This window comes from Mixophyes fleayi, chromosome 4 (genome assembly GCF_038048845.1).
Source record: "Mixophyes fleayi isolate aMixFle1 chromosome 4, aMixFle1.hap1, whole genome shotgun sequence".
Taxonomy (NCBI): domain Eukaryota; kingdom Metazoa; phylum Chordata; class Amphibia; order Anura; family Limnodynastidae; genus Mixophyes; species Mixophyes fleayi.
The window spans coordinates 25279686-25421904 of NC_134405.1; the positions used below are offsets into that span (position 1 = coordinate 25279686).

A 142219-nucleotide genomic window follows, 5' to 3' on the forward strand; every position below is an offset into this window, starting at 1 on the left:
GGCTCGAGGAAGTCACAGCAAAGATGAGATGAGACTGAAGTGCACGGAGGCAGCGGATAGTAATCAGCTGGCAGTCACGATGATGAACACAGGCGAGCTGCAAGCAGGAGACTGTAGTGCACGGAGGCAGCGGATAGTAATCAGCTGGCAGTCACGATGTTGAACACAAGCGAGTTGATAGCAGGAGACTGTAGTGCACGGAGGCAGCGGATAGTATTCAGCTGGCAGTCACGATGATGAACACAGGCGAGCTGCAAGCAGGAGACTGTAGTGCACGGAGGCAGCGGATAGTAATCAGCTGGCAGTCACGATGTTGAACACAGGCGAGTTGATAGCAGGAGACTGTAGTGCACGGGCAGCGGATAGGAATCAGCAAACAAACTTGATGAGAAGCAGGTGAGTGAAGTAAAAACTGGAGTGCACGGAGGCAGCGGATAGCAATGAGCAAACAGTCACATAGATGTAAAATAACGTAGAAGTGGTTTAGAAGACTGTAGTGCACGGAGGCAGCGGATAGGAATCAGCAAACAGTCATGATGATACAGTTGATGGTAGAAGTGGTATGGAACCACAGTAGTAGAAGTGGTTTGGAAACCACAGGAATCAGCAGCGCTGAATACACGAGTAATACAGGAACACCTTCAGAGACTCATGAGGAATGAGACTCCAAGATCAGGCAACGTGGTGTTGACCACAGGTGCTTAATATAGGGAGGTTGCCTGATCTGCCAATTGAGTTAAAGGGGTATACACTGAAGTATAGAAAAGGGCTGCGCATGCGCAGACCCTCAGGATGGTGGACGACCACGGTTCCTAAATGTCCGGGAAGAGGCACTCACGGTCCGGTGAGTGACACAGCCGCATCACATGACAGGCGATGAGGCCGCGTCATCAATGACGCGGCCGCTTCCTGTGTCATGTGATGCGGCCGTCTGTGTGCCCCCCGGGCTTCCCTCCCCCAGCCCGCGCCTGTAAAGCATAGCATTTGATCATGTTAGGACTGACCAGAATGGGAAGACTTTGGCGTGAGTTGGTCAGCTTAACATATATTGCAATATGTGGAACTGACATTCCCTGTTTTTAATATAGAAAAGTAATTAGTACATCATTAATTGTGTGTTTGGAAAGTGCAGAGTATCCCTGTTTTATTTATATTTATATTTATATATATATATAATCCTGCTGGATAGTGGTATCCCTTAAACTGTGACCTTTATGGTGTGGGAGACACGTCATCATCATCATAAACAACTTTTATTTATATAGCATCAGCATATTCTGCAGTGCTAAACAATTGGGATCAATCACAGTAATGAAACAATACTAGCTATTACAGACGGACAGCGAGGTAAGAGGACGCTACTTGCATGCTTACAATTTATAGGACAATAGAAGTTTGATATATGAGGTTAAGTGCTACATATTGCATATTAGTCCAGCCAAGTTGCAAAGGTAGAAAGTGCTTAATGGGTTATATGATCCTGTCCCACAATAATGTTGGTCAGGGGCTCAGAGGGTTGTTGTTTTGGGTGAATTGTGTAAAGGATGGTAAAACGGTACCCAAGGGAGGTTAAGACAGTGGTTGAGGAATATTATAAGCTTGCCCGAGAGGTGGGATTTCAGAGAACGCTTAAAAGTTTGAAGACTAGAGGAAAGTCTTATTGTGCGAGGGATGGAATTCCACAAAGTGGGTGCAGGCTGAAAAAAGTCCTGTTACCAGGAATGGAAGCAGGTAATGAGTGTGGATGAGGGACATATAACTTATGCAGAACGGAGGTATCGAGTTGGGAGATATTTTGAGACAAGTAAAGATATGTATGTTTGTGCAGTTTTATTGATAGCCTTGTATGTTAGAAGAAGTATTATATATTGGATTTGGTAAAAATCAGACAAACAATGTAGAGACTGACAGAGAGGATCAGTTGTTGAACAAGGAATATCAATTTAGTTGCTGCGTGCAAAATAGATTGTAGGAGTGAGAGTCTGATTCTGGGAAGACCAGTAAGGAGGGAATTGCAATAGTCAATGCGGGAGATGATGAGTGCATGAATGAAAGTTTTTGCAGTGTCTTGTACGAGATATGTGCATATTCTGGAAATGTTTTTTAGATGTATGCAACAGGATTTCGATATAGTTTGGATGTGGGGAACAAAGGATAGTTCTGAGTCAACATCACAAATGATGGCAGCGAGCTTGTGCGGTAAGACTTGTTGTCATGTTGGCAATAGAAATGTCAAGTAGGTAACATATGTTGGCTGGTGGGAATGTGATTAGCTCTGTTTTTGAAAGACTGAGTTTGAGTTGGTGAGAGGACATGCTCTATCCATTATAGCATTCTCAACAGTCAGGGAGAGAGTACAGCAGAGCTAATAGGACAATTTGGAAAACCAATTCATCAAAGAGAGACTCGAGATTCTGAAAATGATACTAACAGACAAACACAGATTTTCTCCTAATATTCTCCACAAAACAGAAATCCAAGCTGACCAGTCATCAGCCCGTTTTTTGGGTGGCCCCCAAAAGGGACCAAATATCTTGAATGCCACTGACAATATGAATTATTCTGTTCTATGATGCAAAAAACACTTCATGTCTGCAGACCCTATGGGGCCATAATGTATCTGTGAAAGCCATAGCCCTCTGCATTTGTCTTAACACCGCTCTAATCACATACAACCTTTCTATACTAACCAAACTAGTCACTCTAAGAACCTCACCTTTCACCAGTTAATATGGGCCTGAAAAACAGAATTGACAAGACAGTCTCTCCCATCTGTTTCTGCAAGCAATGTACCACATTCTCATATGATACACAATCCTCCCTCAGGACAAAGCCACAATGCGTCCTCTCACTCAGGACTACAAGTGGCCAATATTCCTCCTCATTTCCCAGTAGACGAAGATGGCTCGTTAACATAACACAGATCTAGCTACGGCGTTGCGATCATTCCTACGAGAGCTAACGGTGGAGTTCTCTGAATTAGGGGACCAAACTGATCATGCCAAGGACAAAATGAAGGAGATGTTAGCCACTCATTAGGACCTAATCACTGCCCATTATGTTCTAAAGGGCATTGTCTCAGTCCTCATAGATTAGGTTGCAGACCTTGAAGACAGATTATGTTACAATAATATAAGTTTCATGGCTTCCCAGAAAAAGTAAGCAACTTAGAACTCAACATGTATACCATTCACTCATTAGGAAATTAAATGCTCATTTAGATTCTAATAGAAAGAAAGAAATGATTATGATGAAGAGGTAGAGAATAAAATGGCAGATACTTGATAGTCGTAGGCAAGCTGAACAATCAGTTAGTTACAATTGTCTCTCTATGTACTCCTAACTCCAGGCACATCTTTTATCAGAAAGCTATTCACAGAGCTACAGGAGGTCAGATCAAAGTCCAACTCACCTTTAGCTAAACATGTAATTAAAGATTTAGGGCCTTCCGTGGCATTCTAGTGCTCACTGAGTTTTAGCTATATGACACGTGGGGGGCCAACAACCCCAAAAAAAGAACTACCCCCCAGTACACAATAACAAACGGATTCTCCAACAGACTGTGGAGATTTGCTTCATCCCTATCACATAGTCAGACCATGCTCCTCTCCCTTGGAATTGGGACATTAGCGTCTTTATTCTCAATGTAGCAGCCCTTCACTATCTGCCGCCCGCTGACATGGAGCAACTGACAGCTTATTAACAGTGAAGCTGCCGTCTGCTGGACCTCCATGTTGGTAATGGGCTGGGGAGTGGGCACCGGGCTATGATATCACAGCCCAACTCCCAAGAGGGGAAGATGTCACGTAGTCCCTGCTCCACACAAGGTGAGATGAGGACCAGCGGGACAGACATATATGGGGGCAGACACCCAATGTGTTGGCTTTGGGTTTGGGTTCTGAGTCCTACCTCCTCAGCACAAGGCCTTGGGTGGACAGTCTTCTGAGATAATTCAGACTAATTGCTAAAAGTGCTACATGTTGACAGTATGGGTTGAAATGGTTTCATGTATGAATAAGTTGATACTTTCTACAATGCAGCTTTAATTTCTAGGCCTGAACAAATTAATACCGCAATTTAATCTAATGACGTGAAATACAAAAGGAAACATAACCTCCCACCCTCCCTCTACAATTTAGTGACACAGTAATGCAGTATTGTGGATTGTGTTTGTTCCCATCCTTAGGGGTATATTTACTAAACTGTGAGTTTGAAAAAGTGGAGATGTTGCCTATAGCAACCAATCAGATTCTAGTTGTCATTTGCATTTTCTAGACTTACACAAGAGCACAAAAAGTATTCATTGTTTTTTCATATACATCAAATATTGCCAGTTTGAAGATATATATGAACAGAAATTGATAGCAAAAAACTGGTTCATATTATCTACTCGCTTTGGTGATTTTAGCTAAGAAAGTTTTCCAAAACTTGATCCTCAGCTGTAAGGATAAAATTACACAGCTTGAGGAATGGATGATGTGGCAACATTCCATAGCCCATTGATGTGCACTGTGCACCTAACTACTCTACTATAAATTGTAATGCAAAATGTAAGTAAAATATATACATTATCAGTTGGCTTCTTTGCAAATATTAATATAAATAAAGACGAAAGAAAAGAACATTTGCTGCATTGGCCGGGAATCGAACCCGGGCCTCCCGCGTGGCAGGCGAGAATTCTACCACTGAACCACCAATGCTTGCATGTATTTTTCTTTTTAGTTAAAGGAGATGAATATCAGATATTTCTACCATAGTATTTAGAAAAAGAAACTGATCTATAAATGATACTATTCATATAATTTTCTGTCTAGTCTTAAAACATGAGCATTGAAAAATAGCTTATTTCCGCACATTTACAGAGTTGAACAGATCTTAAAATGTGTCCGCCTCCGCTGATTTACAACAAGCCAGTTGAGTGGCTCCAGCGACACTTCATACTACACGTCGACTTCGATGTCAACCGTGGCACACCAAAGCAACACGAAATCTTCAAAAACTGTCCCGTAAAGCAGAACGTCACTGGCGTAAATCTCGAAGCTCTAATGACTTCTTCACATATACTTCTGTCTACCACTCCTATCGAAATGCTCTGGACACTGCAAAACAAACATACTTTCAATCTCTTATCTATGCTCAGGCTTCTAACCCCAAACGCCTTTTCAATACATTTAATCATCTTCTCAATCCTCCCACCCCGAACCCTCCATCTACTATCAGTGCTCAGGATCTTGCTTCCTACTTCAAGGACAAGATTGACAAGATCAGACTAGAAATGGTATCCTCTTCCTCAACAAGCCATCAGCTCATTTCCTTCCCACTACCCTCTGACACCCTTTCTTCATTTGACCCCACAAATGAAGAGGAAATTTCTACGCTCTTCTTATCTTCCTACTCTACCTCCTGTCCTCTTGATCCTATTCCCTCGCAAATTGGTAGATCCCTGTCTTCTGTGCTCATTTCACCTCTAACTCAAATCTGTAATCTCTCACTCTCTACTGGCATCTTTCCATCACTATACAAGCATGCAGTGATTACTCCTATTCTAAAAAAACAAAACTCCGACCCAAACTCTCTCTCAAATTACCGTCCCATCTCTCAGCTCCCTTGCCCCTCCAAGCTTCTAGAGAGACTTGCCTACACTCGCCTCACACGCTTTCTTTCCGCAAACAACCTGTTGGATCCTCTTCAGTCTGGCTTTCGTTCTCAACACTCCACAGAGACTGCGCTGACCAAGGTTGTTAATGATCTGATCACTGCTAAGACTGAACGCCATTACTCTCTCCTAATTCTCCTTGATCTCTCGGCTGCATTTGACACCGTTGACCACTCTCTTCTCATACAAACACTGCAATCCCTAGGTCTTCAAGACACAGTTCTATCCTGGTTCTCATCTTACCTCTCTAATCGCTCTTTCACTGTTAATTTCTCTGGAGCCACCTCTGCTCCGCTTCCCCTATCAGTTGGAGTACCACAAGGCTCGGTGCTAGGTCCTCTGCTGTTCTCTATCTATACCGCTTCTCTTGGAAATCTAATAAGTTCCTTTGGCTTTCAGTATCATCTCTATGCGGATGATACCCAAATCTATCTATCCTCTCCTGATATCTCGACATCTGTGTTGTCCCGTGTAACTGACTGTCTTTCTGCCATTTCATCTTGGATGGCCTCTCGTCAACTCAAACTTAATCTTTCTAAAACAGAGTTAATAATATTCCCACCCGCCAACAAGAGCATACCTGACATTTCTATCTCTGTTGATAACATGACCATAAATCCCACCCCACAAGCTCGCTGCCTAGGTGTAATCCTTGATTCACGCCTATCCTTTGTTCCCCACATTGACTCTATATCTAAATCATGTTACATACATCTAAAGAACATTTCCAGAATCCGCACATATCTCACACAAGACACTGCTAAAACCTTAATTCATGCACTAATCATCTCCCGCATTGACTATTGCAATTCCCTCCTTACTGGTCTTCCCAAAAACAGACTCAAACCCCTAAAATCTATTTTACATGCTTCGGCAAGACTGATTTTCCTTGCAAATAGCTATTCCTCTGTTGAATCACTCTGTATGTCTCTACACTGGCTGCCTGTCTTCTACCGAATCCAATATAAAATACTTTTACTAACCTACAAGGCCATCAACAAAGCTGCACCAACATACATCTCCTCTCTTGTCTCAAAATATCTCCCAACTCGGCAACTCCGTTCTGCAAAAGATCTGCGTCTCTCATCCACCCTCATTACATCCTCCCATTCCCGGTTACAGGACTTTTTTCGGGCTGCACCCACTCTATGGAACTCTCTCCCTCGCACAATAAGACTCTCCTCTGTTCTACAAACTTTCAAGCGTTCTCTGAAAACCTACCTATTCAGACAAGCTTATAATATTCCTCAACCACCATCTTAACCTCACTACCTTTAGCCTGTTACACAATTTCACACAAGACAACTACCCCCGGAATAACATTGTTGTGTGACAGGATCATTTAGCTTATGAGTAACCCTACCTTTGCAGTCTGGCTGGGCCAAGATGCAAAATGTATACTTAACCTCATGTGTCAATCTCCCATTGTCCCATAGATTGTAAGCTTGCGAGCAGGGCCTTCTCACCTCTTTGTCTGTTTTACCCAGTTTGTTTATTAGTTTATTACGTTTGTCCCCAATTGTAAAGCGCTACGGAATATGTTGGCGCTATATAAATAAATGATGATGATGATGATGATGATGATGAGTGAAGTTGTTAAATACAGCAGTTAAGTGCCACAATCTTTTAAAGCATGGAGTACTACAAGTGACCTCGTGGCGCAACGGTAGCGCGTCTGACTCCAGATCAGAAGGTTGCGTGTTCAAATCACGTCGGGGTCAATTTCTATTTTGATGATAAAACAGTCAATTGTGCCTAGTAAAACCCCACACACTCCGATAAATTCCATGAAATTCTATAAAATAAAATCTTATGACTAGTGTGGAGTGTGGCCAATTGTTAACTGTTGCTCTCGTCTCTCCACACTTCAGTAACGTGTGACCTGAACACAAGGAGCTGACAGAACCATGTGAACATCAAGTGAGTGTAAAACTGCAAAGTGACGTAGACACATGTTCAGAAGTTCTAACCAATATATTAAGAAGTTTCCTAGACCAAAACTTTCAGGGTCCCTTAGAACCATTGCTGGAAACAGAACATTTCTCTGTATTTTTAAAGCTGGCCACACACTTTGATATATCTCCTCCAATACAGGATAACTTGTTTGGTATCGCAGAGTATATTTACCCAAGATGACCACAATGGCCAACAATGATCCATTTAAAATGAATTAGATCATGATCAGGAATATTGGTGAATGATAAGAACATGAATGCACAGATTGTCTAATATAAAAGATCTACTAACAGCCTTCACAAATATCATATGCGCAAAGATTATCACAATTCAGCAGAACTTGAGGCTTCCACCAAGACTCAATACTTGGGACAGTCATGGTGTTGTTATTATTAGCTTTAATTTATATGTGGCCACAAGGTGTTCACAGCGCTGCACAGATTACAAAATCCATCCCCACAACATGCCGGAGCTGCTTTTTAGGCCATACACCCTAGGGAAAATAATTATTATTATTATTATTCATTTTTATTTATAGGGCGCCAGAAGGTGTCCGTAGCGCCGTACAGGGACAAACGAATTACAATACAAGGTGAGACAGCACAGTACAGTAAACACTAAGCACAGTAACTCAGTGAGTTCAATGCACAGCTAGAGAGGGCGGGGGGAGGGGGAGGGAGGATCCGCAAACGACGGGGCAAAAGAAGGAGAGCGCGGAAGACAGGGAGACATCCAGAGGGAGGAGGAGGGAGCGAGAGGGGACGGGGGGGGGGTGGAGGGTCCTCGAGGAGGAGGGCTAAGTAGCTGGAGAGCAGAGTTAGAAGTGGTGGAAACAGGAGGAGAGATGGCCCTGCTCAGAGGAGCGTACAATCTAAGGGGAGAAGTGGACAGACAGAGAAACGCAGGGGAGAGAGGGAGAGTAAGGGGACAGAGGCAGGGGAGGGGAAAGAAGGGGGAGAGGCAGAAGATAAGGTAGGAAGTTAAGTGGGAGACTGGAAGGCTTTAAGAAAAAGGTGGGTTTTTAAAGCCTGTTTGAAACTGGACAGATTAGGGGAAGTTTTGATGGAGGGAGGGAGCTTGTTCCAGTGGAGGGGGGCAGAGCGGGCAAAGTCTTGGATACACGCGTGGGAGGAGGTGATCAGGGGGGAAGAGAGGCGACGGTCATTGGCAGATCGGAGAGGGCGGGACGGAGCATGAATAGATACGAGTGTGGAGATGTAGGGTGCAGTGGCGTTGACGAGGGCCTTGTATGTAAGAGTCAGTATCTCAAAAAACTATGAGACTTCTGGAATTACTTGGGTACATTTCTCAATAAACAGCAGATTTCTTGACTCACAGCCTCTTCTTTTTGTCTGTTGTATAGAGCTCTTTGCGATGTGCATCAGGCAGAATCCAGAGATAAGAGGCATCACCGCACCGGGTCCAGACCGTCTACGGGCCAAGTGTTCGCTCTACATGGACGACGTCACTGTCTTTTGTGCTGATCAGCCTTCGTTGGCAGCACTCGTCCAGACCTGCGAGAACTTCGGCCAAGCTTCAGGGGCAAAGGTCAACTGCGGGAAGTCAGAGGCGATGCTGTTTGGTCAGTGGCACCTGTCATCCCCCGCTGCATTATCCTTCACTATCAAGCCAGACTTCATCAAAATCCTTGGAGTTTGGTTTGGTGGAGAGAAGGCGGCCCTGAAGTGTTGGGAAGAGAGAAAATTGGACTGTGGAGCCTCAGAGACCTTACCATCAAAGGGAAAGCACTGTTGCAGAGCAACGAGATCATACCGGTTCTGCAGTACACAGCCCAAGCTTGGCCACCTCTTGCTGCCGTCTGTAAGATCATCACGAGGACAGTCTTTCACTTCATCTGGGGCTCCAAAATGGACAGAGTGAAGCGGTCAGTTATGTACAAGGAGCCCCTCAAAGGTGGGAAAGGGATCCCCAATATCCCCACCATGCTGTGGGCCTTCTTTGTTTGTAACTGCATCCGCAGGACACTTCTTGAAAAGAACTTTTGCTCTGCTGGGAAATCCCTTGGTTGGGACAAGTGGGACAGCTCCTTCCCTTACAACTGGACTACACCTTGGTTCTACCTGGATGTTGGACAATTTGTGAGGGAGCACCATCAGGAGGGACTTAAGCCAGACTTGTGGAAGCCTAAATCTATCCACAAGATCATCAGAGTGAAGGACGTTATGGAGTCTGTTCCAGGACTCCCTGTTGCAATGGCCAAACACGTCTGGGAGATTGGTGGCCTCTAAGAGGCTGACTAATAGACATAAGGACATTGCATGGATTGCTATCCAGGTGGGTCTGCCTCTCAGGACATTCATGCACTCCTGGAACGTGTGCAGATATGTTCACTGCCCCTTTTGCACCACCAGAAGGGAAACAGCTCAGCATATTTTTTGGAACTGCCCCACTGCACAGGCACTGTTGGATGCCCTGGAACATGAACTTAAGGACAGTGTGCCCAGGACTTGCCTTTCATACCATTCAGTATTTTATGGATTATTTCCTGGGACTCACACCGTTGGGGCAATCCAGGAGACCTGGCGCCTTATGAACTGTTTTAAGGACGCTATGTGGCTTGCCAGGAATCGCCTCATCTTGAAGCGGGAGAAGATGACCATCCAGGACTGTCGCAGGCTGATCCACAGCCTGCTAAGAGACTATAACACCCTTGACAGTCCTGAGGAAGAAGAAGACGACGATTGATTGTTGTCTCCCTCTTCTCCTTCTCCCCACTGTGTGTTTTTTTCACTAAAATCTATGGGTTGTGCTTCCCCTCCCTTACCCCCTCCAACCCATTCCCCCATCACAGTTTAAAGTATTATTGAATGTCATGTCTATTTATGAACCCTTCCCTTTGGGTCCGTCCTCAATAAAACTTTTTGCTCATGACTCCCCCACCCTACCCCTCTCACCTACCTCCCCCTCACATCCACTGTTGTTTTATTGTAATGTGATATTGTTTAAAGTTTGAATGGTTAGTGCAGTACTTGATGTATAGTGTAGGATGTTATATCTTGTACTTTATACCTTGTATTGTGCTAAAATGTATGCATGATTATGTTTTACGGTGTACTGTGTACACTTGAATGTAATGTATCGCCTGTGTTTTTTGTACTTTATACAAATAAAGCTACTTTTTCAATCAAAAAAGTGGTTGGTCTATCATATTTAAGGCTTTCTATCACATGGACAGTTGAGTCCTTCCTTGGTATGTTTTCCGCTCGTTAATAATTCCTAATACAAGAACAGTGATTTTTGTAGTGCTAACTGTATATGTGTCACGGGCACTAGGAGTCTTTACCCAGGATATCACCAGATGATGGACTTACCAGAGTAGTATAGTTGGTAATATGGTACTCTGGTAGCAGGGTGACAACGGAACAGGAGAAACAGCAGATGGTGAGAGAATGCTCGAGGAAAGTCTATGACTAGCAGCACTGGTAATGAGTAGATGACTGTACACGAGGAACTAGCTGGACAAGGAAACGTGAGGAAAGTCAGTGGTCTGCGTATAGCAAGTTGTACCACTGCTATAGTGAGGAGGAATGTCCAGGAGTAGCGAGGAGGTAGTGAGAGTCAGAGGTCTGCGTATAGCAAGTTGTACCGCTGTCTGGGTGAAGGAATGGATGCCAGGTGAAGGTAGGTAACAGGGAAGTCAGTGGGCTGCGTATAGCAAGTTGTACCACTGCTTATGTGAGAGGATACTAGGAACTGGTGTCACAGGGAACAGGAGTCAGTGGTCTGCATCAGCAAGTTGTACCACTGCAATATATATGTGAGGAGGGGCACGAGGAGATGAATGTAATGCAGAGTATACACGGGGCACACAGAACTTGATCCCACGATGATATCCACAATACAATGATAACTGAACAGCACTGCTAAGTATACAAAGTCACAATAACTATCCAGGCAATAGGAAACAAAGTCAATGGTAGCAATAGCCTCAGTGGATAGGAGACTCCGGAGGAGAACACAACTCAGTCCAGATGGATATGCAATACACAAGCAAAGTCAATGAGAAGTATGCATACCGCGGTTCAGGAGAGCAGGCTGTCAGAGAGACGTGCAGAGATACCTGAACGGCTGAAGGCCGGCAGGAGGAGAGACCACTGGAAGGTGGAAGCGGTAATCAGGTTGGTGCAGCGCACGGCAGGTAAACCAGCATGAACAAGGCAATACTCTGGAAGCAGTAGTAAGTGGAACTGGAACATGAAGAACACGGGAGAGTTGAGGCGGTCTGATATCCAGTAGTAGAGATGGAAGCAGCGGAGCGCTGACCCGATGAACACAGGAGAGTTGAAGTGAGCAGGAACTCTGTAGAGGCAACGGAGGCAGCGGATAGGAATCAGCTGGCTGCAGACACAATGAACACGGGAGAGTTGAAGTGAGCAGGAACTCTGTAGAAGCAACGGAGGCAGTGGATAGGAATCAGCTGGCTGCAGACACGATGAACACGGGAGAGTTGAAGTGAGCAGGAACTCTGTAGAAGCAACGGAGGCAGCGGATAGGAATCAGCTGGTTGCAGACACGATGAACACGGGAGAGTTGAAGTGAGCAGGAACTCTGTAGAAGCAACGGAGGCAGCGGATAGGAATCAGCTGGTTGCAGACACGATGAACACAGGAGAGTTGAAGTGGTCTGGAAACCACAAATGAATTAACAGGAATCAGCAGGAGCTGAATACACGAGGAAACACAGGAACACCTTCAGAGGCTCATGGGGAATGAGACTCCAAGATCAGGCAACCAGGTAATGATCACAGGTGGTTTAAATAGGGAGGAGTGCCTGATCATCCAATCAATAAAAAGCAACAGGTACTGAAGGCTTGAAAGGGCTGCACATGCGCAGACCCTCAGGATGGCGGACGGCCACGGTTCCTGAATACACGGGAAGTAGCACTCACAGTCCGGTGAGTGACAATATGTATGTGTGTGTAAACTCGCTGGACAGTGATATCCCTTAAACTGTGACCTTTATGGCGGAGGAGACACAACATCATCATCATCATCAACAACATTTATTTATATAGCTCCAGGTAAGCCATTAGACTAGATAAAAAAAAGCATTTCATCATGTTAGGACTGACCAGAATGGGAAAACTTTTCCTTGAGTTGGTCAGCTTAACATATATTGCAATATGTGTAACTGACATTCCCTCTTTTTAATATACAACAGTAGTTCATACAGCATTATTTATGTGTTTGGAGAGTGCAGAGTATCCCTGTTTTTTGTCTATCATATGTGTGCAACCCCTCTTGCACCCCAGTCTGTACATGGAGAGTGCAGAAGATCTATGTCTGTTTTTGTTTATACAATGTAAGTCCCATGACTCTTGCACCCCATTCTTTACATTAATTAATTCCAACTTGTGTCATGTGACTGCTAGTGCTTGGGAAGGACTTGCCTTTAAAACCTGTGTGCAGGTAAGCCTTAAGCCTAGATATAAAGCATCAGCTGCGGGCTGGCCCGGGGGGCAAGGGTGGTTCAGACTGCTATTAGGGCCGGGGGGTAGGCCGGCCAGCCGCCCCCCGGATGCAACATACCACATTTTTACCCCCGCCCGCATCTGATGACACGTCAGCGCACAGGCAGCCGCATCACATGACAGGCAATGCGGCCGCGTCATCAATGACGCGGCCGCTTCCCGTGTCTTGTGATGTGTCCGTCTGTGTGCCCCCCGGGCTTCCCTCTCCCAGCCCGCGCCTGTAAAGCATAGAATTTGATCATGTTAGGACTGACCAGAATGGGAAGACTTTGGCGTGAGTTGGTCAGCTTAACATAAATTGCAATATGTGGAACTGACATTCCCTGTTTTTAATATAGAAAAGTAATTAGTACATCATTAATTGTGTGTTTGGAAAGTGCAGAGTATCCCTGTTTTATTTATATTTATATTTATATTTATATATAATCCTGCTGGATAGTGGTATCCCTTAAACTGTGACCTTTATGGTGTGGGAGACACGTCGTCATCATCATCAACAACTTTTATTTATATAGCATCAGCATATTCTGCAGTGCTAAACAACTGGGATCAATCACAGTAATGAAACAATACTAGCTATTACAGACAGACAGCGAGGTAAGAGGGCACTACTTGCATGCTTACAATTTATAGGACAATAGAAGTTTGATATATGAGGTTAAGTGCTACATATTGCATATTAGTCCAGCCAAGTTGCAAAGGTAGAAAGTCCTTAATGGGTTATATGATCCTGTCCCACAATAATGTTGGTCAGGGGCTCAGAGGGTTGTTGTTTTGGGTGAATTGTGTAAAGGATGGTAAAACGGTACCCTAGGGAGGTCAAGACAGTGGTTGAGGAATATTATAAGCTTGCCTGAGAGGTGGGATTTCAGAGAACGCTTAAAAGTTTGAAGACTAGAGGAGAGTCTTATTGTGCGAGGGATGGAATTCCACAAAGTGGGTGCAGGCTGAAAAAAGTCCTGTTACCAGGAATGGGAGCAGGTAATGAGTGTGGATGAGGGACATATAACTTGTGCAGAATGGAGGTATCGAGTTGGGAGATATTTTGAGACAAGTAAGGATATGTAGGTGCAGTTTTATTGATAGCCTTGTATGTTAGAAGAAGTATTATATATTGGATTCGGTAAAAATCAGACAACCAATTTAGAGACTGACAGAGAAGATCAGTTGTTAAACAAGGAATATCAATTTAGTTGCTGCGTGCAAAATAGATTGTAGGAGTGAGAGTCTGATTCTGGGAAGACCAGTAAGGAGGGAATTGCAATAGTCAATGCGGGAGATGATGAGTGCATGAATGAAAGTTTTTGCAGTGTCTTGTACGAGATATGTGCATATTCTGGAAATGTTTTTTAGATGTATGCAACAGGATTTCGATATAGTTTGGATGTGGGGAACAAAGGATAGTTCTGAGTCAACATCACAAATGATGGCAGCGAGCTTGTGCGGTAAGACTTGTTGTCATGTTGGCAATAGAAATGTCAAGTAGGTAACATATGTTGGCTGGTGGGAATGTGATTAGCTCTGTTTTTGAAAGACTGAGTTTGAGTTGGTGAGAGGACATGCTCTATCCATTTTAGCATTCTCAAAAGTCAGGGAGTGAGTACAGCAGGGCTAATAGGACAATTTGGAAAACCAATTCATCAAAGAAAGACTCGAGATTCTGAAAATGATACTAACAGACAAACACAGATTTTCTCCTAATATTCTCCACAAAACAGAAATCCAAGCTGACTAGTCATCAGCCCGTTTTTTGGGTGGCCCCCAAAAGGGACCAAATATCTTGAATGCCACTGACAATATGAATTATTCTGTTCTATGATGCAAAAAACACTTCATGTCTGCAGACCCTATGAGGCCATAATGTATCTGTGAAAGCCATAGCCCTCTGCATTTGTCTTAACACCGCTCTAATCACATACAACCTTTCTATACTAACCAAACTAGTCACTGGAAGAACCTCACCTTTCACCAGTCAATATGGGCCTGAAAAACAGAATTGACAAGACAGTCTCTCCCATCTGTTTCTGCAAGCAATGTACCACATTCTCATATGATACACAATCCTCCCTCAGGACAAAGCCACAATGCGTCCTCTCACTCAGGACTACAAGTGGCCAATATTCCTCCTCATTTCCCAGTAGACGAAGATGGCTCGTTAACATAACACAGATCTAGCTACGGCGTTGCGATCATTCCTACGAGAGCTAACGGTGGAGTTCTCTGAATTAGGGGACCAAACTGATCATGCCAAGGACAAAATGAAGGAGATGTTAGCCACTCATTAGGACCTAATCACAGCCCATTATGTTCTAAAGGGCATTGTCTCAGTCCTCATAGATTAGGTTGCAGACCTTGAAGACAGATTATGTTACAATAATATAAGTTTCATGGCTTCCCAGAAAAAGTAAGCAACTCAGAACTCAACATGTATACCATTCACTCATTAGGAAATTAAATGCTCATTTAGATTCTTAGATTCTAATAGAAAGAAAGAAATGATTATGATGAAGAGGTAGAGAATAAAATGGCAGATACTTGATAGTCGTAGGCAAGCTGAACAATCAGTTAGTTACAATTGTCTCTCTATGTACTCCTAACACCAGGCACATCTTTTATCAGAAAGCTATTCACAGAGCTACAGGAGGTCAGATCAAAGTCCAACTCACCTTTAGCTAAACATGTAATTAAAGATTTAGGGCCTTCCGTGGCATTCTAGTGCTCACTGAGTTTTAGCTATATGACACGTGGTGGGCCAAAAACCCCAAAAAAAGAACTACCCCCCAGTACACAATAACAAACGGATTCTCCAACAGACTGTGGAGATTTGCTTCATCCCTATCACATAGTCAGACCATGCTCCTCTCCCTTGGAATTGGGACATAATGTCACTCATTTAGCGTCTTTATTCTCAATGTAGCAGCCCTTCACTATCTGCCGCCCGCTGACATGGAGCAACTGACAGCTTCTTAACAGTGAAGCTGCCGTCTGCTGGACCTCTATGTTGGTAATGGGCTGGGGAGTGGGCACCGGGCTATGATATCACAGCCCAACTCCCAAAAGGGGAAGATGGCACGTAGTCCCTGCTCCACACAAGGTGAGATGAGGACATATATGGGGGCAGACAGCCAATGTGTTGGCTTTGGGTTTGGGTTCTGAGTCCTACCTCCTCAGCACAAGGCCTTGGGTGGACCCAGAGAAAGCATTTAATCTGAGTCTTCCTTTAATTAGTCTTCTGAGAGAATTCAGACCAATTGCTAAAAGTGCTACATGTTGAGAGTATGGGTTGAAATGGTTTCATGTATGAAGAAGTTGACACTTTCTACAATGCAGCTTTAATTTCTAGGCCTGGACAAATTAATACCGCAATTTAATCTAATGACGTGAAATACAAAAGGAAACATAACCTCCCACCCGCCCTATCAAATTTAGTGACACAGTAATGCAGTATTGTGGATTGTGTTTGTTCCCATCCTTCTTTGTTTTCTCTACCCCAAAAATCTTTAGAACACTCATTAAAAACTAACGGTTTGAAAAAAAATATGTTATCATCGCCGTCATGCTATTTTTGATTAAAAACTATTGAAAGTTCAATTGTATAGGGAGAAAACTGATCACACTTGGTGGTATATTTACTAAACTGCAGGTTTGAAAAAGTGGAGATGTTGCCTATAGCAACCAATCAGATTCTAGTTGTCATTTGCATTTTCTAGACTTACACAAGAGCACAAAAAGTATTCATTGTTTTTTCATATACATCAAATATTGCCAGTTTGAAGATATATGTGAACAGAAATTGATAGCAAAAAACTGGTTCATATTATCTACTCGCTTTGGTGATTTTAGCTAAGAAAGTTTTCCAAAACCTAATGCTCAGCTGTAAGGATAAAATTACACAGCTTGAGGAATGGATGATGTGGCAACATTCCATAGCCCATTGATGTGCACTGTGCACTTAACTACTCTACTATAAATTGTATTGCAAATTGTAAAAAAGTAAATGTAAGTAAAATATATACACATGAATTATTATCAGCAGGCTTATTTGCAAATATTAATATAAATAAAGACGTAAGAAAAGAACATTTGCTGCATTGGCCGGGAATCGAACCCGGGCCTCCCGCGTGGCAGGCGAGAATTCTACCACTGAACCACCAATGCTTGCATGTCCTCAGTGGAAAGAAATGAGTATCAGATATTTCTACCATAGTATTTAGAAAAAGAAATTGATTTATAAAATAATACTATTCATATAATTTTCTGTCTAGGCACTGCAAAGATACAAAGCAACTTGATTCCCCAGCGCAAACACATATTGTAAATTGGTTGTTTGTTCATCGATGAACCTGTTGTTGCGATCAAGACTTATGGGATTATGATCGGGCATGATGAGCCAACACAACACAACACAACGCATGGCACAATAGTCATCAAGTCAATAGAATTGACGCACCAAAATCCCGCCGTGGGGGGACAATTCAAACAAAATTGCAAGAGTCATTTTATAAGCAATAAACATCTATCTTGGGTCAAAAGCAGTTGTGGCTAAGTTTCAATATAAATATTTACTTCTGGCATTGGACCAAAGAGAGTAGAAATTCTGAAATGATCAATAAAAAAAACCTCTACTCTGGTGCTCAATTCATTAACCTAATTGGCTTATTCCTACCTTTTTATCATCTACAATTGATGACACAGATCTAAACAATATGTGCTAAGCTAGTCAGCTTCTGTTGCCGAATTAGTTTTGGGCCTGCACGCTTCTTTGCTTGCTAATTCCTCCCTCTTAGTGCTTTGTAATGAAATGTTATGACTTTGATTAGTGTGGTGAGGAGTGTGGCTGGTTATATGTGAATAGTGTTTCTCTTGCCTCTCCTCTCTTTCCACTCCTCCCCACACTTTCAGACCGTAGGATGTGAACCACAAATGAGTTTAAAACGTCAAAGAAACGGCAAAGGGCAGAGTCGTTCACACGTGCTCAGAAGTCACAACCAATAGGCCGTGAACTGTTTGTAGCCCCAAAATGAACACAATGCTCAATAATGACCCTACTGAAATAATTTGGATCATTATAGTATTTGGTAAGAAGATGATGAATGAATGTTAAAGCACTACGGTATCTTCTGGCGCTATATAAATAAATGTTGATGAAGGTTAATCAACAGACTGTATGTCTGGGAAAATAGGTCACAAATTGAATATAAATTAGTCTTAAAAATGTAGCATTTTTGCCCTCGTTATAGAGCCTCTTGCTGCCTCTATCTGAGCCTGTCCGTATATACAGGGTGTGCAAATGGGGGATCTGGAGAGTAAGCTCTCTCTCTTTGAGGATGATGTCCTTTTGACCCTCCAGCAGCCAGGGAAGTCGCTTTCCAGACTCTTCAACATTTTACACCAATATGGGCGCCTTTTTGGTTATAAGATTAATATTGCAAAATCGGAAGCCCTCCTCCTTAATATTTCCTCCCTGGAGGGACTGGCACTCACCTCCCGTTTTAACTTTCGGTGGCAAAAAAAGAAAATTAAATACTTAGGTATTTTTGTTACCGACTCCTATGATTCCTTGTACTGGGAGAACTACCCAGGCCTTCTTGCTAAAATCAAGTCAGAACTTTTCTCCTGGCGCTCATTGGTCATCTCGTGGCTGGGCAGGATAATTTCTGTCAAGATGAACCTCCTTCCTAAGTTTCTTTATTACTTTCAGACCCTTCCTGTTACAGTCCCCCTTTCGGATCTCTCATCTATCCAAAAATGTCTCTCTAGATTTGTCTGGAATGGCGGGTCTCCCAGGATTAATCTGGCTCTCTTAAAGAGACCCACCAGATGTGGTGGTAGGGGTTTCCCAGATTTGAACATTTACTATTGGGCGGCCCATTTGAGCCAGATTGTAGCCTCCTTTGCCCCCACCCCCCACGGCACTGTCGTGGGTTGACATCGAATCCGCCTATCTTAGATTTCCAATATATATTTGGTTTATTGGCCAGATGGAACAGATTACATACCACCTACACAATAAGGATGATAGATTCAACCAGATTTGGGCTCCTTGGCTTTACTTATAACCCCTTAGCTTCTGCACCAACTCCTTCCTGTTAAGTGAACTCCCTATGTTCATAGGTGGTCTGACCCTTGAGACTGTTCCCCTTTCCCGAGTGTCTGGGTAGTATTGTCTTCTGCACTTTTTTTTAAAAAAAAAAAAAAAAAAAGAGGAAAAAAGGAAGAACAATTTCTCTTTTTTCGGTGACGACCAGTGCCCCTCCCCTCCCGCCCCACACTATACTATTATAAAATGTTGTAGAATCCTGAGTAATCTGGGCAACAATTGTTTACTTACTTGTTTGTTCAATGGCAATCTGTTGTTGTCTTTGATATTTGCGATTCAAATATTTTCTGTTACATTGTGATTTACCCATGTTGTTTTTTTTTTATTTTTTTTATACTCCTGCAATTTACTAACTGCTGATTCTTATCTGTATATCATTGCTATTTTTCAAAATAAATCGTTTTAAAAAAAAAGTTAAAAAAAATCAGCATTGAAAAATATCTTATTTCCGCACATTTACAGAGTTGAAGAGATCTTGAAATGCGTCCGCCTCCGCTGATTTACAACAAGCCAGTTGAGTTGTGAAATACAGCAGTAAAGTGTCACAAGCTTTTAAAGCATGCAGTACTACAAGTGACCTCGTGGCGCAACGGTAGCGCGTCTGACTCCAGATCAGAAGGTTGCGTGTTCAAATCACGTCGGGGTCAATTTCCATTTTGATGATAAAACAGTCAATTGTGCCTAGTAAAACACCACAGACTCCGATAAATTCCATGAAATTCTATAAAATAAAATCTTATGACTAGTGTGGAGTGTGGCCAATTACATGTTAACTGTGTTCCTCTCGCCTCTCCACACTTGACACACTTCTCCATGGTTGAGTAATGTGTGACCTGAACACAAGGAGTTGACAGAATAATATAAACATCAAGTGACATAGACACATGTTCAGAAGTTCTAACCAATATATTGAGGAGATTCCTAGACCAAAACTTTCAGGTCCCCTTAGAACCATTTTTGTAAACAGAACATTTGCCTGTCTTTTAAAGCTGGCCACAAACACTGGTATATCTCCTCCAATATTGGATAATTTGTCTGGTATCGCAGAGTATGTTTCCCCCAGATGACCACAATGCCCAATAACGATCCATTTAAAATTAATTGGATCACAATCTCGATTATTGGTGAATGGTGAGAACATGAATGCAAAGACAGGTGGACAGTAGTCAGAAACCGACTGCAGGTTCTCGTCCAAATTCGCCACCAATGTGTGGTCAAAAAGGACTGTGATTCTGTCTCTCAGGCAGAATAACGTGAGCACTAACTGCATTTATACCACAACTCCAACTAACTTGCATTTTCCTATGCCTTAAAAGATCATAAAATATATTACACAAATTGTCTAATATAAAAGATCAACTTACAAAAAATATATGCGCAAAACTTATCATAATTGGACAGCTTCCACCATGACTCCATGCTTGGACAGCAACAGTGAGTACAACGCATTAAAGAGACTGTAAAGCGGGCAGTGACACATGGGGGCACATTTATCATTCATCGGCAGAAATGAGAAATAGTTATCAATCCTTATCGCATGGATAAGGATTGATCTATTTCTCAAATTTATTAAAAATGGAACACAGAAACAGCAGTTCCGAAAACTGCTGTTTCTGTGATAAAAAAAAATCATACTTACCCCACTCTTCGGGTCTCTAGGATCTTCTTCACGTCATCTTCGTTCCTCTTCTTCTTTCCATTGCGCATGTGCAGTTCCACAAAGATCCCGGTCTGTCTGCAATTCTGCGAGCGGTGAGTGACAGGGAGGGATCATGTGATCCCTCCACACATGCACTGTCCAGCTCTGCTCTTCGGAGCAGAGCTGACAGCATTGGGTTTTTTCATTTCTGATAATGTACGCCAGCTTTTTTCGGAACTTGTTAGATTGCAGCTGGGAGCAGTCACCATACTGTTGAATAGTGACTGCTCCCAAAAACGAAGAGGAATGCAAAGCAGCAGAAATCCATGATATCTGCTGCGATGCACCCTTAATAAATTTGCGGAGGACACGGAGGCACCTTAATTACTCGGTAAAAGCACTATCGTGCTTTCTTAAATATGCCCCATGCTCTGAATTTATAACGTACAGGTTGAGATGTTTCCTACAGCCAAACTTTTCTGGTCCCTTAGAAACCATTGTGTAAACAGAACATTCCTCCGTCTCTGACAGCTAGCCTTACAAGCTGATATATCTTCAACAATATTCGATAATGTGTCTGGTACTGCAAAGTGTGTGACCCCAAGATGACCCCAACGCCAAATAATGATCCATTTGAAATTATTTTGGATCATTATCAGGAATATTGGTAGAATGTATGAACATGTACATAGACAATGCCCATCACCTGACTGCTGGATCTCGTACAGTTTCGCCACAAACGTAAAAATAACTTTACAAATAAGAAAATTATTGGCCAATCATTTTTTTTAAAACTCGTAGGCTATTTAGTAAAACTGGGACGTATTAGGACCTTGGTTAATTCTCAGAGTATGTGAAAGTTATGGAAGACTATTTCCCAGGACACAGGGTGATAGTAACATGGACTTGTTAATTAGCTACCAACAGCTCATTGTCTACCCATTTAGGCCAACTTGTGTCTGGAAGTGTGTCTAAGAATTACTATTGTCACCAGCTTGACTCAGAATGCTTTGATCTCTTACAAATGTCCTCAAGTGGTGGTTTCATACAGTTTCCCATCCATTCCCAGAGTGATTTCCTACCTCTGTAATTAGCAGTAAAGATCAGCAAGATGTAAAGCCCACTGACATCCGATCGATAGAAGGTGATGAGTAATCTTTAGGGGATCCTACATGCTGTGATATTGCATCAAAGTAGGTCTAAAACTGCCTAGTTTTCCATCAAAATTGCATCTTATGGGGTGCACCTTAATGTAGAGATCATATTTTGAAGCTGCAAGTGGGTTTTATATTAACTAGAACACACTTCTCACTTCATGTCTATGAATAACAACCAGACAGACACATTTGTAAATATGATAATGAAGCATCCCCCCCCCAAAAAAAAAAATGCTAATTCAAATGAACCCCAAAAAGTTATGACTACAGAGGGAGTGATGGAGGGTTCTGCAGTATCACAGTTCATGTCAGCAGGGCCTGATTAAAGGTTCCAGCCGCCCTAGGCTAATACACCGGTTGCCGCCTGCCCCCCCCCCCCACCCCCCTGCCACCCACCACCAATTTATAAACAGTGGTCAAAGTTTTACAATGAAGACGGTAGAAGTGGCGGTATGGCATATAACAGTCTATACCAGCCCACTTCCACCACTGTGCATATGTGTGTGTATATATATGTATATACACACTCACGCACAATTGTACAATATTAATACATAATACACAATTAATTCTGCAAACATATTAAAATGTCATTACAGCAAGATTCTGCAGTGAAAGTTAGACAAATTGCATCGTTCTCTTACCTGATCTTGCAGCGTAGACTAAATGATACTCTTGCTTGTACTTGGAGCGTTGTTGCTAGCTGGCTGGATTCTGGAAACTTGGAGTCCTGCATTGAAAATATGCAAAAATTTTATTATAGTGCAAAATGTTAACAAATCCTGAATGATACAAACACAACACTTCATTATGACCAAATAAAACAACCCCCTAGTACAGGCACATATAGACAATAAAATATTTAAAAATTATTTATAATCATACACTAACATCTACCAGCCCCATCTGTCTAGTATTTAACATTCTAATGAGTGATCGCTGAGACTACAGAGAGCATCCACGTCTAAGCCACACAATACAGAGATCATGTCCCCCACAAGCTATTTCATCACCTACCTCAGTCATTTTTGTAAACCCTCACCAGAAAGTTTGACACCCCATTCATATCATCACCCACCCAACCACTTATTTGCTCACCCATCCCCCAGCCAATTAATCACCTCACTTTAACAAATCCATTAACCCTCCATAGCCAATCCATTAACGCCCCCCCCCCCCCCCCCCACTAGCTAGTTCATCAACAGTTGCAGGTAATTCAGTAACCCCCCCAGGTAAATTCATCAACCTGTTGCAGCCAATACATTGCCCCCCCCCCCATAATTCTTCAACCCACTGCAGGCAATTCATTAACCCCCTCCCCAGTCAAATTGATCACCCCATTGCAGGCAGTGCATTACACCCCCCCACCTCAATAATCAACCTACTGCAGGTAGTTAATTAACTTCCCCCCACACACAAAATCATCAATCCATTGCAGGCAACTCATTCCCCCCCCCCCCCCAGGCAGTTCTTCAAACCCATTGCTGCCGAGTCATTAATCCCCTCCCCACACCAGTAATCTCCCCCCTCCCCCAACACAGTTGCCACCTGTATCACATCCTCTTCCTTTATATTCTGGACAGAACTTACCTGGCTGTCTTCTGCTCCTCCTCTCTTCAGACGCTGGAACTTCTGTCTTCTGACAGACAGCTAACAGTAATCCGAGGATGTTAGTTGTCCTGTCAGTGCGGGCGCGCTGTCACTGCTTAATGTGGTCATGTGAGATGTGATAATCTCACGTGACCACACTAAGCAGTGACAGCGCGCCCGCTCTGGCAGGACAGCTAACATCCTCGGATTACTGTTAGCTGCCTGCCTGCTTCCTAATTGGATCCGCTGACAGTCGGGACCGCCCCCTAGAGACTAAGGGGCGGCCTCGAGATTGAAAGAAGAAGGCGCCGATCACGGGTAATTAAAAAGTTTTTAAAATATAATAACAAATGTTACTGTGCCCGGCACTGCGCCCCCCAGACCCAGCTCCCCAGGCTGCAGCCTGGTCAGCCCCCATCCAACCCCGGGCGGGTCATATTGTGGGCTACTTTGGGCTGAGTCACTGGGCCACCTGCGTTTTTTCTTATTTCAAATGTTCCTAATAGGCTGCTAAATTGAGTCTTGCCCCCAGGCTAAAATTTACCAGCCAACCCCTGCATGTCAGACAATTAACCACAATGTCAGATCAATATCTATACGGATAAGATTGATAGGGGAAATAGAACATAGTACAAAAAACATAGCAAAGCAAAATACAGGACATTCAAGAAGCATAAATCCAAGAATAGCGAGATTAAGATTAAGCCTAATACCGTATAAGACATATTAGGTAACAAATATAACAAACCTTCTCATTTATGTAGAGAGCATGCAAGAGGCCTGATACATGAATGAATAAACTTGGAGCAGATATGAAGACAGGAAGAGAGAAATTATAATTTAATTTGATTGATCTTTCAGATCAAATATAAGCAGTTCTATAATATAAAGAGACAATGTATTTGATGGCAAAAAGAATCTGATTGGTTCATTTCGTCTGCTCATTTCAAGGCTTAGATTATTTTATTCATTATGTGTGTGGTTTTGTTTTGTGTTTGTTTTTTAATACTTTTTATTTGTTTTATGTGGTGGGGAGGGGGGGGATTTTGATTTTGCCTATCAATAGTATTAAGTTCTTCCCAGGCAGTTTTAAATTGTTTAACTGTACTAGTCCCGCCACCTCTGCTCAGGGCCGGATTAACCCTAGGGCTAACTGGGCTACAGCCCAGGGGCCTGGGGCATCCAGGGGGCCCTTGAAAGTGCTCAGCAGCATTATTGATTGGTAGCGGGCGGGGGCGCCCCCGGCGCGATCAATTCTGCTGAGCACTTTCACTACGGTCCTTCCCGGACGCGCTGTATTCTCCTTATTGAGGAGATCCCATGAGTCTCACTCTCACGAGATCTCCTCAGTAAAGAGCATACAGCGCGCCGGGGAAGGAGGTAAGTCGCTTGGGGTCGGCTCGGATCCCCAGGAGAGCGGCTCGGATCACGGGGGGGGAGGGGGGGGCGGCTCGGATCACGGGGGGGGGGGGGCTCATGGGGGAATGGAGGCCCCCTTAGCCCAGGAACCTTCATCCCCTTAATCCGGCCCTGCCTCTGCTAAGAGACTGCTCCATGAATCTATCACCTATTCTGGAAAAGAAGTGCTTCCTTATTTTACTTTTCTAGCCTTTAAATTTTTTGGGGGAAAGAACATAATTATTATCAGTAGGCATATTTACAAATATGAATGTAAACAAAGACATCGGAAACAACAAAAAAACCAAAAAAACCTTGATGCATTGGCCGGGAATCGAACCCGGGCCTCCCGCGTGGCAGGCGAGAATTCTACCACTGAACCACCAATGCTTACAATTTTCCTAAAATTCAAAAATGATGAAGGGATGAGTCTCATATTTTTAACCCATTGTTTCGAAAAGTTGGTTGATCTATTCACAAAATGTTCTTACCAGAAACTCAAAGACACTGCAAAGATTCAGAGACATATGATCACAATAGTCGGTCAGGTTGACTGAACTGACCAACTGAAATCGCACCGTGGTTTGTTCAAATTCAGACTTGTACACTGGAGAGTAACATGTAGTGCGAGAAAGCTACCAAAACACATTTTGTTAGAGCCACTGTGCAAGAGTAGAAATTGTGAAATGAGCAAAAACGAAAAAAAAAAACCTCTACTATTGGCCTCAATTTATTAACCTTAAATTGTTGTTTTTTTTCTACCTCTTTACCATATGTGCATCTACAATTGTACAAATGATGAAACAGGTCTAAACAATATGTGCCAATCTAGTCAGCTCCTGTTACTGAAGTAGCTTTGGACCTGCACACTCCTTTACTTGCTAATTCCACCCTCTAAGTGCTGTAATCAAATTTTATGACTATGACTAAAGAGGTGAGGAGTGTGGCCGATTGTATGTGAATTGTGTTCCTCTCGCCTCTCCACTCTTCTCACACCTCTCCATACTGCTGTAAAGTGCGGAAGTGATTCCTTCCCACCCGCTCACACCTTGAGACCTGAACAGAAGGAGAAGACTGGATCATGTGAACTACAAATGAGTTTAAAACACCAAAGATACTGCAAAGGGCGGACCCCGTAGACACGTGCTCAGCTGTAGACTGTCAGCTCTCAGGAGCAGATAGTGGTCATCAAACGACCCCAATACCAGGCCAGTTGTCTCAAAATTCCTTGTAAATAATTTTTCAAAAGTGAATACCCGCGAAAAGGAATTAGAGAAATAAGAACAATAGGTGATCCAATGGTGTTATGTGAGAATATTGTATCAATGGTGTAAGAATGAAGATAAGAAAACAGAAGCATCAACCACACTTATACTACACCTACTAAGCGACATGGACCGGTATTTTCCCACTGCCTTAAAGGACCGATACATCTAAAATATCAATAGTCTAAAATAATAACCTACTAATAGCATTCACAAAAATCTAATGTAAAAGTTCTCACACTTTGACAGAACTTGAGATGTTTCACATTCTGTTTAAATGTACTAACCAGCTAAGCATAAACAATGGTTCACCAATATTGTCCTTTTTCTTGACAAGAGGTCTACTGTGCTAAGGGAACAAGTATTCCTCCATGATCACAACTTCATCTACACTATGGCTGTGTGTGTTATCTCCTTCATATCAATCATGTTTTTATTTGTAAGATCTCTTTGGAAAAGGAGCAGCCCATGACTTTACACTTTATTGTCTCAAAGCTGGATAGCGACTCGTGGAAAACTGTTAGATCCAGAACTGACCATGGTCTATTTGACTCTTCACAATCAGGTTTCCACCTATAACGATACAGAGAACATCTCTTCAGTTGTATCCCCTCGCACAGGATTGGCCTACAACTTACTAGTGTAACTTGACTTTTCTTTGCACAGTTTGACCCCAAACGATGCACTAACTGCACTTACATGGAGATTACTGACCATCTATGAGCATATAGAGTGTAACATAGTGACTTGTCTATCATATTCAAGGGTTTCTATACATGGACAGTTGAGTCCTTGTTATTTATAATTCCCCTCCTAAGTGGGGAGGATAGCACTATAACTGTATTAGGGACTAATACATGAACAATTATATAGAATTAGAAACGCAGTTGTGAGTTGGCCAAATCTGCTTGTAGTCTTATGATACATAATCTGGCCCATGTCCAATGACTTTGGGATTTTGATTTCCCTGTGTCTGAGAGCTTTGGAGTGGCTTAATATGTGAAATTAGTATGTAATTGCCAATTACTGAGTTTGCTTGAGTTTGCCAATGGCTTCCTAACAGGAATAAAAATGTGGTTCTTCAGGTCTGCACGAAGCTTCTACTGTACTCAGCACACATTTAATCGCCTCTTCCCTCCCCGGTCCTGCTTATCCAAGCGCAGGTGGGTGTAAGTGTCAGATACTTGCTGCTCTGCATAGACGCACTTGCGTTCACCTGTTAAGCATGTTCAGAGCAGTTTCACACAAGATAGACTACCCAAAGGTGTATGTCACTCACCGGACTGTGAGTGCTTTTTCCCGTGTGTTTAGGAACCGTGGCCGTCCACCATCCTGAGGGTCTGCGCATGTGCAGCCCTTTCAAACCTTCAGTACATGTTCCTTTTAGTTAATTGGCTGATCAGGCAACACTCCCTATTTAAAGCACCTGCTGTCTATACCTCGTGGCCTGATCTTGGAGTCTCATTCCCCATGAGCCTCTGAAGGTGTTCCTGTGTTTCCTCGTGTATTCAGCCCAGCTGATTCCTGTGGTTTCCAGACCACTTCAACTCTCCTGTGGTTTCCAGACCACTTCAACTCTCCTGTGGTTTCCAGACCACTTCAACTCTCCTGTGGTTTCCAGACCACTTCAACTCTCCTGTGGTTTCCAGACCACTTCAACTCTCCTGTGTCTCATCGTGACTGCACCAGCTGATTCCTATCCGCTGCCTCCGTGCACTACAGTTACCAGCTCACTTCAACTCTCTCGTGTTTCATCGTGACTGCACTAGCTGATTAATATCCGCTGCCTCCGTGCACTACAGTTACCAGCTCACTTCAACTCTCCCGTGTTTCATTGTGACTGCACCAGCTGATTCCTATCCGCTGCCTCCGTGCTCAACAGTTCCAGCTCACCTCAACTCTCCCGTGTTTCATCGTGACTGCACCTGCTGATTCCTATCCGCTACCTCCGTGTATCTGCAGTGTCCTGCTTATCGCTACCCTCCAGTACTCCTTGTGTCTGCAGCCAGCTGATCCGCTCTCCGTGCTTCTACAGTGTTCCTGCCTGTGTCAACTCGCCTGTCTGTATTGGATCTACGCTCCGCTGCTGTCTTCTCTGCCATACCACTTCTACTCTCCAGTGATCTCCAGGTGTCCAGTTCTATATACTACTGCTTCCTGAGTATTGTTTGCATCGTTGCTGGTCTACCTACCTGTGCGCTGCACCTACTTGGTTACCGCTTCCATTTTCCTGGGACTTCGTATCCTGCCGCTCAGGTATCCCTGCACTCCTTTCTGACAGCCTGCTCTTCTGAACCATGGTATGCATACTTATCATTGACTGTGCTCGTGTATTGCATACCTTGCTGGACTGAGTTGTTCTTCTCTGGAGTTGCCTATCCTCTGAGACTATTGCCATCATTTGACTGTGTTACCTTGTAGTCTGGATAGTTCCTGTGACTTTGTATATTTGTGCAGTGCTGCTCAGTTATTACTACTTTGTGCATATCATCGTGGGATCAAGTTCAGTGGGCCCGTGTATACTCTGCATTACATTTATCTCCCCGTGCTCCTCCTCACATATATATTTCAGTGGTACAACTTGCTAGAGGCAGACCACTGATTCCTGTTTCCTGTGTCACCTGTTTCCAGTATCCTTCCATATAGCAGTGGTACAACTTGCTAACGCAGACCACTGACCTCCCGGATACCTCCACCTGGATTCCGTTCCCTCACCTAGACAGCGGTACAACTTGCTAAACGCAGACCGCTGACTCTCATCACCTCCTCGTTACTTCTGGACATTCCTCCTCACTATAGCAGTGGTACAACTTGCTATCCGCAGACCACTGACTACCCTCACGTTTCCTTTGTCCATTCAGTTCCTCGTGTACTATTACCTGTATATTACCAGTGCTGCTAGTCATAGACTTTCCACGAGCATTCTCTACCATCTGCTGTCTCCTGTTCCGTGATCACCCCGCTACCAGAGTACCATATTACCACCTATACTGCTCTGGTAAGTCCATCACCTGGTGATCCCTGGGTAAAGACTCCTAGTGCCCGTGACAGTGTATGTCCCTCTCGGCATAAGGCCAATGTTCTCTCATTTTGGTGTTCTGAGTGAATGCTAAATAACTTTAATACAATGCATGCATGACTCCAGCTGAAATGAAAATGGCAATTATGACAACTTTATTGAACCTGTTTTTTTATCAGGCCTAAGTGGATTTTCATCATGTATGAGGAGCCAACACAATGCACAATGGTCGATCAGGTCTATTTATTTGACCAACCAAAATCACACTGTGAGCCTTCACACTTCTTTGCTGGCTAACACAATCCCCAATGTGCTATGTAATACAATCTTATGACTATAAACTAGTGTGGAGTGTGGCTGATTACATGTGAATTGTGTTCCTCTCGCATCTCCACACTTCACACACTTCTCCATTGATCAGTAAAGTGACCTGAACACAAGGAGTTGACAGAACCATGTGAACATCAAGAGACTGTAAAACATCAAAGAGACTGCAAAGTGACCTAGACTCAGAAGTACTGACCTAAATATTGAGAAGTTTCCTAGACCAAAACTTTCAGGACCTCTTAGAACCAATGTTGGAAACAGAACATTTCTCTGTCTTTTTAAAGTTGGCCACACACTCTGATATATCTCCTCCAATACTGGATAACTTGTCTTGTATCGCAGAGTATATTTCCACAAGATGACCACAATGCCCAATAATGATCCATTTAAAATGAATTAGATCATGATCGGGAATATTGGTGAATGGTATGAACATGAATGTTGTTACTATTAGCTTTTATATATATGGCACCACAAGGTGTTCACAGCGCTGCACAGATTACAAAACAATGAGACCAGACAAGGTTAAACAGCACAGGACAATAAATGAGTAGCACTATAACTTCTGAAGCTCCAATGATGGCTGACAGTGTCCAGTTACAGGAAGGCTGGAGGAGGAGAGGGGAGCAGGGTATACTCGGCACAGGCTGAAAACCTGTGACCAAGAGTGTGGAAGCAGCTAACAGGTTAGGAGCTACTGAAAGAGGAGCAGAAATATTCAGGAATGGGGACAAGGGAAGAAAGCCCAAGGAGGAGATGGACAGAGTATTTGGAGCAGAAGTAATAGTAGTGAGACAGGAGGAAGGAGGGCCCTGCTTGTGAAGGTTTACAACCTAAAGGGAGGGTAAACAGACAGCAGACACTAGGGGGGAGTCAGTGAGAGGGAGTAGGGCAGGGAAAAGGGATCAGTATAGAGGAGCAAGTAGGAGTTACGGTGGTAGAGAGAGGGTGAGGCAACCAAGAAGAGGGATATTGTTAAACAGATGGCTGGTAGGCGTTTAAGAATAGGTGTGTTTTCAATGGCCATTTAAAATTGCTCAGGCTAGGGGAGAGTCTGATAGAATGAGGGAGATTGTTACAGTGGAGTGGAGCGGTACAGGAAAAATCTTGGATTTGGGAGTGGGATGTGGTCATCAGATGGGAGGAGAGGCGACAGTCAGTGACTGATCGCAAGGGAAGGAGTAAATGTATATGGAGAGAAGGTTGGAGATGTAAGGAGCAGTGGAGTACATGAGGACCTTGTAGGTGAGGATGAGGACTTTGAAAAGGATTCTGTAGGGGAAAGATGAGCCAGAGTTAGGCAAGGCAGAGCGGGGAGGCAGATGAGGAGCGTCGTGAGAGGAAGTTAAGCCGTATTAACAACAGAACGGAGGTGAGCGAGATGGGAGCGGGGGAGGCCAGTGAGGAGAAGTTTACAGTAGTCAAGGCGGGAGATGATCAGTGAGTGAATAATTATTTTGGTGGCAACTTGGGAGAGACTGGGCTGGATGCAAGCAGTGGTGGATCCGGGGGGGGGGGGGGGGGGCGATAGGGGCATTCGCCCCCCCTAGCAGGAGAAAGCCTACCTTTAAAATAGGTCCCAGCCGCTGATCAAAACGGGAGGGAGCGGGGCCAATCGCACGCGGAAGGCGGGGCTAAACGAGAGCCAGCCAATCAGTGGTCCCAGCCGCTGATCAAAACGGGAGGGGACAGGGCCAATCGCGAGCGGAAGGCGGGGCTAAACGCAGGCCAGACAATCAGAGTAAAGGAGGGGCGTGATTATGCAAATACGCCCCCCCTAAAGATAAAGTCTAGGTCCGCCCCTGGATGCGAGCAATAACTGGAAGTGATAGGATTGGGCAAAAGATTGAATGTGGGGGGCAAAGGAGAGAAAGGAGTCGAGGGTGACACCCAGGCAGCGGAGCTGAGGAACAGATGTGATAGTGGTGTTGTTAACAATGATAGAGAGGACAGGAAGGGGGTAAGAATCTAGAAGGAGGAAAGAGACTGAGTTCGGATATAGCTATATAAATTTTGAGGAATCGTGAGGACATCCAGGAGGAAATGTAGGAGAGGCAACGGAATACCCGAGAGACGAGGGAAGGGGAAGATCAGTGCAAGAGATATAGAGTTGCAGGGGCGCACGGAGTATTGTCGGGGGGGGGGTTTCTCCCCGCCGACCCAAAAAACCCCCCCAAAAAAAAAACAGAAAGAGAGCTGCTGCACATGCGCAGCAGCTCCGTTTCGCCAGCGCTGTCCTAAACAGCAGCCACGGCGCTGTCTAAGAAGCATCTGCGGCGGTACAATACAGCACCGCCGCGGACGCTTCTTTGACAGCGCCGCGGCTGCTGTATAGGACAGTGGCAACTTAGTTAGCGCAGGGGGGGTTTCTAGAGACTCAGAAACCCCCCCTGTGTGCGCCACTGAGTTGCGTATCATCAGCGTATAGGTGGTACTGCAGGCGGAAGGAAGTAATGAGGTCTCTTAGATAAGCTCCTTATATATCACAGAATATATGCTGACACTATATAAATAAATGTTGATGATGATGATGTCATTATTCTATATCACAATGTTGCATATTGTTCTTATTGGTCATATCACATTGTTAATTATATTTCATTCTGTGCTGTACAAATAAAAAAAGATAAAAAACAAACAAACAAAAACACAACTCCTGAGCATTCTAGGAATAAAGAAGACGACTGCACTCTAAGTCTTAGATGCAAATAACATATTGTGCTTGCATCCAAGACTTAGATTACAGGCATCTAAAACCTCACAATGTGCAGGAGCTGCTTTTTAGGCCATGTGCTCTGAGGAAAATAATCAAATAAGTCTCTCAAAACACTATGAGACTTCTGGAATTACCTGGGTACGTCTCTCAATAAACAGCAGATTGCTTGACTCACAGCCTAACCAGTCCTGTATGATAATTACCCACAATTCTCCTACAGACTCTTCTAGCTTTTTGATCATTATCAGCTTTTACAGTTCAATGTGAAAGCTTCATATTCTTTTTTTATTGTTGATCACATGATAACAGTCATACAATTGTAAAGCGCTACGGAATTTGCTGGCGCTATATAAATAAATGTTGATGATGATACAGTGTTTTTATTAGGTGTCAGAATGACAATGAAAGTCTAAATAGTTTTACTATGCAAGTTTCAATTCTCCCATAATAAGTATGGCGACCCCTGCAGACTTACGCTCACCCCCACCAGGCCAATGAGACCACTGCCTGCCTAGATGTCTATAGAACTGCGAGAAAGGCAGATAACATTCCTGCAGCATATAAACATCAAATTGCTGCTGTTGAAGTTTCTGCTCCCTCTGGGCTGGCTTGGGCCGCAGAGTAGGAGCCAGTCTACCTTTTGGCAGTCCACTTGTTATTGCTGTAGCCTAGGTTCTTGCCCACTGGAGCCAATCCTGTAGATCTGGTCGGTCAGACCACAGAGGTCGCACGTCATCTTGTGGGGGCAGTCCCTGGTCTCGTGACCTGACACTCAGCAATTTCGGAAGGCTGAAACCTTGCGATTCTTTAACATATGATCAGTCCTGTCGTGGTTTCTGCATTTGTATTTTAAAGACAGCAGCAGAATCTGGCCGGTTAGCTCAGTTGGTTAGAGCGTGGTGCTAATAACGCCAAGGTCGCGGGTTCGATCCCCGTACGGGCCAGCTTAGTTTTTGAACCAAACTTGTTGGCTTTGCACTTTCTCTACTTTTCAATATGTTGTCTTCATGGCTAATGATTTTCTTGAAACCTCAAAAAAAATGCTTCCATAATTTTGAAGCAAAAAAAAATTACAACATTTGTTGAATTTATAAAGTCCATCCAAGTCTTAGCTTTGTTTATAAAATTTAAATTGTTGTAAGGTACATATTTTTTTGAAAGCCTTAAAGCGTGCTTTCTTCCCGAGTGCGCGAAAAAATAAGTGAGAAAAAACCCAAATAAAAAACGTGCACTGGGTTGCAGTTTCAGACCCTCCTCAAAAGAGCAAGGGTCCCTTGATCCCTGACCCCAGGATCCATAAGAGCCCTTAAGGAGCAAGGGTCTTCAGACCCCCTTCACCGCAAGGCTAGGGGGGTCCCTTTTGCCAACGGTTCTGCCTGAGCTTCCTCCTTGGCACCAAATCTTCTGCCTCCCCCAAAAGGGGAGACCTCAGAGGAGGTCAGGGAAGTGGATGCTGCTGGGACCACACCACCTCCCCTAGATCTTCTGCACAAAGCTGCACATCCACCCAATCCAAGTGAAAAAAAACCCATAAAAATAAGTCAAAGTGATAAAATAGTGATGAAAATAAATAGTGCCATGCAAAACAGCTCCAGCCTTTTGGCTGAGATGTTAAAAATTATTCCTGCCTAGCCAAAAGGCTGGTGCAAGGAAATGTGGTAGCTGAAAGTGAGATTCATGCTCAGTGCCATCGTGTCAAGTGAGGGTGACCAGTCCCCAAGTGAATTCCAGCACCCCTGGGTCACCATTCTAGGGGCACTGTCCCAAGGCTTTCAAGCTACCGACCTTCTGGCCAGACCAAGCTTTCCCATGGCCCTGTAAGGTGCAGGAATTCCTTACTCAGACAGGTACTCACTTGATCTTAGCCAAAAGTCCGAGAAGCAGGACAGGAGGGGGGTGAGGATCTAGAAGGAGGAAAGAGAATGAGTTTGGGATTGGCTATATAAATTTTGAGGAATCGTGAGGACATCCAGGAGGAAATGAAGGAGAGGCAACTGCATACCCTAGAGAGGAGGGAAGGGGAAGATCAGGAGAAAAGATGTAGAGTTGAGAATCATCAGCGTATAGGTCAGTGTTGGCTAACCTGTGACACTCCAGGTGTTGTTAAACTACAAGTCCCAGCATAGACTTCCAGCAATAAGCTGCTATATATTGGCAAAGCATGCTGGGACTTGTAGTTTCACAACACCTGGAGTGCCACAGGTTAGCCAACACTGGTATAGGTGGTACTGCAGGCGGAAGGAAGTAATGAGTTCTCTTAGATAAGGTCCTTGTTATTCCCTCTCCCTTATTTCCTGCACTGGAAATATGCCTGTAAACATAAAATGGAAAAAATACATATATATATCCCAGAATGTATGTTATGATGTCATTATTCTATATCACAATGTTGCATATTGTTCTTATTGATCATATCACATTGTTAATTATATTTCATTCTGTGATGTACAAATAAAAAAAGATAAGAAACAAACAAACAAAAAAAAACAACTCCTAGGAATGGAGAAGACAACTACACCCTCAGTCTTAGATGCACATAACGTATTGTGTTTGCATCCAAGACTTAGATTGCAGGCATCCCCATCCCCACAATGTGCCGGAGCTGTTCTTTTAGGCCATACACCCTGAGGAAAATAATCCAATAAGTCTCTCAACTAACTATGAGACTTCTGAAATTACCTGAGTACTTCTCTCAATAAACAGTAGATTGCTTGAATCACAGCCTAACCAGTCATGTATATTAATTACCCAAAACTCTCCTATAGACTTTTGTAGTTATTACCAGCTTTTACAGTTCAATGTGAAAACTACATATTCTTTTTGATTGTTTATCACATGATATCAATCATACAGTGTATTGTCAGGTATCAGAATAACACACACCCAGAGTTGTCGGTCAGAGCAGTGCGGGAGTATTGCGTAATCACACATCAGCCTCCTCCATTCATCATGTCTGTTTCTCCATAAGGAGGAACAGATAAGGATTAACTTTACTGATAATACCAAGCTAGTACATCACGCTGGGGTCACACATTTGGAAATGTTTATTCACATTAAGGAGACCTTTAAGCAGCTGTTACAAAATTGAATTTTACAGACAAGCTATTTTTTTCCATTGTACACAGTTTAAAACTGCTTTGCACGTTGTCTAGTTTTTAATATGTCCTCTCCTTCATAGATAAGAATTTTCCATGAAACCTCAAAAAAGTTATTTCCATAATTTTGGAATAAAAAACCAGGACAACCCATGTGATGTAACATTTGTTGAATCTGTAAAGTCCAACCAATTCTTCGTTTTGTGTATAACAGTAAAATTGTTGTAAGGTACCTATCTCCACTTAGCCTGATCATTTGGGTGATACATGGGCATTTGGCCCAGACTGTGTTTTCAGTTCCACTGTGATAATTATTCTACTTTGTAAGAATTATCACAGTGATACTGAAAGTCTAAATGGGACTCCACAGTGAATGTGTCTTCCCTTGTGCATCCTCAGAGGAGCAGAACAGGGGCTCACAATGCTGACAGATACAGATCTCAAGGCTCCTCTCACTGCCGGGCCTGATAGAAGTCACATGGGCTATTATGGCGGTAGTTACGCTAAAGAAGGATATGACTTTACTCCCGAGGCTTGGATGCAAATAAAATTACTTTATACCACAACAGATCCAGCATAGTTACAGTATCAAGGCATGCCAGCATACACCCAATATTTTATTTGCATGCAATAATGGTGCAGCCATTTCCATTCCTAAAATGTGTAGGAGATGTTTCTTGTGAGCAGTGCACCCTGGTGGTAGCTAATAGTTTTTGAATATTATCATTTACATTTGTGTTTTAAAGACAGTGGCAGAATCTGGCCGGTTAGCTCAGTTGGTTAGAGCGTGGTGCTAATAACGCCAAGGTCGCGGGTTCGATCCCGGTACGGGCCAGCTTAGTTTTTGAACAAAACTAGTTGGCTTTGCACTTTGTCTACTTTTAAATATGTCGTCGTCTTCATAGCTAATGATTTTCTTGAAACCTCAAAAAAAATGCTTCCATAATTTTGAAGCAAAAAAAAAATTACAACATTTGTTGAATTTATAAAGTCCATCCAAGTCTTAGCTTTGTGTATAAAATTAAAATTGTTGCAAGATACATATTTTTTTTTTTAAAGCCTTAAAGCGTGCTTTCTTCCCGAGTGCGCGAAAAAATAAGTGAGAAAAACCCAAATAAAAAACGTGCACAGGGTTGCGGTTTCAGACCCTCCTCAAAAGAGGAAGGGTCCCTTGATCCCCGAATCCATAAGGACCCTTAAGGAGCAAGGGTCTTCAGACCCCCTTTGCCACAGGGCTAAGGGGGTCCCTTTTGCCAAGGGTTCTGCCAGAGCTTTCTCCTTGGCACCAAATCTTCTGGGTCCTCCCAAAAGGGGAGACCTCAGAGGGGTTTAGGGAAGCGGGAGCCGCTGGGACCACAGCACCTCCCCTAGATCTTCAGGGGATCGGACCCATAAGGGAAGCCACACACCCATCCAATTCAAGTGAAAAAAAACAGAAAAATAAGTCAAAGTGACAAAACAGCAAATAAAATAAATAGTGTCATGTAAAACAGCAACAGCCTTTCAGCCGAGATGTTAAAAATTATTCCTGCCTAACCAAAAGGCCGGAGCAAGAAAACATGGCAGCTGAAAGCGAGATTCATGCTCAGTGCCATCGTGTCAAGTGAAGGTGACCAGTCAAGTGAATTCCAGCACCCCTGTGTCACCACTCCAGGGGCACTGTCCCAAGGCTTTCAAGCTACCGGCCTTCAGGCCAGACCAAGTTTAAAGCAGCTGTTACACAATGTCATTTTCTTATTACATAATGAGAACATGTCCCTTATCTACAGTGTAATTCCTCTTCCACTCCCACTCATTTTGAAATTGGGTAACAAATCCCATTTTACTATGCAAGTTTCAATTCTCCCATAATAAGTATGGCGACCCCTGCAGACTTATGCTCACCCCCACCAGACCAATAGGAGGGCCCATGAGACCACTGCCTGCCTAGATGTCTATAGAACTGCGAAAAAGGCAGATAACATTCCTGCAGCATTTAAACATCAAATTGCTGCTGTTGAAGTTTCTGTTCCCTCTGGGCTGGCTTGGGCCGCAGAGTAGGAGCCAGTCTACCTTTTGGCAGTCCACTTGTTATTGCTGTAGCCTAGGTTCTTGCCCACTGGAGCCAATCCTGTAGATCTGGTCGGTCAGACCACAGAGGTCGCACGTCATCTTGTGGGGGCAGTCCCTGGTCTCGTGACCTGACACTCAGCAATTTCAGAAGGCTGAAACCTTGCGATTCTTTAACATATGATCAGTCCTGTCGTGGTTTCTGCATTTGTATTTTAAAGACAGCAGCAGAATCTGGCCGGTTAGCTCAGTTGGTTAGAGCGTGGTGCTAATAACGCCAAGGTCGCGGGTTCGATCCCCGTACGGGCCAGCTTAGTTTTTGAACCAAACTGGTTGGCTTTGCACTTTCTCTACTTTTCAATATGTTGTCTTCATGGCTAATGATTTTCTTGAAACCTCAAAAAAAATGCTTACATAATTTTGAAGCAAAAAAAAATTACAACATTTGTTGAATTTATAATGTCCATCCAAGTCTTAGCTTTGTTTATAAAATTTAAATTGTTGTAAGGTACATATTTTTTTGAAAGCCTTAAAGCGTGCTTTCTTCCCGAGTGCGCGAAAAAATAAGTGAGAAAAACCCCAAATAAAAAACGTGCACTGGGTTGCAGTTTCAGACCCTCCTCAAAAGAGCAAGGGTCCCTTGATCCCTGACCCCAGGATCCATAAGAGCCCTTAAGGGGCAAGGGTCTTCAGACCCCCTTCACCGCAAGGCTAGGGGGGTCCCTTTTGCCAACGGTTCTGCCTGAGCTTCCTCCTTGGCACCAAATCTTTTGCCTCCCCCAAAAGGGGAGACCTCAGAGGAGGTCAGGGAAGTGGATGCTGCTGGGACCACACCACCTCCCCTAGATCTTCTGCACAAAGCTGCACATCCACCCAATCCAAGTGAAAAAAAACCATAAAAATAAGTCAAAGTGATAAAACAGTGATGAAAATAAATAGTGCCATGCAAAACAGCTCCAGCCTTTTGGCTGAGGTGTTAAAAATTATTCCTGCCTAGCCAAAAGGCTGGTGCAAGGAAATGTGGTAGCTGAAAGTGAGATTCATGCTCAGTGCCATCGTGTCAAGTGAGGGTGACCAGTCCCCAAGTGAATTCCAGCACCCCTAGGTCACCATTCTAGGGGCACTGTCCCAAGGCTTTCAAGCTACCGACCTTCTGGCCAGACCAAGCTTTCCCATGGCCCTGTAAGGTGCAGGAATTCCTTACTCAGACAGGTACTCACTTGATCTTAGCCAAAAGTCCGAGAAGCAGGACAGGAGGGGGGTGAGAATCTAGAAGGAGGAAAGAGAATGAGTTTGGGATTGGCTATATAAATTTTGAGGAATCGTGAGGACATCCAGGAGGAAATGAAGGAGAGGCAACTGCATACCCTAGAGAGGAGGGAAGGGGAAGATCAGGAGAAAAGATGTAGAGTTGAGAATCATCAGCGTATAGGTGGTACTGCAGGCGGAAGGAAGTAATGAGTTCTCTTAGATAAGGTAATTGTTATTCCCTCTCCCTTATTTCCTGCACTGGAAATATGCCTGTAAACATAAAATGGAAAAAAATATATATATATATCCCAGAATGTATGTTATGATGTCATTATTCTATATCACAATGTTGCATATTGTTCTTATTGATCATATCACATTGTTAATTATATTTCATTCTGTGATGTACAAATAAAAAAAGATAAGAAACAAACAAACAAAAAAAACCAACTCCTAGGAATGGAGAAGACAACTACACCCTCAGTCTTAGATGCACATAACGTATTGTGTTTGCATCCAAGACTTAGATTGCAGGCATCCCCATCCACACAATGTGCCGGAGCTGTTTTTTTAGGCCATACACCCTGAGGAAAATAATCCAATAAGTCTCTCAAATAACTATGAGACTTCTGGAATTACCTGGGTACTTCTCTCAATAAACAGCAGATTGCTTGAATCACAGCCTAACCAGTCCTGTATATTAATTACCCAAAACTCTCCTATAGACTTTTGTAGTTATTACCAGCTTTTACAGTTCAATGTGAAAACTACATATTCTTTTTGATTGTTTATCACATGATAACAATCATACAGTGTATTGTCAGGTATCAGAATAACACACACCCCGAGTTGTCAGTCAGGGTGGTGCAGGAGTATTGCGTAATCACACATCAGCCTCCTCCATTCATCATGTCTGTTTCTCCATAAGGAGGAACAGGTAAGGATTAACTTCACTGATAATACCAAGCTAGTACATCACGCTGGGGTCACACATTTGGAAATGTTTATTCACATTAAGGAGACCTTTAAGCAGCTGTTACAAAATTGAATTTTGTTACTACATAATAAGAAAATGTCCCTTATCTATAGTGTCATTCATCATCCACTCTCACTCATGTTGAAATTGGGTAACAAATCCAGTTTTACTATGTAAGTTTCAATTCTTCCACAATAAGTATGGCAACCCCTGCAAAATGACACTCAACCCCACCAGACCAATAAGAGGGCCAGTGAGACCACTGTCTGCCTAGATGTCTGTAGAACCGCGAGAAAGGCAGATAACATTCCTGCAGTGTATAAACATCAAATTGCTGCTGTTGCTTCTGCTTCCTCTGGGCTGGCTTGGGCCGCAGAGTAGGATCCAGTCCACAATTTGGCAGTCCACTTTTTGCTGCTGTAGCCTAGGTTCTTGCCCACTGGAGCCAGTCCTGTAGGTCTGGTCCGTCAGACCACAGAGGTTGCACGTTATCTTGTGGGGGCAGTCCCTGGTCTCGTGACCTGACACTCAGCAATTTCTGCAGGCTGGAACCTTGCAATTCTTTAAGATATGGTCAGCACTGTCGTGATGTTTGCAGGTCCGTGGCTGCTCTGGATAATGTAGAATTTAAAAAACTTAGGGGCAGCATGGCACAGTGGGGCTAAAAAACAGGGTGCAGCATGGCACAAAATGGGGGTGAGCAGCATAGTATAATGTGATGAAGGGGAGCCAGGTGAAGGGGGCAAAAGCAGCATGGAGGGCGCGGTGTGATCATAAGGCATAGCGATGATGAAGGGGCATATTATTGTAAGATTGGAGCTGGAGGAAGGCCTAATTATTAATTGTGGGTGGTATTGATTTAATGCCAGGGTTGTATGGAATTATCTAAATGTAGCCATTTTTTTCCAAATAGGGCCCCCAGCATTCCAGGATCCAGATAAGCCATAGGCAAACCGTGGAGGGGTTTCCTAGTGCCTGGAAACTCCCCTTCAAGTCTGGGGCGCTGTATAATTGAGGTGGCTGGTCGCTGCCCCCGCTTCACACGGCTCTGCTTGAAAAAGGAGAGCTGCGTGCACCTAACAGTAGTGCACGCAGCAATGCCCATGTATATTATGGGGATAAGAAGAGTTGGAGAGCAGCCAAGCACTGTCTAAAATTATAGCCACGCCCCCAAGCATGCTGGCCACGCCCACTGGCGGCATGGTGTGGAAACCCACTTCTACAAATCCTGCGTTTGCCCCTGCAAGCCGCAACTAAAGAAACATGCAGCCACAGGTGGTGAAAGTGAGAAGAACAGGTAGGAGAGAGCAGGACAGTATGTGAAATGTTGTGATTCTAGTAGGGACAATGCCAATTTTTGGTGAATGTTGTGCCCAATGTAAGGTGCACGCCAAGACTGAACTCTTTGTGTACACACTGCGTTCTTTCTATACTACGCTGTGGTGCTAGATGTCCTGAAAGTCAGGAGTGCTTGGACATATGTGACGCTCCTGCGAATTCAGAACCTAGTGATTTTGATGTGTCAGCCACGCCCCCAAATGCATGACCACACCTCCGATTTTTTTTTTAGCATACTCGAATATAAGGGGGGCCCCTATGAATTTGTTGTACCGGGGCCCTGAATTCCTCTTGGCAGCCCTGCTAATAACAGGTTGCAGGTGTGACCCACATACAGACAAGCTATTTTTTTCCATTGTACACAGTTTAAAACTGCTTTGCACATTGTCTAGTTTTCAATATGTCCTCTCCTTCATAGATAAGAATTTTCCATGAAACCTCAAAAAAGTTATTTCCATAATTTTGGAATAAAAAACCAGGACAACCCATGTGATGTAACATTTGTTGAATCTGTAAAGTCCAACCAATTCTTTGTTTTGTGTATAACAGTAAAATGGTTGTAAGGTACCTATCTTCACTTAGCCTGATCATTTGGGTGATACATGGGCATTTGGCCCAGACTAGGTTTTCAGTTCCACTGTGATAATTATTCTACTTTGCAAGAATTATCACAGTGATACTGAAAGTCTAAATGGGACTCCACAGTGAATGTGTCTTCCCTTGTGCATCCTCAGAGGAGCAGAACGGGGGCTCACAATGCTGACAGATACAGATCTCAAGGCTCCTCTCACTGCCGGGCCTGATAGAGGTCACATGGGTTGTTATGGCGGTAGTTACGCTAAAGAAGGATATGACTTTACTCCCGAGGCTTGGATGCAAATAAAATTACTTTATACCACAACAGATCCAGCATAGTTACAGGATCAAGGCATGCCGGCATACACCCAATATTTTATTTGCATGCAATAATGGTGCAGCCATTTCCATTCCTAAAATGTGTAGGAGATGTTTCTTGTGTTCAGTGCACCCTGGGGAAAATAATCAAATAATCCTCTCAAAGACTTCTGGAATAACCTGTGTAGTTCTATAAATAATTAGTAGGTTGATTGACTCACAGACCAGTCGATCATACGTAGATGATAAGAATTCATAATTTTCCACTGGAGACTGTCTTACCATTATTAACCAATATACTTCAATTCATAATATAAATAAGCTTTTCTGTTTATCACATGATAACAATCGTGCAGTGTTGTTGGCAGGTATCAGAATGACAATCACCCCGAGTTGCTAGACAGGGCGGTGCAGGGATGTTGCATAATCACACATCAGCCCACTACTACTTCTAATACAATAATCAGACCCACGTCCAATTATTTGGGAAGCTGAAAACCACTACTTACTCTCTCTGGGGCTATTCTCTGTCGGCTCCAAGGGCTCTTGGGCCCTGAGCACTGATTGCAATGGAGTTCCAACCCGCTTCTACTACCAGGGTGAAATCACATTGGTTCCACTCTCTGGGACGTTCCCAATATTCTGTACTGCTGGCAGAGTCAGTGCACCCTCACCCAGTCAGTATTAGGTGGGTCTTACCTCACACCTGCTATGGGGGTCCCTTCACTGGGATTGTTCCTCTTGAGCCACAGACCAATCCTTCACTTATGGGGTATACGAACTCTCGCTAGGCTGGCACCTTAGATGGACAGGATCCTAGTTTAGTGTTGGGTCACCCCTAGAAAAATTCCCATCCTGGGACACCACCTTACAGGGCGTAGAAAGATTACTAAACATGCACTTAGGTGGAGCGTAGCCCTAGCCCAATGCAAAGGTCATCCCTTCTGATCCTTGTTATGGGAAGACAGTTCCTCTAGAGCCAGGGGAGAGTCCTTGGCTTCTCTACCTGCAGGATCAGTAGTGTTAGTGATACCTAACAGGAATTTATTGGTTGTCTTAGAGGAGTAGAGGTTGTCGTAGTCATCTCTCATGAATCCCATGACGGCCTCTTCCTGAGAATACCGGTCTCATCTCACAGTTCAGTCAGGGGCGTCTGGCTGGAGTGGAGTATCCTGAAAAAGAAAGAGTAACATTTCTCACCCTTCCCCAGGTTCTCCACCTTGGAATGGAAGATGATGCATCTGGATTCATCCTTGAAGTGCCCTTTCATACCATCTCTCACATCCCAGCTGCAAAGTTAGGAATAGAGGATTATTGAATATTTTTTTAAGATTGAATTTTAAAAAGCAAATGTTGCACATTCTAGGAATGAAAAGGCGACTGCACTTACAATCTTAGATGCAAATAACATATTGTGTAGTAGTGTAGCCATCTCCTTCATTTCTATATTAGAAGTGTCAGAGGAGGCGTCAGGTTTCACACTGTCTCATAGCACAGACCTCTCTAATGGGATCGGATTACCACCTTGAACAACTGTAAATATACATATAAACCAACACATTGCATATCATTTACATTTCTATCTTACAGTCACAAGCAGAATCTGGCCGGTTAGCTCAGTTGGTTAGAGCGTGGTGCTAATAACGCCAAGGTCGCGGGTTCGATCCCCGTACGGGCCAGCTTTGTTTTTGAAGAAAACTGGTTGGATTTGCACTTCGGCTACTTTTCAATATGTCCTTGTCTCCATGGTTAATAATTTTCTTGACACCTCATAAAAATGGTTCCATAATTTTGACGTAAAATAAATGACAACATTTGTTGAATTTATAAAGTCCAACCAAGTCTTAGCTTTGTGTACAAAAATAAAATTGTTGTAAAATATCTCTCTCCACTTAGCCTGATCATTTGGGTGATACATGGACATTTGGCCCTGTCTGGCTTTCAGTTCCACTGTGATAATTATTCTACTTTGTGAGAATTATCACAGTGAAAGTCTTAATAGGACTCCACAGTGAGTGTGTCTCCCCTGTGCATCCTCAGAAGAGCAGAATGTGGACTCCCAATGCTGACAGACACAGATCACCAGGCTCCTCTCACTGTCAGGCCTGATAGAGGTCACATGGGCTGATATGGTGGTAATTATGCTAATGAAACAGATGACTTCACTCCCCTGTCTTGGATGCAAATAAAATCACTTTATTCCAAAACAGATTCAGCATAGATACAGGAACAATGTTAGGCATGCAGTTATACAGCCAATATTGTGTTTGCATCCAAGACTGAGATTGCAGGTATCTCCATTTCTACAATGTGCAGGGGCTGCTTTTTTCAGTTGGTACACCCTGAAAAAAACAAAAAAAAAACAATCAAATAAGTCTCTCTAAACAGTATGAGACTTCTGGAAATACCTAGGTACTTCTCTGAATAAACAGCATATTGCTTGACTTAAAGCTTAACCAATCATACATTAAAATTGCCCACAAGTCTTTACAATATACTCCTTTCAATATATGCACAGCTTTTTATTCTTTGCCCTGGCCTTATGGCTGGGCAATAAGGCTGGGGCTGTAACCAATCAGCAGTTTTTTATTTTTCTATTAATTACACTCATTGTTTGTCACTTTCCATTTTGTGTTCATTGCTTCATGGATTTTTAGGGGTGCGGGTAGGCTGTTTAGGGCTCTGTGTCCCCTACAATCTAGGGGGGGCTGTGTCGCCTTTTTCTGGCCCCCCCTGAACCCCATTGTTTGCTCATCCTTCTGGTGGTGAGCCAGTTGTCGGCCCCTGGGTGAAGCCTCGGTGGATCCCAGGGCTAAAGGAACACCCCTAGCCTTGCTCCCTAAAGGGTCCTTTTGGATCAGGGGGACGGGGGGGGACGGGGGACTAGGGCCTATCCTTTCTTGAGAAGGGCCAAGAACCACAACCTTGCGTACATTTTTTAAGACTTGCAATTATTTTTTCATTCACTAGGGCACAAAAACACTGTTCCCAGGCTTTCAAGAGAAAAAAAAAAATTACCCACAATACTTTTATAGACTCTTTTAGCTCTTTGGCCATCAGCAGTTTTTATAGTTCAATACAAAATCTGAATACCTTTTTCTACCATTTATAACATTATAATGATTGTAAAGTGCATAGTCAGGTATCAGAATAACACACACCCCGAGTTGTCAGTCAGGGCAGTGCAGGAGTGTTGTGTAACCACACATCAGCCTCCTCCATTCATCATGTCTGTTTCTCCATAAGGAGAAACAGGTAAGGATTAACCTCACTGATAATACCAAAATACCACATCACACTGAGGTCACATATTTGGAAATATTTATTCACATTAAGGAGACTATACTGTGGCTGTTACAAAATCTCATTTTGTTACTACATAATGAGAACATGTCCCTTATCTATAGTATCATTCCTCATCCACTCTCACTCATTTTGAAATTGTGTAACATATCCCATTTTACTATGTAAGTTTCAATTCTCCCATAATAAGCATGGCGTCTCCTGCAGACTTACGCTCACCCCCACCAGACCAATAGGAGAGCCCATGAGACCACTGCCTGCCTAGATGTCTATAGAACCACGAGTAAGGCAGATAACATTCCTGCAGCATATAAACATCAAATTGCTGCTGTTGACATTTCTGTTTTCTCTGGGCTGGCTTGGGAGGCAGAGTAGGAGCCAGTCCACCTCTTGGCAGTCCACTTGTTGCTGCTGTAGCATAGGCTCTTGCCCACTGGAGCCAGTCCTGTAGATCTATTTGGTCAGACCACAGAGGTTGCATGTCATCTTGTGGGGGCAGTCCCTGGTCTCGTGATCTGACACTCTGCAATTTCTTGCAATTCTTTAACATATGGTTAGCCCTGTCGTGGTTTCTGGAGGTCCGTGGCTGGTCGGCATAATGTAAAAGTCCTGCAGACCCACCAAAGGAGAAGCTCTGTGGCAGGTGCTGGAGGCTGTCTGTGGTCTTCTCATCCTGATAATGAGGGACCACTTACCAGTCCAGAATCATAGTGAGATGCTAATAACAGGAGGTTGCAGGTTTGGCCCACATACAGGTCAGCTTTTTTTTCATTGCACACAGTATAAAACTGCTTTGCTTTGCACATTGTCTAGTTTTCAATATGTCCCATCCTTCATGGGTAAGAATTTTCCATGAAACCTCAAAAAAATTACTCCCATAATTTTGAAATAAAAAACCAGGACAACCCATGTGATGTAACATTTGTTCAATCTGTAAAGTCCAACCAATTCTTAGTTTTGTGTATAACAGTAAAATGTTTGTAAGGTACCTATCTTCACTTAGCCTGATCATTTGGGTGATACATGGGCATTTGGCCCAGACTGGGTTTTCACTTCCACTGTGATAATTATTCTACTTTGTAAGAATTATCACAGTGATACTGAAAGTCTAAAAGGGACTCCACAGTGAGTGTGTCTCCCCTGTGCATCCTCAGAAGAGCAGAACGCGGACGCACAATGCTGACAGACACAGATCACCAGGCTCCTCTCACTACCAAGCCTGATAGAGGTCACATAGGTTGTTATGGCGGTAGTTACGCTAATGAAGGATATGACTTCACTCCCGAGGCTTGGATGCAAATAAAATCACTTTATTCCACAACAGATCCAGGCAGCACAGATACAGGAGCAAGGCATGCCGGCATACACCAAATATTTTATTTGCATGGAATAATGGTGCAGCAATTTCCATTCCTAAAATGTGCAGGAGGTGCTTCTTTTAGGCAGTGCACCCTGGGGAAAATAATAAAATAATCCTCTTAAAGACTTCTGGAATAACCTGTGTAGTTCTGTAAATAATCAGTAGGTTGATTGACTCACAGACCAGTCAATCATACATAGATGATAACAACTCAGAATTTTCCACTGGAGACTGTCTTACCATTATTAACTAATATGCTTCAATTCATAATATAAATAATATTTTCTGTTTATCACATGATAACAATCGTGCAGTGTTGTTGGCAGGTATCAGAATGACACTCACCCCAAGTTGCTGGACAGGGCGGTGCAGGGATGTTGCGTAATCACACATCAGCCCACTGCTACTTCTAGTACAATAATTGGACCCACTTCCAATTATTGTGGAGCTGAAACCCACTACTTACTCTCCCTGGGGCTACTCTCTGTCGGCTCCAAGGGCTCTCGGGCCCTGAGCACTGTTTGCAATGGGATTCCAACCCGCTTCTACTACCAGGGTGAAATCACATTGGTTCCACTCTCTGGGACATTCCTAATATTCCGTACTGCTGGTAGAGTCAGTGCACCCTCACCAAGTCAGTATTAGGTGGGTCTTACCTTACACCTGCTATGGGGACCCCTTCACTGGGATTGTTCCTCTTGAGCCACAGACCAATTCTTCACTTATGGGGTACACGGACTCTCGCCAGGCTGGCACCTTAGATGGACATTATCCTAGCTTAGTGTTGGGTCACCCCTAGAAAAACTCCCATCCTGGGACACCACCTCACAGGGTGTAGAGACCTTACTAAACATGCACTTAGGTGGAGCGTAGCCCTAGCCCAATGCAAAGGTCATCCCTTCTGATCCTTGTTATGGGAAGACAGTTCCTCTAGAGCCAGGGGAGAGTCCTTGGCTTCTTTATCTGCAGGATCAGTAGTGTTAGTGATACCTAACAGGAATTTATCGGATGTCCTAGAGGAGTAGAGGTTGTTGTAGTCACCTCTCATTAATACCATGTCGGCCTCTTCCTGGAAAGGTCTCATCTCACAGTTCAGTCAGGGGTGTGTGGCTGGAGTGGAGTTTCCTGGAAAAAAAAAGAGTAACATTTCTCACCCTTCTCAAGGTTCTCCTCCTTGGAATGGGAGATGATGCATCTGGATTCATCCTGGAAATGTCCTTTAATATCATCTCTCACATCCCAGCTGCAAAGTTAGGAATAGAGGATTATTGAATATTTTTTTCAGACTGAATTTTAAAAAGCAAATGTTGCACATTCTAGGAGCGAAAAGGCGACTGCACTTCCAGTCTTAGATGCAAATGACATATTGTGTAGTAGTGTAGCCATCTCCTTCATTTCTATATTAGAAGTGTCAGAGGAGGCGTCAGGCTTCACACTGTCTCATAGCACAGATCTCTCTAATGGGATCGGTTTACCACCTTGAACAACTGTAATTGTACATATAAATCAACACATTACAGCTAATATTAAAATTTACATTTGTGTCTTACAAGTCCAGGCAGAATCTGGCCGGTTAGCTCAGTTGGTTAGAGCGTGGTGCTAATAACGCCAAGGTCGCGGGTTCGATCCCCGTACGGGCCAGCTTAGTTTTTGAACAAAACTGGTTGGCTTTGCACTTTGTCTACTTTTCAAAATGTCCTCGTCATCATGGCTAATGATTTTCTTGACACCTCCAAAAAATGCTTACATAATTTTGAAGTAAAAAAAAAATGACATTTGTTGAATTTATAAAGTCCAACCAAGTCTTAGCGTTGTGTATAAAAGTAAAATTGTTGTAAAGCACTTATCTCCACTTAGCCTGATCATTTGGCCCCGTCTGGCTTTCGGTTCCACTGTGATAATTAGTCTACTTTGTAAGAATTATCACAGTGGTACTGAACGTCTAAATGGGACTTCACAGTGAGTGTGTCTCCCCCTGTACATTCTCAGTAGAGCAGAGCGCAGACTCACAATGCTGACAGACACAATCACCAGGCTCCTCTCACTGCCAGGCCTGATAGAGGTCACATGGGCTGTTATGGTGGTAATTATGCTAATGAAGCAAATGACTTCACTCCCCTGTCTTGGATGCAAATAAAATCACTTTATTCCAAAACAGATTCAGCATAGATACAGGAACAATGTTAGGCATGTAGGTATGCAGCCAATATTGTGTTTGTATCCAAGACTGAGATTACAGGTATCTCTCTGTTTCTACAATATGCAGGAGCTGCTTTTTTAGTCCTTACACCCTGATAAAATAATCACATAAGGCTCTGTAAACAGTATGAGACTTCTGGAAATATTGAAGCACTTCTCTAAATAAACAGTAGATTGCTTGACTCACAGCCTAACCAATCATGTATGATAATTACTTCTATATACTCTTTTAGCTCTTTGACCGTTATCAGCTTTTTCTACTATTTATAACATTACAATGATTGTACAATGTATTGTCAGGTATCAGAATGACACACACCCCAAGTTGTCATTCAGGGCAGTGCAGGAGTGTTGCGTAATCACACATCAGACTCCTCCATTCATCATGTCTGTTTCTCCACAAGCAGGAACAGGTAAGGATTGACCTCACTGACAATAACAAATTTGTGCATCACGCTGGGGTCACACATTTGGAAATATTTATTCACATTAAGGAGATTGTACAGCGGCTCTTACAAAATCTCTTTTTGTTACTACATAATGAGAACAAGTCCCTATAGTATCATTCTTCTTTCACTCCCACACATTTGGAAATAGAATTAGATAACAGATCCCGTTTTACTATGCAAGTTTCAATTCTCCCATAATAAGTATGGCGACTCCTGCAGACTTACACTCACCCCCACCAGACCAATAAGAGGGCCCGTGAGACCACTGCCTGCCTAGAAGTCTATAGAACCGCGAGAAAGGGAGATATAAACATCACATTTCTGACTGTTAAGAAATGTTTCTTACCCTCCTGTTGCTGCTGTTGAGGTTTCTGAAACTCTTTCAAATGAGAGTTTCTCTCAAATGGGTTCTGTTTCACCTTATGTCTTACATTTACAGTAACAAATCTTTATTCTAATATTCTTCCAAAGAAGGCTCTCTGTTCAGACAAAGAGTAATCACATTTACCTGGGTGCACGTCACTTTGCAGTTCCTGCAGGCTGAAACTTTGCAGCTTCTCGCCATGTGGTCAGCTTCCCCGCACCTCCTGCAGTTCCTCGGCTGATCGGCATAGTGGAGAAGGCCGGCAGAGCCACCCAAGGCAAAGCACGATGGCAGGTGTTGGAGACCGTCAATTACAGAATTGTCTTTCCTCAGCCTGTTAATGATGGACCACTTGCCTGTCCAGAAACCGTTGGCATCCAGGATCTTGGAGGGGTCCTTGACCACGGAGCAGAAGCGGCTCAGGAAGGTAGCGATGTCTTTACCAAGGGTGTGAGGGTTTCTCATGGAGACCGTGACTCTTCTCTCCTCTCTCTGGATGGGGCAGTTCCCCACGAAGCGGGAGAAGGGAGACTCCGGTCTCGCTGTCTTCACTGCCTCCCAATACCTCTTACAGATGGCAATGGAGGTGAAGGTGATGTACCAGATCCCCTTCAGGTAGTTCTGCATGCTGAGGGTTTCAGCCTTGGAGAAGCCCTGATCGAGGAGCATCTTCTTCCCGAATGTCTCAGCCGTCATGTCTGGGACTCTTACGTCCACCTCCTTCAACTTCAGGGCGACGGTCTGCCTCATCCAGGGTTCCAGAGTGGGTGTCTTCTGGGGGGTATCCTGGCTGGGCTTCCTTTGTCCAGCAGCAGCAGGGGCAGAAGTTCCAGCAACGGGGAGAGGCTTCGGAGCGGTGTCTTTTCTCACTTCTTCCCAGGGCCAGGAGCAGGGGTGGAGGCAGAAGCTACAGCAGCTGAAGCCATCTTCCTGGCTCTTCTTCCTGGGGCAGAGAGGCTGGTCTGGAGGGCGATCTTCTTCAGGGAGGGCAGGTGCAGTGCAGGTATCCTCCCGCTGGGCAGAGAGGAGCAGAGGCTTGCACTGAAGGGGAGGTGCTTCTTCCGCTGGAGCAGGTCCGGAGGAGAGCAAGGCTTCTTTAGCTGGAGTTGCTCCCGGCGTCTTCTTCCCAGCAGGCAGGAACCAGCAGCGCTTCTTCCCCGGAGTCGATCTTCCTCGCCGTCATCTTCTTGCTCCCGGCCGGCTTCGAACGGGTAACACAAGTCCTAAACAGTTCCTCACCAGTGGTAGATTGTGGTATCGATGAGCCCCAATCAGGTTCTGTCCACTGGGTATTGGGCAGGAGAAGGACAGGTGCACCATGCAGCAGAGCCTACATCAGCCCCTCACCAGTGTTAGATTGCGCTATGGATGAGCCACAATCAGCATTACGACCACCGGGTGTTGTAGACTGATAAGAACAGATACTACACTTGATCTTAGCCAAAAGGCCAAGAAGCGAAAGAGAGTGATCACTCCACACTTTCGCTCTTAAGTCGTACATTTGATTTCTCGCACACATAGAAAAAATTATAATACAGACAATGCTTTGACTCAGGTTTGGGGCCCTTGGCTCTTCCTCCACGGTCCCTCAGTCCCCCCCGAAACCTAGATATGTACACAGGCCCTTGTCCTCTCTCCCTTAACCTTCTCCAAATTACCCCTCCTCCTTCTACGTTTTAACTGCAGATTACTCCTCTTCATACCCTTCACTTTTGCGTTTCTGTATTTACCTGGGCCTTACGGCAACCTCCTACTTATTTACCCCTCTCCCCCCCTCACCTACTTTTTCCACTAAGTTAGCTTGTGCATCTGCTACTTGATTTCATTGTTATACTGTGAAAATTGTGGACTTCTTATCTCTGTATTGCTTTTCTACTGTGGTTCCACTATGTTCTTTCTTTTTTGGAGTCCGACTAAATAAACAAATTATAAATTAGGGAAAGAAAACATAAACCGAAAATAAATCTCACGTATAAGGAATCTGATTTAAGCTAAAAAAACGTTTCCAATACATGATGCTCCGCTGTAAGGATGAGGCACAGCTTGAGGAAATGATGATGTGGCAACATTCCATGTTCCATTGTGCTGTGAATATACTGTACACTGTGCACTTGCTGACTCTACTAGAAACTGGAATGCAAAATGTAAGTAAAATATATATACATGAGATATTATCAGTAGGTTTATTTGCAAATATTAATATAAATAAAGGCATAGGAAAAAAACATTTGCTGCATTGGCCAGGCCTCCCGTGTGGAAGGAGAGAATTTTACCACTGAACCACCAATGCTCACATTTTTACCCAAATCTTTAAAACATTAAAGAGATGAGAGTCAGATATTTACCTTCGTTTTGAAAATTTGGGATATCTATTCACAAAATTTTCTCAACACAAAATGAAAGACACTGCAAAGATACAGAAACATATGATTCCCAGCACAAATACATGTTGCAATTTGGTTGTTTGGTGATTCGTGGACCTGATTTTCCCATCAATTGCACCGGGATTATGATCGCACATGATCTGCGTCTCTCATCCACACTCATTACATTCTCCCATTCTCGGTTACAGGACTTTTTTCGGGCTGCACCCTCTCTATGGAATTCTCTCCCTCGCACAACAAGACTCTCCTCTGGTCTACAAACTTTCAAGCGTTCTCTGAAAACCTATCTCTTCAGACAAGCTTATAATATTCCTCAACCACCCTCTTAACCTCACTACATTACCCTATTACCACCCGTTACACAATTTCACACAAGACAACTACCCCCTGACCATCATTCTTGTGTGACAGGATCATTTAGCCTATGAGTCACTTTTACCTTTGCAATCTGGCTGGGCTGAAATGCAAAATGTAGACTTAACCTCATGTATCAAACTCCCATTGTCCCATTGATTGTAAGCTTGCGAGCAGGGCCTTCTCACCTCTTTGTCTGCATTACCCAGTTTGTTTATTAGTTCACTATGTTTGTCCCCAATTGTAAAGCGCTACGGAATATGTTGGTGCTATATAAATAAAGGATGATGAGCCATTTCATGGCACAATAGTCGGTCAGGTTGACTGAACTGAACAACCAAAATCACACTGTGGTTGGGTAAATTCAGACATACTCACTGGAGAATAACATATAGTGCTAGAAAGCTACCAAGAGAAATTTTATTAGAGCCACTTTGTAAGAGTAGAAATTGTGAAAAAAGCAAAAAAATACTCTACTATTGGCCTCAATTAATTAACCTAATTGTTGTTTTTTTCTACCTCTTTGCCATCTGTGCATCTACAATTGTACAATTGATGAAACAGGTCTAAACAATATGTCCCAATCTAGTCAGCTCCTGTTACTGAAGTAGCTTTGGACCTGCACACTCCTTTACTTGCTTATTCCACCCTCTAAGTGCTGCAATGAAATTTTATGACTATGACTAAAGAGGTGAGGAATGTGGCCGATTGTATGTGAATTGTGTTCCTCTCGCCTCTCCACTCTTCTCACACCTCTCCATACTGCTGTAAAGTGCGGAAGTGATTCCTTCCCACCCTCCCACACGGTGAGACCTGAACAGAAGGAGAAGACTGGACCATGTGAACTACAAATGAGTTTAGAACACCAAAGAAACTACAAAGGGCGGAACCGTAGACACGTGCTCAGCTGTAGACTGTCAGCTCTCATGAGCATAGTGGTCATCAAACGACCCCAATAACCGGCCAGTTGTCTCAAAATTCATTGTAAATAATTTAGGCCATCGGTTTCTGAAAAGTGAATACCAGCAAAAGAGAATGGCTGAAACCAAAAATGTAGGCGATCCAAGGAAGTTATGTGAGATTATTGTATCAGTGGTGTAGAAATGAAGATATGAGAACAGAAGCTTCAACTCAACCATACTACATCAACTAAAAGACATCCACTGGTATTTCCCCACTGCTTTAAAACACCTACTAATAGCATTCACAAAAATATATGAAAAAGTTCTCACACTATGGCAGAACTTGAAATGTTTCACATTCTATTTAAATGTACTAACCAGCTAAGCGTAAACTATGGTTCCCCATTATTGTCCCTTTCCTTGTCAAGAGGTCTACTGTACAAAGGGAACAATTCTTCCTCCATGATCATAACTTCCTCTACAGTATTGTTGCGTTTGCTTTAGAGATGAGCGGGCTCGGATATCTGAAATCTGAGCCCACCCGAACGTTGCCGATCCGAGCTGGATACGAGACAGATCCGGGTATTCCTGCCAATTGCAAAACTGAAACCGAGGCTCTGAGTCATAATCCCGCTGTCGGATCTCGCGATACTCGTATTCTATAAATTCCCCGCTAGCCGCCGCCATCTTCACTCGGGCATTGATCAGGGTAGAGGGAGGTTGTGTTAGGTGGTCCTCTGTCCTGCTATATCTCGTGCTGTGCTGTGCTGTGTTTTATTTTTCAAAATAAATCCAAAACCTTAAATCCGAACCAAAACCTTTCGTCAGGTGTTTTGCGAAACAAACCCGAACCCAAAACCTCAAACTAATCCGAATCCAAAACACGAGACACCAAAAGTGGCCGGTGCACATCCCTAGTTTGCTTCCACATATCAATCATGTTTTTATTTGTAAGATCTCTTTGAAAAAGGAGCAGCCCTTGATTTTGCCCTTTATTGTCTCAAAGCCTGATAGCGACTTGTGTAAAACTGTTATATCCAGAACTGACCATGGTCTATTTGACTCTTTACAATCAGGTTTCCACCTACATCGATCCAACGAACACATCTCCAGCTGTATCCACTAGTAAAGAATTGGCCTACAACTTTCTAGTGTAGAAATATGGTATAGAAAGGGGAGCGAGAGAGATCATGAAAAGAGAGTTAAGGTGCCCAGAATCAAGTCTATCTATAATCATATCTCTGTCGGATTTTGCCATGCATGGCTGTGTCAAAATCTGAATATCCAATTAGGTCTAAGACGGCAAAATTGCAACTTGTATGGGAACCTTTAAGCAGAGATCATTTTTTGAAGTTGCAAAGTGGGTTTCATATTAATTAAAAGACACTTCTCACTTGAAGTCTAAGGGGGGGGGGGGGGAATTCAATTAGCTGCGATGTTCCGCCGAAATGATGCAACGCTTTCTGCACTTGTGTGAATTACTGACCACCCATGACCGTATAGAGTGTAACATACTGATTTGTCTATCATATGTAAAGGTTTCTACTCATGGATAGTTGAGCCCTTGCCTGATGCGATTTCCGCTAATACTTGAGCAATTAGCACCGGAAACGTGTTTGTGAGCTGGCCAAATCTGCTAGTAGCCTTATGACATATAATATTTCAGCTGAGGTAACATACAGTATGCACTGTTTGTTGAACTTTCTTACTTTGGATGGAGAAGCCCGTACCTGATGTCTCTTTGACTTCCCTGCATCCGAGAACTTTGGAGTTGAACATTTCTCAGAGCAGAGTGTGAAATTACATGGAGATGCCAATTACTGACCTTCTGTCACTTTTCTTTTGGGATGGGATAACTAGGGAGAAGTGTGTTCAGGGAAGAGACAATAAAATCATTGTGCCACAATTACCCTGTTGCCTTTTACTATCTCTGACACTTCCAAAAAGACTTTAGAATACCATAAACAGATCCATGGTAATTCCCATAGTCTGCAGAAAGCAACTAAACAAGTGGTGAAGTGTCAGTATGAGCCTTTATTTTGTAATAGTTAAATATATGCAGTTGTTATACTTTCCATAGTCAACATCTGAATACTCACATTTAAACAGGGATGTGCCCTCTACCTAGTGTTTATGTACCCGAACACCAATAATTTGATTAAGTAATGCTAACATCATGCATTCATACACTTACCTGGAGATCTCGTCATCTTCCACCCAACATATAAAGTGCATAATGATCAGTTAGCATCGCCAAATACTTTTTGATATAAAAAGCTGTTTGTAAGGAAAGCAAAAGGGAAAAAAAATATTCTATTGGCTGGGAATTGAATCAAATCCTACTCGCTCTTATGTACACACTTCACCTACATTTTTTAAGTACCGGAGTGTAGAACTCTATACATGTGCGTTCTATTATTTAGAAGGAATAAATGCTCATCATCATCATCAACATTTATTTATATAGTACCAGCAAATTCCGTAGCGCTTTACAATTTTGAACAAACATTAGTAAGACAATACTGGGTAATACAGACAAACAGAGAGGTAAGAGAACCCTGCTCGCAAGCTTACAATCTATAGGACAATGGGAGTTAGAAACACAAGGGCATGTGCTACATCATATTGCACAATGGACCAGCTAGAATGCAAAGGTAAAAGTACTGAGTGGGCTGTGTGTGTGGCAATGTTGGTCAGAGGGTTGATGTCTTGCGTTAGCTGTGTAGAGGGTGGTAATAGGGTAATCTAGGGAAATTAAGATGGTGGTTGAGGAATATCATAAGCTTGTCTGAAGAGGTGGGTTTTCAGTGAACACTTGAAGGTTTGAAGACTAGAGGAAAGTCTTACTGTGTGAGGGAAGGAATTCCACAAAGTGGGTGCAGCCCAAAAAAAAGACCTGTAACCGAGAATGGGAGGACGTGATGAGAGTGGAAGAGAGACGCAGATCTCGTGCAGAACGGAGGTGTCGAGTTGGGAGATATTTTGAGACAAATAAGGAGATGTATGTTGGTGCAATTTTGTTGACAGCCTTGTATGTTAGTAGACGAACTTTATATTGGATTTGTTGAAATACAGGCAACCAATGTAGAGACTGACAGAGTGGCTCTGCAGAGCAAGGAAAATCAATCTAGCCGCTGCGTGCAAAATATCTGATGGAAGACAGTGACGGTCACGTCATTTTGTGATGACAAAATGAAAGCAACTGCAAAGAGCCAGAGATTTATGATTCCTTGTGGCCCACACATAAACATATTCTTTGATTTGGCTGTTGCGGGTGACTGCTAACTAACGTAATCATGATGCATGCAAGACTTTCTGTACCTCCAGATATGATAACCCTCATTGAACTTGTTTTCCTACCGGCCCTATTTGGATTTTGATAATGGAGGGTGAGCCAACGCAAGGCACAACGGTGGGTCAGGTCAATTAAATTGTCCAACAAAATCACACAGTGTGTGGGCTAATCAGAGCCGGATTTAGACCTCATGGGGCCCTAGGCAAGATACTGGTTTGGGGCCCCCTTCCTGAAAAAATCCATAGCACTATAGTTTTTAGCATAACATGTACCCCTATTAAGGGGCTGGTTGGCAGACTTTAGCCCAGGGAGGCAAGCACATATCACTGGCCCATAAGTAGCGGCCCATTTTTAAAGGTTGGTCTCACTCGCCGGCCCTGCGAGGGCCCTCTGGGGACCGCTGGGCCCTAGGCAATTGCCTAGGTGGCCTAGTGGTAAATCCGGCCCTGGGGCTAATCAAACATAAGCACTAAAGTTTAACGTTTCCAGTGAGAAGGTTCCTGGGGCAAAACTGGCCACTTTATAAGCAGAAAATGTTCACTCTAAGATATAATAAAGTATTTGTGGCTGTGTTTCAATATGGAGATGTACTTCTGGCCTTGGACCAAATGCTGCCCAACTCCCGAAAAGTATATAGCAATAAAACGCACCTATAGTTGACGAAATGGGTGTAAACAATATGTGCCAAGTTAGGCTGGGTACACACTACAAGGTTATCAGTCAATTATCGGGCCAATCACCTGATAAACGACTGTTCAGCATCATCGCATTAGTGTGTACGATGAGCGATTGTCATTCCAAAGCTCATCATATCGTTTCATTTGATTTTTAAACTGAACTAAAAATCTTGTTCCGAAACGGAACGATGTCGTTCCAATTCTGCAGTGTGTATGCACTCACGATCAGGATGTCCATAGAGTTTACAGTGTCATGATCTTTTCAGCCCATGGTTATGACAGATGAAGAGCACAGATTTGAAGGTAAATCTTATTTTTTTTTGAGTCATAGTTAAAATCGTTACTGATAACACATTGAGAGAACATTTCTGTAGTGTGTACCCAGCCGTAGCCTGTTGTTGAAGTAGCTTTGGATCTGCACACGTCTTTGCTTGTCAACGCCATCCTCAAAATGCTATGTAATAAGATCTTATGGTTATGACTAATGTGGAGTGTGGGTGACAACATGTGAATTGTGATCCTCTCACCTCTCCACACTTGACACACTTCTACATTGTTCGGTAAAAGTGTGACCTGAACACAAGGGTTGGAGAGGACAATGTGAGCTACAAGTGAGAGTAAAACATCAAAGAGACGATGAAGAGCCAGAGATGTAGACACAAGCTCAGACGTTCTAGCCTTTATGTTAAGACGTTTCCTATATCAAAACTTTCATAGCACAAGAGAAAGCATTCTTGGAAACAGAACAATCCTCTGTGTTCTGGCCACACACGCTGATATATCTCCTCCAATTGGATAATCTATCTGGTATCACAGAGGTTATCATAATTCAATAGAACTTGAGGCTTCCACCATGTCTCAATGCTCGGACAGCGACTTATGTAAAACTGTTCCATCTAGAATTGTACACAGTCTATTTGACTCTCCACAATCTGTGTCCACCAACATCAATCCAACAAATAGTTCTCCATTGTTATCGCCCTCGTACTGAATAAACATATGATGTACTACTGTTCCAGAAAAGCATTCTGAACCTGATTTGTAAGGTGCCACAGTACTCCGCAGTGTCGCACAGTAGGGAAAATAGTACATACATAAAACAGCGACATATAAGGCAGACAAAATAAATACAGACATGAAAACAAAGGGTATGAAGGACCCTGCTCATTAGAGCGCTTACATTCTAAGTGGAAGAGGGCACAGCTGAAACAAGAGGAACAAATGAGGTTCAGAGTGGAGATTGGGATAGTTGTGAGGGTGCATTAGTGTGAATAGTGTTATCGGGGATAAGGTCACCTCTAAATAAGAGATGGGTTTTCAAAGAGCGACTAAAGGTTTGAAGGCTGTGGGAAACTCTGACTGAGCGTGGTAGGGAATTCCATAAGTAGGGAGCAGCACGGGAGAAGTCTTGTAGACGGGAGTGAGAGATGGTTACCAGAGACGAGACAAGGCGAAGGTCAGAGGTAGATCTAAGAGGGCGAGAGTATTTTGATAACAGATTTGAGATGTATGCAGGACTTTGTACATAAGGGTGAGTAACATGAATTCAATTTTGAAGGACACAAGGAACCAGTGTAGGGATTTGCAAAGTGGTGCAGAAGATTTGGAGCAGTGAGAGAGGAAGATCAGTCTTGCAGCAGCATTTAGGATGGATTGAAGTGTTGATATATCGGTCTCAGGAATGCCAGATAGCAGTAAGTTATATTATTCGATGTTATATTACTATAAAGGAATTCAACATATTTGCTGAAAACAACTAAAACACAAGAGTCCCTTTCCCTAGAAGAATCCACCAACTGAGTATTAAAATAAGAATAAAGCTTAATGTCCTGCTGCCATAACCGTATCTGCAAGAGTGACTATCAAATATTGTACTTCCACTTACAGACAGATTACTGACCATCTATAGTATATTTCCTTATTTTACAAATAGCAACTTAGCGTAAAAATATTGGCCAATAATTTCTTCACACTCAAAAGCTACTTGGTGGATTCCTAGTCTCTGTGAATGATAGGAAATACTATTTCCCAGGACACAGGGTGATAATAACATGGACTTGTTAATGAACTACCAACAGCTCATTGTCTACCCATTTAGGACAACCTGTGTCTGGAAGTGTGTCTAAGAATTACTGTTGTCACCAGCATGTCTGAGAAAGCTTTGATCTCTTACAAAGGTCCTCAAGAGATGATTCTATCTAGTTTCCCGTCCATCCCAAGAGTCCTTTGCTAGGCCCTACTTCAGGAGGAGATAAGGCCTAGCAACTTAAGAAATACGGTATAAAAAGGGAAGCAAGGAATATCATGAAAAAGAGAGTTAACGTGCCCATAATCCACTCTATCTATAATCAGGGCCGGTGCTAGGGACCACGGCGCCCTAGGCATTTTTAAAAAAGCGCCCCCCCCCCCCCCCCGCAAAAATCGCCGCCCTCCTCCCTCCTCCCTCCTCTCCTTACCTTGTCTCACCACCGCCGCCTCTCTGCTCCGTCTCCTCCCCTCCACTCACTGACACTAGTAAGTGGAGGGGAGGAGATGGAGCAGAGAGGCGGCGGTGGTGACAAAATAGCCTCTTCCCCCTCTCCCCGTCCATCTGAATGCTGTGCGGCGGCCGTGACAGGTATGGTCAGCGGTCGCCGCACAGTTTTAAAGTATTTTAGGATTCTGTGGCGCCCTCCAGAGCCTGGCGCCCTAGGCAAGTGCCTAACCTTGCCTAATGGGAGCGCCGGGCCTGTCTATAATCATATCTTTGTCAGCTTTTGCCATGCATGGCTGTGGCAAAATCTATAATATCCGGCTGTTTAGAGCTTGTGACAAATGGCCTGATGCAGTAAGACCCCACCACTATCTGGTAGATAGAAGGAATTAATTCACCTGCGCCTTTATTAAATAAAACATGGCTGATTATGAGGTGAGAACCAAAAAATATCAGCAATGTTTTATTACCCTAATATCCTGTGGAGCGTCATCACTCGAGGCTGCGAAGGGACTTCTCATGCAATTGAATCCCCTCCGTTTGGGTGATCAGTGGTCGTATTTTGGACCATTTACACTGTGATATTAAATGCAATGAGATCTAAGACGGCTAAATTGCAACTTGTATAGGAACCTTAAATCAGAGATCATTTTTTGAAGTTGCAAATGGGTTTTTTAAACACAATTATCACTTGAAGTCTAAGGGGGGAATTCATTTAAAAGTGATGTTTCGCCAAACATGGCGGCTGTGCAATGTTATATCGCCGCGGAATGCCCCTGTGACCGTTCTGGGGCCACTCCATGGACAATTGAATCCCCCCATATATAAAGTTATATATTAAGTGATGAAGCATATAAGGTGTTGTGTATATAGTTATATATGAGAAGTTTGTATGTTCTCCCCGTTTTTGCGTGGGTTTCCTCCAGGTGCTCCGGTTCCTTCCCACACTCCAAAAACATAGTAAGTTAATTGGCTGCTATCAAAATTGTCCCTAGTCTCTGTCTGTCTGTCTGTGTGTGTGTCTATGTGAGTATGTTAGAGAATTTAGACTGTAAGCTCCAATGGGGTAGGGACTGATGTGAGTGAGTTCTCTGTACAGCGCTGCGGAATCAGTGACGCTATATAAATAAATGGTGATGATGATGATATTCGGTGTAGTGTATATAGTTATATATGAGGTAATGAAGCATACACAACACAGTTATAAATATATTAAGTAGTAAAACATATACAGTGTGGTGTATGTGTAGCTATAAATATATTAAGTAGTGAAGCATATACAGTGTGCAGTTATATAAGCATACACAAATACACGGATTTATGATAAGAACTCCTATATACACTGACTACACAACGTGTGACCATGACAGGGGGATACATGATGTATGTGAGATAATTAGTGCTGGAGGTGTGAATGGAGGATCTTGCTGGTTTCCCCCCATACAGGATGTCTGATGATTTGTAAGTGAAAGGACAGGCGCCAGATTCACACTCTTGTCACCTGGACACACTTCCCGGGCACACGTCCGTCCCTTTGTAGTAATCCCACCACGTCTGTCCCTTTCACATGTAATCTCTTTGTGCAGACTGACCATGTAGGACCTGACTAGTATTGAGTACAGCAGTGGTGGAATTTCCCCTTACCCCGTTTATCCTTCAATATGCTGAGCAGTCTGCACGCCATGATGCATGTATATATAATATAATATAATATAATATAATATAATATAATATAATATCACATTATACAGTATTAGTGCATGACTGTGCTACAGACAGTGTAGCACTCACCTCTAGAGACAGGCTGCACCTATAGATCAACACGTGGCTCTGTGGCGCAATGGATAGCGCATTGGACTTCTAGCTGGTTGTAGTCATTCAAAGGTTGTGGGTTCGAGTCCCACCAGAGTCGTTTTTTTTTACATTATTTTGTTATTATTTATATTGTTTTTTTATTACCGATGTAAACACATATATTTATACGTATTAGTATTTAGCATTCTTTACCTGTAAACACGATACAAATAATAGTGCATCCTACTGATATTCTGAAACACACAGCTACTAATGACATCTAGGAAGTCAGGAAGAGAGGGATTGTGTTGTCACACTCGCTGGCTCACGTTACACCATCTGCCAGTGTATTCGTTCAAACATCAATACGTTGCTCATCCATAAAACACAAACAATGAGGGAAGGGTGGAATGGGAATGCATCCAGAAATGGATTAGGGAAAAAAAAGGAGATGAGGTATGATGATAGAAATGTTGATTAAATATCAATTTAAGTGAGAGAGTGATATAAAATAAGCAGCTGCATTGGCCGGGAATCGAACCCGGGCCTCCCGCGTGGCAGGCGAGAATTCTACCACTGAACCACCAATGCTTGGCTGATAGACCTGTGAGAGAACTCTGATAGAACGTTGTGTAACAAGTGAGACTATAGGAACTGCTTGTGGAACAGAAAAGTTCGATTGTATCGGAAATGTGGTTCTATTTATTGTTACTTAATGAAAGATCGTAACGCATGACTGTGTCACTCTGTGTTCACCCTGTCTATCTGCTGCTACCCCAGCCTAATTCCCCAATCATATGTGGCTATATATATATATATATATATATATATATATATATATATATTTATATATATATTATATACATAGATAAAATTCCCCACATCACATGGCCGCATATCTCCATACTATTCCCCATCATATAGCTATATATCCCCATAACATGGCTATATATCCCCTTACCATTCCACTATAATTATGTTATATATCTAGATAACATCACCCAATAATATGGATATATATCCCCATACCATTCCCCAATCATATGGTTACATATCTCCATATAGTTCCCTCATATAGCTATATATCCCCATAATATGGCAATATATACCCATACCCTTTCCCCATCACATATCTATGCATCCCTATACCACATCATATAGCTATTTATCCCCATAACATGTCTATGTATCCCCATACCACATCATATAGCTATATATCCCCATAACATGTCTATGTATCCCCATACCACATCATATAGCTATATATCCCCATAACATGTCTATGTATCCCTATACCACATCATATATCTATATATCCCCATAACATGTCTATGTATCCCCATACCACATCATATATCTATATATCCCCATAACATGTCTATGTATCCCCATACCACATCATTTAGCTATATATCCCCATAACATGTCTATGTATCCCCATACCACATCATATAGCTATATATCCCCATAACATGTCTATGTATCCCCATACCACATCATATAGCTATATATCCCCATAACATGTCTATGTATCCCCATACCACATCATATAGCTATATATCCCCATAACATGTCTATGTATCCCCATACCACATCATTTAGCTATATATCCCCATAACATGTCTATGTATCCCCATACCACGTCATATAGCTATATATCCCCACGTCTATGTATAACCATGCCATCCCCCCATCATGTAGCTATATATTCCCATAACATGCATGTGCTGCCTCTCCCAGTAATCCTCAGAAACATACGTCCCAGTGTTACTGGCCACCAAATGGCAGCCTGGTGTCACTAGATCCAGTGGGGGACACTGGGGAGGGGACGTGTGCCTGTGGCTTTGAAGTGCTCAGTGGGCGGGGACGTGGGCGGGGCCAGGGAGAGGGGATTTAAACCTCGTTCGGGCGGCCAGGCCGGCTAGTTGTAGCTGCAGACATGCTGGACATGGACTGTGCGGAGACTTTCCCATCCCGGAAGGTAAGATATGCACTATGCACTATGCACTATGCACTATGCACTATGCACTATGCACACATGTTCTGCTCCCGATCTTTCCTCTTCAGTCACTGCTGGAGTCCTTGTACCGGGGTTGGATTCATTCTTTTATTCATTCACTGATTTTGAATTGTTTGATTTTGCAAACTAAAAACCTAATTTGTCCCAGGTAACTGCCATAGTAACTGTTTTGCACAGCTCGGGAGCGGGGCACTTTGTACTGGGAGGGAGAGGTCATTTGGGCTTTATTTGGAATTGGCTGAGTATCCAAGTAGTGCAAATTTTCCCCATGTTGTAACCCTAAACACTGGGTGAGTCTTCATTATATTTCAGTGTTCTTCCCTGCAATATTCCCTGTTTCAGAGCCAACTCCTCTTGTATAAGTACAGACTTCCTGACCTCCAATTCTTTCCCTTCATATCTGCTCCGTTCCTCTTTTATTCATCTCTCCAGGTCTTTCCTGCTAAAGTTTTTGGTGATGCAGCATCTGATGAGTTTCTATAACCCTTTGTTCCCCTTACCTTTATGTCTGCATGGATTACCTGGTATTGTTTTATTACAGTGTTTGTTCCCAATTATAAAGCACTATGGAATTTGCTGGTGCTATATAAATAAATGTGGGTGATTAATGTATTTGGAGATAGGGGGTCTGATTCATTAAGAGAAATAAAACAAAAAAGAAGTAACTTTTCACCTGGCCAAAACCATGTTGCATTGGAGGGGAAGGTCATTTAAAAATGTAGGAACAGATTTCTAGCTGGGCTTGGGCTTGTCATAGATCAATCATTTCACTGAAAAATAAATAAATAAAAAATTAAAGCTGTTAAGTATTTGTACGCTACATGAAAACACTGGGCCTGTTTCATTAAGGAAAGTTAAGTAAAAAAAAAAATTGAGTAAGTATTCTCCTGGACAAAACCATTTTGCAAACCAAGAGGTGCAAATTAGTTTTCTATTTTGCACATAAGTTAAATACTGTCTGTTTTTCATGTAGCACACAAATATCAACTTTACATTTCAGTGTACAAATAAGCTATCACGTATTTGTGTGTTACATGAAAACACAGGCAGTATTTAACTGATGTGCAAAATAATAAACAAACTTGCACCCCTTGCATTGTAACATGGTTTGATCAGGAAAAAAAACTCCTTTTTTTGCATTCCTTTTCTTATTGACTCAGACACAGGGCCTCTAGTACTCTGCATATGGTGTTTGGGATGCAGCAATATAAAGTGATAACATAATCCCCCTCTTTCTGTCACTCTCCCCACAACCATGTCTCCTGGTGTTTCCTATTAGATCTCCGAGGATTCTTTCCTTACACCATTCATTCAGTGTTCTGCTCTCAGATTTTTGCACCCCACATACACTATTTTACAATTTCTTGTAGTATTTAAGATACCACACGTCATCCCTCTGCCGTCTGTATATCCTTAATATGTTTTGCTCCTTCTGGGGTATCGACTCTGCAAAATCTCTGCAGAAAGACACATTAACTTGCTGACCACAAGCAATATCACTAATGTGATGTATTGGAAGTCGGCCACGGATTATTATATAGTGATTCATTCTAAAGACACCCTAAAGTTTTCGTGTAGGAAATTTCTCATGTTTTTTCACCATTGTGCTGGGCATATCACTGATGAAAACGTCCCCCCGTGAGCTTGCCATAACATAACGAGTCTGTACTAAAGAGCTTACAATCCACACATGCTTAAAATTTAGTTGATAAAATCAATTGATCTTGGAATATTCGATAAGGGGACACTACCAGTGGACATCATCTGGGATGTTTGAAGTTTAGAGGCCTATTTATGAAATATAACGGTTATTGTTTTGCGATTTAACATTATGTTATCACTGTGGCTGATGGTTCTTGGGCAACTTGTGGCTTTTGGCCATCACTTATGTAGAGGATAATTGTGACCTTAACCTGGGGGTTTAAACTCACCAAAAACTGAATTAGGTGCTACTTTGTCATGGTGTCCTGTGTTATCCCTCACACCTCCTTGATCTCTAATTGTGCCATTTGTGTACTACACAAGGGTCCGGGGCCGTCCTGGGAACAAGAAGGCATGTCACTGACCTGTATTATCTCCTGTCTTTAGATCTTAAAGCCGGTGGTGGAAAAACAGAGAAGAGACCGAATTAACCGCAGCCTGGATGAAATGAGGGTTCTGCTGCTGAAACTGACGGGGAATCAGGTTAGTATTGGGTGTCTGTGTAGCAGTAGCTCTGCCCAATATAGGGGACTGTTTATCAAACAGAACAGCCCTGAGCAGGAGTTTTCGGCCAAATTCAGGGTTCCTCCTTTTTTAATGCCCCTGGGCTGTTATCTCCTGGCATGGCGAAGCCTGTTTACCAAGGACAGCTGTGGTACATGTGCCAGCTCTATTCTCCTATCACTTCTCAATCTCGATGGCTATAGCCGCCGGGCAGTATTTCTTAATTAAATTATATATTTTTTTTCCTTGCTAATGGAACTGTAAGACTAACTCCAGGCTTCCAGTGGCTCTTTAGCTACCGTGGACCTACAAGTCCCAGCAGGTGCGCGCTGAGACTTGTAGTTCCACAGCAGTCGGAGAGCCACAGGCTGCCTACATCTGTTTTAAAGAATACATTATATTTTCATACATTAATCTAAATGCCAGAAGACTTGTATTTTTTTGTTTTGTTTTTTTGAGCTTTTTTTTTTTCCTTAGGGAATTCTTGATTGCTCAATGCATGTTGCCATATTTCTCACTGTCGCATGTCCCAAATCAATGGCTTGTATTGAGTAAATCTACCAGTTTTCCAGAATTGTTTTTTTCTTTGTATATATGGCACAGTCCCACCCACTGTCATGGCAAAATCCAGTCAAGCAGACTTATAACAGATACATAAAGTATATATTAACCATATATCACTTTCAGTTTTATATAAACACGCTTTCATTTGTCATTTAGTACTGTGTACATGGCTGGTCCTATGTTCTCCGATCAAACAAAATGGCTGCTGCATGTAACAAATAATACTTAATAATATATAATAATTTTTTTTGAAGTGATCTAAATAACTGACATTGACTGTGACATATCATCAACCTTTATTTATATAGTGCCAGCAAATACCATAGCGCTGTACAATTGGGAACAAACACACTAATAAAACAATACTGGGTAATATAGACAGAGGTAAGAAGGCCTTGCTCACAAGCTTACAATCTGTGGGATATATGTGTTCTTTTTTTAATTTTACTTTATTAAGCATAGTTGGAGAACCTATGTCCACAAATTGCACAGTATAGTATATATATATTCCTCATATAATTGTAATATAGTTGGTACTTGGAGAACAACAAATAAGAATATAAATTATATATAATGTACCATACGGCCCTGTGTATGGAACTCCAGCCTTAATGTGCTCCTGTTGTCTGAGCACGGTGGTGGCAGCCATTTTGTTTAGTCACTGAGCTGCATTTTTAGGGAGTTGCTAAGCTGGTTGTGCTTGGCTGCAAAATGGCTGCCTCCCATTTAAATGTGGTGAAGCTGAGATATAGGGATGGCATTTTAAATAAAATAAGAGGTACCAGCAACGTTCACCGTTGTATATGCAAAATGTTTCAGGAATTTTTCAGACCTGGGGGTAAATATATCAAGCTGCGGATTTGAAAAAGTGGAGATGTTGCCTATAACAACCAACCAGATTCTAGTTATAATTTATTTAGTACATTCTACAAAAATGATAGCTAGAATCTGATTGGTTGCTATAGGCAACATCTCCACTTTTTTTAAACCCGCAGTTTAGTAAATATACCCCCGCTGGACATGGTTAATAGAGGGAAAGTGTTTGTCTCAGTAAGACTATTGAAATACACTGAGGTAAATTTATCAAGCCTAAAATGAAAAGTGGAGATGTTGCTCATAGCAACCAAATTCTAGCTATCATTTATCTAGTACATTCTAGAACATTGTATAGCAAATCTGGTTGCTATGGGCAACACCTCTAACGTTCCATTTTTGAAGGTTTGAAAAATCTACCTGTAAAGGTGCATTTGATGCTATAGGTGCTGGAATTGTTCAAATTGGTTAGAAATTCTATGGAGTGAAGGTAGTTCGGCCGCCTCAAACTTATGGACAGTACAATCTTGATTTTCAGGCTGGTTTGATTTCGTCTGCTACCCTTCCCTCGGACAGCGAGCATAGTGGTTTGCGTTTGAGTTGAATTCACAGCAGTTAAAATAAAAAAATAAATAAAATGAACTCTAAAATGCTGCCTGTTGAGTGTAGATAGTTATTTATAGGGGCCTATTCAATTCGGCCACATTAGTGTAGGAATAATGCAGTGCTAATTGTATTACCAGTAATACGGTAATTTTAACCCGGATTATTCCTCATGGGCCTAAAATTACCGTATTAAGGGTAATAATGCGCACTATTACTGTATTAACTGTAATAGTGTGCAGGCCGCGTTACTGTCAAAGGTTGAATTTCCCCCATAGTATCTTTAACTTTTTTTTTTCAGTCAGTTATCTACAGTTTTTCACATTTTAAAGCCAGTTCAAGAGCCACATTAAAACATATTGCTTGCATTGTAGTGGTAAAGTGAAATATCATTAAAGAGCATTAGAACAGAGAAAGGCATACTGGAACTTGTAGTACTACCACAACTGAAGAGTCAGTTAGGCTCGTTGTAAGAAAAATGTGGGGTTACTTACAAAGTGAAAAAATGGAATGTGCTGTAATCCACAGCAGCGAATCTGATAGTAGCTTTGATCAATCTAGTGCAAACATATTGTCTGCTTTACACTTTTACCTTTTTGTACTTTGTCAGTGAGCGTCTCGGAATAACCATTGATGGCGTATTTCTTAGAACTTCAAACACCTTTATTCTTGAAATGTGCTTCTTTTTCTCATGTAGAAGCTTCGAAATCCTAAAATGGAGAAAGCAGAGATTTTGGAGCTTGCTGTGGTCTACGTCTGGAACGTGACGCGTATGAAAACGCACGGTATAATTCCCCCCCAATAATGTGACTTAAACGTAACTGCTATGTATATTTATTTTTAAAGGTATTTGTATAATAACACACAGCCTCTGAATCATGTTTATAATATACTTCCTGAGGGTATATTTACCATGTACATGTAGCAACGCTGATAGAGGCTAGTGGATAAATTCAGAGACATCCAAAAGCGATTTTTTTTATTTATTTTTTAAATATATTTTAATGTGGAAGTTATATGAAATAAAATACCAAATGTTGCTGACTTGTGTTCTATTGCCATATGCTTTTAACTGGCTCAAGCAGGAATCCTCTCTCCTGCTCAGGTGGGCCTAATCACACTAACACTGAGTTGTCAAGGCCCCTCCCTCATGAAGTTTGCATTTATGCGAATGAGAAACTTTGACAACCCTGGGCATGGGACTGTCTGAGCAGGATAAAGGGTCTCCCACTTGCAGTTTAGGTGTATTAATGCACCCTTTGAGCACAGGCAGGTATTGTCTAGTGTTTTTAGTTTGTGTATAATAAAATTGGGTGGAATTGGTCTGTGACTCATAATTAATAAGATGAAATGTAAGACTTATTAATTTTTTTTTACCTCTTATAGCTGCACAATAGTTTTGATGCCTAGAAGTGGTTTTTATTATTTTTTTTAATTTTTTTTTAGCACTAACAATTTATTTTCCACATTTTTCCACAAAGTTTTACAATAGAAGGACTGATCTACAGGTAGTGGAGCAGACCTATGCTGTTGTCTGAATGCATGAGAATAATTTATCTGCAGTTATGCTTCACCGTTTCTCTTGTACCTCTTCCCTGTACACTAAGGGAAGGCCTCTTATGTCATAAGAGGTAGGTTATAGCAGCCTAGAACAGAAAGCTGTGTGAGAGCGCCCTCTAGAGCTGGCCCTAAAAACTACAATCTGGTCAACCTGATCACTCTTTTATCAAATTCTGAAGTGTTTATTGGGTTAAGTTCAGGCCCAATATGATCAAATTCAGATGGAAAACTTGATCAATAATCCCGTCGTCTTTGGGGAAAATATTCATCCACGCGTGATCAGATTGATTGTATAAATACAACACAAACTTTAAAGTCTGACTGTCCCAGAAATAGTAGTGAAAATGTCTGTTCTTCATTACAAAAATGTAATGTGTGCCAGTGTCTAAGTTGTGTATAGTCTGTCTGCCCCTCCTTTGTATGTTAGTGCGATTGTCCTGCGTGAGTGAAAAAATAAGGCCACATAAACAGTGGCAGAGCATGTCTGCTGTCTATAAGTAGAGCTCAATGTCTTCTATGAGTGTTTTACTTCCTCCACCGCCACAATCCAGAACAATGTCATATCTCAACACCACTTTATAACTCCGACTCTACCTCTCTCTCCCAGATCCACACAGATGGGTGTCGCCCGCGGAAAAGTGTTACCTCTCTGGTTTTAGAGACTGTCTAGACCGCACCGAGGATTTCATTCAAGACATGGGTCCAGGGGCCAAGGCCCGCTTCCTCAATGACCTGCAGACCCACCTTCAACACAGGTTGAGTTTCCCAAAGCAGCTCAACCTCTGTGGTCAAGCCGGCAGACGAGACGAAGACTTGTCTTCCGATGGGAACGTCTCCCCTAACTCCAGTGTTGACGTAAGCCCCTGCTCGCCTTCCGGTAGCGGTCCGCCCAGCTGGCTGTCTTCTAGCCTCCCAAATACCGAAGCTCATCAGATGGAGCATAACCCTGCTCCTACGTTTGTGTGGAGACCATGGCCGTAGGTTTGGCAAAGAGCATTCCACTCCAACAGCTGGTGCGGAATCTTTTTGCGAAATGCGTTGGTTATGGACATTTTAAGTGCATTATATGCCAGGGCTGCCAAACCTCAGGGCCAGACTTTTTGGATATCCCTAATTGAAGACTGGTGTCATAATTGTGACAGGTGGTTTGGTATTTTTGAGATATCCCAAAAAGATCTGGCCCATTACCTTGCGACTAGGAGTTGTGCCGTACACTATGAAGGGTAGGCAAGTTTGCTTTATTGAATATACACCAATACATAATACAAAGTTGCCTACTCTCCCAGGATGTGCAAGAGGCTCATGACTAGGGGTGAGACCCCCACCCCTTGCTTTCCTGGTAGAGTAACTGCAATTCACCAAATTTTGTTTTTATTCTTTACATGTTTTAAAGTATAGCTGTGACTTAATGAAAAGGGAGGCAGACACTCGTTGGATTGTCCCATTATTTAGCAGAATGCTACCTATTAATTTAAAAGGAACTAGTGACCTTATTGAGGCAGGAGGCACCGTTTGATAGATGCCTCAGTGATGTTCCTAGTGCCTTGATAAGCTGAGTAATGGATCAATCCCCAGTATTGCTGCTTCCACCGTGTAGTTGACAGGGACATTTTAAATGGCTGTCCTGACAATCGTAGGATATCAGTCTGTTCAATCTGACGTCTATACACACAAAGCTATATATGAAAAGATACAAACGTGCGTTTGTATAGTGGCTTATTATACAGCATCTGTATAAGTTCCTTCTGTATGTTGTGCATATATTTATATAATCTCTTTTAAGGGCTTGTTCACGCCTATCTGCGTGTTAATGTGGCTCTTCAGCTGCTAATTAGTGTCAGAACACTGCATGAAAATTGGATTTATTATGGGCTCGGACACCGTTGCATTCTAAATTAACGCTGTATTTAAACTTTTAGAATGTGGCTTGCCCAAATTCTCATGTGTTAATGCGCCAAACCAGTACAATAGATTGTATTGTTAAAAACTCAACACATTTCATAGCGCAGATACGAGTGAACAGGTCCTAAAAAATTTTTTCCCCCCCTCCATGTACAAACTATTTTGCTGTTATACAGCATTTGTGTGTGTTATGTTGAATAAATATTTTAAAATATTTCAAGAGTCTTGATTATCATCGTTTACGTCATATTATGTATGTTCATTTTGATGATGGGTTTGTTAGTTCATTGTAATTTGGGTTTGGGCAGTTTAAACCAGTTTATGAAGCGTATTTCAACATTCAGAAGCCATCAGGTTATTGACGTTTATACGGCATCCTCCTCCCTGGGTTTCTTCCATGCATTCGGCCATATCTCAGGCAGAGCGGTTTACAGTCATTGTCCTTGGATATTACACATCTCTGCTCTACCTGCTATATCCAGAGAGCAGCTTAGTGTCTTATTCCAGGGCAGAAAAAGAAACCATGTGGCATAAATACATGACTTTAACAAGCCATGAAAAACTGTGTTGTAAAGGTGTCAGTAAATTGGCCAATCTCTCAGGGAGAGTGGGTGCAATCACAAATAGTACTTTATATTATGTTTATATTATAGGGAAGAGATCCATGATCCAGAATGCATTTGATCACTGACAGGTATCAATGTACAAGTGTTAAACAAAAGTAATTGCAAGGAATTTATGAAATGTAAGAACAACCCCAATTAGATTCTCGTCATCTTTCCGGTTCAGTTTAGAAAATTAGAGCAAACAGCAACTTTTTCCTATACAACAATTTTTTTTTTTTTCTACAGGAGCAAATGCAGGATTTTGGAGGGGGGGGGGGGGGGGGGGGGGGGGGAGGGGGTGAGAAATGGAAAAGGTGCAGTAGAATAGAAACTATCGAGGTACAAACACAGGATTTATAGGGGGTACCGGTGTTGGGTCATTATCCATGTAAACGTATCATGTAACATAGGTGCACCACCGGTGGGTTTGGTCTTACTAATTGGGACCCATGATCTGTTTTTTGGGGTCTCCAATTGTCAAATATGCTATTCTGTTCTAACACTGTGTATAACAGTGTTGGCTAACCTGTGACACTCCACTTGTTGCGAAACTACAAGTCCCAGCAACCCTTCCAGCAATAAGCAGCTATATATTGGCAAAGCATGCTGGAACTTGTAGTTTCACAAACACCTGGAGTGTCAGATTAGCCAACACTGTGTAGAACAGCAGCACTATGTGTATTTGAGGTGGGTGTAGCCCATCACAGGATATTTTTCTTTCTATTCTATTGGGAACTGCCTTTTTAGGAGCCCCACGTACCACAAAGTAGAGCACCACTGGCCTTTAGCGTACACGTCAGATGTACAAGATTGGTATAATATAGATATCACAAGTAGAATATATATTTTTTTTTTTACCCTAGAGTTTCATGTTTGTTTGTTTTTTTTTTGTTTGTTTTTTTGAGGGGTAGGGTTTCAGGCACCTGTAATTACCGAACCCCCAATATAAGCACGCCTTGATATATGTTGCAAGTGTCTGTGTTAATTTTAAAAAAAATAAAAAAATTTAAATGCTTTTTGAAATCTTCATCTCTTCAGTTGCTCTGTAACTTTCTTATTTGGCCACTAGGGTTCACTGTTCAGTCGGATTCTATAGGAGATATATCATTTTACCTCCAGCCAAGAAAACTGCTCCGACTTGTCAAATTCTATAGACAGGAAGGCCTGGGGAAAAACAGGGAGGTTGTGGAATTAGGATAGGGTTGATAAAAGCAGCTGCAGGTTTCTGTAATGTATTTACAAGAATATGCTCTTAAACACAGGAATACTAACAGGAATCCTCAGTCTCTGACTTCTGTACCACATCCCAGAGTGCCAAACCACCAGTTAAAGGGCTGAAAACCCCATTTAACAAACCACCACTTTACAGATTGCAATCCAGATTTTTAACATGATCAAAATACAAACAGCCAAATATACTAAGCTGCTGTTTAACAAACCAGCAGAAAGAGATGGTTGACAGGTGACATTGCTAAAACTGCATGTGGTTTCATCTTGCCATTCAGAACATCAGAGGAGCCACCATTGACATACGGGTTCATTCATTATTAAGGGGCAAAATGAATTCATAATTAACTTATGTGGCAAATTTAATTTTTTATTAAGGATGAAATATTTCCCCATAATATATCAACAGGCGATACTGTTTGATTGCTAATGGGGCATAATTATTTGTAATGTACCCTATAATGAAAAATAAAATTTGCATTACAAATTCTCTTTGATCCCTAATCAAAGAATGATTGACCCCTAATATGTCAATGATGCCACTTATGTTTTGAATGGCAGGGTAGCTCAAACAGCGTGTTTGAGCTACATAGCCAATCAGAAGCTGATAACAAACCTGTCTGGTTTTTTTTGGGGGTTTTTTTCTTCCCTGGCCGTTTTGACTAAAACGGCGGTTTAGCGGTTTCAGTCCTCCACACATCACCAGGCGTTTAACATCACAGCCTCAAATAGCCTTAAAGTAAATGCGGCTGTTTGGAGCACTAAATCGTTTTGTGGCTGTTTAAAACCGACACCTAACACGATTTTTAGTAAATCTAACCCCTTGTCTTGAAAAAAAATCCTCGAGGTGGTCTGCACAGGATGGTTAGAAGTAAAGCCAAACCACCAGGTGTATGAATTTCAGTAAATATTAGCGAGTTGTTTACAAAAATAATACACATAAATCCAAGGGAAAAGAATATTTTTATATATTTTTTTTTCAATTATATTTCTGTCAAAGAATAATTTACAGCTAATAAGAGGAATAAGATCAAACAAAATAAAACGTGTACAAAAATAATCACACTGTGCCCATTCACAATTACTCTGCCCCCTTCATCCTCACTACCCCCTCCATTCTTTTGCCCCTCCATTACTGTTTCCTATCGCCATTTCCCCTCCGTTTTTTACTTATTTGGTCTTCTTTCTTTTCCTTCTGTCTTCTTACCAATCTGGTGGCGCCTGGGATCCAGAATCCTCCTCTCTCCTCGCTTCTCGCTGAATGTCTTGTGTGACATCATCACGCCCGACGTAGTCAGTGAGAAGGGAGGAGGGTGCTGGGTTCCAGGTGCTGCCGGATTGGTAAGTCATTTTTTTTTTTGTCATGGCACCCCTGTGACAGCACTGTGGCACCCACTTTGAGAACCACTGGCCTATATGTAGGTATGTGGGTGTTAAGAGTGCTGTATACATCTTGGATAAAAATATTTACTATCTAGGTCACACTAAAAAAAAATTACTGATAAATGGTTGTGTAGGGTATAGAAAAAACTAATTTAAATAAAGAAAATAGATATGTGCATACACTGAAGCTGCTGTACAGCTGGAGAAAAAATATTTTTACGGATGAATGATTTTATTAATCTGTTGTGTATTCATGGTTACCACCACACAAGACATTAATAGTATTGTAGGCGAGTACACAAACCTGTAGGAGATAAGAGAGAAAAAGAAAAAGCGACTCTGGTGGGACTCGAACCCACAACCTTTGAATGACTACAACCAACTAGAAGTCCAATGCGCTATCCATTGCGCCACAGAGCCCTTGTATGTTCAATGACACACGTGTCCTACAAGACGAGTTCACATCCTGTCTGCTGCCTATTTCACATTTTTGATGTTTATTTCCTCTTATCCCAACCCCCATCTGAAATCAGACTACCCTCCTCCCAGAGCTCAGTATACACTCTAATAAGTCTATAGATTGTGTTCCTAAAGATCTAGAAATATAATGAAAGAAGCAGGGATAAGAGGGAGGGTAGAGGGATGATTATAAGTGGGGAATGCTCTTATACCGTATTGAGGTGTATAAGAATAGAGTGGGGTGATAGAATGGAAAGTATGGAGGTATCTAAAGTATAAAGGTATATAGGGGAATAAGGAGGTATGGATATTTCGAAAGTGATTATGGAATGGGATAGAGTTGTAAGTGTAAGTGTTTTCTCTACTCCTGTCTTCACCACTGTTAACTCTGCTCTCCAGCTACTTAGCCCTCCTCCTTGAGGACCCTGTTTCCCGCGTCCCCTCTCGCTCCCTCCTCTCCCCTCTAGGGGTCTCCCTGTCATCCGTGCCTTCCCTCTTGGACTCCGTCGTTGGCGGACCTTCCCCTCTCCCCCCCTCCGCCCCTCTAGTGGTGCTTTGAGCTCACTGAGTTACTGTGATTATCGTTTACTGTACTGTGCTGTCTCACCTCGTATTGTAATCTCGTTTGTCCCTGTACGGCGCTACGGACACCTAGTGGCGCCCTATAAATAAAAATTAATAATAATAATAATAAGTGATTGCATGGTGAGACCTATAGAACAGTAGTAGCAGTCTAACAGTCTATTGGGAGGGGCTGGGTTCACGGGTATATAATGATGGGTAAAAACGCATCTTGTCTGTAAGAACTAAGCAGGTTTTAAAAATGTATTGTCAAGGCTTCTGTTTTATCTGTCTTGTGATCTATGTTCCATTGCTCAACACCTGTATAACTCTTAAAAAACATTAGAGTGCACTGTAAAAAAAAAATCTGCGCCGAAAAGTAAGCTGTGACTTAAGTTCTATTTGCAACCCCTAAAATGCCTCCAGCTTAAATGGTTAGATAATCAGATAGACACTTATTAATGACCGCCCCTTTCACCAATTTCAAACCATCATGCACATGCCCCAATAAATTGTGAGAATTATTACTGTTTATTTATAAGGGGCCACAAAGGTCTGCAATGGAATACAATGGGGAGTAGAACAAAACAACTAACACAGAACGGGGAAAAGGGACACACTGTAAGCAGACCAACCTGCGACAAGCCTGTGCGCAGGAGTATAAGCACAATGTAGAGTGTTAGACGCAGTAGGTGGAGCTATAGAGACTGGGCAGAAGGTGACAGCAGGAAAACAAGAGGATAGAGGGCTCTGTCCCTTGGAGTTTACAATCTAAAAGAAAAAAAACAAATGCATAAGAAGCTGCATAGCTTAAATAAGCTATTCTTCAGGTGGGAGATGCCTCCTAACATTATATGTCATAGTATAAAAGTGATTATCAAATAAGCATCTAGATTTGCTATAGAGTGCGTCTAATATTCTCCTCCCATGGTAAGAAAGTCCGGTAATTACCAAATAAGAAACTAGATTTGCTAATAGGTTCACTATTTATATATAGAACAAAAGTTCACACTGAGCGCACAAACGTATTGAAAAGCGGTTTAGAAAAAAGACATATATTTTAAAAAATAAATACATTTTGTTGCATCTGTGAACTTGGTCAGTGGACTAAATCCTGGGCACTTTTAGTGATATGTCAGATGGACTATGACATGACTTTACAGGTTAACCAATGTCTTGTTCCACCACCATCCCCCCATAGTATATTACTTATCAAAATGATAAATGACCACAAAACACACCAGTCCATACTATTAGGCAGCAAGTATCAGAAGTAAAATTAAATATAAAAGTATGTTGTAAACACAGCAGTATTGATTTTTTTTAGGACTCTAACTTAGACTTTGTTACCAACCTACAATTCATTTGTGAATCTTAAGTAAAGGGACATATTTTAACAGTGAATGAACTGCTTATATCTTATTAATCGGTTGTGTATTATTAGGCAGTCAGTACACGGCAGGAATTAGTAGTATTGTAGTGAGAATACAGAAACCTGTAGAGAAGGGTGGAAAAAAAAACGACTCTGGTGGGACTCGAACCCACAACCTTTGAATGACTACAGCCAGCTAGAAGTCCAATGCGCTATCCATTGCGCCACAGAGCCTCAGATGAGTGATTGAAGCTAACGTGCCCTACAAGACGAGTTCACATCCTGTCTGCAACTAGTTTCAAGTTTGACTAGTTTGCTTCCTCTTACCTCCCCCCTCCATCTGAGATCACACTGCCCTCCTCCCAGGACTCATTGTACACCCTGCCCCTCCTAATGTGTATCCAGAGCATGTTCCTGGGGATCTAGAAATAAAATGAAAGAGGGGGGAAGAAGAGAGGAAGGGGCTACATACATGATAGGCTCTTATGCTATATGGTTGGGGAGGGGGGAATTAGAGTAGGGGTACTTTGGGGGGACCAGAGGGTTGAGTATAGGATGATAGACATTTATAAAGGTATGGAGTGAGATAAATAGGATTTGGTACTTCCAAAGTGGTTATAGAGTGAGATTGTGTTCTATGGAGGAGTATAAGTGATTTGCAGTACATGAGGTGTATATAAATATATAGGGGTTTATATGCATGCAAATATATGGAGAGAAGTGTTTTATAGCAAGTGAAATAGAGGAAGTATTGTGAGATCTATGTCAACAGCATGGGCTGTTCTGTGTAAAAGTTCAATGTTATATCATTATAGTCAATAGAGTAGACAATCCTTTTACCAGACTGGAGCTGTCATTCCTTCTAGTACCTCCCTTGTATGGACAGATCTATAGGGGTATTGAGTAATATAGAGGAAGATATAGAGAGTTCTGTAAAAGTATACAGTGATGCAGAGGAGATGGTGTTATGGACATTACTATAGGTGTGGGGAGAAAATTAAGTATATGATGATATATATAGGTGTATGGCATTATGTCAATGAAAGCCTGGTGAGATCTATAGGTGCTTTGTGTAACAAATGATTGTATGGTGAGATTTATAGGTGTATGGAGTTATATATGAGTGGAGAGATGTAGAAGTGTATTCAGTAACATAAATGAGTGTATGGAGATATCTATAGGTGATTGGCATTATATGATTGTACAGAGAGATCTATAGGTATATGGAGATATATATAAGTGTGCTGAGTAACAAATGAATGTATGGAGAGATCTATAAGTGAATGGAATATAATTGTACAAAGAGATCTATATGTATATGGAGTGATCTATTGTGGTGTCATATGTTATATATCCAACTTGTTTTTGTTACGTTATATGGGAACAGTTCAGTCCTTATAGAGATTGGCCACTGTTAGACAAACCTCCTTTCATTCCCTGTTACTCTCACATAATAAATGTTCCCAAACAAACTATAATCTGTGCATTTAATAGATGGCATCCCTAATATATGTCCTTGTACAGCTGCATAGTACCACTTCTTGTCTTACAAATGCCGAATACAAATATACTCTTATTCTGTATTCCTGGCAACTGCACAGTCCCAGTTCTTTTGCTCTGTATGCTTAATGTAATCTGTATCTGTAGTTATCGAGCATGTATGGACATATACACAGTACCACTTCTTCTGTTCTGGGTGCAATTCTCTGTGTCCATTACCCCTTCTCTTGTGTAAACTGAATGGAATTCTCAGTATTTGTACGTTAGCAACTGCTGATACTGGGGATTCCATACAAGTATCTGTACAATTCTCAATATATGTTCTTATTTTGTATGAATGAACAATTGCTCAGTACCACTTCTCTTGCTCTGTATGCAATTCTCTATATCTATTATTAATCTGTAGGTATAACAATTGCTCAGTACCACTTCTCTTGCTCTGTATGCTGGATGCAATTGTCTATGTTTATTATTAATCTATAGGTATAACAGTTGCTCAGTACCACTTCTCTTGCTTTGTATGCTGGGTGCAATTCTCTATTTCTGTTATTAACCTGTATGTATGGCAATTGCTCAGTAACACATCTCTAGTTATGTATGCTGGATGCAATTCTTGATATCTATTATTAACATGTATGTATGGCAATTGCTCAGTGCCACTTCTCTTGCTCTGTATGCTGGATGCAATTCTCTATATCTATTATTAATTTGTATGTATAACAATTGCTCAGTACTTCTCTTGCTTTGTATGCTGGGTGCAATTCTCTATATCTATTAATTTGTATGTATAACAATTGCTCAGTGCCACTTCTCTTGTTTTGTATACTGGGTGCAATTCTCTATATCTATTATTAACCGGTATGTTTGGCAATTGCTCAGTACCACTTCTCTAGTTATGTATGCTGGATGCAATTCTCAATATCTATTATTAACATATATGTATGGCAATTGCTCAGTACCACTTCTCTTGCTCTGTATGCTGGATGCAATTCACTATATCTATTATTAATTTGTATGTATAACAATTGCTCAGTACCACTTCTCTTGCTGTGTATGCTGGATGCAATTCTCTATATCTATTAATTTGTATGTATAACAATTGCTCAGTACCACTTCTCTTGTTTTGTATGCTGGGTGCAATTCTCTATATTTATTATTTACCTGCATGTATGGCAATTACTCAGTATCACTTCTCTAGTTCTGTATGCTGGATGCAATTCTCTATGTTTATTATTAATCTGTATGTATGACAATTGCTCAGTACTACTTCTCTTGCTCTGTATGATGGCTGAAATGCTGACAGTTTGTATTGTGTATGTATGGACAATTGCAGAGTACTACATCTCTTGTTTTGTGTGCTGGACACAATTCTCAGTATCTGTTCTAGTCTGTAATAATGCATGCACAGTGCCACTCCTAATGTTCTGTATGCTGTTCTCGGTATCTATTAGTTATATGTATGTACAGCTGCACACAGGGGACTGTCCTGTCAGTTGGCACGTTTATCCTGACTTGGGAAGTTGTGAGGTACAACCCATTTTTGTATGCCTCATTTTACCCCAATTTACCTTAGAACAAGTATTTGGGAGGTACGAGTCGCTGACTCTCCAGGAACGCCCAAAGGGCTACCACATTAGGGGGACATCTCTCGGACTCCTGGAAGAGCAGGCAATTCTCTTGCAAGGCGGTGGGGAAGTGCTGAGATGGCGTAAACGGCGTCATCATGACACCCCGTCTCGGTGAACGCAGAGTGGCCGGGGGATGTTTACATGATTAGCGCCATAACGCACATTACCAATCCCACTTGACGATGGTTTGAGCAAGTTGCTCCCATATGTTTGAGGTATAATATGTAGGTGAATATGTTAACAGCGGGGACGAGGTACAAGGTTGTGTCTTTGCTTGTGACACCCCCAATTCCTTGAGTTTACCTGCATGGACTCTGTTAGACTACATACCCCCCCAAACTCTCCCTAAGCAGAGTGACGTCATGGGGAGTCGATAATGATCCCAAAGAGTCACAGTACACAGCCAGCGAGGTAGCGTGGCCGAGCGGTCTAAGGCGCTGGATTTAGGCTCCAGTCTCTCTGGAGGCGTGGGTTCGAATCCCACCGCTGCCAAGTTATTTTTTTTTAATTTATTTTTTATTATTTCCCCCCTCTCCCTTCTAATTTTTTTTTAATTTTGATACATAGCTGCACAATAATATTTAGTTACAGGCTGCGATGTCTGATGTCATGTTACTGGTTACATCTGCTTACTAGACTGCTGGATGCCACCTGCCTGTGAAAAGCCGTAAGCCCGTCCTTAGGCAGCAGCATGTGGGTGGCTCAGCAGCAGCAGTAGTAGTTGCAGCCGCAGTGGAACTACAAGTCCCAGCAGCAGGTTTGTGGTAACAGATAAAACACCTCACAGTTTGTCCTGTACTCTGCACACCGTGGGACAATGATAATGGAGTCAGTCACAGCCAACAAGGCTGTATATTCACTTCTTCCCCTCCCCCCCATCTCTAGGCCAGCTCCCTCTTTCATTCTCAGACAGACATTTTATTGAAGCGCCATTTTAATGCTGTTGGAGCCAACAAAATGGCTCCTATAGCTGGGACAGATCGTTACCGCAATGTGTAACTCTAGCGGCCAGATCACATCCCACGTGACTCCTGCGGCGGCGGCGGCGGTGGTTGCTAGGCAACGCAGAAGGAACAGGCCGCAGAGCAGGTAACAATGGAGCCTTAGAACCTCCAGCGGGTGTAATAAGACTTATTATAGGGGTAACGTGCAGGGTGAGGCCGGGACAGCTGCAGTAATACAGTGTACAGAGGGGGACAGACACTGTGCCAGGGATAAAGTACCCTACATGTGTGTGTGTATATATATATATATATATGTGATATAATGCTGCTGGCATGTGCTGTCTGGGGGTCTAATATTATATAATATACTATTAAAACACTTAGGAAAGTCTTTGAGTTCAGGAAAAGTTTTTTTCCAACATTAGCCAGAAGAAGATCTTCTGGCTAATGTTGCCATAGCTGTTCTGTAGACAGTTATTGGTCTCCTATTTATTATTTTATAGAACCTCATGTATTAATAGACTCCCCCCCCCCCTCCCCACCATACTTGCCACACTCTCCCGGAATGTCCGGGAGACTCCCGCATTTCGGGTGAGTCTCACAGACTCCCGGGAGAGTGTGTGGAAATCTCCCGGGTCTGCCCACTTCACTTGTGGGCAGAATTAGGTCCAAAGCTGTGCGATTCACCGGGAATCCGTAAAATGGCGCTGTCTGCATCATTACGTCACAGGGGCGGGGCCGAAATGACGCAATTTTTTTGGAGCCCCGCCGCCTGCACGCCCACCTTGCCCGGCAGGCTCCCGGATCATACTTGCCATAAGTTGGCAAGTGTGCTCCCCACCCGTCCAAAATTTGGAAGTGAAAGGGACACGGCGGGAGGTTTGGGATGAAGACAATATTTTATATTATGTTCGAGGTATTTGACAGCTGAGCCGGTACATCAACACATATCATCATCATCATCTATTTATTTATATAGCACCACTAATTCTGCAGCGCTGTACAGAGAACTGGCTCACATCAGTCCCTGCCCCATTTGGGCTTACAGTCTAAATTCCCTAACACACACACACACGTGGGAAGAATTGCATCTGACGTGCTGAAAAATAGGAATTTTATTGCAGTACGGTTGGCCGATGCAGAAAAATAGGGACAAATCTAGAAAAACACTGTATTGTCCCTGGAGTTTATGGACACTTGACTTCTATCCTCCATGTGAAACACAATCTTAATGTTACACCATTAGATGCAGGCTCGGTGGCTCTTGGAGTACTACAGTCCTCATCATATCATGTTGTTTAAACGTGACAATAGTGTAGTTTATTTCAATTTGTATAATGCTTTTCAAGAAATGTTAATTACAAGGAACAAATCTTTAAAACCTGATACCACGTAAATTAGGGACAGTTTGCAGCTATGCTACTTGCAAGGAATCCTTATAGTCCATCAGCATTTATATGTATGACTTTATTATATACATATATATATATATATATATATATATATATATACATATATATATATATATATATATATATGTGTGTGTGTATAAAAAAACAAAAAGACATTGAAAATTAGTGGATTGTAGATGTTTGGGGTTAAGATTGAATTTGTTATAAATAGATATGATTCCAAAGTCAAAAATAGGATACTGAGAATATTTAAATCAATCACATCCTGTCACTCATTTTTTTCTCTCTTAAAATTTCTCCACTTATCAGATAATTGTAAAGCAGAAGTATGAGAGTTATGCAGCATTAAGTGCCCACCCTGATAGTAGGTACATTGTGTAATGTGTGGTTAGTGGCGTTCTATGTGCAGTATTAGATTGATATATATATATTGTAGAATACACACTCAGAAATGATCAACTGTTTCTCTTAAGATTAAAAAAGTGTAATGTTAAGTTAAACTGAACCATTTACCATAAAATGTCATTTTATATTATATGTTCTTGCTTATCACAGATATCCCAATGGCCGCTATCAGCAGTCTGGTCCCCTCTCGATTCCTGACGTTGACGTCTCACCTTGTCATTGTCATCACAATATTTTGGTCAAGGGTAACAGTCTTTTCCTCTCTGTTTCTCCCCTTCCCTTCCTGCTCTCACCCTCCGATCATTTTGCCCCTTCCCTTTCCCAGTCCAACTACTTCTTTATCCCTCTCGTTTTATGTCTCAGCGTCACGCTCCCCATCTTTGCGCTTCTATTTTTTTGATCTGTTAAATTCTCCCCCTCGCCTGTTGCCTCTTCATCCCCTTCTCTATCCACGTCCCTAACGCTATGTGTCAGTCTGTGTAACCTGTACATGTTATCTGTCCTAGGAGAACAATGTCCTCGCCTGTCTGCCTGTTGGTTACACACAAGACCAATACAACGCTGCTGATACTGAGTAAGAGCTCACAAGGGCTGTAATTGTTTATCCCTCCCCCTGCAGGGTGACACAGTGACACAGACAGAAGGGAGCTAAGAGTCTGTCCCTCCCCCTACAGGGTGACACAGTGACATAGACAGAAGGGAGCTAAGAGTGTCCCTCCCCCTACAGGGTGACACAGTGACACAGACAAAAGGGAGCTATGAGTCTGTCCCTCCCCCTGCAGGGTGACACAGACAGGAGGGAGCTATGAGTCTGTCCCCCTGTAGGGTGACATAGACAGAAAGGAGCTAAGAGTCTGTCCCTCCCCCTACAGGGTGACACAGTGACACAGACAGAAGGGAGCTATGAGTCTGTCCCTCCCCCTACAGGGTGACACAGACAGAAGGGAGCTTTGAGTCTGTCCCTCCCCCTACAGGGTGACACAGACAGAAGGGAGCTATGAGTCTGTCCCTCCCCCTACAGGGTGACACAGACAGAAGGGAGCTTTGAGTCTGTCCCTCCCCCTACAGGGTGACACAGTGACACAGACAGAAGGGAGCTATGAGTCTGCCCCTCCCCCTGCAGGGTGACACAGACAGAAGGGAGCTTTGAGTCTGTCCCTCCCCCTACAGGGTGACACAGTGACACAGACAGAAGGGAGCTTTGAGTCTGTCCCTCCCCCTACAGGGTGACACAGACAGAAGGGAGCTATGAGTCTGTCCCTCCCCCTGCAGGGTGACACCATGACACAGACAGAAGGGAACTATGAGTCTGTGTCTTCCCCTACAGGGTGACACAGACAGAAGGGAGCTTTGAGTCTGTCCCTCCCCCTACAGGGTGACACAATGACACAGACAGAAGGGAGCTATGAGTCTGTCCCTCCCCCTACAGGGTAACACAGACAGAAGGGAGCTTTGAGTCTGTCCCTCCCCCTGCAGGGTGACACCGTGACACAGACAGAAGGGAGCTATGAGTCTGTCCCTCCCCCTACAGGGTGACACAGTGACAGACAGAAGGAAGCTAAGAGTCTGTCCCTCCCCCTACAGGGTGACACAGACAGAAGGGAGCTAAGAGTCTGTCCCTCCCCCTGCAGGGTGACACAGTGACACAGACAGAAGGGAGCTATGAGTCTGCCCCCCCCTTTAGGGTGTTACTTACATCTCTCCTCCCCCCTGCAGGTTGATCGTTGCGCTCTCGGTTACCCTGGGGATGTTTGTGATAGAGCTGGCTGGTTTCCTCTCCGGAGTGTCAATGTTCAACAACACACAGAGCGTGCTGTGTATCCTTTCAGTAAGACTGTGTCAGTGTACAGTACAGCCAGTGTGTGGGGCTGTGTGCTCTGCACTGTACACTGTCCATACCTGACACACTGGTTGGTATTCTACAGAACTGTAGTATAATATTCTGTAATAATACGGTGAGCAATCAGTAAGGTCTCTTGTTGATGATTCCTCTAGATGCTGTTCTCTTATTCCCTATCTAAGTCTAGTGGTAATACATTCTTCATACAATGGTTGGTAAACAGTTATGTAACCTCATCGACATTTATTCCACCCAAAAATAAAGATTACCTTTAGTCTGGGATATCATAGGTGAAACCCGGTGTCTATATTTTGCTTATTTATTGGGGGAAATAAATGACATTCTGCAGCCGGATGAACAGCCCACGCCAGGGCAATATATAAGGGAGAGGAATGTACACATTATTGTCTTAGTAAATGATATTGTAATCTCTAAAACTGGTTTGACTGTCAACAGCACAGGTATTTAAAATAACCTCGTAGGATATGTAAATGTACAAGTATAGTTTATCTATGGAGAGATTTAAATGACCAGTTTCATATTTAATCTGAAATTCATCTTAATGGCACAATTTATTACTTTTTTGGGGAAATTATACAATATTTATATAGAGAGAGAAAGGGAGAGAAAAAAAATTACTGCAGAATTTGGTGGTGCTATATTAATAGATGTTGGTATATAGGTATATATATCTATACCCTTATTTCAGTATAATCAGTTCAGTCTGTAGGTGGCGCTGTAGGCTACTGTCGCTTGCAATCCAGTTTACAGGTTAGCCCAGTGGATCCCAAGCTTTCTTAGTCCGAAGCACCCTTAGGGTCTCCATAATTTTTTCAAGGCAGCCCTAAGCCAAAATAAATACCAAGCAGTCCCCGCCTTGCTTACCACCGGTCATGGCCGCGGCACCCCAGGAAGCCACGACACCCAGTTTGGGAACCACTGGGTGCCGTTTGCAAATTGGTGGGCTGTTAGGATTGGGCGGAGTTGGATGATTTTCAAGTTGAAAATGTTGTGAGATATGCAGCATCAATACACTCGGACATCATTGCAGTACTTTGTTCCGCCATATTGCGTAGAATCGCCTCAGGCGATGACGGTGATTCCTAGCTGCAATTGTTTTTGTATAGGCAACAGGTTTACTTTAAATCACATAGCGCCACCTACTGTTTGTTATAAAGTATTGCAGCATCATGACATTACAAAGTATTTCTCGTGTTAGAATAACTTTTCATTGACGGACATTCTAGCAACAGTGGGACCCCTTCTTTTAAGGGTGAGAGAGAGGTAGAAGCACTAGAAACAGTTTTTCCATTGTTTGTCCCTAACCCCATCTTGTCTGACCAGCCATTGGTGCCCATGCTAGTGCCAGCGTGGCCCTTCTTTTCTACCTCTTTGAGGGCTGGCAGTGCCCTGTATACTGGTGGATATTTGCGCTGTGCAGGTAAGCAGTGGTAAGACCTCCCCCGCTCCGTGTCCTCTGTGTACGGTTATTACACCCCCATTGTGGCGGCCCCTTTCCTTAACCGCCTTGTCCCAGCGCTGGCCGCTCACTGCTCCGCCTCGGTCAGCCTCTCCCTGTTTGTAACACAGGCCTGGGAGTGCACGGCCTACTGGTATATCTTTGGTTTCTGCAGGTACTGCAGGGGAGAGCGAGGGGTGGGGAGGTGGGGAGACAAGATGGCTGCCGGGTGCATGGTACGACAGGGCGTTGGACATTGTGAATGAGATATGAATGTATGAGGATGAGGTGCAGGAAATCATCTGGATAATAACTATATCGTATATATAGTTTCTCTCTGAATAACCAGAGTTTCGTTCTTTGTCCCCTCTTACCCTGACATGTTCTCTTTCCCCAGCGCACTCCCGGCCCTCACAGAAATAATCACAATTATCTTTGGTCTGAAGCGGAAACCGCTCTGATTTCACCTGCGCGCCCGCATACAAGTAAAACTGAGACACTGTCCGCATAACGTACAACTTCTAAACAGATGGGTCGCCCGACTTCCTTCCTCATCCAACATTCAGCAACTCCGGAGGCCGAGCAGCTTAAGCCTTCCAAATAGATCCCGTGAGAAGAGACGCCTTGTGATGATAAACAGTGACACCTAGTGGAATATGATGGAATTGTACTGTATGTGTTGTATCCTGCACCATGACATCTCTCAGTTCTTTAGTGGTCCTATTGCTTACACACAGAGGAGACAGTGATTTTTGTTGGTGGAGCCAATAATCAGCCTATGAAATTACTAGGAGCTTATGACATCACTAAGGCATGCCTCGGTGATGTCATTAGGTTTTAGTGAAGATTAGTTCATCTCACAATATGACTGCCTCCATTGTGTATAGCTCACAAGCCCATTTTTGACAGCATGAGTAAAGCCTGGTCCTAAAAGTTTTCGTATTAATACCAGTGTTCATGCCATAAGAACTTACATCATTTTAAGCATACATCATTTTTCGTAGCTATCTTCCTTCAAATCATTATTTCCTTTTCAAAAGCTCTCTGGCAAATAAAAATGGCTGCCAGACACAGTCAGTCTGCTACACACACAGGCTCTCAGGAGGTCATGTGATGGCAGAGAGGGGGCGGGGGGGAAGATGTCACTGCAGACAGAGCTCAGAGAGGAGTTCCAAAGCCTCTCTGCTCACTACATCATGAGCCATGTGACTGTGGTTGCCATGGTAATCCAGCATCGTGAATCGTCAATATGACAGGACAGAACTCTGCAGCGGTGTTGTATCCCAGAAATAACGAAGCAAAGAGGATGTCAAGAGAGATAATGAGGTGTATGCAATAAAAGTTGTAGGAAGACGCATACAAGCCAATAAATTAGAATTATCTGAAGGCAGTAAAACTAATTTATCACCTGACACCTTTAGTAGAAATGTGTTTTGTTTTTTTTAAATCATTGACACTTTTACTTCAAGGACATTCCCTGCTGATATGAGGTCATCCAGAGTAATGAAAGTAGCGGAGGATTAGGACCCTGGAATATTTACTACGTGGAAATATTCTTTGTGATATCGTTTTTTGTTTCTTTTTTAAAAAAAAGTATTTTTGCTACCAATGACTCTACTTTATTGATTGACTTTTGTATGACTTTTTATATGATAAGGCGTTCACTATAAATATATTTATTTCAAGTTGGGATGTTTTGTGTGCTCTGTATATGTTACGGCAATGTGATGTTCGTTCTAATGCAGGCGCGTTGTGCATTGCACCCCCTAGTGTTGATGATAGAGATAGGAGAAGTAAGACCGTGATAGGGTGCTAGGGCATGCTGGAACTTGTAGTCCGACAACTACGGGAGCAAGCCACATGTGGATCTTATAGAATGATCTTATAAATACACCATCGCTATGATGTATTTATAAGCTGATTATATAAGATACACATGTTTACTTATTTTATTGTAAAATCCCAGGCGGTACTGACTGGCAGCGGCAAGAGGGCTCTTACCTCTCGCCAGGCCCGCGGAGGGTGCGTCAAAGCATAAGTAGGATGACTTGCAAAGTGCCGTGTCACTAGAAGCCCGGAAAAAAGAAAAGAAACATTTTGTTTTTACAATTTTTAACTGATGTATCAAAGGGAGATTGCACAGGATTTGGGGCTTCTCCCTATTTACCAAAGCCCCCAGCCAGTGAAGACTATGTCCGTCTATTGCCTGCGATGCTTCCCCAGGCCTATTACCAAGTAATCCACTGTCCTCAGTGCCCCAATGCCATCTCAGGAAGGCATTAGCCGCTGGTGCTCACAAGAAAAAATTCTTCGTTAGTAAAAGAAACCATTTTTTCCCAGTTGTTATTTTTTTTATTCTATTTTTTAATGTGTTTTTTTCGTCCCCAAAGTGGATCTCAATTCTGCATGATGTGTGGCGGAGGGCGGGGGCGATGCAACGACACAGACTTTAGCTCCTCCACATTGTCTAATCATTTTAAAATTGGGAAACAAGTCCAGTACTATCTATACTACATACAGAATTTGTGAAGTCAAGAAGCTCCAGATGACGGGCTCTATTTTCAGATGGGAGCTTTACTTATGACATCTTTATCAATCACCGCTTGATGGATGTTTTGTGATTATTTAAGTATATAAACACAAGAAAAAATCTAAAATCCCCCCTCTATTTCAAAAGTGATATTCTTTATATTAAAATAGTTTTTTTAAAAGCTGACAGCACGGCGCCACCTAGTGGAAGCATTGTGGCTATTACAGCGCCGTCCCTGGGCGGTGTTCCCTGAGCTTGTATTAGTTACACCGACAGTAACGTTAATAAATTAGAAAGTCATTTTATTTAGGATATGTAACAACAGTACAAAGCCAACAGACCAATAATTGATAGGGATTATTAGAAACAAAAAATATTTTAAACTATACATTTCATTTACCACTTCCCGTTACAAAAATGTCAATTTAAGAACCGACAGGGAAGAATCCTGCGCCCATTCTAAAGATGGCCGAAGTTCTAGTCATGTGATATGAAAACGGAAGCCAAAGCGATTAGAATATGCAAAATTTAAATAGTGCATTATGGGAGACTTACATCTTGTTCTGAAAAACGGGATATATTTCACAATATCAAAATTAATGAGAGTAGAACAGCAATGATACTATAGGTAGAGGACGTTGTATTATTATGTTATAAAAAAAAGGTTTTGTAAAAAGCCTTTGCAAGGTCTCCATAACTTGAATAAATTATGCCAACTGTGTGACCCCTGCGTGACGCAGTGTATTGGTATTGTCAGTGAGGTCAATCCTTACCTGTTCCTCCTTATGGAGAAACAGACATGATGAATGGAGGAGGCTGATGTGTGATTACGCAACACTCCCGCACCGCCCTGACCGACAACTCGGGGTGTGTGTTATTCTGATATCTGACAATCATTATAATGTTGAAAATGATAGAAAACAGCGTTCGTGATTTAATCTTTAGTGTAATATTGTAAGAGCTTCAAAATACATTGTCTAGAGGAGAATAGTTTGCAATTATAATATATGATTAGTTGCTCTGTGGGTCAATCTACTGATTATTTATAGAACTACACAGGTTATTTCAGAAGTTTTTAAGAGGCCTATTTGATTATTTTCCCCAGGGTGCACTGTCTAAAAGAAGCACCTCCTGCACATTATATGAATGGGAATGGCTGCATCATCATTACATGCAAATAAAATATTGGGTGTATGCCGGCATGCCTTGCTCTTGTAACTATGCTGGATCTGTTGTGGAATAAAGTGATTTTATTTGCATCCAAGCCTCGGGAGTAAAGTCATATCCTTCATTCAGGGGTGCATGGAGGATTGTCGGGGGGGGTTCCCCCCCAACCCCCCAAAAAAAACAACCCGAGAGAGAGCTGCTGCGCATGCGCGCAGCTCCGTTTCGTCAGCTCTGTCCTATACAGCAGCTGTATACACTACAGCACCGCCGCGGACGCTTCTTTGACAGCGCCGCGGCTGCTGTATAGGACAGTGGCCACTTAGTTAGCGCAGGGGGGGGGGGGCGCCACTGTCATTAGCGTAACTACCACCATCACAGCCCATGTGACTTCTATCAGGCTCGGCAGTGAGAGGAGCCTGGTGATCTGTGTCTGTCAGCATTGTGAGCCCCCGTTCTGCTCTTCTGAGGATGCACAAGGGGAGACACATTCACTGTGGAGTCCCATTTAGACGGTCAGTATCACTGCGATAATTCTTACAAAGTAGACTAATTATCACAGTGGAACTGAAAACCCAGTCTGGGCCAAATGCCCATGTATCACCCAAATGATCAGGCTAAGTGGAGATAGGTACCTTACAACCATTTTGTTGTTATACACAAAACTAAGAATTAATTGGGCTTTATAGATTGAACAAATGTTACATCACATGGGTTGTCCTGGTTTTTAATTTGAAAATTATGGGAGCATTTTTTTTTTGGCAGTTTCAAGTTAAATCATTAGCCTGGAAGAAGAGGACATATTGAAAACTAGACAAAGTGCAAAGCAGTTTTATACTGTCTAATAGGAAAAGTAAGACGCCCATATGGGGATCTAACCTACGACCTTGGCGTTATTAGCGCCACACTCTAACCAACTGAGCTAACCGTCCATTTTGTGCTTTTCCTCTTTAAGATGCAACTTTAAATAATAATGTTTAAAGTTATCCATAATGTGTTGGATTAAATGTAAAAGATAATTTTGTAAACAGACCCCATAAAAGAGATCTGTGCTATGAGACAGATGCCTGACAGCGCCAATGCCACTTCTAATATAGAAATGAAGGAGATGGCTACTCTACTACACAATATGTTATTTGCATCTAAGACTGAGAGTGCAGTCGCCTTCTTCATTCCTAGAATATTCAGGATTTGTTTTTTAAAATTCAATCTAAAAGAATATTCTTATAAGCCACTGTGGATACGGCCGAATGTGCCTGAGCTGAGCTTCCAAAAATTCTGGGTTGATTAATCTCCTTTCCCGGAGCACCTGCCGGTCGGATCTCCCGATGACGAGGGGCCGTAGCACACTCTGCACCACTTGATCAGTCTGCTGGACCCCTGCGTGGCTCCTTGGAGCAGTATGGATTTCGGGCCTATCCAGCACAGTGCGCCTCTGGACCAGGTGGCCTATACCTACCTGCTCTAGCACTGGCGGTCCTGACTTTGCCTACAGCAGCATTGAGCCTCCCCATCTACCATTCCCTGTTCCTATTGGTGTGCAGCTGATACTGTCCATAGTCACTCTCTCAACCTCTGTTTGTCTCTGGACATTTTGATTCTGGGCACTAAGTACTGTGCTTTCTTTGGATATATTGTCCTATAATGAGTAATTGACGCATCATTGCCACTCACTGCGTATTGCCTCAAACTGCATCTCGGCCACTTGAAATTGCCCTAGTTGCTTTTCTTACTTACCATGATGTTCTGTGGGGGCTTCTCAGCCACATACAGACTTTCCTATGTGTTGACGGCCTGAACATGTATGTTTAAATGCGGCTTTGGCCCTTCCTCTGACAACCTTACGATCTCGTGGTCTGATTTATGTGTATAAGCACCTGGGATCACTTATCTACTTCAATATTCATTGGACTTGGGCCCCACCGAGGCCTCTTTTCACTGGGCAGTATGAGCCCAAAATGGGTCAAGCCAACGTCCAGTTCGGCTCCACTGGTTTAGATCACTGGCCTTGTAGCTGCCCAATCCACATTTGTGTCTACACGGCCTCATCAGGTCTCCAAATCACCGTGCTCAGTGGACGAATACCACTAAGCTATTCCAAGAACAGACCAGCCTTCTCCCTCGGAGACCATCCCTTCTCAGGCACTGGTTGCACCTGTTATGTTACATTCTAACCAACTTCTTTTGTCTTCCTTAAAAGTGTGAAGGGAGGACTTACGATGGGTTTCAGGGGGGCCGGAGCCTCAGGGCCACACAGCCCCCCCTAGATATTCCAGGAACAGGGCTCAACAACTAGTTCACCCCCTAAGGGGAGGACCTTCGATGGGTTTCAGGGGGACCGGAGCCTCAGGGCCGCACAGCCCCCCCCTAGATCTTCCAGGGACAGGGCTCGACAACTAGTCCACCCCCTGAAGGAATGACCTACGATGGGTTTCAGGGGGGACGGAGCCTTTGAGCCGCACAGTCCCCCCTAGATCTTCTGGGGACAAGAGCCCAAAAGGGCCTACCCGCACCCCAAAAAAATCCAGAAACGGGAAAACATAAAAGTGAAAGTGACAAACGTGGAGAAAAAATAAATAGTGCCAAGTGGATACGGCCCCAGCCTAATGGCTGAGCTGGTTGTAAAAATTTTTTCTCTCCCAACCATAAGGCCGGGGCAAAGAATGTAGCGAGTGCTTAAAAGAAAGTGGTCAAAAGTGCGTGGGTGCCAACAAAATCATGTGATATCGCTTTTAAGGTCTCCAGACCCGTGATTTATGGTACCCCCGGGGTCGCCACTCCCGGAGACACATTTGTCCCAGGCTTTCAAAGCGGCCTACCCGGCCCCTAGCCAGAGGACCAAGTGCAGCTCTGCCATAACTGCACTTGATCTTCGCCAAAAGGCACAATAAAATGTGGTTTTAACGAGGGATGTCATTTAATTACATTTTACACTGGTGTGCTACAGGACACAGTGGGGCCTGGGTGTTAGGGTGTGCTGGAACTTGTGGTTCCCCAAATGCCAGAATGCCCTGGCAGATATGGATATGCTGATGCTTGTAGTACTACAAGCACCACCCTGCCCAGAATGTTCATGGCAGCACAGGGTTGATGTGACCTGTAGTTCACCAATGTAAATAGTGTTTTATTTATTTCTTTTTAACACATTTATTACCCCACACCCACCATCCAGGGGTGTGGGAAGAGCCCTAGTGCTGTCAGGGACCCAACATTTTTATGGCAGACCCTTTGGTGTTGTCTAAGGCTGGGTGCACACTACAGAAAATTTCTCCCGAAGCGAGACCTTTAATGATTTTATCAATGACAGGAAAAAAAAGTCCTGATCCAGCCGATTACTGTGTACACACTAAACACATTTTACAAGATTTACCGTCAGGTCTGTGATCTTCATCTGTCATAACCATCGGCTGAAAAGATCGTGACTCTGCACACTTCATAGAGATCTATGGACATTGTTGTCGTGAGAGCATACACACTGCAGAATCAGTACAACATTGTTCTATCATTGAATGGGATTTTAGTTCAGTTTAAATCTCAAATGGAACGATACGAAGTGCATTAGAATGATAATCGTTCATCTTTGGACCGTACACACTTATGTGATATCGGACCGAACAGTCGTTTATTGTGTAATTGGCACGACAATCGGCTGAACACCCTATAGTGTGTACCCACCCTAAGCCAGGGGTACTCAATGAGGCACTGGTGAAGTGGATACCATTTTCACTTTGTAAAGTACACTAAAAAAAAACACTTTTTTGTTCCTTGCCTTATAGTCTGACAGGTTAATTTTTATACATCTGGCCATGCGGTTGGGCCCTTATGGAACCTATTTATTTCAGTATTTAAAAGATAGAACTTACACTGTCATGTTTTGTCATACTCCTTTTATTGTGTGTTGGTTTTCACCTTTGGTGGGAGGTGGTTAGGACCTTTATAGGCCACCATACTCACCATGTCAGTTGGTGGCACTCTCGTTAGGGAGGGGTGAAGGCTTTAGTCGAAAAGGAAAGCATTGGCTTAGCTTGGAGAAAAGATTTTCACCTTGGCCTTGCGTTTATTGTGGGCCTGAAGACTCTTTCACCTTAAAGGGGCTTTTCGGCTTATGGAGTGGGGGCTTTATAGCCCACCCCTAGGTTTGGCAACCACGAACATGAAGATCCATGGCACCATAAGCGGCCTAATGGCTGCAAATGACCGGAAAAATGGGGCCCTTTTTCTTTTCGTCGGGGGCCCAAATATCCATCCAATGTTCTGTGTAAATACACACGCAATGGGAGATTGGAGTCTCTTGCGTTAGGCTTCAATAAAATAACTAAGATGAATGGAGGATGCTGACTGCGTGTGAAACATCACATGGGGCTCCACTGCGCTTACTTTACCCAAATGATCAAGCTAATTGACGATAATTACCTTCAACCATTTTACTTTTATAAACAGCGCTGATAATGGGCTAGACATTACAGCTCCAACAAATGTTACATCACATTTGTGGTCCCGGTTTTTCATTTCAAAATACTGGGAGGCTATTTTGGAGGTATACAAGGAAAATATTTAGCCATGAATAGGGTACATACTCAAAACTACATAACGTGCCAAGCAAAACAAGATAGTTTCATTTACTTTGCTGGGCAAAGGAAAAAGCAAGTTGGCCCGTACGGGGATCGAACCCACGACCTTGGCGTTATTAGCACCACGCTCTAACCAACTGAGCTAACCGGCCATTTTTCTTACATTCTGTTGGATGTTTTAGCCAACCCGACACGGGGTAGCATGAAGAAGCCACACCAAATGAGATGTCTCAGCGGTAGGTGAAGACGTGCTTGCAGTTTCCTAACCTGTTCCACCTATTGTGTTCCCATATCCACGGGAGTGGTTCTTATCCATCTGGGAGGAGATCATAGAAAAGAAGGAAGACAACAAAGGAAGAAAATGAGCAAACTTCTTGATAAGCTCCGTCAATGCTATGGTGACACTTTGTCCCAGAACCTTCTGGAGGAGCCTGAGTGAAAGGAGGTTGTTGAGCAAATTACCTGGAAATTGCTTTGCTTATCCCAGGAAACCAGACTAGATACCATGTTCCTGATGTCCTGAGCCAGCAGGAATCCTCTTCACGGGAGAGGCCGGCAGAAGAAGTGTTTATTCCCGACACTCTTCCACAGCAATATGGTAAGACAAATGAAAGCCTCACTGCCGTAAAAGAGGTGAAATCAATAAAAGGGGAATGGCCAAGGTTCCCTGAGGATCTACTCTTAAGGATGCACATGGAGAAACTGGTAGCTGAATGCCAGCTACTGAGCGTGCCCTGCCTCGAATTGACTTGTAAGGAGAATTTACAGCACATCGCCTGTGTCCAGGAAGACCTGATCAACTACTACAATGATTATCGGATGTGGATCCTTCAACCGGGGCCCAAGGTAAGTTTTCTGGAGCAGCTGGAGTGCCGGGAGGGGTAATTCCAACTGCCTCTGGAAAGAATAGCAAGACTGCTCTGCCAGACATTTCTGTCCTGATGAACAAGTGCTCCATTGTGTCCACACTCCTTGTTGTCCAGCGAACCCTGCACAGGGAGGCTGACGGTGATATAGGTCTCAGGAAGGAGCTGACTCTATAGATTTTTATAGGTGACACCAGCAGGAAATTGGAGAAGACTCTGCTGAATGGTGAGCTAGTGCTGAATGAGAGTTGTTTATTGTGTAATTGGCACGACAATCGGCTGAACATCCTATAGTGTGTACCCACCCTAAGCCAGGGGTACTCAATGAGGCACTTGTGAATTGGATACCATTTTCACTTTGTAAAGTACACTGAAAAACACCTTTTTTGTTCCTTGCCCTGGCTATATAGTCAGACAGTTTAATTTTTGTACATCTGGCCATACGGTTGGGCCTGTATGGCCCTATTTATTTCCTTATTTAACACATAAAACTTACACTGTCATGTTTTGTCATATTTCTTTTATTGTGTGTTGGTTTTTACCTTTGGTGGGAGGTGGTTAGGACCTTTATAGGCCACCATACTCACCATGTCAGTTGGTGGCACTCTCGTTAGGGAGAGGTGAAGGCTTTAGTCGAAAAGGAAAGCATTGGCTTAACTTGGAGAAAAGATTTTCACCTTGGCCTTGCGTTTATTGTGGGCCTGAAGACTCTTTCACCTTAAAGGGGCTTTTCGGCTTATGGAGTGGGGGCTTTATAGCCCACCCCTAGGTTTGGCAACCACGAACATGAAGATCCATGGCACCATAAGCGGCCTAATGGCTGCAAATGACCGGAAAAATGGGGCCCTTTTTCTTTTTGTCGGGGGCCCAAATATCCATCCAATGTTCTGTGTGAATACACACGCAATGGGAGATTGGAGTCTCTTGCGTTAGGCTTCAATAAAATAACTAAGATGAATGGAGGATGCCGACTGCGTGTGAAACATCACATGGGGCTCCACTGCGCTTACTTTACCCAAATGATCAAGCTAATTGACGATAATTACCTTCAACCATTTTACTGTTATAAACAACGTTGAAAATGGGCAAGACATTACAGCTCCAACAAATGTTACATCACATTTGTGGTCCCGGTTTTTCATTTCAAAATACTGGGAGGCTATTTTGGAGGTATACAAGGAAAATATTTAGCCATGAATAGGGTACATACTCAAAACTACATAACGTGCCAAGCAAAACAAGATAGTTTCATTTACTTTGCTGGGCAAAGGAAAAAGCAAGTTGGCCCGTACGGGGATCGAACCCGCGACCTTGGCGTTATTAGCACCACGCTCTAACCAACTGAGCTAACCGGCCATTTTTCTTTCATTCTGTTGGAAGTTCTAGCCAACCCGACACGGGGTAGCATGAAGAAGCCACACCAAATGAGATTTCTCAGCGGTAGGTGAAGACGTGCTTGCAGTTTCCTAACCTGTTCCACCTATTGTGTTCCCATATCCACGGGAGTGGTTCTTATCCATCTGGGAGGAGATCATAGAAAAGAAGGGAGACAACAAAGGAAGAAAATGAGCAAACTTCTTGATAAGCTCCGTCAATGCTATGGTGACACTTTGTCCCAGAACCTTCTGGAGGAGCCTGAGTGAAAGCAGGTCGTTGAGCAATTTAATTGGAAATTGCTTTGCTTATCCCAGGAAACCAGACTAGATACCATGTTCCTGACGTCCTGAGCCAGCAGGAATCCTCTTCACGGGAGAGGCCGGCAGAAGAAGTGTTTATTCCCGACACTCTTGCACAGCAATATGGTAAGACAAATGAAAGCCTCACTGCCGTAAAAGAGGTGAAATCAATAAAAGGGTTATGGCCAAGGTTCCCTGAGGAACTACTCTTAAGGATGCACATGGAGAAACTGGTAGCTGAACGCCAGCTACTGAGCGTGCCCTGCCTCGAATTGACTTGTAAGGAGAATTTACAGCACATCGCCTGTGTCCAGGAAGACCTGATCAACTACTACAATGATTATCGGATGTGGATCCTTCAACCGGGGCCCAAGGAAAGTTTTCTGGAGCAGCTGGAGTGCCGGGAGGGGTATTTCCAACTGCCTCTGGAAAAAATAGCAAGACTGCTCTGTCAGACATTTCTGTCCTGATGAACAAGTGCTCCATTGTGTCCACACTCCTAGTTGTCCAGCAGACCCTGCACAGGGAGGCTGACGGTGATATAGGTCTCAGGAAGGAGCTGACTCTATAGATTTCTATAGGTGACACCAGCGGAAATTGGAGAAGACTCTGCTGAATGGTGATCTAGTGTTGAATGAGAGTTGTTTATTGTGTAATTGGCACGAAAATCGGCTGAACAACCTATAGTGTGTACCCACCCTAAGCCAGGGGTACTCAATGAGGCACTTGTGAACTGGATACCATTTTCACTTTGTAAAGTACACTGAAAAACACCTTTTTTGTACCTTGCCCTGGCTTTATAGTCAGACACGTTAATTTTTATACATCTGGCCATACGATTGGGCCTGTATGGCCCTATTTATTTCCTTATTTAACACATAGAACTTACACTGTCATGTTTTGTCATACTCCTTTTATTGTGTGTTGGTTTTTACCTTTGGTTGGAGGTGGTTAGGACCTTTATAGGCCACCATACTCCCTATGTCAGTTGGTGGCACTCTCGTTAGGGAGGGGTGAAGGATTTAGTCAAAAAGGAAAGCATTGGCTTAACTTGAAGAAAAGATTTTCACCTTGGCCTTGCGTTTATTGTGGGCCTAAAGTCTCTTTCACCTTAAAGGGGCTTTTCGCCTTATGGAGTGGGGTCTTTATAGCCCACCCCTAGGTTTGGCAACCACGAACATGAAGATCCATGGCACCATAAGCGGCCTAATGGCTGCAAATGACCGGAAAAATGGGGCCCTTTTTCTTTTCGTCGGGGGCCCAAATATCCATCCAATGTTCTGTGTAAATACACACGCAATGGGAGATTGGAGTCTCTTGCGTTAGGCTTCAATAAAATAACTAAGATGAATGGAGGATGCTGAATGCGTGTAAAACATCACATGGGGCTCCACTGTGCTTACTTTACCCAAATGATCAAGCTAATTGAGGATAATTACCTTCAACCATTTTACTTTTATAAACAGCGCTGAAAATGGGCTAGACATTATAGCTCCAACAAATGTTACATCACATGTGTGGTCCCGGTTTTTCATTTCAAAATGCTGGGAGGCTATTTTGGAGGTATACAAGGAAAATATTCAGCCATGAATGTGGTACATACTCAAAACTACATAACGTGCCAAGCAAATCAAGATAGTTTCATTTACTTTGTTGAGCAAAGGAAAAAGCAAGTTGGCCCATACGGGGATCGAACCCGCGACCTTGGCGTTATTAGCACCACGCTCTAACCAACTGAGCTAACCGGCCATTTTTCCTACATTCTGTTGGAAGTTGTTACCAACCCGACACAGGGTAGCATGAAGAAGCCACACCAAATGAGATGTCTCAGCGGTAGGTGAAGAAGTGCCTGCAGTTTCCTAACCTGTTGCACCTATTGTGTTCCCATATCCATGGGAGTGGTTCTTATCCATCTGGGAGGAGATCATAGAAAAGAAGGGAGACAACAAAGGAAGAAAATGAGCAAACTTCTTGATAAGCTCCGTCAATGCTATGGTGACACTTTGTCCCAGAACCTTCTGGAGGAGCCTGAGTGAAGGGAGGTCGTTGAGCAAATTGCCTGGAAATTGCTTTGCTTATCCCAGGAAACCAGACCAGATACCATGCTCCTGACGTCCTGAGCCAGCAGGAATCCTCTTCAAGGGAGAGGCCGGCAGAAGAAGTGTTTATTCCGGACACTCTTCCACAGCAATATGGTAAGACAAATGAAAGCCTCACTGCCAAAAAAGAGGTGAAATCAATAAAAGGGGAATGGCCAAGGTTCCCTGAGGAACTACTCTTAAGGATACACATGGAGAAACTGGTAGCTGAACGCCAGCTACTTAGCATGCCCTGCCTCGAATTGACTTGTAAGGAGAATTTTCAGCACATCGCCTGTGTCCAGGAAGACCTGATCAACTACTACAATGATTATCGGATGTGGATCCTTCAACCGGGGCCCAAGGTAAGTTTTCTGGAGCAGATGGAGTGCCGGGAGGGGTATTTCCATCTGCCTCTGGAAAAAATAGCAAGACTGCTCTGCCAGACATTTCTGTCCTGATGAACAAGTGCTCCATTGTATCCACACTCCTAGTTGTCCAGCGAACCCTGCACAGGGAGGCTGACGGTGATATAGGTCTCAGGAAGGAGCTGACTCTATAGATTTCTATAGGTGACACCAGCGGAAATTGGAGAAGTCTCTGCTGAATGGGGATCTAGTTTTGAATGAAAGTTGTTTATTGTGTAATTGGCACGACAATCGACTGAACATCCTATAGTGTGTACCCACCCTAAGCCAGGGGTACTTAATGAGGCACTTGTGAAGTGGATACCATTTTCACTTTGTAAAGTACACTGAAAAAACCTTTTTTGTTCCTTGCCCTGGCTCTATAGTCAGACAGGTTAATTTTTAAACATCTAGCCATACGGTTGGGCCCTTATGACACCTATTTATTTCTGTATTTAACACATAGAACTTCAAACTGTCATGTTTTGTCATACTCCTTTGATTGTGTGTTGGTTTTCACCTTTTGTGGGAGGTGGTTAGGACCTTTATAGGCCACCATACTCACCATGTCAGTTGTTGGCACTCTCGTTAGGGAGGGGTGAAGGCTTAAGTCGAAAAGGAAAGCATCGGCTTAACTTGGAGAAAAGATTTTCACCTTGGCCTTGCGTTTATTGTGGACCTGAAGACTCTTTCACCTTAAAGGGGCTTTTCGGCTTATGGAGTGGGGTCTTTATAGCCCACCCCTAGGTTTGGCAACCACGAACATGAAGATCCATGGCACCATAAGCGACCTAATGGCTGCAAATGACCGGAAAAATAGAGCCCTTTTTCTTTTCGTCGGGGGCCCAAATATCCATCCAATGTTCTGTGTAAATACACACGCAATGGGAGATTGGAGTCTCTTGCGTTAGGCTTTAATAAAATAACTAAGATGAATGGAGGATGCCGACTGCGTGTGAAACATCACATGGGGCTCCACTGCGCTTACTTTACCCAAATGATCAAGCTAATTGACGATAATTACCTTCAACCATTTTACTTTTATAAACAGCGTTGAAAATGGGCAAGACATTACAGCTCCAAGAAATGTTACATCACATGTGTGGTCCCGGTTTTTCATTTCAAAATACTGGGAGGCTATTTTGGAGGTATACAAGGAAAATATTTAGCCATGAATAGGGTACATACTCAAAACTACATAACGTGCCAAGCAAAACAAGATAGTTTCATTTACTTTGCTGGGCAAAGGAAAAAGCAAGATGGCCCGTACGGGGATCGAACCCGCGACCTTGGCGTTATTAGCACCACGCTCTAACCAACTGAGCTAACCGGCCATTTTTCTTACATTCTGTTGGAAGTTTTAGCCAACCCGACACGGGGTAGCATGAAGAAGCCACACTAAATGAGATGTCTCAGCGGTAGGTGAAGACGTGCTTGCAGTTTCCTAACCTGTTCCACCTATTGTGTTCCCATATCCACGGGACTGGTTCTTATCCATCTGGGAGGAGATCATAGAAAAGAAGGGAGACAACAAAGGAAGAAAATGAGCAAACTTCTTGATAAGCTCCGTCAATGCTATGGTGACACTTTGTCTCAGAACCTTCTGGAGGAGCCTGAGTGAAAGGAGGTCGTTGAGCAATTTACCTGGAAATTGCTTTGCTTATCCCAGGAAACCAGACTAGATACCATGTTCCTGACGTCCTGAGCCAGCAGGAATCCTCTTCACGGGAGAGGCCGGCAGAAGAAGTGTTTATTCCCGACACTCTTCCACAGCAATATGGTAAGACAAATGAAAGCCTCACTGCCGTAAAAGAGGTGAAATCAATAAAAGGGTTATGGCCAAGGTTCCCTGAGGAACTACTCTTAAGGATGCACATGGAGAAACTGGTAGCTGAATGCCAGCTACTGAGCGTGCCCTGCCTCGAATTGACTTGTAAGGAGAATTTACAGCACATCGCCTGTGTCCAGGAAGACCTGATCAACTACTACAATGATTATCGGATGTGGATCCTTCAACCGGGGCCCAAGGTAAGTTTTCTGGAGTAGCTGGAGTGCCGGGAGGGGTATTTCCAACTGCCTCTGGAAAAAATAGCAAGACTGCTCTGCCAAACATTTCTGTCCTGATGAACAAGTGCTCCATTGTGTCCACACTCCTAGTTGTCCAGCAGACCCTGCACAGGGAGGCTGACGGTGATATAGGTCTCAGGAAGGAGCTGACTCTATAGATTTCTATAGGTGACACCAGCGGAAATTGGAGAAGACTCTGCTGAATGGTGATCTAGTTTTGAATGAGAGATGTTTATTGTGTAATTGGCACGACAATCGGCTGAACAACCTATAGTGTGTACCCACCCTAAGCCAGGTGTACTCAATGAGGCACTTGTGAACTGGATACCATTTTCACTTTGTAAAGTACACTGAAAAACACCTTTTTTGTACCTTGCCCTGGCTTTATAGTCAGACACGTTAATTTTTATACATCTGGCCATACGGTTGGGCCCGTATGGCCCTATTTATTTCCTTATTTAACACATAGAACTTACACTGTCATGTTTTGTCATACTCCTTTTATTGTGTGTTGGTTTTTACCTTTGGTTGGAGGTGGTTAGGACCTTTATAGGCCACCATACTCACTATGTCAGTTGGTGGCACTCTCGTTAGGGAGGGGTGAAGGATTTAGTCAAAAAGAAAAGCATTGGCTTAACTTGAAGAAAAGATTTTCACCTTGGCTTTGCGTTTATTGTGGGCCTAAAGTCTCTTTCACCTTAAAGGGGCTTTTCGCCTTATGGAGTGGGGTCTTTATAGCCCACCCCTAGGTTTGGCAACCACGAACATGAAGATCCATGGCACCATAAGCGGCCTAATGGCTGCAAATGACCGGAAAAATGGGGCCCTTTTTCTTTTCGTCGGGGGCCCAAATATCCATCCAATGTTCTGTGTGAATACACACGCAATGGGAGATTGGAGTCTCTTGCGTTAGGCTTCAATAAAATAACTAAGATGAATGGAGGATGCCGACTGCGTGTGAAACATCACATGGGGCTCCACTGCGCTTACTTTACCCAAATGATCAAGCTAATTGACGATAATTACCTTCAACCATTTTACTTTTATAAACAGCGTTGAAAATGGGCAAGACATTACAGCTCCAAGAAATGTTACATCACATGTGTGGTCCCGGTTTTTCATTTCAAAATACTGGGAGGCTATTTTGGAGGTATACAAGGAAAATATTTAGCCACGAATAGGGTACATACTCAAAACTACATAACGTGCCAAGAAAGACAAGATAGTTTCATGTACTTTGCTGGGCAAAGAATAAAGCAAGTTGGCCCGTATGGGGATCGAACCCGCGACCTTGGCGTTATTAGCACCACGCTCTAACCAACTGAGCTAACCGGCCATTTTTCTTACAATCTATTGGAAGTTTTAGCCAACCCGACACGGGGTAGCATGAAGAAGCCACACCAAATGAGATGTCTCAGCGGTAGGTGAAGAAGTGATTGCAGTTTCCTAACCTGTTGCACCTATTGTGTTCCCATATCCACGGGACTGGTTCTTATCCATCTGGTAGGAGATCATAGAAAAGATGGAAGACAACAAAGGAAGAAAATGAGCAAACTTCTTGATAAGCTCCGTCAATGCTATGGTGACACTTTGTCCCAGAACCTTCTGGAGGAGCCTGAGTGAAAGGAGGTCGTTGAGCATTTTACCTGGAAATTGCTTTGCTTATCCCAGGAAACCAGACTAGATACCATGTTCCTGACGTCCTGAGCCAGCAGGAATCCTCTTCACGGGAGAGGCCGGCAGAAGAAGTGTTTATTCCCGACACTCTTCCACAGCAATATGGTAAGACAAATGAAAGCCTCACTGCCGTAAAAGAGGTGAAATCAATAAAAGGGTTATGGCCAAGGTTCCCTGAGGAACTACTCTTAAGGATGCACATGGAGAAACTGGTAGCTGAATGCCAGCTACTGAGCATGCCCTGCCTCGAATTGACTTGTAAGGAGAATTTACAGCACATCGCCTGTGTCCAGGAAGACCTGATCAACTACTACAATGATTATCGGATGTGGATCCTTCAACCGAGGCCCAAGGTAAGTTTTCTGGAGTAGCTGGAGTGCCGGGAGGGGTATTTCCAACTGCCTCTGGAAAAAATAGCAAGACTGCTCTGCCAAACATTTCTGTCCTGATGAACAAGTGCTCCATTGTGTCCACACTCCTAGTTGTCCAGCAGACCCTGCACAGGGAGGCTGACGGTGATATAGGTCTCAGGAAGGAGCTGACTCTATAGATTTCTATAGGTGACACCAGCGGAAATTGGAGAAGACTCTACTGAATGGTGATCTAGTGTTGAATGAGAGTTGTTTATTGTGTAATTGGCACGACAATCGGCTGAACAACCTATAGTGTGTACCCACCCTAAGCCAGGGGTACTCAATGAGGCACTTGTGAACTGGATACCATTTTCACTTTGTAAAGTACACTGAAAAACACCTTTTTTGTACCTTGCCCTGGCTTTATAGTCAGACACGTTAATTTTTATACATCTGGCCATACGGTTGGGCCCGTATGGCCCTATTTATTTCCTTATTTAACACATAGAACTTACACTGTCATGTTTTGTCATACTCCTTTTATTGTGTGTTGGTTTTTACCTTTGGTGGGAGGTGGTTAGGACCTTTATAGGCCACCATACTCACTATGTCAGTTGGTGGCACTCTCGTTAGGGAGGGGTGAAGGCTTTAGTCAAAAAGGAAAGCATTGGCTTAACGTGAAGAAAAGATTTTCACCTTGGCCTTGCGTTTATTGTGGGCCTGAAGTCTCTTTCACCTTAAAGGGGCATTTCGCCTTATGGAGTGGGGTCTTTATAGCCCACCCCTAGGTTTGGCAACCACGAACATGAAGATCTATGGCACCATAAGCGGCCTAATGGCTGCAAATGACCGGAAAAATAGGGCCCTTTTTCTTTTCGTCGGGGGCCCAAATATCCATCCAATGTTCTGTGTGAATACACACGCAATGGGAGATTGGAGTCTCTTGCGTTAGGCTTCAATAAAATAACTAAGATGAATGGAGGATGCCGAATGCGTGTGAAACATCACATGGGGCTCCACTGCGCTTACTTTACCCAAATGATCAAGCTAATTGAGGATAATTACCTTCAACCATTTTACTTTTATAAACAGCGTTGAAAATGGGCAAGACATTACAGCGCCAACAAATGTTACATCACATGTGTGGTCCCGGTTTTTCATTTCTAAATACTGGGAGGCTATTTTGGAGGTATACAAGGAAAATATTTAGCCACGAATAGGGTACATACTCAAAACTACTTAACAAGCCAAGAAAAACAAGATAGTTTCATGTACTTTGCTGGGCAAAGGAAAAAGCAAGATGGCCCGTACGGGGATCGAACCCGCGACCTTGGCGTTATTAGCACCACGCTCTAACCAACTGAGCTAACCAGCCATTTTTCTTACAATCTATTGGAAGTTTTAGCCAACCCGACACGGGGTAGCATGAAGAAGCCACACCAAATGAGATGTCTCAGCGGTAGGTGAAGAAGTGATTGCAGTTTCCTAACCTGTTGCACCTATTGTGTTCCCATATCCACGGGAGTGGTTCTTATCCATCTGGGAGGAGATCATAGAAAAGAAGGGAGACAACGAAGGAAGAAAATGAGCAAACTTCTTGATAAGCTCCGTCAATGCTATTGTGACACTTTATCCCAGAACCTTCTGGAGGAGCCTGAGTGAAAGGAGGTCGTTGAGCAAATTACCTGGAAATTGCTTTGCTTATCCCAGGAAACCAGACTAGATACCATGTTCCTGACGTCCTGAGCCAGCAGGAATCCTCTTCACGGGAGAGGCCGGCAGAAGAAGTGTTTATTCCCGACACTCTTCCACAGCAATATGGTAAGACAAATGAAAGCCTCACTGCCGTAAAAGAGGTGAAATCAATAAAAGGCTTATGGCCAAGGTTCCCTGAGGAACTACTCTTAAGGATGCACATGGAGAAACTGGTAGCTGAATGCCAGCTACTGAGCGTGCCCTGCCTCGAATTGACTTGTAAGGAGAATTTACAGCACATCGCCTGTGTCCAGGAAGACCTGATCAACTAGTACAATGATTATCGGATGTGGATCCTTCAACCGGGGCCCAAGGTAAGTTTTCTGGAGCAGCTGGAGTGCCGGGAGGGGTAATTCCAACTGCCTCTGGAAAAAATAGCAAGACTGCTCTTCCAGACATTTCTGTCCTGATGAACAAGTGCTCCATTGTGTCCACACTCCTAGTTGTCCAGCAGACCCTGCACAGGGAGGCTGACGGTGATATAGGTCTCAGGAAGGAGCTGACTCTATAGATTTCTATAGGTGACACCAGCGGAAATTGGAGAAGACTCTGCTGAATGGTGAGCTAGTGCTGAATGAGAGTTGTTTATTGTGTAATTGGCACGACAATCGGCTGAACAACCTATAGTGTGTACCCACCCTAAGCCAGGGGTACTCAATGAGGCACTTGTGAACTGGATACCATTTTCACTTTGTAAAGTACACTGAAAAACACCTTTTTTGTACCTTGCCCTGGCTTTATAGTCAGACACGTTAATTTTTATACATCTGGCCATACGGTTGGGCCTATATGGCCCTATTTATTTCCTTTTTTAACACATAGAACTTACACTGTCATGTTTTGTCATATTTCTTTTATTGTGTGTTGGTTTTTACCTTTGGTGGGAGGTGGTTAGGACCTTTATAGGCCACCATACTCACCATGTCAGTTGGTGGCACTCTCGTTAGGGAGGGGTGAAGGCTTTAGTCGAAAAGGAAAGCATTGGCTTAACTTGGAGAAAAGATTTTCACCTTGGCCTTGCGTTTATTGTGGGCCTGAAGACTCTTTCACCTTAAAGGGGCTTTTCGGCTTATGGAGTGGGGGCTTTATAGCCCACCCCTAGGTTTGGCAACCACGAACATGAAGATCCATGGCACCATAAGCGGCCTAATGGCTGCAAATGACCGGAAAAATGGGGCCCTTTTTCTTTTCGTCGGGTGCCCAAATATCCATCCAATGTTCTGTGTGAATACACACGCAATGGGAGATTGGAGTCTCTTGCGTTAGGCTTCAATAAAATAACTAAGATGAATGGAGGATGCCGACTGCGTGTGAAACATCACATGGGGCTCCACTGCGCTTACTTTACCCAAATGATCAAGCTAATTGACGATAATTACCTTCAACCATTTTACTTTTATAAACAGCGTTGAAAATGGGCAAGACATTACAGCTCCAACAAATGTTACATCACATTTGTGGTCCCGGTTTTTCATTTCAAAATACTGGGAGGCTATTTTGGAGGTATACAAGGAAAATATTTAGCCATGAATAGGGTACATACTCAAAACTACATAACGTGCCAAGCAAAACAAGATAGTTTCATTTACTTTGCTGGGCAAAGGAAAAAGCAAGTTGGCCCGTACGAGGATCGAACCCGCGACCTTGGCGTTATTAGCACCACGCTCTAACCAACTGAGCTAACCGGCCATTTTTCTTACATTCTGTTGGATGTTTTAGCCAACCCGACACGGGGTAGCATGAAGAAGCCACACCAAATGAGATGTCTCAGCAGTAGGTGAAGACGTGCTTGCAGTTTCCTAACCTGTTCCACCTATTGTGTTCCCATATCCACGGGAGTGGTTCTTATCCATCTGGGAGGAGATCTTAGAAAATAAGGGAGACACCAAAGGAAGAAAATTAACAAACTTCTTGATAAGCTCTGTCAATGCTATGGTGACACTTTGTCCCAGAACCTTCTGGAGGAGCCTGAGTGAAAGGAGGTTGTTGAGCAAATTACCTGGAAATTGCTTTGCAAATCCCAGGAAACCAGACCAGATACTATGTTCCTGACGTCCTGAGCCAGCAGGAATTCTCTTCACGGGAGAGGCCGGCAGAAGAAGTGTTTATTCCCGACACTTTTCCACAGCAATATGGTAAGACAAATGAAAGCCTCACTGCCGTAAAAGAGGTGAAATCAATAAAAGGGGAATGGCCAAGGTTCCCTGAGGATCTACTCTTAAGGATGCACATGGAGAAACTGGTAGCTGAACGCCAGCTACTGAGCGTACCCTGCCTCGAATTGACATGTAAGGAGAATTTACAGCACATCGCCTGTGTCCAGGAAGACCTGATCAACTACTACAATGATTATCGGATGTGGATCCTTCAACCGGGGCCCAAGGTAAGTTTTCTGGAGCAGCTGGAGTGCCGGGAGGGGTAATTCCAACTGCCTCTGGAAAGAATAGCAAGACTGCTCTGCCAGACATTTCTGTCCTGATGAACAAGTGCTCCATTGTGTCCACACTCCTTGTTGTCCAGCGAACCCTGCACAGGGAGGCTGACGGTGATATAGGTCTCAGGAAGGAGCTGACTCTATAGATTTTTATAGGTGACTCCAGCAGGAAATTGGAGAAGACTCTGCTGAATGGTAAGCTAGTGCTGAATGAGAGTTGTTTATTGTGTAATTGGCACAACAATCGGCTGAACATCCTATAGTGTGTACCCACCCTAAGCCAGGGGTACTCAATGAGGCACTTGTCAATTGGATACCATTTTCACTTTGTAAAGTACAATGAAAAACACCTTTTTTGTTCCTTGCCCTGGCTATTTAGTCAGACAGTTTAATTTTTGTACATCTGGCCATACGGTTGGGCCTGTATGGCCCTATTTATTTCCTTATTTAACACATAGAACTTACACTGTCATGTTTTGTCATATTTCTTTTATTGTGTGTTGGTTTTTACCTTTGGTGGGAGGTGGTTAGGACCTTTATAGGCCACCATACTCACCATGTCAGTTGGTGGCACTCTCGTTAGGGAGAGGTGAAGGCTTTAGTCGAAAAGGAAAGCATTGGCTTAACTTGGAGAAAAGATTTTCACCTTGGCCTTGCGTTTATTGTGGGCCTGAAGACTCTTTCACCTTAAAGGGGCTTTTCGGCTTATGGAGTGGGGGCTTTATAGCCCACCCCTAGGTTTGGCAACCACGAACATGAAGATCCATGGCACCATAAGCGGCCTAATGGCTGCAAATGACCGGAAAAATGGGGCCCTTTTTCTTTTCGTCGGGGGCCCAAATATCCATCCAGTGTTCTGTGTGAATACACACGCAATGGGAGATTGGAGTCTCTTGCGTTAGGCTTCAATAAAATAACTAAGATGAATGGAGGATGCCGACTGCGTGTGAAACATCACATGGGGCTCCACTGCGCTTACTTTACCCAAATGATCAAGCTAATTGACGATAATTACCTTCAACCATTTTACTTTTATAAACAACGTTGAAAATGGGCAAGACATTACAGCTCCAACAAATGTTACATCACATTTGTGGTCCCGGTTTTTCATTTCAAAATACTGGGAGGCTATTTTGGAGGTATACAAGGAAAATATTTAGCCATGAATAGGGTACATACTCAAAACTACATAACGTGCCAAGCAAAACAAGATAGTTTCATTTACTTTGCTGGGCAAAGGAAAAAGCAAGTTGGCCCATACGGGGATCGAACCTGCGACCTTGGCGTTATTAGCACCACACGCTAACCAACTGAGCTAACCGGCCATTTTTCTTACATTCTGTTGGAAGTTTTAGCCAACCCGACACGGGGTAGCATGAAGAAGCCACACCAAATGAGATGTCTCAGCGGTAGGTGAAGACGTGCTTGCAGTTTCCTAACCAGTTCCACCTATTCTGTTCCCATATCCACGGGAGTGGTTCTTATCCATCTGGTAGGAGATCATAGAAAAGAAGGAAGACAACAAAGGAAGAAAATGAGCAAACTTCTTGATAAGCTCCGTCAATGCTATGGTGACACTTTGTCCCAGAACCTTCTGGAGGAGCCTGAGTGAAAGGAGGTCGTTGAGCAAATTACCTGGAAATTGCTTTGCTTATCCCAGGAAACCAGACTAGATACCATGTTCCTGACGTCCTGAGCCAGCAGGAATCCTCTTCACGGGAGAGGCCGGCAGAAGAAGTGTTTATTCCCGACACTCTTCCACAGCAATATGGTAAGACAAATGAAAGCCTCACTGCCATAAAAGAGGTGAAATCAATAAAAGGGTTATGGCCAAGGTTCCCTGAGGAACTACTCTTAAGGATGCACATGGAGAAACTGGTAGCTGAATGCCAGCTACTGAGCGTGCCCTGCCTCGAATTGACTTGTAAGGAAAATTTACAGCACATCGCCTGTGTCCAGGAAGACCTGATCAACTACTACAATGATTATCGGATGTGGATCCTTCAACCGGGGCCCAAGGTAAGTTTTCTGGAGCAGCTGGAGTGCCGGGAGGGGTATTTCCAACTGCCTCTGGAAAAAATTGCAAGACTGCTCTGTCAGACATTTCTGTCCTGATGAACAAGTGCTCCATTGTATCCACACTCCTAGTTGTCCAGCAGACCCTGCACAGGGAGGCTGACGGTGATATAGGTCTCAGGAAAGAGCTGACTCTATAGATTTCTATAGGTGACACCAGCGGAAATTGGAGAAGACTCTACTGAATGGTGATCTAGTGTTGAAAGAGAGTTGTTTATTGTGTAATTGGCACGACAATCGGCTGAACAACCTATAGTGTGTACCCACCCTAAGCCAGGGGTACTCAATGAGGCACTTGTGAACTGGATACCATTTTCACTTTGTAAAGTACACTGAAAAACACCTTTTTTGTACCTTGCCCTGGCTTTGTAGTCAGACACGTTAATTTTTATACATCTGGCCATACGGTTGGGCCCGTATGGCCCTATTTATTTCCTTATTTAACACATAGAACTTACACTGTCATGTTTTGTCATACTCCTTTTATTGTGTGTTGGTTTTTACCTTTGGTGGGAGGGGGTTAGGACCTTTATAGGCCACCATACTCACTATGTCAGTTGGTGGCACTCTCGTTAGGGAGGGGTGAAGGCTTTAGTCAAAAAGGAAAGCATTGGCTTAACGTGAAGAAAAGATTTTCACCTTGGCCTTGCGTTTATTGTGGGCCTGAAGTCTCTTTCACCTTAAAGGGGCTTTTCGCCTTATGGAGTGGGGTCTTTATAGCCCACCCCTAGGTTTGGCAACCACGAACATGAAGATCCATGGCACCATAAGCGGCCTAATGGCTGCAAATGACTGGAAAAATAGGGCCCTTTTTCTTTTCGTCGGGGGTCCAAATATCCATCCAATGTTCTGTGTGAATACACACGCAATGGGAGATTGGAGTCTCTTGCGTTAGGCTTCAATAAAATAACTAAGATGAATGGAGGATGCCGAATGCGTGTGAAACATCACATGGGGCTCCACTGCGCTTACTTTACCCAAATGATCAAGCTAATTGAGAATAATTACCTTCAACCATTTTACTTTTATAAACAGCGCTGAAAATGGGCTAGACATTACAGCTCCAACAAATGTTACATCACATGTGTGGTCCCGGTTTTTCATTTCAAAATACTGGGAGGCTGTTTTGGAGGTATACAAGGAAAATATTTAGCCACGAATAGGGTACATACTCAAAACTACATAACGTGCCAAGAAAAACAAGATAGTGTCATGTACTTTGCTGGGCAAAGGAAAAAGCAAGTTGGCCCGTACGGGGATCGAACCCGCGACCTTGGCATTATTAGCACCACGCTCTAACCAACTGAGCTAACTGGCCATTTTTCTTACAATCTATTGGAAGTTTTAGCCAACCCGACACGGGGTAGCATGAAGAAGCCACACCAAATGAGATGTCTCAGCGGTAGGTGAAGAAGTGATTGCAGTTTCCTAACCTGTTGCACCTATTGTGTTCCCATATCCACGGGAGTGGTTCTTATCCATCTGGGAGGAGATCATAGAAAAGAAGGGAGACAACGAAGGAAGAAAATGAGCAAACTTCTTGATAAGCTCCGTCAATGCTATGGTGACACTTTGTCCCAGAACCTTCTGGAGGAGCCTGAGTGAAAGGAGGTCGTTGAGCAAATTACCTGGAAATTACTTTGCTTATCCCAGGAAACCAGACTAGATACCATGTTCCTGACGTCCTGAGCCAGCAGGAATCCTCTTCACGGGAGAGGCCGGCAGAAGAAGTGTTTATTCCCGACACTCTTCCACAGCAATATGGTAAGACAAATGAAAGCCTCACTGCCGTAAAAGAGGTGAAATCAATAAAAGGGTTATGGCCAAGGTTCCCTGAGGAACTACTCTTAAGGATGCACATGAAGAAACTGGTAGCTGAATGCCAGCTACTGAGCGTGCCCTGCCTCGAATTGACTTGTAAGGAAAATTTACAGCACATCGCCTGTGTCCAGGAAGACCTGATCAACTACTACAATGATTATCGGATGTGGATCCTTCAACCGGGGCCCAAGGTAAGTTTTCTGGAGCAGCTGGAGTGCCGGGAGGGGTATTTCCAACTGCCTCTGGAAAAAATAGCAAGACTGCTCTGCCAGACATTTCTGTCCTGATGAACAAGTGCTCCATTGTATCCACACTCCTAGTTGTCCAGCAGACCCTGCACAGGGAGGCTGACGGTGATATAGGTCTCAGGAAGGAGCTGACTCTATAGATTTCTATAGGTGACACCAGCGGAAATTGGAGAAGACTCTGCTGAATGGTGATCTAGTGTTGAATGAGAGTTGTTTATTGTGTAATTGGCACGAAAATCGGCTGAACAACCTATAGTGTGTACCCACCCTAAGCCAGGGGTACTCAATGAGGCACTTGTGAACTGGATACCATTTTCACTTTGTAAAGTACACTGAAAAACACCTTTTTTGTACCTTGCCCTGGCTTTATAGTCAGACACGTTAATTTTTATACATCTGGCCATACGGTTGGGCCCGTATGGCCCTATTTATTTCCTTATTTAACACATAGAACTTACACTGTCATGTTTTGTCATACTCCTTTTATTGTGTGTTGGTTTTTACCTTTGGTTGGAGGTGGTTAGGACCTTTATAGGCCACCATACTCACTATGTCAGTTGGTGGCACTCTCGTTAGGGAGGGGTGAAGGATTTAGTCAAAAAGGAAAGCATTGGCTTAACTTGAAGAAAAGATTTTCACCTTGGCCTTGCGTTTATTGTGGGCCTAAAGTCTCTTTCACCTTAAAGGGGCTTTTCGCCTTATGGAGTGGGGTCTTTATAGCCCACCCCTAGGTTTGGCAACCACGAACATGAAGATCCATGGCACCATAAGAGGCCTAATGGCTGCAAATGACCGGAAAAATAGGGCCCTTTTTCTTTTCGTCAGGGGCCCAAATATCATTCCAATGTTCTGTGTAAATACACACGCAATGGGAGATTGGAGTCTCTTGCGTTAGGCTTCAATAAAATAACTAAGATGAATGGAGGATGCCGAATGCGTGTAAAACATCACATGGGGCTCCACTGTGCTTACTTTACCCAAATGATCAAGTTAATTGAGGATAATTACCTTCAACCATTTTACTTTTATAAACAGCGTTGAAAATGGGCAAGACATTACAGCTCCAACAAATGTTACATCACATGTGTGGTCCCGGTTTTTCATTTCAAAATACTGGGAGGATATTTTGGAGGTATACAAGGAAAATATTTAGCCATGAATAGGGTACATACTCAAAACTACATAACGTGCCAAGCAAAACAAGATAGTTTCATTTACTTTGCTGGGCAAAGGAAAAAGCAAGTTGGCCCATACGGGGATCGAACCTGCGACCTTGGCGTTATTAGCACCACGCTCTAACCAACTGAGCTAACCGGCCATTTTTCTTACATTCTGTTGGAAGTTTTAGCCAACCCGACACGGGGTAGCATGAAGAAGCCACACCAAATGAGATGTCTCAGCGGTAGGTGAAGACGTGCTTGCAGTTTCCTAACCAGTTCCACCTATTCTGTTCCCATATCCACGGGAGTGGTTCTTATCCATCTGGTAGGAGATCATAGAAAAGAAGGAAGACAACAAAGGAAGAAAATGAGCAAACTTCTTGATAAGCTCCGTCAATGCTATGGTGACACTTTGTCCCAGAACCTTCTGGAGGAGCCTGAGTGAAAGGAGGTCGTTGAGCAAATTACCTGGAAATTGCTTTGCTTATCCCAGGAAACCAGACTAGATACCATGTTCCTGACGTCCTGAGCCAGCAGGAATCCTCTTCACGGGAGAGGCCGGCAGAAGAAGTGTTTATTCCCGACACTCTTCCACAGCAATATGGTAAGACAAATGAAAGCCTCACTGCCGTAAAAGAGGTGAAATCAATAAAAGGGTTATGGCCAAGGTTCCCTGAGGAACTACTCTTAAGGATGCACATGGAGAAACTGGTAGCTGAATGCCAGCTACTGGGCGTGCCCTGCCTCGAATTGACTTGTAAGGAGAATTTACAGCACATCGCCTGTGTCCAGGAAGACCTGATCAACTACTACAATGATTATCGGATGTGGATCCTTCAACCGGGGCCCAAGGTAAGTTTTCTGGAGCAGCTGGAGTGCCGGGAGGGGTATTTCCAACTGCCTCTGGAAAAAATAGCAACACTGCTCTGTCAGACATTTCTGTCCTGATGAACAAGTGCTCCATTGTGTCCACACTCCTAGTTGTCCAACAGACCCTGCACAGGGAGGCTGACGGTGATATAGGTCTCAGGAAAGAGCTGACTCTATAGATTTCTATAGGTGACACCAGCGGAAATTGGAGAAGACTCTACTGAATGGTGATCTAGTGTTGAATGAGAGTTGTTTATTGTGTAATTGGCACGACAATCGGCTGAACAACCTATAGTGTGTACCCACCCTAAGCCAGGGGTACTCAATGAGGCACTTGTGAACTGGATACCATTTTCACTTTGTAAAGTACACTGAAAAACACCTTTTTTGTACCTTGCCCTGGCTTTATAGTCAGACACGTTAATTTTTATACATCTGGCCATACGGTTGGGCCCGTATGGCCCTATTTATTTCCTTATTTAACACATAGAACTTACACTGTCATGTTTTGTCATACTCCTTTTATTGTGTGTTGGTTTTTACCTTTGGTGGGAGGTGGTTAGGACCTTTATAGGCCACCATACTCACTATGTCAGTTGGTGGCACTCTCGTTAGGGAGGGGTGAAGGCTTTAGTCAAAAAGGAAAGCATTGGCTTAACGTGAAGAAAAGATTTTCACCTTGGCCTTGCGTTTATTGTGGGCCTGAAGTCTCTTTCACCTTAAAGGGGCTTTTCGCCTTATGGAGTGGGGTCTTTATAGCCCACCCCTAGGTTTGGCAACCACGAACATGAAGATCCATGGCACCATAAGCGGCCTAATGGCTGCAAATGACCGGAAAAATAGGGCCCTTTTTCTTTTCGTCGGGGGCCCAAATATCCATCCAATGTTCTGTGTAAATACACACGCAATGGGAGATTGGAGTCTCTTGCGTTAGGCTTCAATAAAATAACTAAGATGAATGGAGGATGCCGAATGCGTGTAAAACATCACATGGGGCTCCACTGTGCTTACTTTACCCAAATGATCAAGCTAATTGAGGATAATTATCTTCAACCATTTTACTTTTATAAACAGCGTTGAAAATGGGCAAGACATTATAGCTCCAACAAATGTTACATCACATGTGTGGTCCCGCTTTTTCATTTCAAAATACTGGGAGGCTATTTTGGAGGTATACAAGGAAAATATTTAGCCATGAATAGGGTACATACTCAAAACTACATAACGTGCCAAGCAAAACAAGATAGTTTCATTTACTTTGCTGGGCAAAGGAAAAAGCAAGTTGGCCCATACGGGGATCGAACCTGCGACCTTGGCGTTATTAGCACCACGCGCTAACCAACGGAGCTAACCGGCCATTTTTCTTACATTCTGTTGGAAGTTTTAGCCAACCCGACACGGGGTAGCATGAAGAAGCCACACCAAATGAGATGTCTCAGCGGTAGGTGAAGACGTGCTTGCAGTTTCCTAACCAGTTCCACCTATTCTGTTCCCATATCCACGGGAGTGGTTCTTATCCATCTGGTAGGAGATCATAGAAAAGAAGGAAGACAACAAAGGAAGAAAATGAGCAAACTTCTTGATAAGCTCCGTCAATGCTATGGTGACACTTTGTCCCAGAACCTTCTGGAGGAGCCTGAGTGAAAGGAGGTCGTTGAGCAAATTACCTGGAAATTGCTTTGCTTATCCCAGGAAACCAGACTAGATACCATGTTCCTGACGTCCTGAGCCAGCAGGAATCCTCTTCACGGGAGAGGCCGGCAGAAGAAGTGTTTATTCCCGACACTCTTCCACAGCAATATGGTAAGACAAATGAAAGCCTCACTGCCGTAAAAGAGGTGAAATCAATAAAAGGGTTATGGCCAAGGTTCCCTGAGGAACTACTCTTAAGGATGCACATGGAGAAACTGGTAGCTGAATGCCAGCTACTGGGCGTGCCCTGCCTCGAATTGACTTGTAAGGAGAATTTACAGCACATCGCCTGTGTCCAGGAAGACCTGATCAACTACTACAATGATTATCGGATGTGGATCCTTCAACCAGGGCCCAAGGTAAGTTTTCTGGAGCAGCTGGAGTGCCGGGAGGGGTATTTCCAACTGCCTCTGGAAAAAATAGCAAGACTGCTCTGTCAGACATTTCTGTCCTGATGAACAAGTGCTCCATTGTGTCCACACTCCTAGTTGTCCAACAGACCCTGCACAGGGAGGCTGACGGTGATATAGGTCTCAGGAAAGAGCTGACTCTATAGATTTCTATAGGTGACACCAGCGGAAATTGGAGAAGACTCTACTGAATGGTGATCTAGTGTTGAATGAGAGTTGTTTATTGTGTAATTGGCACGACAATCGGCTGAACAACCTATAGTGTGTACCCACCCTAAGCCAGGGGTACTCAATGAGGCACTTGTGAACTGGATACCATTTTCACTTTGTAAAGTACACTGAAAAACACCTTTTTTGTACCTTGCCCTGGCTTTATAGTCAGACACGTTAATTTTTATACATCTGGCCATACGGTTGGGCCCGTATGGCCCTATTTATTTCCTTATTTAACACATAGAACTTACACTGTCATGTTTTGTCATACTCCTTTTATTGTGTGTTGGTTTTTACCTTTGGTGGGAGGTGGTTAGGACCTTTATAGGCCACCATACTCACTATGTCAGTTGGTGGCACTCTCGTTAGGGAGGGGTGAAGGCTTTAGTCAAAAAGGAAAGCATTGGCTTAACGTGAAGAAAAGATTTTCACCTTGGCCTTGCGTTTATTGTGGGCCTGAAGTCTCTTTCACCTTAAAGGGGCTTTTCGCCTTATGGAGTGGGGTCTTTATAGCCCACCCCTAGGTTTGGCAACCACGAACATGAAGATCCATGGCACCATAAGCGGCCTAATGGCTGCAAATGACCGGAAAAATAGGGCCCTTTTTCTTTTCGTCAGGGGCCCAAATATCCATCCAATGTTCTGTGTGAATACACACACAATGGGAGATTGGAGTCTCTTGCGTTAGGCTTCAATAAAATAACTAAGATGAATGGAGGATGCCGAATGCGTGTAAAACATCACATGGGGCTCCACTGTGCTTACTTTACCCAAATGATCAAGCTACTTGAGGATAATTACCTTCAACCATTTTACTTTTATAAACAGCGCTGAAAATGGGCTAGACATTACAGCTCCAACAAATGTTACATCACATGTGTGGTCCCGGTTTTTCATTTCAAAATACTGGGAGGCTATTTTGGAGGTATACAAGGAAAATATTTAGCCACGCATAGGGTACATACTCAAAACTACATAACGTGCCAAGCAAAACAAGATAGTTTCATTTACTTTGCTGGGCAAAGGAAAAAGCAAGTTGGCCCATACGGGGATCGAACCCACGACCTTGGTGTTATTAGCACCACGCTCTAACCAACTGAGCTAACCGGCCATTTTTCTTACAAGCTATTGGAAGTTTTAGCCAACCCGACACGGGGTAGCAAGAAGAAGCCACACCAAATGAGATGTCTCAGCGGTAGGTGAAGAAGTGATTGCAGTTTCCTAACCTGTTGCACCTATTGTGTTCCCATATCCACGGGAGTGGTTCTTATCCATCTGGGAGGAGATCATAGAAAAGAAGGGTGACAACGAAGGAAGAAAATGAGCAAACTTCTTGATAAGCTCCGTCAATGCTATGGTGACACTTTGTCCCAGAACCTTCTGGAGGAGCCTGAGTGAAAGGAGGTCGTTGAGCAAATTACCTGGAAATTGCTTTGCTTATCCCAGGAAACCAGACTAGATACCATGTTCCTGATGTCCTGAGCCAGCAGGAATCCTCTTCACGGGAGAGGCCGGCAGAAGAAGTGTTTATTCCCGACACTCTTCCACAGCAATATGGTAAGACAAATGAAAGCCTCACTGCCGTAAAAGAGGTGAAATCAATAAAAGGGTTATGGCCAAGGTTCCCTGAGGAACTACTCTTAAGGATGCACATGAAGAAACTGGTAGCTGAATGCCAGCTACTGAGCGTGCCCTGCCTCGAATTGACTTGTAAGGAAAATTTACAGCACATCGCCTGTGTCCAGGAAGACCTGATCAACTACTACAATGATTATCGGATGTGGATCCTTCAACCGGGGCCCAAGGTAAGTTTTCTGGAGCAGCTGGAGTGCCGGGAGGGGTATTTCCAACTGCCTCTGGAAAAAATAGCAAGACTGCTCTGCCAGACATTTCTGTCCTGATGAACAAGTGCTCCATTGTGTCCACACTCCTAGTTGTCCAGCAGACCCTGCACAGGGAGGCTGACGGTGATATAGGTCTCAGGAAGGAGCTGACTCTATAGATTTCTATAGGTGACACCAGCGGAAAGTGGAGAAGACTCTGCTGAATGGTGATCTAGTGTTGAATGAGAGTTGTTTATTGTGTAATTGGCACGAAAATCGGCTGAACAACCTATAGTGTGTACCCACCCTAAGCCAGGGGTACTCAATGAGGCACTTGTGAACTGGATACCCTTTTCACTTTGTAAAGTACACTGAAAAACACCTTTTTTGTACCTTGCCCTGGCTTTATAGTCAGACACGTCAATTTTTATACATCTGGCCATACGGTTGGGCCCGTATGGCCCAATTTATTTCCTTATTTAACACATAGAACTTACACTGTCATGTTTTGTCATACTCCTTTTATTGTGTGTTGGTTTTTACCTTTGGTTGGAGGTGGTTAGGACCTTTATAGGCCACCATACTCACTATGTCAGTTGTGGCACTCTCGTTAGGGAGGGGTGAAGGATTTAGTCAAAAAGGAAAGCATTGGCTTAACTTGAAGAAAAGATTTTCACCTTGGCATTGCGTTTATTGTGGGCCTAAAGTCTCTTTCACCTTAAAGGGGCTTTTCGCCTTATGGAGTGGGGTCTTTATAGCCCACCCCTAGGTTTGGCAACCACGAACATGAAGATCCATGGCACCATAAGCGGCCTAATGGCTGCAAATGACCGGAAAAATAGGGCCCTTTTTCTTTTCGTCGGGGGCCCAAATATCCATCCAATGTTCTGTGTAAATACACACGCAATGGGAGATTGGAGTCTCTTGCGTTAGGCTTCAATAAAATAACTAAGATGAATGGAGGATGCCGAATGCGTGTAAAACATCACATGGGGCTCCACTGCGCTTACTTTACCCAAATGATCAAGCTAATTGAGGATAATTATCTTCAACCATTTTACTTTTATAAACAGCGTTGAAAATGGGCAAGACATTATAGCTCCAACAAATGTTACATCACATGTGTGGTCCCGCTTTTTCATTTCAAAATACTGGGAGGCTATTTTGGAGGTATACAAGGAAAATATTTAGCCATGAATAGGGTACATACTCAAAACTACATAACGTGCCAAGCAAAACAAGATAGTTTCATTTACTTTGCTGGGCAAAGGAAAAAGCAAGTTGGCCCATACGGGGATCGAACCTGCGACCTTGGCGTTATTAGCACCACGCGCTAACCAACAGAGCTAACCGGCCATTTTTCTTACATTCTGTTGGAAGTTTTAGCCAACCCGACACGGGGTAGCATGAAGAAGCCACACCAAATGAGATGTCTCAGCGGTAGGTGAAGATGTGCTTGCAGTTTCCTAACCAGTTCCACCTATTCTGTTCCCATATCCACGGGAGTGGTTCTTATCCATCTGGTAGGAGATCATAGAAAAGAAGGAAGACAACAAAGGAAGAAAATGAGCAAACTTCTTGATAAGCTCCGTCAATGCTATGGTGACACTTTGTCCCAGAACCTTCTGGAGGAGCCTGAGTGAAAGGAGGTCGTTGAGCAAATTACCTGGAAATTGCTTTGCTTATCCCAGGAAACCAGACTAGATACCATGTTCCTGACGTCCTGAGCCAGCAGGAATCCTCTTCACGGGAGAGGCCGGCAGAAGAAGTGTTTATTCCCGACACTCTTCCACAGCAATATGGTAAGACAAATGAAAGCCTCACTGCCGTAAAAGAGGTGAAATCAATAAAAGGGTTATGGCCAAGGTTCCCTGAGGAACTACTCTTAAGGATGCACATGGAGAAACTGGTAGCTGAATGCCAGCTACTGGGCGTGCCCTGCCTCGAATTGACTTGTAAGGAGAATTTACAGCACATCGCCTGTGTCCAGGAAGACCTGATCAACTACTACAATGATTATCGGATGTGGATCCTTCAACCGGGGCCCAAGGTAAGTTTTCTGGAGCAGCTGGAGTGCCGGGAGGGGTATTTCCAACTGCCTCTGGAAAAAATAGCAAGACTGCTCTGTCAGACATTTCTGTCCTGATGAACAAGTGCTCCATTGTGTCCACACTCCTAGTTGTCCAACAGACCCTGCACAGGGAGGCTGACGGTGATATAGGTCTCAGGAAAGAGCTGACTCTATAGATTTCTATAGGTGACACCAGCGGAAATTGGAGAAGACTCTACTGAATGGTGATCTAGTGTTGAATGAGAGTTGTTTATTGTGTAATTGGCACGACAATCGGCTGAACAACCTATAGTGTGTACCCACCCTAAGCCAGGGGTACTCAATGAGGCACTTGTGAACTGGATACCATTTTCACTTTGTAAAGTACACTGAAAAACACCTTTTTTGTACCTTGCCCTGGCTTTATAGTCAGACACGTTAATTTTTATACATCTGGCCATACGGTTGGGCCCGTATGGCCCTATTTATTTCCTTATTTAACACATAGAACTTACACTGTCATGTTTTGTCATACTCCTTTTATTGTGTGTTGGTTTTTACCTTTGGTGGGAGGTGGTTAGGACCTTTATAGGCCACCATACTCACTATGTCAGTTGGTGGCACTCTCGTTAGGGAGGGGTGAAGGCTTTAGTCAAAAAGGAAAGCATTGGCTTAACGTGAAGAAAAGATTTTCACCTTGGCCTTGCGTTTATTGTGGGCCTGAAGTCTCTTTCACCTTAAAGGGGCTTTTCGCCTTATGGAGTGGGGTCTTTATAGCCCACCCCTAGGTTTGGCAACCACGAACATGAAGATCCATGGCACCATAAGCGGCCTAATGGCTGCAAATGACCGGAAAAATAGGGCCCTTTTTCTTTTCGTCAGGGGCCCAAATATCCATCCAATGTTCTGTGTAAATACACACGCAATGGGAGATTGGAGTCTCTTGCGTTAGGCTTCAATAAAATAACTAAGATGAATGGAGGATGCCGAATGCGTGTAAAACATCACATGGGGCTCCACTGTGCTTACTTTACCCAAATGATCAAGCTACTTGAGGATAATTACCTTCAACCATTTTACTTTTATAAACAGCGCTGAAAATGGGCTAGACATTACAGCTCCAACAAATGTTACATCACATGTGTGGTCCCGGTTTTTCATTTCAAAATACTGGGAGGCTATTTTGGAGGTATACAAGGAAAATATTTAGCCACGAATAGGGTACATACTCAAAACTAGATACCATGTTCCTGACGTCCTGAGCCAGCAGGAATCCTCTGATTCCTGCTGAAGGGTGATTACATCTAACATAGATGCCTGTGTCACATGGGCAGTCTCCTGAACACATCAGATTGTGGTTAACTCTCATCCATAGTAAGCAATTAGGATTCAATTCATCCTGATGCATCCTTCGTTTTTCTCATTGAAGAGTAGAAAATAATGGCTGTAGGTCACCAGCAAACTTTTCCATGAAAAAAAACAAGTATTCAAGGTAGTTTTGCTAATATTGAATATGTTCTAGAAATAAAATGTCTGTCAAAATGTAGTCAACACGTGCTGAACTCTACGTTACAGGACAGAGCAGTTGATTGCAGTGAAATCATTAATTGCGTGCATGATCCTTGATGTATTTTTTCTGGATTTCAGAAGTGCAGACTGTAAAGAAGATACAGTCGAAGCCTGAAATGCCCGAAGAATCCGTGCAACTTCATGATAATAGCTCTGTTTTTCTATATTTTCTGGATGTTAGCACAACTGGGAAGGTTGTTTCCTACTGGCCACATGGCACAACTAAAACGCTACTGTTTCCTTATAGGATTGAGTGTAAAAATCACGTAAGAATCAATGGAACATTTCTCGCATCATCCTGATTGACTTATGACTGGTTTGTGAGATCGATTGGTAAGAATCAACTGGTGCAAGTTTTTCAAGAGCATATATATTCAAGGGACCTCGTGGCGCAACGGTAGCAAGTCTGACTCCAGATCAGAAGGTTGCGTGTTCAAATCACGTCAGGCTCAGCTGCAGTTTTGATGGTCAAGCTGTCAACTGTGCCTAGTGATACGCAACAAATGTTCGAAACTTCCATGAATTTCTACGGCCTTCTGAAGGGTGATTACATCTAACATAGAAGCCTGTGTCACATGGGCAGTCTCCTGAACTGATTGTGGTTAAATCTCATCCATAGTAAGCAATAAGGATTCAATTCATCCTGACGCATCCTTTGTTTTTCTCATTGAAGAGTAGAAAATAATGGCTGTAGGTCACCAACAAACTTTTCTATGAAAAAAAACAAGTATTCAAGGTAGTTTTGCTAATATTGAATATGTTCTAGAAATAAAATGTCTGTCAAAATGTAGTCAACACGTGCTGAACTCTACGTAATAGGACAGAGCAGTTGATTGCAGTGAAATCATTAATTGCTTGCATGATCCTTGATGTATATTTTCTGGATTTCAGAAGTGCAGACTGTAAAGAAGATACAGTCGAAGCCTGAAATGCCCGACGAATCCGTGCAACTTCATGATAATAGCTCTGTTTTTCTATATTTTCTGGATGTTACCACAACTGGTAAGGTTGTCTCCTACTGGCCACATGGCACAACTAAAATGCTACTGTTTCCTTATAGGATTGAGTGTAAAAATCACGTAAGAATCAATGGAACATTTCTCGCATCATCTTGATTGACTTATGACTGGTTTGTGAGATCGATTGGTAAGAATCAACTGACGCAAGTTTTTCAAGAACATATATATTCAAGGGACCTCGTGGCGCAACAGTAGTGCATCTGTCTCCAGATCAGAAGGTTGCGTGTTCAAATCATGTTGGAGTCAGCTGCAGTTTTGATGGTAAAACTGTCAACTGTGCCTAGTGTTACGCAACGAATGTTCGAAACTTCCATGAATTTCTACGGCCTTCTGAAGGGTGATTACATCTAACATAGAAGCCTGTGTCACATGGGCAGTCTCCTGAACACATCAGATTGTGGTTAACTCTCATCCATAGTAAGCAATAAGGATTCAATTCACCCTGACGCATCCTTTTTTTTTCTCATTGAAGAGTAGAAAATAATGGCTGTAGGTCACCAACAAACTTTTCCATGAAAAAAAACAAGTATTCAAGGTAGTTTTGCTAATATTGAATATGTTCTAGAAATAAAATGTCTGTCAAAATGTAGTCAACACGTGCTGAACTCTACGTTACAGGACAGAGCAGTTGATTGCAGTGAAATCATTAATTGCTTGCATGATCCTTGATGTATTTTTTCTGGATTTCAGAAGTGCAGACTGTAAAGAAGATACAGTCGAAGCCTGAAATGCCCGAAAAATCCGTGCAACTTCATGATAATAGCTCTGTTTTTCTATATTTTCTGGATGTTAGTGTTAAATATGATTTTTTGTTAAGGCCTCATAAGGCCTTTGTTCAGCCATTTTATTGTAACTTGTATAGAAATATTATTTGCTAGAAGAGATTATTCATTTTTCTGTTAACTTGCAGTTTTGCAATATGTGAGCCTATGGCCTTGAAGTTGAACTAATAGGGAACACCTGAAGAATGTAACCAGTTATGAAAACAATAATGAGCTTCATATCCAGCTGGTAGTATGGGAACTGTATCCATGGTGTTGCACATAGCATATCTCCAACTCCCCTTGAGATAAGAAATAATAGGCTCATCTGTCCTTAGAAGGGGGAGAAAAGTAAACACCTCAAGAATACGTGAGAAAGTTAATCAGTAGCGCTTCTCATAAACTAGTGGTATAAACTATTGTATGCATATGACGTAGGATTCATTTATTCAGTAGCCTATAAAAACCTGTATCTTTGTATCAATAAACTAGAGAATATTCCTTGTATACAGAACTTGGTCTGTGTCAATTCTCTCCAGCTGATTGAAGCGCTTCCAGATATACTTGACACCACAGGCAGACTTGGGTCGGAATTTTAGATCTACCAACTTGGAGGTCGCCACAGAGATTCGCTGTCCAGCAGGCTACAAGACAGACAACGGAGGTTTCCCAGCACATTGAACCCCAACATCCGCGGTCAGTAGATTTCTACTCGTTGGTCTTCCTAGTCTGGGTCACCTCATGTCTGTCTGAGGCACCTGACACGCGAATTTGTGAGTCTCAAGTATCATCTGATTAATATAATACAGTATTAACCCAATTTGTTTACTGTAATTGTATTGTTGATTAGATTTTTGAAAGATGATTGAATTTTGAGTGCATGTGTTTGTACCTATGTATGATGTATAAAGCATAAAAGTCACATAAGACATTGATCAAAGAAGCATGTAATGGAATAGAGGGATTTAGAGAGTTATTGTTTTGAACATTGAGTGAACATTTTAGACACCATCCCCAGAGGTATATCAAAGAAGGGAGATTCTGTAATCTGCCCAAATTGTGTAAGAGAGATTTCCAAAAGACCTTCGTCCCAGATACTGTCAAAGAAGCTATTTAGCACGGACATCCAGTACAAGGAGTCCACAGAACGGGACGTCCAGTGCAAGGACAACCCACAGAAACTAGATAAGAGTCCCGATTTGGACTCAACAGAATACTGTCAATACGAGTAATATAGATAGTAAACAAATGACAGCAGCTCCCTCATAGATATGATGCACAAAGACTTAAGGAAATGGGGGAGTAGAAGGTCTGCAGGGAATTTTTCAAGAAAGCGGGGATAGCCAAAGATATGTGTGGATGGAGAAACAAAGGTGTTGCAAGTGGTAATGTGACAAGAACAAAGGGGTATTGAGATCAAACCCCAAGAGATTGTTTGAGGTGGCACAGGAAAGTTGAGATCTGAAAAGTCGAAATATATGTGGATATGCTAAATGCATCGGAAGCTGAATAATGAATCAAGTAGGTTGTATATTATAAATGTATGTTTGATCCTGTGCAGCTGAATAAGTGAAATGTGCCCCTCCCTTATTCTGTGTAAATGATTTCAGTGTGTTGAGATAAGAAGCACACTGTTTTTTGTTTTTTGACAATGTATGTAAAATTAAAAAAATGTGTCCGGAGTGCTGATTGATGATAACATGTTGAAGCTAACTTGTATTTAGTGTAATGCTGGGACTTGTAGTTCCACAGCAGTAGGCTGGAAGATGTCAGTTAAGTTTTCTTTCTCTGTATGTGAGTTTTGTCTCCGTCTTACTGCGTGTGAGAGAGATCCGTGATAATTCACATTGTTTGTTCTCTGTCTTAGTGCTCTATAAGGGAGATGTTTGATTTACTTTAAATCACAATGTTTGTCTGTCTTGTCCGTTTTTTTACAAGAGACATGTTTCAAGGTTGAAAAAGTTGTACATTCATTGCTTAATGATAAGCTTTTAAAAAGATACAAAAGAAGTTTTAAAATGTTTGGTCCGATTGCACGGACAAGATTGTAAATAATGTACATTATCATTATAAGTACTAGTGTCAGAACAAAGCTGGCTGGGATCCAACAAGCCGTTTCTGTATTTGAACAAAATAATTTTGTTTCTGAAGTTCAGAAATATAGCTTTCTCTTTAATGAAGTTGAGAATTGTGGGAGTGAGCTTACATGCTGTTTTTATCTGTGTTAAAATGGCGCTGATGAATGTTCTCAGAAATCAGGAGGGTTTGTTATGCCTTTAAAGAAATGTTACGAGATAAAATGTCGTCTGTGAGCGAGACTTAAGTGAATATATTTTTACTTTGAACACGAAAATCACAGAATCTAGAAATATGTGTGAATATTTGGTCACGGGAGAGAGATTTTGTTGAGAAAATGTTGAATGATTTACAGACACAATGTATTGTGTCTAACGAGAGTACTCTGATTTATGAGACAGTGCTGCTTTTAAAATGGTTGAATACTTGGAACCAAGATTCCAGATTGAATGTTTCTAAACCCGGAAATTTAATTAGTGTCATTTAAAAGGGCTGTACTAAGAGATGATAAGAAAGGAGTGGCTTTGAACACTCGCCCAGGTCTCATCACTTTGACATTCTCTATTTGTGAAATTAGGGACTGCCCCTTTGAGGAAATCAAGGCATGGAACGCATAGCGTCACAGTTAAGCTTTTAGCAGCTGTTCACTGGTTACCTGATAACAGTATACACGCATGTTACAGTTACAGTAATTCCTAGTAAATAAATGTTAATCTCTATGCAAAAGTTTTTTTATTCACAGGTCTCCAGCTGCAAAGACCCATTAGGCAATCCAGATTGCATTGATTTAACTTCCAATGCACCATCTTTGCACCACAACAAACATAAGTATAAACTAATGAAGGATTTAAATAACGTAAACTCTTCTGAGTAATGATTACCTTGTTTTGGAAAGAGATATTAGAGTTTATGTGCTATTCGCATAGCAAATGCATGAACTAGGTGGTTTTTCTGTATGTGCAGAAAGCAAAAGGTTTTTATTTGTATCCTCATTACAGTTTTGAGTAAATCAGTGTTTGTAAAGACATTTACTGCCCTTATTTACTGTGCTATAATTGTCATATACTGTAAATAATTCTTTTTATTGTGGGTATGGTAATGCATTGATGGGAATTCTATATTTTTACAGAAATGAAAAAGATTTAAGACTTTAAGAGCAATTGTATGTGCTCCTGCATTAGCACTTCTGGATCATAGCAAGCCATTTATACTCTCCTCTGAGCAGAACCAAATGTTTAACCAATTTTAAGCTGAAATAACTTCAGCGCCAGCACTGGCTTTGCCAGATTATGACAAGCCTTTCACATTATTTTGTTATGAAGTCAGTGCACATGTACAAGGAGTACTGACACAAATACATGGTCGCAAGCTAAGGTCACTTGCATACTACTCTGCTTTAGTGCTTGAAAAGAGTATAGATATTGTGCTAGGACACCCAGTTACCTTAACGGTATCGTACGTTGTGACAGAAACCAAGCACAAGCAAAACATTTGTTACCGGCCAGATTTACTAAGTATGAAGATATACAGCACAAAGGACATTCCCTCCTATTGTGAAATGAGTGACATATAACACTTGCCGAGCGCACTGTGTATTTTCTTCCTCCCTTTCCTTTTTTATTAGAAGACAAAAAAAAAAAAAAAAAGGAAGCACAAGAGGCCCCAGAGCCTCTCATGTTCACAGATATATGTTAAGACCTTCAGACAAGGGGAATCTGAGTAAACTGTATTTTAAGTTTTTTAAAGGTCCAAGGGAGACCAGAGAGGGGAGTTCATTGATATTAGCAGGAGGAATATAGATTGCACGTTATTTTCCTTTGCTGTGCGCTGTAGATGTGTACTAGACTAGAAAGGAAAGCCAAGTTTGGAAGAACCAGACTCAGGCCCATAGTAATGTATAGATCATTATACATAATTAGAAAATTCTAATATGAAAGTTTAACCCAACCAAATAAAGAAAAGAGCAACCCATGACTACAGGGGTTTACACCCAATGCAGGAATGTGTTTGTGAGTATTGTGGCCCAACACATTATTATATACACTAATAGAACTGATGATGTGGCTTATTAACAGGTTATTTAAGCTAAGTGTTTCTCTTCCAGAAGAATTAAAGTTACCACATCTGTCTTAACCGTTGTACTGTACACTCCATCTAATGAGTGTAAACTTTGTGGAACTCAGAAACCAAGAACCTTTTCCTTGGATTCCACATGCTCCTTACTGAAGCCTATCCTAATGAAGTAGCACTGCTTACTCCCAGTAACGTTACACTTAAGCAGTGCACAATGTTGAATCCTGCTGCCTTATTGCAGCAAGTTTCAAAAGATGGGAGAAGTACCTGTATATATTGGGGTTACCCTAGGGATTTGGGGGAATTCCATTCCAGCTTGAACAGAAAGAAAGGAAAAAAAAAAATGCAAACAAAATTTTTCTGAACATGATTGCATAGAACTAATGAAACAAGAATCTCTGGTTTTATCTCACATTAAAGATAAACCATTACCAGATGCAGACATCACTCTTTTTGTAGATGGTTCACACTATCACATAGATCCTGTCCCGTATACAGGGTGTGCTGTAACCACACACACAGAAATAGTGATACAACAGACTCTACCGAGTCACATGTCAGCACAAGAAGCTGAACTAAAGGCCCTGACACTTGCATGCATATATGCAAAAGGACAAAGAGTAAATATTTACACTGATTCAAGTTATGCATTTGTAATTGCGCATGATTATGGCCCTGTATGGAAAAGTAGGGACCTTATGGGTTCAGCAAGCAAACCAGTCAATATGATGAACATACCAGGGCACTGTTCACTGCATTCCAGCTGTCCTCCAAACAGTGATGAAGGTGAAGACACACACAGAGATACTACCCCCGAAGCTAAGTGAAATAGACCAGGCCGCACGAGAAGCCGCCATAGCCCCAGTACCCCAAGGGGAGTCTATTTACATGGTGACCCCCTGACCCCTGTTTGACCAGAGCACACTCCAACTTATGGAAAGACAAGCAACAGAAAATAAGAAAAAGACTTGGGCAATACATGGAGCACTAGAAGTGCAAGGAGTGGTGTAAAGGTCAGCGTTTGTGTCTGCCAAAAGTAGTTTATCCCATTATGGCCAATATAGCACACGAGAAAGTGCATCTGGGAAAAGATGCTATGGTTGTACTCACTAGCAGCTTATGGATAGTACCAGGGTTCGCCCAAGCAGCACAGTCGTTAGTGGCAGAATGCCTAGTCTGTGCACAAAGTAACCCGAGTAAGTCTGTCCTATGGAAAAGCACACCCCAGACATAATATCCCTATAAGAGGATACAGATAGACTTTATAACTTCTCAAATGCTCGGGCTTTGAGAATGTGCTTGTCTGTGTCAACTTCTTTAGTCACTGGCTGGAGACATGGCTGTATAGAAAAGCAAATGCTAAAGCATTAGCCAAGAAAATTGCGAATGAGGTAATCTGATGATATGGTGTACCAGAGGTCATTGTAAGTAACAGAGGGATACACTTTACGGGGCAAGGATTCCAGAAACTATCACACCCCCTACAGATCCCAAAGTTCAGGATGTATGGAGCGCCTTAATGGTACACTGAAATTGAAAATGCAGAAAATAATGGCTGAAACAGGTCTGCCATGGATCTCATGTTTACCTGCACTCAGTAAAAAATACTGCTAGGAAAGACACAGGTTTAACACCATATGAGATATTGTTTGGCACAGCAAACAGAACAGGCTGTTATTTTCCATAGCAACTACACCATGTATATAGTGATTTGTTGAATTATGTTGCCTTATTATAGAAACAACTAACTGAAATACATGGTCAAATATTCTCCTCCATTGCAAACCCTAATTTTGATACAGGTACCCATAAACTGCACCCTGGGGGGCTGGGTGGTCGTGAGAAAGCACATCAGGAGAAGTCTTGAACCCAGATACAAGGGTCCTTATCAAGTCCTGTTGACGACTCCCATGGCAGTGAAAGTACAGGAAAGAGACACCTGGATTCACGCATAACACTGCAAAGTCTTCAAATCAGGGGAGTCTTGTTCTGATAAATAGAAATGACTGTCTCATTGTATTGATATGTCTTGCCAGAATAATTGTGACTGAAGTAGGGATTAAGGCCTCCCTAACCCAGTATGAAACAGACAGTTAAGTGACATATTGCCTATGCCACTGTGAGAAACATATGGGAAGGAGTGCTCAACAATTTGCACTCATAGTAGAGTAAACTCTGAAAATGTCTTTGTGCAGATGCATAACCTCATTGGTAAAGTTGTCAGTAATGATTCATGTTGGATATTGGAAATATTGGCATTAGTAGCAAATGGTTTAGCAATCCTGTTGATCGTATAGATGATAATGAAACTAAATATATGGCTGATTAAGAAGTTACTGACACTTGATTGTTGTCTCTCCAAAAAGGGAACCACTGAAAATCCCGAACCTCTGATGATCACAGAAATTACTTCTGAAACCTGACCAGACTATGAGTGTCATGAATTATTTGGACTAGCAAAGCCAAAGAACTGCAGAGTTTGCAACAAGAAACTACTAAAGATTGAACAAAGGACATGCAAGGCCTGCAGAACTACTATAGACTCATTAACTATCTTTTAAGAAACCATCTTTTAAGAAACCATCTTCTAAGAAACCATCTTTTCTAGACATGGACATTTGCCAAAATGCATCTCCTCATAAATCAAGTTAGGACAGGGAGGATCACAGGCTTATTAGTGGGGGATGAGTTGACAGATTCCTAAGGGGACCAACTCTATGCATGTGGCCTTCTACATGTGTATAAGTACCTGCTTATTAAGAATGTGGTTCTATAGATAGGATTAGGTAGGTAGGAGGAGAAAGGGTCGAAAATTGAATAAAAGATGGGAAATGTTAAATATGATTTTTTGTTAAGGCCTCATAAGGCCTTTGTTCAGCCATTTTATTGTAACTTGTATAGAAATATTATTTGCTAGAAGAGATTATTCATTTTTCTGTTAACTTGCAGTTTTGCAATATGTGAGCCTATGGCCTTGAAGTTGAACTAATAGGGAACACCTGAAGAATGTAACCAGTTATGAAAACAATAATGAGCTTCATATCCAGCTGGTAGTATGGGAACTGTATCCATGGTGTTGCACATAGCATATCTCCAACTCCCCTTGAGATAAGAAATAATAGGCTCATCTGTCCTTAGAAGGGGGAGAAAAGTAAACACCTCAAGAATACGTGAGAAAGTTAATCAGTAGCGCTTCTCATAAACTAGTGGTATAAACTATTGTATGCATATGACGTAGGATTCATTTATTCAGTAGCCTATAAAAACCTGTATCTTTGTATCAATAAACTAGAGAATATTCCTTGTATACAGAACTTGGTCTGTGTCAATTCTCTCCAGCTGATTGAAGCGCTTCCAGATATACTTGACACCACAGGCAGACTTGGGTCGGAATTTTAGATCTAACATTAGCACAACTGGTAAGGTTGTTTCCTACTGGCCACATGGCACAACTAAAACGCTACTGTTTCCTTATAGGATTGAGTGTAAAAATCACGTAAGAATCAATGGAACATTTCTCGCATCATCCTGATTGACTTATGACTGGTTTGTGAGATCGATTGGTAAGAATCAACTGGTGCAAGTTTTTCAAGAGCATATATATTCAAGGGACCTCGTGGCGCAACGGTAGCAAGTCTGACTCCAGATCAGAAGGTTGCGTGTTCAAATCACGTCGGGGTCAGCTGCAGTTTTGATGGTAAAACTGTCAACTGTGCCTAGTGATACGCAACGAATGTTCGAAACTTCCATGAATTTCTACGGCCTTCTGAAGGGTGATTACATCTAACATAGAAGCCTGTGTCACATGGGCAGTCTCCTGAACTGATTGTGGTTAAATCTCATCCATAGTAAGCAATAAGGATTCAATTCATCCTGACGCATCCTTCGTTTTTCTCATTGAAGAGTAGAAAATAATGGCTGTAGGTCACCAACAAACTTTTCCATGAAAAAAACCAAGTATTAAAGGTAGTTTTGCTAATATTGAATATGTTCTAGAAATAAAATGTCTGTCAAAATGTAGTCAACACGTGCTGAACTCTACGTTACAGGACAGAGCAGTTGATTGCAGTGAAATCATTAATTGCTTGCATGATCCTTGATGTATTTTTTCTGGATTTCAGAAGTGCAGACTGTAAAGAAGATACAGTCGAAGCCTGAAATGCCCGACGAATCCGTGCAACTTCATGATAATAGCTCTGTTTTTCTATATTTTCTGAATGTTAGCACAACTGGTAAGGTTGTCTCCTACTGGCCACATGGCACAACTAAAATGCTACTGTTTCCTTATAGGATTGAGTGTAAAAATCACGTAAGAATCAATGGAACATTTCTCGCATCATCTTAATTGACTTATGACTGGTTTGTGAGATCGATTGGTAAGAATCAACTGGCGCAAGTTTTTCAAGAACATATATATTCAAGGTACCTCGTGGCGCAACAGTTGTGCGTCTGACTCCAGATCAGAAGGTTGCGTTTTCAAATCACGTCAGGCTCAGCTGCAGTTTTGATGGTCAAGCTGTCAACTGTGCCTAGTGATACGCAACAAATGTTCGAAACTTCCATGAATTTCTACGGCCTTCTGAAGGGTGATTACATCTAACATAGAAGCCTATGTCACATGGGCAGTCTCCTGAACTGATTGTGGTTAAATCTCATCCATAGTAAGCAATAAGGATTCAATTCATCCTGACGCATCCTTCGTTTTTCTCATTGAAGAGTAGAAAATAATGGCTGTAGGTCACCAACAAACTTTTCCATGAAAAAAAACAAGTATTCAAGGTAGTTTTGCTAATATTGAATATGTTCTAGAAATAAAATGTCTGTCAAAATGTAGTCAACACGTGCTGAACTCTACGTTACAGCACAGAGCAGTTGATTACAGTGAAATGATTAATTGCTTGCATGATCCTTGATGTATTTTTTCTGGATTTCAGAAGTGCAGACTCTAAAGAAGATACAGTCGAAGCCTGAAATGCCCGATGAAACCGTGCAACTTCATGATTATAGCTCTGTTTTTCTATATTTTCTGGATGTTAGCACAAATGGTAAGGTTGTTTCCTACTGGCCACATGGCACAACTAAAACACTACTGTTTCCTTATAGGGTTGAGCGTAAAAATCACGTAAGAATCAATGGAACATTTCTTGCATCATCTTGATTGAGTTATGACTGGTTTGTGAGATCGATTGGTAAGATTCAACTGGCGCAAGTTTTTTTAGAAAGTATATATTCAAGGGACCTTTTCTATATTTTCTGGATGTTAGCACAACTGGTAAGGTTGTTTCCTACTGGCCACATGGCACATCTAAAACGCTACTGTTTCCTTATAGGATTGAGCGTAAAAATCACGTAAGAATCAATGGAACATTTTTCGCATCATCTTGATTGAGTTATGACTGGTTTGTGAGATCGATTGGTAAGATTCAACTGGCGCAAGTTTTTTTAGAAAGTATATATTCAAGGGACCTTTTCTATATTTTCTGGATGTTAGCACAACTGGTAAGGTTGTTTCCTACTGGCCACATGGCACAACTAAAACGCTACTGTTTCCTTATAGGATTGAGCGTAAAAATTCAAGATTCAACTGGCGCAAGTTTTTTTAGAAAGTATATATTCAAGGGACCTTGTGGCACAACGGTAGCGTGTCTGACTCCAGATCAGAAGGTTGCGTGTTCAAATCATGTCAGGGCCAGCTGCAGTTTTGATGGTAAAACTGTCAACTGTGCCTAGTGATAAGCAACGAATGCTCAAAACTTCCATGAATTTCTACGGCCTTCTGAAGGGTGATTACATCTAACATAGATGCCTGTGTCACATGGGCAGTCTCCTGAAAACATCGTATTGTGGTTAATTCTCATCCATAGTAAGCAATAAGGATTCAATTCATCCTGACGCATCCTTCATTTTTCTCATTGAAGAGTAGAAAATAATGGCTGTAGGTCACCAACATACTTTTCCATGAAAAAAAACAAGTATTCAAGGTAGTTTTGCTAATATTGAATATGTTCTAGAAATAAAATGTCTGTCAAAATGTAGTCAACACGTGCTGAACTCTACGTTACAGGACAGAGCAGTTGATTACAGTGAAATAATTAATTGCTTGCATGATCCTTGATGTATTTTTTCTGGATTTCAGAGGTGCAGACTGTAAAGAAGATACAGTCGAAGCCTGAAATGCCCGATGAATCCGTGCAACTTCATGATTATAGCTCTGTTTTTCTATATTTTCTCTATGTTCGCACAACTGGTAAGGTTGTTTCCTACTGGCCACATGGCACAACTAAAACGCTACTGTTTCCTTATAGGATTGAGCGTAAAAATTAGGGATGTGCACCGGCGACTTTTGAGGTCTCGTGTTTTGTGTTTTGGATCCGGATTTTCGTTATTTTTGAGGTTCGGATTTGTCTTGCAAAACACTTGACGAAAGGTCTCGGTTCGGATTTAAGGTATTGGATTCGGATTTTTTGTGAAAAAAACATAAAAAGTTTAAAAATCAAGTTTTTGGGCTTATTTTCACTCCTAGGCTATTATTAACCTCAATAACAAGCATTTCCACTAATTTACAGTGTATTCTGAACACCTCACAATATAGTTATTAGTCCAAAACGTTGCAACAAGGTATCTTTCTGGACTGCGTAGAGGAGTGGGTCACCACAATATATATAATAAGAAAACCATCAACTTGTATGATTCGCACCAATAAATGTACCTGGACTGCGTAGAGGAGTGGGTCACCACAATATATATAATAAGAAAACCATCAACTTGTATGATTCGCACCAATAAATGTACCTGGACTGCGTAGAGGAGTGGGTCACCACAATATCTTAAAAACCCTGAACTTTTATGAATCGCACCAATAATTGTACCTGGACTGCGTAGAGGAGTGGGTCACCACAATATATATTAAAAACCCTGAACTTTTATGATTCGCACCAGTAAATGTACCTGGACTGCGTAGAGGAGTGGGTCACCACAATATCTTAAAAACCCCGAACTTTTATGAATCGCACCAATAAATGTACCTGGACTGCGTAGAGGAGTGGGTCACCACAATATCTTAAAAACCCCGAACTTTTATGAATCGCACCAATAATTGTACCTGGACTGCGTAGAGGAGTGGGTCACCACAATATATTAAAAACCCTGAACTTTTATGATTCGCACCAATAATTGTACCTGGACTGCGTAGAGGAGTGGGTCACCACAATATATTAAAAACCCTGAACTTTTATGATTCGCACCAATAATTGTACCTGGACTGCGTAGAGGAGTGGGTCACCACAATATATTAAAAACCCTGAACTTTTATGATTCGCACCAATAATTGTACCTGGACTGCGTAGAGGAGTGGGTCACCACAATATATTAAAAACCCTGAACTTTTATGATTCGCACCAATAATTGAACCTGGACTGCGTAGAGGAGTGGGTCACCACAATATATTAAAAACCCTGAACTTTTATGATTCGCACCAATAATTGTACCTGGACTGCGTAGAGGAGTGGGTCACCACAATATATTAAAAACCCTGAACTTTTATGATTCGCACCAATAATTGTACCTGGACTGCGTAGAGGAGTGGGTCACCACAATATATTAAAAACCCTGAACTTTTATGATTCGCACCAATAATTGTACCTGGACTGCGTAGAGGAGTGGGTCACCACAATATATTAAAAACCCTGAACTTTTATGATTCGCACCAATAATTGTACCTGGACTGCGTAGAGGAGTGGGTCACCACAATATATATTAAAAACCCTGAACTTTTATGAATCGCACCAATAAATGTACCTGGACTGCGTAGAGGAGTGGGCACTGGGCACCACAATAAAATATATAAAAAACCTTCAACAGATCTGCATTACACTACACATACGGCTGCTCCTCCATCCTCTCCATCATATACATGTTGGAGTTTTAGCGTGTGACAACCTCTTGTTTTTGATAATGTCAGTGCATTTTGAATATTTTTCAATTTGCCCCACACCACTGAATGTACTTTATCTATGATACGCAATACGCATCTATCTATCTTGACTGCGTAGTGTGGTGGCCCCGGTACACAATTTGGTACCGAGGCCACAATATAATTAAAAAACCCTCCACGTGTCAGAATTCCACCAAACAAGTATCTGGACTGCATAGTGGGGTGGCCCCGGTACCCAATTTGATACCGGGGCCACAATACCTCCTCCAAACATGGTACAGACAATTCGTCATTGAGATCCCAGACAGACAGGGTCAAAGTGTTATTGTTTGACTTTGTAAACCCAAAAAACTGTCCCTGTTGCACATAGTCGTGCAATGAAGACTGACTTTTTCATTTAAAGGCACGATCTTTCAAGTGTAGTGTTTGTAAGTCTAAGTCATATTATACTTTTTGTAAAATTGGTTTATTTTGTTCCTCTTTATGGTAATTAATTAGTAATAGAATTAAAGTATGAAATAGAATTAAAGTATGAAATAGAATTAAAGTATGAAATAGAATTAAAGTATGAAATAGAGTGGTATAGAGTTGTAGTGTGGTATAGATAGAGTGGTCCACACAATATAATAATAATAAAACCCTCCACGTGTCAGAATTCCACCAAACAAGTATCTGGACTGCATAGTGGGGTGGCCCCGGTACCCAATTTGATACCGGGGCCACAATACCTCTTCCAAACATGGTACAGACAATTCGTCATTGAGATCCCAGACAGACAGGGTCAAAGTGTTATTGTTTGACTTTGTAAACCCAAAAAACTGTCCCTGTTGCACATAGTCGTGCAATGAAGACTGACTTTTTCATTTAAAGGCACGATCTTTCAAGTGTAGTGTTTGTAAGTCTAAGTCATATTATACTTTTGGTAAAATTGGTTTATTTTGTTCCTCTTTATGGTAATTAATTAGTAATAGAATTAAAGTATGAAATAGAATTAAAGTATGAAATAGAATTAAAGTATGAAATAGAATTAAAGTATGAAATAGAGTGGTATAGAGTTGTAGTGTGGTATAGATAGAGTGGTCCACACAATATTATAATAAAACCCTCAACTGGTCTGAATTCCACCAAACAAGTATCTGGACTGCGTAGTGTGGTGGCCCCGGTACACAATTTGGTACCGAGGCCACAATATAATTAAAAAATTGGGCATCAACTGTCACCGTTGTTTAATATCTGATACACCTAAATATGGACTGCACAGTGGAGTGGCCCCGGTAGTAAATTTGGTGCCGGGGCCACAATACCTCCTCCAACTTCCAAGTGTAGTGTTTATAAAGACAGACAGCGTCGAAGTGTTATTAGTTGACTTTCTTAACCCTAAAATTGTCCCTGTTGCAAATATTCGTGCAATGGACAGTTACTTTTCTATTGAAAGACTCAAGCTTTCAAGTGTAGTGTTTATAAAATATAAACAACAATACAGTAGTTTTAGAGCACGTCAATACCTCTTGTTTTAAATTATGACACGGCATTTTACTTTTGGTTTAATTTCTTGAATTTTTTTAAATTTGGTTTTACTTTTTGAACATGGCAAACGACTGTTGATTGGTCATATAATGCAAAAAAAAAAGTTCCAAGATGGAATTGTCCTTGGGCCCTCACACCCACCCTTATGTTGTTGAAATAGGACATGCACACTTTAACAAACCAATCATTTCAGCGACAGGGCCTACCAAACAACTTTGGCTGAAATGATTGGTTTGTTTGGGCCCCCACACCAAAAAAGCTATTCATCTCTCCCTGTACAGACTAAACAGGCTCTACTGAGGCAAGATGTCGTCCTCATCCTCAACCTCTGATTCCTCTCCCCCTACAGTGTGTACTTCCTCCTCATCACACATTATCAATTCGTCCCCGCTGGACTCCACAACCACAGGTCCCTCTGTAGTATCTGGAGGGCAGTGCTGTACTTCATTGAGGAATTGATTATTCATTTTTATAAACATCATTTTTTCAACGTTGTGAGGAAGCAACCTCCTTCGCCGCTCACTGACCAGGTTCCCCGCTGCACTAAAAACTCTTTCCGAGTACACACTGGAGGGGGGACAACTCAGGTAAAATAGAGCCAGTTTGTACAGGGGCTTCCAAACTGCCTTTTTTTCCTGCCAGTAACAATATGGACTGTCTGACATGTCTACTTGGATGGTGTCAGCAAAGTAATCATCCACAATTTTTTCTATTGTGACAGCATCCAATGCAGCGAGAGTAGACATGTCTGCAATGGTTGGCAGGTCCTTCAGTCCGGACCAGATGTTATCAGCATCCCCGCCAGTGCCTCTTTTGGGAAAACTGAGCTTTTTCCTCGCAGCCATAGATGTGGAAGAAAATGAGGGTGGAGCTGTTGGCATGTCACGGTCCTCTTCAGAGGACAATCTCCTGACCAGCAGGTCTTTGCACCGCTGTAGACTTGTGTCCGCCGGAAACAGAGACACAACATACGCTTTAAACCGAGGATCGAGCACGGTGGCCAGAATGTATTCCTCTGACTTTAAAAGAGTGACCACCCTCGGATCCTGGCAAAGCGTACGAAGGGCTACATCCACAAGAGCTACATGCTTGGTGTAATCGCAATGGCTTACCAGCTCCTCCCTCACTTTCTCCAGCTGCTTCTGCAACAGCCTGATCAGGGGAATGACCTGACTCAAGCTGGCAGTGTCGGAACTGACTTCTCGTGTGGCAAGTTCAAATGGCTGCAGAACCTTGCACAACACGGAAATCAGTCTCCACTGCGCTTGACTGAGGCGCATCCCCACTCCTTTGCCTATGTCGTAGGTGGCTGTGTAGGCCTGAATGGCCTTTTGCTGCTCCTCCATCCTCTGCAGCATATAGAGGGTGGAGTTCCAGCGCGTCACAACCTCTTGTTTGAGGTGATGGCAGGGCAGGTTCATGCTTTTTTGATGTGCCTCTAGTCTGCGGTAGGCACTGGCTGAATGCCGAAAGTGTCCAGCAATTTTGCGCGCCACCGCAAGCATCTCCTGCACACCCCTGTCACTCTTGAGGTAATGCTGCACCACCAAATTAATGGTGTGGGCAAAACATGGGACGTGCTGGAAATTGCCCATATTTAATGCCCGCACAATGTTACTGGCATTGTCTGACACCACAAATCCCCATGAGAGTCTAAGTGGGGTAAGCCACTGGGAGATAATTTCCCTCATTTTCTCTAATATGTTGTCAGCGTTGTGCCTCTTATTAAAGCCTGTAATGCACAATGTTGCCTGCCTTTGCATGAGCAGCCATTTTGTAGATGCTGCTACTGATGCAGCTGTTGCTGTTGCTGCGGAAGGGGATGCATCTACCCAGTGGGCTGTCACAGTCATATAGTCCTTCGTTTGCCCAGAACCACTTGTCCACATGTCCGTGGTTAAGTGGACAGTGGGTACAACCGCATTTTTAAGAGCACTGAGGACACTTGATCGTACTTCTCTGTACATTTTTGGTATCGCCTGCCTAGTGAAGTGGAATCTCGAGGGGATTTGGTACCGGGGACACAATACCTCCATCAACCCTCTAAATCCCACTCCACTGATGGCGGACACCGGGCGCACGTCTAACACCAACATTGCAGTTACAGCCGCAGTTATACGCTTTGCAATAGGGTGACTACTATCGTATTTTGTGGTCATGGCAAACGACTGTTGGACGGTCAATTGTTTTGTGAAAGACTTAGCGGTCTTACGACTTCCCCTCTGGGAAGATGACCGACTAACAGCAGCAACAGCAGCAGTGGCAGTAGTAGGCGTACCGCTGCAGGATTCCTCGGATGAATCCCGTATTGAGGAGGACTCAGTCTGGCTGCTGACTTGGGCTGCAGGACTGAATCTGATGGAGATTGTGGAGGAAGTTGACGAGGAGGGTGTTGCTGGTGTGTATCCAACTGGACCACGGGATTTAGGTGTCCCTGTACCGATGAGGGTCCTAGCCCCAGTTCCTGAACTAACCACTGAACTATGAAGGTTATTCAGGTGACGTATAAGGGAGGATGTTCCTAGGTGGGCAAGATCCTTACCCCTGCTTATTTGAGCTTTACATAAGCTACATATGGCCATACATTGGTTGTCTGGATTTGGATAAAAATAACTCCAGACCGAAGAGGTGCATTTTTTGGTCTTCTGACCAGGCATGATGATGGGCTTTTTCATCCCATGGACATCAGCTGTTTCCCCCCCTGGTGCCTCATTTACAATAACCACATCACCATCCTCATCATCAAGTTCCTCCACAGCGCCAGCTACATCATCAATAGCCTCCTCCCGAGCCACCTCTTCCCGTACAGTGATGGAAAGGTCAGGCTTGACAACCACCAACACCCTTGGACTCGCCTTGGGGATTTGTGATAATTTCTCTTTAGAAGGCAGAGTTGTTTGCTGTTTTGTTGCTGACAGCATAACTCTCTTCAATTTTTTGTAGGGGGGGGGGAGGAGGAGGAGGGCTAAGATCCGTGGGTGAAGCTGAACCACTAGTCATGAACACGGGCCAGGGCCTAAGCCGTTCCTTGCCACTCCGTGTCGTAAATGGCATATTGGCAACTTTACGTTTCTCCTCAGATGATTTAAAGTTTCTCTTTTTGCTACTTTTTCTTAACTTGGGCTTTTTGGATTTTACATGCCCGGTACTACGAGATTGGGCATCGGGCTTGGAAGACGACGTTGATGGCATTTCATCGTCTATGTCATGACTAGTGGCAGCAGCTTCAGCATTAGGAGGAAGTGGGTCTTGATCTTTCCCTACTTTATCCTCCAAATTTTTGGTCTCCATTATATGTAGCACAAGATACTGCAGAATGTGTGAACTTGGTAATATTGCAGTACCAATGGACTTATACTGCTGGATTGGTTTTGCAAATTTGGTTATAATTATTATATATTTTTTTTTTTTTTTTAATTTTTTATTTTTTTTTACTTTTTTTTAATTTTTAAAAAACTTGGGAATAGTGGGGAAAAAACTATGCCCTTAGAAGCACAGAGCACAGGACACAGCACCACTGGACTGAACAGGACACGGCACAGGACCCAGCAGCACTACGGAACTCAGCAGGACAGAGCACAGGACACAGCACCACTGGACTGATACTGCAGAATGTGTGAACTTGGTAATATTGCAGTACCAATGGACTTATACTGCTGGATTGGTTTTGCACATTTGGTTATAATTATTATATATTTTTTTTTGTTTTTAAATTTTTTATTTTTTTTTACTTTTTTTTTATTTTTTAAAAACTTGGGAATAATGGGGAAATAACTATGCCCTTAGAAGCACAGAGCACAGGACACAGCACCACTGGACTGAACAGGACACGGCACAGGACCCAGCAGCACTACGGAACTCAGCAGGACAGAGCACAGGACACAGCACCACTGGACTGATACTGCAGAATGTGTGAACTTGGTAATATTGCAGTACCAATGGACTTATACTGCTGGATTGGTTTTGCACATTTGGTTATAATTATATATATTTTTTTTAATTTCTAATTTTTTATTTTTTTTTACTTTTTTTTTATTTTTTAAAAACTTGGGAATAATGGGGAAATAACTATGCCCTTAGAAGCACAGAGCACAGGACACAGCACCACTGGACTGAACAGGACACAGCACAGGACCCAGCAGCACCACTGACCTCAGAAGGACAGAGCACAGCACACAGCACCACTGGACTGATACTGCAGAACACAGCACAGCACAGCACAGCACAGCACAGCACAGAACAGAACTAAACAGCACAGAACTAAACAGCACAGAACTAAACAGCACAGAACTAAACAGCACAGAACTAAACAGCACAGAACTAAACAGCACAGAACTAAACAGCACAGAACTAAACAGCACAGAACTAAACAGCACAGAACTAAACAGCACAGAGGACCACCTAACACACCCTCCCTCTACCCTGATCAATGCCCGAGTGAAGATGGCGGCGACTAGCGGGGAATTTATAGGATCCGAGTATCGCGAGATCCGACAACGGGATTATGAGTCAGAGCCTCAGTTTCACTTTTGAATTTGGCGCCAATACCCGGATCTGTCTCGGATCCGACTCGGATCCGCAACGTTCGGGTGGGCTCGGATTTCATAAATCCGAGTGCGCTCATCCCTAGTAAAAATCACGTAAGAATCAATGGAACATTTCTTGCATCATCTTGATTGAGTTATGACTGGTTTGTGAGATCGATTGGTAAGATTCAACTGGCGCAAGTTTTTTTAGAAAGCATATAATCAAGGGACCTCGTGGCGCAACAGTAGCACATCTGACTCCAGATCAGAAGGTTGCGTGTTCAAATCATGTCGGGGTCAGCTGCAGTTTTGATGGTAAAACTGTCAACTGTGCCTAGTGATACGCAACGAATGCTCGAAACTTCGATGAATTTCTACAGCCTTCTGAAGGGTGATTACATCTAACATAGATGCCTGTGTCACATGGGCAGTCTCCTGAAAACATCGTATTGTGGTTAATTCTCATCCATAGTAAGCAATAAGGATTCAATTCATCCTGACGCATCCTTCATTTTTCTCATTGAAGAGTAGAAAATAATGGCTGTAGGTCACCAACAAACTTTTCCATGAAAAAAAACAAGTATTCAAGGTAGTTTTGCTAATATTGAATATGTTCTAGAAATAAAATGTCTGTCAAAATGTAGTCAACACGTGCTGAACTCTACGTTACAGGACAGAGCAGTTGATTACAGTGAAATTATTAATTGCTTGCATGATCCTTGATGTATTTTTTCTGGATTTCAGAAGTGCAGACTGTAAAGAAGATACAGTCGAAGCCTGAAATGCCCGATGAATCCGTGCAACGTCATGATTATAGCTCTGTTTTTCTATATTTTCTGGATGTTAGCACAAATGGTAAGG

General features: G+C 42.8%; 2 protein-coding genes, 1 long non-coding RNA gene, 31 other non-coding genes and 1 pseudogene across 38 annotated transcripts; 14 read left to right on the forward strand and 21 right to left on the reverse strand.

Moving 5' to 3' along the window:
- Positions 1 to 4629: 4629 nt before the first annotated feature.
- TRNAG-GCC (transfer RNA glycine (anticodon GCC)) lies at positions 4630 to 4700 on the reverse strand. The gene has a single exon. It is a non-coding gene; the product is annotated as a tRNA-Gly (tRNA).
- A 2605-nt stretch (positions 4701 to 7305) lies between these two features.
- On the forward strand, positions 7306 to 7377 carry TRNAW-CCA (transfer RNA tryptophan (anticodon CCA)). Its single transcript has one exon. It is a non-coding gene; the product is annotated as a tRNA-Trp (tRNA).
- A 9813-nt stretch (positions 7378 to 17190) lies between these two features.
- Positions 17191 to 17261, reverse strand: TRNAG-GCC (transfer RNA glycine (anticodon GCC)). The gene has a single exon. It is a non-coding gene; the product is annotated as a tRNA-Gly (tRNA).
- A 2517-nt stretch (positions 17262 to 19778) lies between these two features.
- TRNAW-CCA (transfer RNA tryptophan (anticodon CCA)) lies at positions 19779 to 19850 on the forward strand. Its single transcript has one exon. It is a non-coding gene; the product is annotated as a tRNA-Trp (tRNA).
- A 5456-nt stretch (positions 19851 to 25306) lies between these two features.
- Positions 25307 to 25377, reverse strand: TRNAG-GCC (transfer RNA glycine (anticodon GCC)). Its single transcript has one exon. It is a non-coding gene; the product is annotated as a tRNA-Gly (tRNA).
- A 7807-nt stretch (positions 25378 to 33184) lies between these two features.
- TRNAI-AAU (transfer RNA isoleucine (anticodon AAU)) lies at positions 33185 to 33258 on the forward strand. Its single transcript has one exon. It is a non-coding gene; the product is annotated as a tRNA-Ile (tRNA).
- Positions 33259 to 35180: 1922 nt separating this feature from the next.
- LOC142156253 (U8 small nucleolar RNA) lies at positions 35181 to 35314 on the reverse strand. Its single transcript, XR_012692319.1, has one exon. It is a non-coding gene; the product is annotated as a U8 small nucleolar RNA (small nucleolar RNA).
- Positions 35315 to 36170: 856 nt separating this feature from the next.
- TRNAI-AAU (transfer RNA isoleucine (anticodon AAU)) lies at positions 36171 to 36244 on the forward strand. The gene has a single exon. It is a non-coding gene; the product is annotated as a tRNA-Ile (tRNA).
- A 1450-nt stretch (positions 36245 to 37694) lies between these two features.
- On the forward strand, positions 37695 to 37768 carry TRNAI-AAU (transfer RNA isoleucine (anticodon AAU)). Its single transcript has one exon. It is a non-coding gene; the product is annotated as a tRNA-Ile (tRNA).
- Positions 37769 to 39535: 1767 nt separating this feature from the next.
- LOC142156249 (U8 small nucleolar RNA) lies at positions 39536 to 39669 on the reverse strand. The gene has a single exon (XR_012692315.1). It is a non-coding gene; the product is annotated as a U8 small nucleolar RNA (small nucleolar RNA).
- A 3853-nt stretch (positions 39670 to 43522) lies between these two features.
- TRNAI-AAU (transfer RNA isoleucine (anticodon AAU)) lies at positions 43523 to 43596 on the forward strand. Its single transcript has one exon. It is a non-coding gene; the product is annotated as a tRNA-Ile (tRNA).
- Positions 43597 to 45061: 1465 nt separating this feature from the next.
- LOC142156251 (U8 small nucleolar RNA) lies at positions 45062 to 45195 on the reverse strand. Its single transcript, XR_012692317.1, has one exon. It is a non-coding gene; the product is annotated as a U8 small nucleolar RNA (small nucleolar RNA).
- Positions 45196 to 48147: 2952 nt separating this feature from the next.
- On the forward strand, positions 48148 to 48221 carry TRNAI-AAU (transfer RNA isoleucine (anticodon AAU)). Its single transcript has one exon. It is a non-coding gene; the product is annotated as a tRNA-Ile (tRNA).
- An 860-nt stretch (positions 48222 to 49081) lies between these two features.
- LOC142156255 (U8 small nucleolar RNA) lies at positions 49082 to 49215 on the reverse strand. Its single transcript, XR_012692321.1, has one exon. It is a non-coding gene; the product is annotated as a U8 small nucleolar RNA (small nucleolar RNA).
- Positions 49216 to 50898: 1683 nt separating this feature from the next.
- Positions 50899 to 51052, reverse strand: LOC142155729 (U2 spliceosomal RNA; annotated as a pseudogene).
- A 10451-nt stretch (positions 51053 to 61503) lies between these two features.
- Positions 61504 to 61589, forward strand: TRNAR-UCU (transfer RNA arginine (anticodon UCU)). The gene is given in 2 exon segments: positions 61504 to 61540; positions 61554 to 61589. It is a non-coding gene; the product is annotated as a tRNA-Arg (tRNA).
- A 402-nt stretch (positions 61590 to 61991) lies between these two features.
- TRNAG-GCC (transfer RNA glycine (anticodon GCC)) lies at positions 61992 to 62062 on the reverse strand. The gene has a single exon. It is a non-coding gene; the product is annotated as a tRNA-Gly (tRNA).
- A 1326-nt stretch (positions 62063 to 63388) lies between these two features.
- LOC142149714 (transcription factor HES-7-like) lies at positions 63389 to 71311 on the forward strand. The gene is made up of 4 exons (XM_075205021.1): positions 63389 to 63452; positions 65580 to 65675; positions 68374 to 68461; positions 69844 to 71311. The coding sequence occupies exons 1-4, from the start codon at positions 63411 to 63413 to the stop codon at positions 70215 to 70217; spliced, it is 600 nt and encodes a 199-aa protein (XP_075061122.1). The 5' UTR covers positions 63389 to 63410; the 3' UTR covers positions 70218 to 71311.
- Positions 71312 to 74687: 3376 nt separating this feature from the next.
- On the reverse strand, positions 74688 to 74773 carry TRNAR-UCU (transfer RNA arginine (anticodon UCU)). The gene is given in 2 exon segments: positions 74688 to 74723; positions 74737 to 74773. It is a non-coding gene; the product is annotated as a tRNA-Arg (tRNA).
- Positions 74774 to 76893: 2120 nt separating this feature from the next.
- Positions 76894 to 76979, reverse strand: TRNAR-UCU (transfer RNA arginine (anticodon UCU)). The gene is given in 2 exon segments: positions 76894 to 76929; positions 76943 to 76979. It is a non-coding gene; the product is annotated as a tRNA-Arg (tRNA).
- A 3304-nt stretch (positions 76980 to 80283) lies between these two features.
- Positions 80284 to 80365, forward strand: TRNAL-UAG (transfer RNA leucine (anticodon UAG)). Its single transcript has one exon. It is a non-coding gene; the product is annotated as a tRNA-Leu (tRNA).
- Positions 80366 to 80904: 539 nt separating this feature from the next.
- TMEM107 (transmembrane protein 107) lies at positions 80905 to 87623 on the forward strand. 3 transcript variants are annotated; one of them, XM_075206466.1, is made up of 6 exons: positions 80905 to 80962; positions 82785 to 82879; positions 83141 to 83208; positions 84351 to 84451; positions 85819 to 85915; positions 86331 to 87623. In XM_075206466.1, the coding sequence occupies exons 2-6, from the start codon at positions 82793 to 82795 to the stop codon at positions 86392 to 86394; spliced, it is 417 nt and encodes a 138-aa protein (XP_075062567.1). In that variant the 5' UTR covers positions 80905 to 80962; positions 82785 to 82792; the 3' UTR covers positions 86395 to 87623. The 3 variants fall into 3 exon arrangements, with proteins under 3 accessions (XP_075062567.1, XP_075062569.1, XP_075062568.1); XM_075206468.1 differs by lacking the exon at positions 85819 to 85915 and adding an exon at positions 86012 to 86108; XM_075206467.1 differs by lacking the exon at positions 80905 to 80962 and adding an exon at positions 81047 to 81103.
- Positions 87624 to 89213: 1590 nt separating this feature from the next.
- On the forward strand, positions 89214 to 89347 carry LOC142156252 (U8 small nucleolar RNA). Its single transcript, XR_012692318.1, has one exon. It is a non-coding gene; the product is annotated as a U8 small nucleolar RNA (small nucleolar RNA).
- Positions 89348 to 94276: 4929 nt separating this feature from the next.
- TRNAI-AAU (transfer RNA isoleucine (anticodon AAU)) lies at positions 94277 to 94350 on the reverse strand. The gene has a single exon. It is a non-coding gene; the product is annotated as a tRNA-Ile (tRNA).
- Positions 94351 to 96346: 1996 nt separating this feature from the next.
- On the reverse strand, positions 96347 to 96420 carry TRNAI-AAU (transfer RNA isoleucine (anticodon AAU)). Its single transcript has one exon. It is a non-coding gene; the product is annotated as a tRNA-Ile (tRNA).
- Positions 96421 to 98415: 1995 nt separating this feature from the next.
- Positions 98416 to 98489, reverse strand: TRNAI-AAU (transfer RNA isoleucine (anticodon AAU)). Its single transcript has one exon. It is a non-coding gene; the product is annotated as a tRNA-Ile (tRNA).
- A 1996-nt stretch (positions 98490 to 100485) lies between these two features.
- On the reverse strand, positions 100486 to 100559 carry TRNAI-AAU (transfer RNA isoleucine (anticodon AAU)). The gene has a single exon. It is a non-coding gene; the product is annotated as a tRNA-Ile (tRNA).
- A 1995-nt stretch (positions 100560 to 102554) lies between these two features.
- TRNAI-AAU (transfer RNA isoleucine (anticodon AAU)) lies at positions 102555 to 102628 on the reverse strand. Its single transcript has one exon. It is a non-coding gene; the product is annotated as a tRNA-Ile (tRNA).
- A 1995-nt stretch (positions 102629 to 104623) lies between these two features.
- On the reverse strand, positions 104624 to 104697 carry TRNAI-AAU (transfer RNA isoleucine (anticodon AAU)). Its single transcript has one exon. It is a non-coding gene; the product is annotated as a tRNA-Ile (tRNA).
- Positions 104698 to 106692: 1995 nt separating this feature from the next.
- On the reverse strand, positions 106693 to 106766 carry TRNAI-AAU (transfer RNA isoleucine (anticodon AAU)). Its single transcript has one exon. It is a non-coding gene; the product is annotated as a tRNA-Ile (tRNA).
- A 4065-nt stretch (positions 106767 to 110831) lies between these two features.
- On the reverse strand, positions 110832 to 110905 carry TRNAI-AAU (transfer RNA isoleucine (anticodon AAU)). Its single transcript has one exon. It is a non-coding gene; the product is annotated as a tRNA-Ile (tRNA).
- Positions 110906 to 112900: 1995 nt separating this feature from the next.
- Positions 112901 to 112974, reverse strand: TRNAI-AAU (transfer RNA isoleucine (anticodon AAU)). Its single transcript has one exon. It is a non-coding gene; the product is annotated as a tRNA-Ile (tRNA).
- Positions 112975 to 117038: 4064 nt separating this feature from the next.
- On the reverse strand, positions 117039 to 117112 carry TRNAI-AAU (transfer RNA isoleucine (anticodon AAU)). Its single transcript has one exon. It is a non-coding gene; the product is annotated as a tRNA-Ile (tRNA).
- Positions 117113 to 123261: 6149 nt separating this feature from the next.
- On the forward strand, positions 123262 to 130686 carry LOC142151129 (uncharacterized). Of its 3 annotated transcripts, none has more exons than XR_012691152.1 (2): positions 123262 to 124744; positions 126042 to 130686. It is a non-coding gene; the product is annotated as an uncharacterized LOC142151129 (long non-coding RNA). The 3 variants fall into 3 exon arrangements; XR_012691153.1 differs by having other exon boundaries at positions 129175 to 130686; XR_012691154.1 differs by having other exon boundaries at positions 129739 to 130686.
- Positions 130687 to 130982: 296 nt separating this feature from the next.
- Positions 130983 to 131054, forward strand: TRNAW-CCA (transfer RNA tryptophan (anticodon CCA)). Its single transcript has one exon. It is a non-coding gene; the product is annotated as a tRNA-Trp (tRNA).
- Positions 131055 to 142219: the final 11165 nt, after the last annotated feature.

What these genes read in the sequence shown, in the direction of transcription:
- TMEM107 (XM_075206466.1), top strand. Translation starts at nt 82,793, where the DNA reads ATGGCCGCTATCAGCAGTCTGGTCCCCTCTCGATTCCTGACGTTGACG. An exon ending in TCACAATATTTTGGTCAAGG is followed by an intron (nt 82,880 to 83,140) that starts GTAACAGTCTTT and finishes TATCTGTCCTAG; the next exon opens with GAGAACAATGTCCTCGCCTG. An exon ending in TGGATATTTGCGCTGTGCAG is followed by an intron (nt 85,916 to 86,330) that starts GTAAGCAGTGGT and finishes CTCTTTCCCCAG; the next exon opens with CGCACTCCCGGCCCTCACAG.
- LOC142149714 (XM_075205021.1), top strand. Translation starts at nt 63,411, where the DNA reads ATGCTGGACATGGACTGTGCGGAGACTTTCCCATCCCGGAAG. An exon ending in AGACTTTCCCATCCCGGAAG is followed by an intron (nt 63,453 to 65,579) that starts GTAAGATATGCA and finishes TCCTGTCTTTAG; the next exon opens with ATCTTAAAGCCGGTGGTGGA. An exon ending in GACGCGTATGAAAACGCACG is followed by an intron (nt 68,462 to 69,843) that starts GTATAATTCCCC and finishes TCTCTCTCCCAG; the next exon opens with ATCCACACAGATGGGTGTCG.